The sequence below is a fragment of the Jaculus jaculus genome, chromosome 9 (assembly GCF_020740685.1).
Source record: "Jaculus jaculus isolate mJacJac1 chromosome 9, mJacJac1.mat.Y.cur, whole genome shotgun sequence".
NCBI lineage: Eukaryota > Metazoa > Chordata > Mammalia > Rodentia > Dipodidae > Jaculus > Jaculus jaculus.
Genome location: NC_059110.1, coordinates 116243949 through 116384758, shown reverse-complemented (window position 1 = coordinate 116384758; position 140810 = coordinate 116243949). Strand labels below are relative to the sequence as shown.

Sequence of the window (140810 nt, the reverse complement as noted above, 5' to 3'; positions counted from 1 at the left end):
CCCTACCTTGAAAAAAAAATAATAAAAAAGAAAAAAAGAAAAAAAAAATTAGGCTAGTCTGGCTGGCCAGCAAGCTGCAGGGATCCTCCTGCCTCGCTGCCCTACTTCTGGGATTCCAGGTGTGTGCCACCACACACTCAGTAGTTTTGTTGTTATTTTTTTTTTAACTTTTTAATATATTTTATTTATTTATTTATTTAGGAGAGAGAAAGAGGCAGAGAGAGAGAATGGGCATGCCAGGGCCTCTAGCCACTGCAAACAAACTTCAGAAGCATGCGCCCCTGGGCATATGACTTATATGGGTCCTGGAGAATAGAACCGGGATCCTTTGGCTTTGCAGACAAGTGCCTTAACCGCTAAGCCATCTCTCCAGCCCTTGTTATTTTTTTCAGGCAGCGTCTCACTCTAGCCCAGGCTAACCTGGAACTCACTCTGTATCTCCAAGCTGTCCTCAAATTCACAGCAGTTCTCCTACCTCAGCCTCCTGAGTGCTGAGACTAAAGGCATGCACCACTACACATGGCTTATTCCCAGCATTTTTAAGTCATACTGGGTATAGAACTAGGATCCTCATACTTGCAAGGCATGAATTTTAGCAACTGAGTTATCTCTTCAGTCCTAAATTATCTTTTAAATCAGAATACCACTGAGATTTGGGTATTATTAGGTTAAAGAGTTGTAGCTTAAAAGCTACAGAGGAGGCTGGAGCGATGGCTCAGTGGATACAAAGCACTTGGCATGCTACCATGAGGACTGGAGTTTGGTTCCCCAGTGAATGCTGGGTGGGCATGGCAGCTTCCTGTAATCCTCGTGCATGGAAGTAGGGACAGGCCATCCCCGGAGCCAGCTGGTTGGAGAGATGGCTGAGCAGTTAAGGCGCTTGCCTGCAAAGCGTAAGGATTCATGTTCGACTCTTCAGATCCCACATAAGCCAGACACACAGGTGATGCACGTACACAAAGTCGCACATGGGCACAAGGGGGCACAAAGTCTAGAGTTTAATTACAGTAGCTGGAGGCCCTGGCGTGCCCATTCTCTTCCTCTCCCTCTCTCTCTCTCTCGCTCACTTTTGCTCTTGTGCTCTTGCATTAGAAAAAAGGGGGGCTGGAGAGATGGCTTAGCAGTTAAGCGCTTGCCTGTGAAGCCTAAGGACCCCGGTTTGAGGCTTGATTCCCCAGGTCCCATGATATCCAGATGCACAAGGGGGCATACGTGTCTGGAGTTCTTTTGCAGTGACTGGAAGCCCAGGTGTGCCCATTCTCTCTCTCTCTCTCTCCCTCTCTCTCTCTCTCTCTCTCTCTCTCTCTCTGCCTCTTTCTCTCTGTCTGTTGCTCTCAAATAAATAAATAAAAATAAAACAAAAAAATTTTTTTAAAAAGGCCAGTCTGTCGGGTTTGCCTCAACTAAATAAATAAATAAAAGGTTAGAGCAATGGAAGAAGCACCTGATATCAATATAAAATATTTTAATATTTTTTAAAAATAAAAATTTAGCCAGATATAATGATTCACACCTTTAATCCCAGCACTTGGGAGGCTGAGGTAGGAGGATCACTGTGAGTTTGAGGCCAGCCTGAGACTACATAGAGAATTCCCGGTCAGACTGGGCTAGAGTGAGACCTTACCTCAAAAGACCAAAAAAATTAAAAATTAAAAATTAAAACTAAATGAATAGGGCTGGAGAGATTGCTTAATGGTTAAGGCACTTGCCTGAGAAGCCTAAGGACCCAGGTTCAATTCTCCAGTATCCACATAAGCCACATGCACAAGGTGGCACATGCATCTGAAGTTTGTTTGCAGTGGCTAGAGGACCTAGCGCACCTGTTCTCTCTCATTTGCCTCTCTCTCTTTCCCAAAAAAAATTAATATTTTTTGTTGTTGTTTATTTATTTGAGAGTGACAGAGAGAGAAAGAGTGTGTGAGAGAGAAAGAGAGAACCGGTGTGCCAGGGCCTCCAGCCACTGCAAATGAACTCCAAATGCCTACGCCCCCTTGTGCATCTGGCTAACGTGGGTCCTGGGAAATTGAGCCTCGAACCAGGGTCCTTAGGCTTCACAGGCAAGCGCTTATCCACTAAGCCATCTCTCCAGCCCAATAAATATTTTTAAATAAATAAGTAAATAAGGTAATTGGAGTTGGGCATGGTGGTGCACACCTTTAATACCAGCACATAAGAGGCTGAGCCAGGGGGATTGCTATGTGTTCTAGGTCAGTCTGGGTTAGAGTAAGTAAGACTTTGCTCCAAAAACTAAAAACAGGGCTGGAGAGATGGCTTAGCAGTTAAGCGCTTGCCTGTGAAGCCTAAGGATCCCGGTTCGAGGCTTGATTCCCCAGGACCCATGCTAGTCAGACTCACAAGGGGGCGCACGCATCTGGAGTTCATTTGCAGTGGCGTGCCCATTCTCTCTCTGCCTCTTTCTCTGTCTGTCACTCTCAAATAAATATATAAAAATAAACAAAAAATTTTAAAAAAACAACAAAGGTAGTCATATACTTGCTTCTCAGTGTTCATAACAGCCTAATTTAAAATTGTAAAAGAGCTAGAAAAACTTTTGTGCTCAATAACAAATAAATGCATAAACAAAATGGTATGTTCATATAATGGAACATGATCCAGTCATAAAAGGAATAAAATTCTCATTATGTGCCAGGCATGGTGGCTCAGGCCTTTAATCCCAGCATTTGGGAGGCAGAGGTAAGGAGATTCGCCATGAGTTTGAGGCCAACCTGAGACTACATAATGAATTTCAGGTCAGCCTGGGCTAGACCGAGAGCCTACCTCAAAAAAAAAGAAAAAATTATGCTACACAATGAATGAACCTTAACAACATTTTACTTAAAAGTACATCATCCCCAAAAGGACAAATTTTAGTGCATGATGTATATAGTGTATGACAAATATACGGTTCCATTTATATGAAACGAGTAGTCAAATTCCAAATTCAATGATAGAATGGTAGTTGCCAGAGGATAGAAGAGGAATTGATTTTTACTTATTGGGGTACAAAACTTCTGTTTAAGGTTAGTGGAATATATATGTCATATATATATATATATATAATTTTTATTTTTATTTATTTTATTTATTTAACAGCAAAAGAGGGGGAGAGAATGGGGGAGCCAGGGCTCCAGCCACTGCAAACAAACTCCAGACGTGTGTGCCCCCTTGTGCATCTGGCTCATGTGGGTCCTGGGGAATCAAACCTGGGTCCTTTGGCTTTGCAGATAAATGCCTTAACTGCTAAGCCATGCCTCCAGCCCCAGCCTTTAATTGCACTCAGGAGGCTGAGGCACACAAATTGCCATGAGTTCAAGGACAGGCTAGTTCACATAGTGAGTTCAGGACAGCTTGGACTACAGAGTGAGTCCTGGTCTCAAAAGAAAAAAAGATGGAGGAGGAGAATGGAGGAAGAGGAGGAAGAAGAGGAAGAAGGTATATTTTACCACAAAAGTACATAAAGGGATTGGAAGATTTTAAAAATTCTTCTGGTGAGTCAGGTGTGGTGGCACACACCTTTAATCTCAGCACTTGGGAGGCAGAGGTAGGAGGATCACTTTGAGCTCAAGGCCACCCTGAGAGCACATACATACTGAATTCCAGATCAGTCTGGGCTAGAGGGAGAACCTACCTCAAAAAAAAAAAATCTCCTGGTGAGTATGGGAGAGGGAAATACACACTCTTATTGCAATGGGGGAATGAGGCCCAAGGTCAGCATTTTGCTTCAGTACAGAAATGTTAATTGGGGGCTGGAGAGATGGCTTAGCGGTTAAGCGCTTGCCTGTGAAGCCTAAGGACCCCGGTTCGAGGCTCGGTTCCCCAGGTCCCACGTTAGCCAGATGCACAAGGGGGCGCGCGCGTCTGGAGTTCGTTTGCAGAGGCTGGAAGCCCTGGCGCGCCCATTCTCTCTCTCTCCCTCTACCTGTCTTTCTCTCTGTGTCTGTCGCTCTCAAATAAATAAATAAATAAATAATTAAAAAAAAAAAAAGAAATGTTAATTGGTATGGCTACATGACCCAGTCAGTCAGCTTTCAAAACACAACCTGAGTAGACATCTGGAATACTATCAGGAAAATATGGGGCACTAAAACTCATCTCCCTGTCCTATTTCCAGTTGTGCCTGAGTTAAATGAGTTGTGTCTCAAGTTTTGATTTTTAGTTTTTTGGTTTGTTTTTTGTTTTTCAAGGTAGGGTCTCGTTCTAGCCCAGGCTTACCTAGAATTCACTATGTAGTCTCAGGGTGGTCTCAAACTCACAGCAATCTTCCTACCTTTGCCTCCTGAGTGCTAGGATTAAAGGTGTGCACCACCACACGTGGCTCAAGTTTTGATTTTATAATGCTCTTAAAAATATTTTATTTGGAGCCAGATGTGGTGGCCCATGCCTTTAATCCCAGCACTCGGGAGGCGGAGGTAGGAGGATTGCCATGAGTTCCAGGCCACCCTGAGACTCCATAGTGAATTCCAGGTCAGCCTGGACTAGAGTGAGACCCTACCTCAAAATATATGTGTGTGTGTGTGTGTGTGTGTGTGTGTGTTTATTTATTTGACAGAGAAAGAGGGGGAGAGAGAGAGAGAAAGAGAATGGGCTCATCAGGGCCTCCAGCCACTGCAAACAAGCTCCAGATGCGTGTGCCCCCTTGTGCATCTGGCTAACTTGGGTCCTGGGGAATCAAATCTGGGTCCTTTGGCTTTGCAGGCAAACGCCTTAACCACTAAGCCATCCCTCCAGCCCTATAATACTTTTTTTTTTAATTTCTTTTTAGGGCTGGAGGGATGGCTTAGTGGTTAAGGCGTTTGCCTGCAAAGCCTAAGGATTCATGTTCAACTCTCCAGGTCCCACATAAGTCAGACACACACAGTGATTCAAGCACACAAGGTCGCCCATGTGCACCAGGGGTCACATGTATCTGGAGTTAGATTGCACTGGCTGGAGGTATTGGCACACTCTTACTCACTTACTCTCACATTAAAAAGGGGGGACAGTCTGTTGGGCTTGCCTCAAAATTTTTTTTAAATTTTTATTTATTTATTTGCAAGCAGAGAGAGATAGAGAAAATAGAAAGAGAGACAGACAGAATGGGCATGCTACAGCTTCCAGTGGCTGCAAATGAACTCTAGATGCAGGCTCCACTTTGTGCATCCGGCTTTACGTGAGTACTAGGAAATTGAAACCAGGTCATTAGGCTTTGCAGACAAGCACCTTAACAGCAGAGCCATCTCTCCAGGCCCCAAGGTTTTTTGGTTTTTTTTTTTTTCCATTTTTATTGACAGTTTCCATAATCATAGACAAGTAAACTATGATAATTCCCTCCCTTCCACCACTTTCCCCTTCACAAATCCACCTTCCATCATATCCCCCCTCAATTAGTCTTTCTTTAATTTTGATGCCATCATCTTTTTTCTCATTATAATGGTCTTGTGTAGGTCGTGCCAGGCACGAGGTCATGGATATCCAGGCTATTTTGTGCCTGGAAGAGTGCATTGTAAGGAGTCCTACCCTTCCTTTGACTCTTACATTCCTCCTGCCACCTCTTCCACAATGCGCCCTGAACCTTGGAAGGTATGATAGAGATGTCTCAGTGCTGAGCACTCCACTGTCACTTCTCAAGTTTTAAAAAATACTTGCAAGGAGAGAGACAGAAGGAAAAAGAGATGGGGGAATGAATGAACATGCCAGGGCTTCCAGTGCCTGCAAAAGAACTCCAGATGTATGCGCCTCTTTGTGAATCTGGCTTTATGTGGGTACTGGGGAATGGAATCCAGGTTGTTGGGCTTTAAAAGCCACTGCCTTAACTGCTGAGCCATCTATGCAACCCTCAATTTTTTTTTTTAATTTTTATTTATTTATTTATTTGAGAGCTACAGACACAGAGAGAAAGACTGATAGAGGGAGAGAGAGAATGGGCGCGCCAGGGCTTCCAGCCTCTGCAAACGAACTCCAGACGCATGCGCCCCCTTGCGCATCTGGCTAACGTGGGACCTGGGGAACAGAGCCTCGAACCGGGGTCCTTAGGCTTCACAGGCAAGCGCTTAACCGCTAAGCCATCTCTCCAGCCCTGCAACCCTCAATTTTGATTTTAAATATGAACACCTTAAAGGTTCTTACTGTGTTTTACCTCTAACGTTACTAAATTGTGTTTGTGTTAGGTCAAGATGGGCTTCCCCGTAATATGATGGAGAATGGAATTTCAAAGGGGAAAGTGCGGGGGACAGGGCGGGGAGGGAGGGTATTACCATGGATTTTTTTTTTATAATCATGGAAAATGTTAATAAAAATTGTGAAAAGAAAAAAAAAAGATGGGCTTCCTCAAAATGGAGTCACCATATGGCAGGATGGCGACAGATACCAGGGAGTGGGTCCCAGGGAGTGGGACATCCACATTCTTGAAGGTACCATCCAGCCACTATCCCTTCCTTGCCTAACAATGCCCCCAGGTCTAGGTTTCCTCCCCCTTGTCTCTCAGGACACCACGTTACTGTTCTGGTGTCCCACCCTGCCTATTTTAGATCTCCCCTAAAGAAACCTTTCTTTTACTTCCCCCTTCCTCACTTTCCCCTAACTGAAGAGCTCTATTAAAGCCCACTATCTGCAATCCCAAATTGACTATTCCACTCTTGAGAGTCAGTCCTGGCAGCTCGTGTTTTTCCCCAATAGAAGCTTCAACCTTTGCTTCAGAGTGGTCTGCGTGGTCTTGGTCACTCCTGAACCTTACAGTTTGCTTTTCAAGGTAGGGTTTTGTTCTAGCGCAGGCTGATGTGCAATTCAGTTTGTGGTCTCAGGGTGGCCTTGATCGCACAGCCACCCTCCTACCTCTGCCAACCTCAGGTGCTGATATTAAAGGCGTGCGCCACCACGCCCGGCCAACTATAATATTTCCATGCAGGCACATGCATGCGCACACATAGTTTTAGCATTGTCTGAGGATAAAAATTTTGCATTTCTGAGGTGATCACACCCTCTAATCAGATTACCTATATACCTTTGTGAATGGCTTCTTTCTGGTTTAAAAAAAAAAAATTAAAAGGTGGGGGAACTGGAGAGATGGCTCAGCCGTTAAGGCGCTTTCCCGCAAAGCCTAACGACCCGGGCTTCGATTCCCTAGCTCCCAGCGAAGCCAGCTGCACAAGGCGGCGCATGCATCTGGAGTTCGTTTGCAGCGGCTGGAGACACTGGAGCGCCCACCCATTCTCACTTTTTCCTTCTGCCTCTCTTTAGGCTGCTTATATATATATATTTTTTTTAAGTTCAGGGTGAAGCTAGGCGTGGTGGCGCACGCCTTTGATCCCAGCACTCGGCAGGCAGAGGTAGGAGGATCGCCGTGAGGTCGAGGCCACCCTGAGACTACAGAGTGAATTCCAGGTCAGCCTGGGCCAGAGTGAGACCCGACCTCGAAAAACAACAACAACAACAATAACAACAACAACAACAAAAGTTCAGGGTGAACTTCAAGAGTCACGTTAGCACCCCAGTCCCTTCATCTCAACTGAAACCTGGACATAGAACAGAGAACGGGCTAGCTTCCTTCCAACACCTAACTCCATGAGGGGCCTCTGGGCCGCTCCCAACGGTTCTGGGAACCCGCGAGGGAAACGAGGCGCAGACGTGGACGTGCTGTCCCCGGGGTGCCGTTCCTCAAATCTCTCGAGCACGTCCAGCACTTCTGAGACCCAGTTGGCGGTGGCTGCGGCTCCGCTTGCCAATCATCGGGCTGGTGCTGGAACCTGCGGGCCAATGGCGACCACGTCCACTTTGAGCGGGAAGAGCGCATGAGACGTTGCCCGCGATCGAACCGGGGTGTGTGGGGTGGAGGGGAGGGGCGGGGGCGCCAGGAGCGCTAACTGCTTCTTCCCAGCCTTGTCTCCAGGGGGTAACAGCCCCGGGGAGCTGGTTGCCCATTGGTCAGGCAGCTGGCCAATGAGAGGTGCGAGATGAGAGAAGGTGGGGCAGACCCGCCAGTGCCCCGGCCGCGCGAGGCCCCCGGCCCGTCAAAGTTAACGGCTTCTTCTGAGCCCCATCCTCTCGGCTCGGGGACCCCCCACCCCACAGACCCGCTCCAGGCAGGCGTCCCGGGTGGCAGCGGTGGGGTGCGGGCTGAGGGAGCCGGGCCTCGACGTCCCCTCCCCTTCGTCCCGTTACCCCCGGGAGCCGTACCTTCAGGCGGCCGTGGTGGCGGCGGCGGCGGCCGTGGCGGCGGGTGAAGCCCAATGGAGGTGAGATGCGGGCGCACGTCACGGGTTCTGAGGTAACTGGTCGGAGGCGACCAGCGGGGCCCAAGGTAGTGGCCGTGCTCGGAGGCTGGCGACAGCACACGGGCCCCCGGGTGGGAGGAGAATGGCCGCGGGTGGACAGCCCACCCTCACCCCCTCCCCCGACGGGACGGGTCGACGGCGCCGGGCGGTGACGGACGGGACGGACGGCCGCGACGACGTGAAGGATCCCCGTGCCTGCGCCGGGGACGGGGAGCCCCGGGGACCGAAGCCTCCCGGGCTCGGCGTCCCTTAGAGAGAGGGGGGGGCCTGGAGGTGAACGCTTGGCCGCTGTCCGCCCGGGCGCCGCCTCGGGCCCGGCGCGATGACCACGTCTCCCCGCCGCGCCCGCCTCACCCCACCCCGTCTCTCCCCGCTTCTCCCGGTCCCGAGCAGCCCAAGGTGGCGATGCGCGGACCTGCGAACCGCTGCTGGAACCTCGGCTTGGACGCGAGCGGCCGACTCTCCGACGTGTTCAACAGCGTGATGCTGACGGGCTCCGCGGCCTTCTACGACGGCTACAAATCGCAGGTCCACTGACAAAGTCCACGCGTCGGTCCCGCGCTGATGCTGAATCAGACACAAGCCCCCCCCCCCCAGTGCACGGGTCTGGGGGTGATGTCTCTCCTCCAGCTCCTGTCTCCCCCACTCCCCCCATCATCCGTCCCTTTAGGGGAGGGTGTGTGCTGGGGGGAGCCCACTCCCGGGCCCCGGCACTTGCTAAGCAGGAGATCTACCGTGCAGCGACGCCCCCGGAGCCATGAGCGCTTAGGTAGAAAACACCACGTTAGAACTAGAAAGCTGAGGAGAAACGTTTCAGCTACAGTTTGCAAATGTATAATTGGCTTTGGAAATGAAAGGTTTGGGTGGGTTTTTTTGTTTGTTTGTTTGTTTGAGAGCTAGCTAGCTAGATAGATAGATATAACATATATATAATATTTATCTATCTATAGATATAATTTGCTTGCAGAAGCAAGAGATATTGGTCACGGTCTCTTTCACACACACGGAAGTAGTTCTTTTTTTTTTTTTTTTTTTTTTTGCAAACAGAGAGAGAGAGAGAGAAACGGAGAGAATGGGTGCGCCAGGGCATCTAGCCTCTGTAAACGAATTTATTAATTTTATAGTTAATTAATATTATTAATTAATTAATTTCGGAGAGAGAATGGGCGCACCAGGACATCTAGCCGCTGAAAAAGAACTCCAGATGCATGTGCCCCCTTGTGCATCTGGCTTACTTGGGTCCTGGAGATCCTTTGGCTTTGCAGGCAAACGCCTTAACCGCTAAGCCATCTCTCCAGCCCCCCCCCCTTTTTAAATATATTTCCGGGCTGGAGAGAGGGCTCAGCTTGCCTGCAAAGCCTAACGACTGGAGTTCAATTCCCCAGGACCCACATAAAGCCAGCTGCACAAAATGGCGCATGCATCTGGAATCCGTTTGCAGTGGCTGAAGGCACTGGGGCACCCATTCTCTGTTTCTCTTCTATCTCTATCTCTCTCTGTTTGCAAATAAATAAAAATGAACTACTTCCGTGTGTGTGTGTGTGTGTGTGAGAGAGAGAGAGAGAGAGAGAGAGAGAGAGAGATATCTTGCTTCTGCAAGCAAATGCCCTTCCAGTTTTAGGTGGGTAGCTTTTACGCGGGCCACCTGCTTTGGAAGCAAAGCAATCTCCTTTAAACGCTGAGCCATCTCCCCAGCCCTGGAAAAGATTTTCTTTCTTTTTAAAAAATGTTTTATTTATTCTTTGAGAGAGAGGGAGGGGAGGAGGGAGAGAGAGGGAGGCAGATAGGGAGTAGCATTTATACGAGTATTTATACTTATTTATACGAGTGTGCAGCCTACTGCAAACTCTAGACACATGCACCACTTACTGCATCTAGCTACTTGTGAGTACTGGGGAATGAAAACCCTGGCTGTTAAGTTTTTGCAATCAAGTGCCTTTAACAGCTGAGCCATCTCTCCAGCCCATGAAAAAGGTTTTCCATGATTCTTCTTTCCATCTTGTCTTCAGTATATCAGCAATTCAAGAAAATTCATACTTATTAATAAGATCTAAATAGTCTTTATTTCAATTATTATTATATTATTATTATTTCAAATATTTTTATTTCATTTTAAACACTTGATAGTTTAAAGGCATTTTTCTTTATCCGTTTAATTTTATTTATATTGTCTTAAATTACATGTTACAATTTAGCATATCAAAGATATTTCGTTAAAACCAGGTGTACTCACTCATTTTTCATCCCAGCACTTGAGAGGTTGAGGAAGGTGAACCTGGTCCACAGAGTGAGTTCCAGTTCAACCTACATTACAGTGAGAACCTGTCCTTAAAAAAATTTTTTTAAGACATTTAGTTTAAATTAGGCAAAGGACCCAGATTCAATTCCCCAGTACCCACATAAACCAGGCTCTTTTTTGGCTTTTCATGTCCTTGAATTTCCAGGTACCTACTCTGATAGGCCCCCTCGTCTCAGCCTGGCTGGGCTGAGATTTGGGGAGGCCCTATTCTTAGGTGGGCTCTCTATCCCCTTATGGCAGGAGTTGTCCATACTTCCTCCTCTTTCCTTCTCATAATCTAATAAAGTCTCTTTAAATATTAAAAAAATAAAATAAAGCTGGGCATGGTGGCGCAGGCCTTTAATCCCAGCACCCGGGAGGCAGAGGTAGGAGGATTGGCAGGAGTTCAAGGCCACCCTGAGACTACTTAGTGAATTCCAGGTCAGCCTGGGCTAGAATGAGACCCTACCTTAAACAACCAAAACATAAAATAAAATAAAATTTAGCCAGACATGGTGGCACACACCTTTAATCCTATCACTCAGCAAGCAGCAGTAGGATGATGGCTGTGAGTTTGAGGCCACCCTGAGACTACATAATAAATTCCAAGTCAGTCTGGGCTACAGCAAGACCCTACTTGAAAAAAAGAAAAAGTTAAAGTAGGCTTTAGTTGGGTGTGGTGACGCACACCTAGAATCCCAGCACTTAGGAAGCTGAGGCAAGAGAATCAGCAGTTCAGTAGCATCCTTGGTTACACATTGAACTCAAGACCAGACTGGACTACATGAAATCTTGCCTCAAACAACAACCATTGAAGGAGGCTTTCAATAAAAATTTTTAGAATTAGGGCTTGGGAATTCAGTTCAGTTTCCTAGCAATGTATGAAGCCCTACGTTCAATCCCCAGCATTGAACATACCAGGTTTGGTGGTGTACAAATGTAATCCCAGCACTTGTGTATCTCTCTGCTTGCAAATAAATAAGTAAATAAATTTTTAAAGAGTTATTTTATTGGGCTGGAGAGATGGCTTAGCGGTTAAGCACTTGCCTGTGAAGTGTAAGGACCCCGGTTTGAGGCTCGTTTCCCCAGGACCCACGTTAGTCAAATGCACAAGGGGGCATACGCGTCTGTAGTTCTTTTGCAGTGAATGGAGGCCCTGGGGCACCCATTCTCTCTGTTTCTCTCTACCTGCCTCTTTGTCTGTTGCTGTCAAATAAATAAATAAATTTTTAAAAAAGATTTATTTATTTGAGAGAGAGAATGGGCATGCCAGTGTCTCCAGCCACTGCAAAGAAACTCCAGATGTATGCACCACCTTGTGCATCTGGCTTACATAGGTACTGAGGAATCAAAACTGGATCCTTAGGCTTTGCAGGCAAATGCCTTAACCACTAAGCAATCTCTCCAGCCCTAAAAAAAATAATAATAATAATTTTTTTTTGTTTTTTTTGAGGTGGGGTCTTTCTCTAGTCCAGGCTGACCTGGAATTCATTATATGGTCTCAGGGTGACCTCGAACTTACAGCAATCCTCCTACCTCTGCCTCCCAAGTGCTGGGATTAAAGGCATGCGCTACCATGCCCGGATTCAGCAGAAGTTTTTGTTTGTTTGTTTGTTTTTTCAAGGTAGGGTCTCTCTAGCTCAAGCTGACCTAGAATTCACTATGTAATCTCAGGGTGGCCTTGAACTCATGGCGATCCTCCTACCTCTGCCTCTTGAGTGTTAGGATTAAAGGTGTGTGCCACCATGCCAGGCTCCTAAAATTTTTTTAAATTTTTTTTGTTTATTTTATTAATTTATTTGAGAGCGACAGAGAGAGAAAGAGGCAGAGAGAGAAAGAGAGAGAATGGGCACGCCAGGGCCTCCAGCCACTGCAAACGAACTCCAGATACGTGCGCCCCCTTGTGCATCTGGCTAACATAGGTCCTGGGGAATGGAGCCTCGAACTGGAGTCCTTGGGCTTCACAGGCAAGCGCTTAACCGCTAAACCATCTCTCCAGCCCTCCTAAAAAAATTTTTAATTTTTTAAAATTTTTATTTATTTGAGAGCGACAGAAAGAGAAAGAGGCAGAGAGAGAAAGAGAGAGAATGGGCGCGCCAGGGCCTCCAATCATTGCATACGAACTCCAGACACGTGCGCCCCCTTGTGCATCTGGCTAACGTGGGTCCTGGGGAATCGAGCCTTGACCACGGTCCTTAGGCTTCACAGGCAAGCACTTAACCGCTAAGCCATCTCTCCAGCTCCCTCCTAAAATTTTTTAAATACATTTTTATTTAGTTGCAAATGGGGGAGGGGAGAGAATGAGTATGGGTGCACTAGGGTCTTTTGCTACTGCAAATAAACACACACAAGCATGAGCTGAGTTTGATCCACAGTACTCATGTAAAAGCTGGGCATAACAATGTGCATCTGTAATCCTAGCACTGGGGAGATAGAGACAGGAGTATCTTGGGGCTTGCTGGCTAGATATTCTAACTGAATCAGTGAACTCCAGGTTTAGTGTCTCAAAAACTAAGGTAGAGGGTTGGAAAGATGTCTGAGCTGTTAAGGCCCTGGCCTGTGCAGCCTAAGAACTCATGTTCCAATCACCAGGTCCCACATAAGCCAAATGCATACTGATGCAAGTGCACAATGTTGCACATGTGCACAAGGGGGCACACGTCTCTGAAGTTTGTTCTCACAGTGGCATGCCCATTGTCTTGCTTTCTGCCTCTTTCTCTCTCTCAAAAAAAAAAAAAAAAGTTAAAAAAAAACTGGGGCTTGAGAGATGACATAACAGTTAATGCACTTGCCTACAAAGCCTAAGGACCCAAGTTTGATTCCCCAGAACACTCATAAGCCAGATGCACAAGGTGTCACATGCATCTGGAGTTCTCAGTGGCTGGAGGCCCTGGTGTGCCCTTTCTATCTACCCTGCCCCCTCAAATAAGTAAATAAATATGTTTAAAAAAAAAAAAACTAAGGTAGAGAATGACTGATGAAGACACTCAACATTGACCTCTAGCCTGTACACATGCACATACATGGCACTCATGTGCCCACACACATATGAAAATGTACGCACACACACGGACACCACAGATGCAAAACCAAAAAAAAGTGAATTTTATGATTTGAATGACTTACTTGTTCAAAACAAAAATAATAAGTAAAACTAACAAAGGGCCTAGAGCTGATCAATAGTTTTTTATTATTAAATTATGATATTTATTTAGGGAATTACAGAACCAAGGGAAGGAAAATGAATACCCCCACGAGGCCTAAGAGCCCATATGGTGGGTCTGGAAAAACCATGGGGAAGACAGAAAAGAAAATATGAAGAACTCCTGCCCTGTGGAAAGCAGGAGATGGTAAACATTCCTCTAATCATTCAATTTTTGTAAATAAAGTTTTATTGCAAAGACATGCTCATTTGTTTATATACTTTCTGAGGTTGTCTTGATACTATAACAGTGATGAAAAACTTCAACAGACTGTAATAGCCAGCAAAGCCATTATGTTTACTCTGGCCTTTGACAGAGTTCTTCAATAATGAAGTCTAGATTTGAATGTAATTATCCCAACTCCTAACACCTGTGTTATTTCCTTTGCTTTCTTTTTTTAACATTTTGTTTTAATTTACTTGAGAGAAAGGAGAAAGAGAGACTGGGTATGCCAGGGCCTCCAGCCACTGCAAACAACCCCAGACGTATGCACCACCTTATGCATCTGGCTTACATAGGTCCTGGGAAATCAAACCTGGGTCTGCAAGCTTTACAAGCAAGCACCTTAACTGCTAAGTCATCTCTCTAGCCCTTTTTTTTGGGGGGGGGGCGTTTTCAAGATAGGGTTTCAGTCTATCTTAGGCTCTCCTGGAATTCACTATGTAGTCTCAGGGTGGCCTCGAACTCACAGCGATCCTCCTACCTCTGCTTCCCAAGTACTGGAATTAAAGGTGTGCACCACTAACCCCAGCCTCTAGCCCTTTCTTATTATTTTGATGACTATAACAAATAAAGTTTTGATGTCTCTAATATACCAATATTTGTTTAAATTTTCAGAATGAAGACAATGTAGATCTAAGGCAGACCTATACTCCACTTTCATCAACAGAATATGCAAATTCTATAGATTCATCACTTTTCTATGCACCATGGTCTACTTATGGAGATGATATTAAACAACCTTCTAATTCTCAGATTAATGTAAAGAACAGGTAAATTCATAAATTTCTCAGGATTGATAAGTTGCTTTTAAATTTGATTACATAGGAAGCATTAGCATAGGAAGTGCATTAGCTCTCCAATGTGCCATTATAATTTTATGTTCATCAAAATTTTGAGAAGGCCTAAAATAGGCAGTGGTGTCCAATTTTCAGTTCATTTATTATTTTTAAAAATATTTCATTTTTATTTATTAATTTGACAGGGAAAGAGGCAGTAAAAGAAAGAGAGAGAGAATGGGTGTACCAGGGCATCCAGCCACTACAAACAAACTCCATATGCGTGCACCACCTTGTTCATCTGGCTTCCGTGGGTCCTGGGGAATCGAACTGAGGTCCTTTAGCTTCATAGGCAAATGCCTTAATCAGTAAGCCATCTCTCCAGTTCCTCATTATTTTTGAAACAGAGTTTGACTGTATAGCTCAGGCTGGCCTTATATTCATGATCCTCCTGCCTCTACTTTTGGAGTATAGGACTACAGTAGTGCATAAATCTTAAGTTTCTTAAGTTTCTCTTTCTTTTTCTTTTAATATTTTATTTATTTGAGAGACAGAATGGGTACACCAGGGCCTTTCGCCATTGTAAGTGAACTCCAGATGTGTGTGCCACCTTGAGCATCTGGCTTTATGTGTACTGGGGAAGCAAACCTGAGTCCTTTGACTTTGCTGACAAGTGCCTTAACCATTAAGCAATCTCTCAAGTCCTTAAGTTCCTCTTTCTAAAAATCACATATTAAGCTTTAACCTTTTAAATCCTTTTTTTTTTTTTAACCGGGCATGGTGGTTCACGCCTTTAATCCCAGCACTCGGGAGGCAGAGACAAGAGGTTCGTTGTGAGTTTGAGGCCACCCTGAGACTACATAGTGAATTCCTGGTCAGCCTGGACTACAGTGAGACCCAATTTCAAAAAAAAAAAAAGAAAAATTAATCCATTTTTTAATCCAGTTTTAAATATTCAGAAATTATGAAAACAGTAAGGGCTTACTCTGTTTTAGATGCTTAGTAGGGATATTAGAATTAATAGAGCAAATATTACACTTGATCATTATAATCTAATAGTAATAAAGACAGTGATAATAATAGCATACCAGGGACTGAAAATACAGTGAGGGTTACAAAAGAGAAAGTATAGATATTACAAGAATCTGTGACAATGCTAAGCCTAAAGAAGTGATATCTACTTTTAATTACATATCAGCAAGCTATTTATTAATGGAGACTTGATGCATCCTTACTTTAGCAAGGAAATAGACATTTGTTGAATCCTACTAATTAAAAAAGCTAAAAACTAATAAAATATTTCTTTAAAAGGGGGCTGGAGAGATGGCTTAGCTGTTAAGACACTTGCCTGCAAAGCCAAAGGACTCAAATTCAATATCCCAATACTAGTACCCACATAAAGCCAGATGCATAAGGTGGAGTTTGAAGTTTGTTTGAAGTGGCTGGAGGCCCTGGCATGCCCATTCTTTCTCTCTGCCTCTTTTTCTCTCAAATAAATAAATAATTTTTAAGTTAAAAACTTAAAAATTTTAGGAATATTTTGTTAGACTACATAGTAAACAATTCTACAAAAATATTGTTGAAGTTGGGCTGGAGAGATGGCTTAGCAGTTAAAATGCTTGCCTGCAAAGCCTAAGGACCCAGGTTTGATTCCCCGGTACCCATATAAGCGCTGCACAAGGTGGACATGTGTCTGACATTCATTTGGAGGGACTAGAGGCCCTGGCACACCCATTCTCTCTCTTGCTCTCTATATCTCTTTCTCTCCTTCTGTCTCTTAAATAAATAAGATATTGAAAAATTTAATAATCTCATTAAAAATATTGTAGAGGGGCTAGAGAGATGGCTTAGCGGTTAAGGCACTTGCCTGCAAAGCCAAAGGACCCAGGTTCAATTCCCCAGGACCCACATAAGCCAGATGCACAAGGTGATACATGTGTCTGGAGTTTGTTTGTAGCAGCTGAAGGCCCTGGTGTGCCCATTCTCTCACTCCCTTTGCCTCTTTCTCTCAAAAAGATAAATCAAAGTTAAAAATATTTTAACAATATTGTTGAGCCAGGTGCGGTGGTGCATGCCTTTAATCCCAGCACTCCGGAGACAGAGGTAGGAGAATCGCTGTGAATTTGAGGCTACCCTGAGACTACTTAGTGAATTCCAGGTCAGCCTGAGCTAGAGTGAGACCCTACCTCGAAAAACAAAAATAAATAAATAATTTTTTAAAAGTGAAGAAATTGTTGAAGTTGATAGATATTATTAAAAAATTCAGGGCTGACATGTTCTCTCTCATATGTGGATCCTAGCTACAGATGATTGGGCTTCTGCGTGAGAATGAAAATACTTAGTAGCAGAGGCCAGTAAGTTAAACAGGAGACATAAAGGGAAGAGAAAGGAAGGGAGGAGGATACTTGATAGGTTGATATTGTATATATGGGATATATTTATAATAATGTAAAATGTTAATAAAAATTAAATAAATAAATAAATAAAAATTAAAAAGATTTAAAAAAAATTCAGGGCTGGAGAGATGGCTTAGTGGTTAAGTGCTTGCCTGTGAAGCCTAAGGACCCCAGTTCGAGGCTCGATTCCCCAGAACTCCCATAAACCAGATGCACAAGGGGGCGCACACGTCTGGAGTTCGTTTGCAGTGGCTGGCAGCCCTGGCACGCCCACTCTCTCTCTCTCTGTCTGCCTCTTTCTCTCTGTCGCTCTCAAATAAATAAATAAAAACTTTAAAAAAAAGAAAAAGAAAAAATTCAAACTTAGCCAGACGTGGTGGTGCACGCCGTCAATCCCAGCACTTGGGAGGAAGAGGTAGGAGGATCACTGTGAGTTTGAGGCCACCCTGAGACTCCATACTGAATTCCAGGTCAGCCTGGGCCAGAGTGAGACCCTACCTCAAAAAAAAAAAAAAAAAAAAAAAAAGAAAAAGAAAAATTCAAACTTTACAAAAAATATGTATCAAAGAAAAGTTAAAAATCCCTTTTACCATTGTTACCCAACAATGAACTATCAATAGCTTGATATATATTATATTGAATTTTTTTAGATATATATTCCACTACACTACAAAAAAACTTAATATTGAATCTTTATGAAATAACATAGTCTATAGTAGAAAATTATTATACTTGATAACAGGCATTTGTTTATCAAGTATATATTTTGGTAAATCATGTACCCTTATAAAATGCAATTTTATTAATATTTCTAATGTTTACCATTCAACAGATAACTGAATGACTACTAATGCTTACTCTTCTAGTATTAAAAATATATATATATATTTTTTATTTTGGTTTTACAAAGTAGGGTTTCACTCTAGCTCAGTTTCTCCTGGAATTCACTATGTAGTCTCAGGGTGGCCTTGAACTCATGGTGATCCTACTACTTCTGCCTCCTGAGTGTTGGTATCAAAGGCGTGCACCACCAAGCCTGGCTTCTATCCCCACAATTTTAAAGGTTGAAAATAAAATATGAAAAATCAAGTTAGGGTCTTGAGAGATGGCTTAGCAGTTAAGGCGCTTGCCTGCAAAGCCAAAGGACTCAGGTTCAGTTCCCCAAAGCCCACATAAACCAGATACACAAATTAGCTCAGGTATCTGGGGTTTGTTTGCAGCAGCTGGAGGCCTTGGCACGCCCATTTTCTCTCTCTCTCCCTCTCTACTGCCTCTTTCTCTCTAAAATAAATAAATAAATAAATAAATAAAAATAACTAATTTTTTTAAAAGTAAAAGCAAGTTAAAAAAAAAATGTTGTTTCAGCCAGGTCTGGTGGTGCACACCTTTAATCCCAGTACTGGGGAGGCAAAGGTAGGAGGATCACTGTGAGTTTGAGGCCAGCCTGTGACTACAGAGTGAATTTCAGGTCAGCCTAAACTGGAGCAAGACCCTACCTGAAAAAATTTAAAAAAAAAAATTTTTTTTCAGATTCTTAATATGTAGTCCAAGCTGGTCTTGAATCTTTTTAGTTTGTTGAGACAGAGTCTCACTAGTCTCAAACTCATGGCAATCAATCCTCCTGCCTTAACCTCCTGGGTGCTAGGATTACAGGTGTCTGCCACCATACCCACCTAAGAGGCTACTTTCCCCTTCCCCTCCCCACCCACCCCGTGGTGATGTGCACTGGTTATTATTTTGTCAGTGACTGCGGAGCTGCACGGGAGGCCATGCTTTCTGCTGGGGGATTTCAGGGCAGGAGGGCTGGGGTTGAGGAGGAGGACGTGTGATGGCCACCAGGACACGGAACCGGGCTGCTGCAATCCGTGGGGCGTCTTCTCCTCTTTGGGGAGAGCTGCAGGGATAGGGCGGTTCAAGGGGTTCCCAGAGACCAGGCTGAGCTGACAGGGAGCCAAAAGAACATTAACACTCTTTTTTCTTTTTTTTTTTCTTTTGAGAAAGGGCATCACACTGTAGTTCAAACTGGCCTTCAACTCTCCCCCCTCCTCCCCCCGAGGTGGGATTTCACTCTAGTTCAGGCTGACCTGGAATTCAGTATGTAGTCTCAGGGTGGCCTCGACCTCATGGCGATCCTCCTACCTCTGCCCCCAGAGGGCTGGGATTAAAGGTGTTAGCCACCACACCCAGCCTGGCCTTCAACTCTTACCAATCATACTTCCTCAGGCTCTTGAGTAATGGGAATTACAGGTATGTGCCACCATGCTCTGCCCAGAAGTTATATTTTATTCATTATTTTACTTATTAAAAAAAAATTGTCAGGTGTGGTGGTGCACGCCTTTAATCCCAGCACTTGGGAGGCAGAGGTAGGAGAATGGCTGTGAGTTTGAGGCCACCCTGAGAATACAGAGTGAATTCCAGGTCAACCTGGACTAGAGTGAAACCCTATCTCGAAAAACAAAAGGAAACAAGAAAAAAACTTTAGCCTAGCAAAGTGGTGCATGCCTTTAATCCCAGCACTTGGGAGGCAGAGGTAGGAGGATCATCTGAGTTCAAGGCCATCCTGAGACTACATAGTGAATTCCTGGTCAGTCTGGGCTAGAGTGAAACCTATCTCAAAAAAAAAAAAAAAAAAAAAAAAAGCAAAATATATATATATATGACAGAAATTATGGGTGTGCCAGGAACTCTTGCCACTCACTGCAAGCCAACTCCAGATGCATGCACTACTTTGTACATCTGGCTTTACATGAATATTGGGAAAGTAAAGCAGGGCTGGCAGATTTTGCAAGCAAGCATCTTAACCACTGAGCCATCTCTCTAGCCCATCATTTAGAAATTTTTTTTATTTAATTGCACATGTTTACCAGGGCCTCATGTTACTACCAGACATAAGTGACTTGGGAACTGTATTTGGGACAGCAGGCTTCTCAAGCAAGCACTTTTAACCACTGAGCCATCTTCCCAGCCCCTAGAAGTTACAATAAAATATTAGTTCTTGGAAGGAATAATTCAAAAACCATAAGAAGTAAAAGATAACAATTTTTCATCTTTGTTTTTCTATATTTGTATTAGTTGCTATGTAGGATTTCAAGAACATGAAATCCTATTTCATCACTACTTTGGCAAGGATGTAGGGATAGCCTATATTATCATGCTATCTGGAATAACCATACCACATTTCACCTTTTTATTCAATATTTGATATAAACCATCACAAAAATAAAACAGCAGGTTCTTACGGTTTTCAAATCACAAATGAAGAAGCTGAGCAGGTGTTAATAGGCTGATGTATATTTGTAACTTTGGTCACCTAAAATGAATAATGTGTCACAGACAAATAAGCATACATTGTGAACTAGGCATAGGATTTGAAATAGAGATATGTTTATTTATAGTAGACAGTATACTAAACTACAAAATATTCTTGAGTTCTTGTCCTCTCTTTGAAATGATGGTATAGAGTATACAAATACAGAAATGATAGTAGAGGGTTTGGGAGTGTAGCTCAGTAGTAAAGAAATTGTTCAGCATGCATGAGGTTGAGTTTGATCCCCAGCATCACAAAAGAAAAATAAATAAAAAGAAAAGGAAAAATGCAATATGAATGGAAGGAAAAGTTAATATATTGTATTTTAATAATGAAATAAAATAGTTTAAATATGATGTTCGTTTTTAGGATTCAAACTGAAAGAAATGACTATGGCAGTGAAACAGACTTATATGGACTTGTGTCTAACATTTTGGAAGAACAGGATAAGTCGCAGCCATATTTTGCTGAAGGGTTAGTATGCTGTATGTAAGCTTTATATAGTATAGTAGGCTTTTAAATTCACATATATTAGATTACCCTGCTTTTTAATTGTTATTTTTACTTCATATTATAGTAGACATTCTACTTTAAATATTTGTTTATAGGAGGCTTGATTTTGCTGAAGTACTTGCATAAAACTGAAATCCAGTGTATTTTATTTGATTAAGAACATTTATTTGGGGCTGGGGAGACAGCTCAGCAGTTAAAGTACTTTTATTTGAAAAATTATTCTTGCATAATTCAGAGGTATTTCCCTTGAGTTCATGAGCTAAAGTTTGGCAAAAGAATACAAATTCCAAGAAGCTTTAAGCATAGATCTCAAAGAATAAAACTCATTACTCATTGCAGAAATACATATGGATCTTATTCATGTGGTAGAAGTTTTCAAGATATGCTTTAATTGCTTTATTTGGGTGTGGAAACCATATTATCCAAAACACCCTATTTCATAAATAAGGAAGTATGCCACACACATGTAACTAATTAAAAAATATTTTAGTTTCAAAAATAGTTTAAGCAAAACACATCTTTTTTATTAAAAATTGTCAACAACACACTTATTTATTTATTTATTTATTTTAGTTTTTCGAGGTAGGGTCTCAATCTAGCCCAGGCTGACCTGGAATTCACTATGTAGTTTCAGGGTGGCCTCGAACTCACAGGATTCTCCTACCACTGCCTGGCTGTCAACAACACTTTTCCTTTTTCTTTTTATTTATTTATTTGAAAGAGGAGAGAGAGAGAGAAACAGGCAGAGAGAAAAAGAATGGGCACACCAGGGCCTGCAGCCAATACAAACGAACTCCAGACACATGTGCCTCCTTGTGCATGTGGCTTACGTGGGTCCTGGGAAACCGAACTGGGGTCCTCAGGCTTCACAGGCAAATGCCTTAACTGCTAAGCCATTTCCCCAGCCCTCAACATTACTTTTGAATTATAACCTATTCAAAGGAAAAACTTATTTTCGGCTTAGTATAAACAATTCATCTAAGACTCTGTAGTCACTTGCCTCAGGCCTTGGTTAATGACTCTTGGGAAAGTGCAGTGAAGACATTAAATTAAAATACAAAAGCCGGGCATGATAGCACATGCCTTTAATGCCAGCACTTGGGAGGCAGAGGTAGGAGGATCGCCGTGAGTTCGAGGCCACCCTGAAACTTTCAGGTCAGCCTTAGCTAGAGTGAAACCCTATCTCAAAAAACTAAAATAAACAAATAAAATAAGTGCAGTCATGCACTGTTTAATGATGAGGGATAGCTTCTAAGAAGTGCATCAATAGCCGGGCATGGTGGCGCACGCCTTTAATCCCAGCACTCGGGAGGCAGAGGTAGGAGGATTGCCATGAGTTCAAGGCCACCCTGAGATGACAGAGTTAAGTCCAGGTCAGCCTGGACCAGAGTGAGACCCTACCTCGAAAAAAAAAAAAAAAAAAAAGAAGTGCATCATTAGGGCTGAGTAGATGGCTCAGTGGGTAAAGCACACACTGCACAACTATCAAGCCCCGAGTTTGGATCTTCAGAATCCATGTAAAGCTGGGCACAGTAGCCCAAATCTGCAACCCCAGCCAGCCCACTTATAGCCAGATGGAAAGTGATGAAAGGAAAATCTTGTAAGCTTATAGATCAGCCAGCCTAGCATGCATAGCACTGAACAAAGAGACCTTTCCTCCAATAAGGTGCAAAGCAATAACCAATACTCAGGGCTGTCCTCTGACCTCCATTAGCATGTTGTGGCACACACATCACTACAAAACATACACAAACACACACACACACACAAAGACAATAAAAATATTGTGTTTGTGTTTGTTTTGGGATTTTATTTACTTATTTATTTGAGAGAGAGAGGCAAATAGAGACAATGGGTGTGCCAGGGCCTCCAGCCACTGCAAATGTACTTCAGAAGCATGTGCCACTTTGTGCATTTGGCTTTACATGGCTACTGGGGCATTGAACCTGGGTCCTTAAGCTTCACAGGCAAGTGCTTTAACTGCTAAACCATCCTCCCAGTCCCTGTTTTGGGTTGTTTTTTTTTTTAATTTTAATATTTTTATTTATTTGAGAGTGACAGACAGGCAAGCAGAGAGAGAGAGAGAGAATGGGCACGCCAGGGCCTCCAGCCACTGCAAACGAACTCCAGATATGTGCACCCCCTTGTGCATCTGGCTTACGTGGGTCCTGGGGAATCGAGCCTCGAACCATGGTCCTTAGGCTTCACAGGCAAGCGCTTAACCGCCGAGCCATCTCTCCAGCCCCTCGTTTTGGTTTTTTGAATTAGGGTCTTGCTGTAGCCCAGGCTGATCTGGAACTCACTCTGTAGTTCCAGGCTAATTTCACAGCAATCCTGCTACCTCTGCCTCCCAAGGTTTGGTATTAAAGGTGTGCGACGCCATACCTAGCAAAAATATTTATATTTTTTCCTTTTTTTCCCCCCCTTGTTTTGTTTTGTTTTTCAAGATAAGGTTTCACTTTAGCCCAGGCTGACCTGGAATTCAGTATGTAGTGTCTCAGGGTGGCCTTAAACTCACAGTGAACCTCCTACCTCTGCCTCCCAAGTGCTGGGATTAAAGGCATGCACCACCATACCTGGCTATTTTTCCCTTTTTATTTTTTTCCAAATGAGAGTGAGAGAGAGAAACACAGAGAATTGGCACACCAGGACTTCCTTCCACTACAATCAAACTCCAGATGATGAGCCACCTTGTGTGTATGTGCGACCTTGCGTGCTGTGTCACCTTGTGCATCCGGCTGACTTGGGTTCTGGAGAGCTGATCACGGGTTGTAGGCAAATGCCTTAACCACTAAACCATCTCTCTATCCCCCTAAAAATATATTTTGTTAAGTAAATAGGCCTGGAGGGATGGCTTAGCATTTAAGGCACTTGCTGGCAAAAACCAAGGGCCAGATTCCATTCCTCAGTACCCATGTAAAGCCAGATGCACAAGATGGCGCAAGTGACTGGAGTTCGTTTGCAGTGGCTAGGGGGCAGGCCCTGGTGAGCCCATTCTATCTGCCTCTGCCTCTCTCCCTCTCTCAAATAAATGAACAGAATATTAAAAATAGTTTTATTTATTTATTTGCAAGGAGGAAAGAAGGGAGGGAGAGAGAATGGGCACACTAGGACCTCTAGCCACTGCAAATAAATTTCAGATGCATGCACCATTTTGTGTGGCTTTATGTGGGTACTGGGGAATTGAACCCAGGTTGTTAGGCTTTGCAGGCAAGCACCTTAACTGCTGAGCCATCTCTCCAACCCAAAAATATTTTTTGAAGCAAGCCCAACAGACTGCCTTTTTAATGCAAAAGTGTGTGTGTGTGTGTGTGTGTGTGAGAGAGAGAGAGAGAGAGGGAGAGAGAGAGAGAGAGAGAAATGAAAGAATTGGTGTGCCAGGGCCTCCAGCCACTGCAACCAAACTCCAGATATGTATGCCCCCTTGTGTGCATGTGCGACCTTACACACTTGCATCACTGTGCATCTGGCTTATGTAGGACCTGAAGAGTTGAACCTGAGTCCTGAGACTTTACAGGCAAAGCACCTTAACTGCTGAGCCATCTTTCCAACACCCCCAAAATATTATTTATTTATTTGAGAGAGGAGGTAGAGAAAGAGAATTGGCATGCCAGGGCCTCAGCCACTGTAATTGAACTCCAGATGCTTGGGCCACCTAGTGGGCATGTACAACCTTGCACTTGCCTTAACTTGGTGCATCTGGCTTACATGGGATCTGGAAAGAGATTTAACATGGGTCCTTAGGCTTTGTAGTAAATGCCTTAACTGTTAAGCCATATCTCCAGCGAACCCCCCCAATATATTTTTTATATTTTTATTTTTGTTTGAGAGTGAGAGAGAGAGAGAGAATGGGCATTCCTGAGCTTCTAGCCACTGAAAACAAACTCCAGATTCATGCACCACCTTGTACATCTGTCTTTACATGGGTCCATGAGAATCAAACCTGGGTTCTTTGGTTTTGCAGACAAGTGTCTTAACCACTAAGCCATCTCTCCAGCCCCTCCCAAATATTTAATTTAATTAATTTATTTATTTGAGAGAAGAACAAGGCAGAGGAAAACAGAGAGAGAGAGAGAAAGAATGGGCATGCCAGGGCCTCCAGCCAGTGCAAACAAACTCCAGATGCATGTGCCACCTTGCGCATCTGCCATACATGGGTCCTGAGGAATCCCCAAAATTTTTTTTAAAACAAGTGCATCATTAAATGATTTCACAGCCATACAGATACTTACACAAATCTAGATGATATAGGCCAATAATTCAATGCAGTTTTTTATCTAATCAAAAGATGACAATAAGAAAATAAATAAATAGGGGTTGGGGAGATGGCTTAGTGGCTAAGGCACTTCCTTGCAAAGCCAAAGGACCCAGGTTCGATTCCCCAGGGCCCACATAAGCCAGATGCACAAGGTGGCGCATGTGTCTGGAGTTCATTTGCAGTGGCTGGATGCCCTGGTGCAGCCATTATCTCTCCCTCAAATAAGTTAAAAATAAAACATTTTTAAAAAGAAAATAAATAACTAGGGCTGGAGAGATGGCTTAGCGGTTAAGCGCTTGCCTGTGAAGCCTAAGGACCCCGGTTAGAGGATCGGTTCCCCAGGTCCCACGTTAGCCAGATGCACAAGGGGGCGCATGCGTCTGGAGTTCGTTTGCAGAGGCTGGAAGCCTTGGCGCGCCCACTCTCTCTCTCTCCCTCTATCTGTCTTTCTCTCTGTCTGTCGCTCTCAAATAAATAAATAAATAAATAAATAAATAAAATTTTAAAAAAAGGAAAAAAAAAGAAAATAAATAACTAAAAAGATAACCATAAGAAGAATACAAAAGGATTACTGAAATCCCAGAACTTGGGAGGCTTGGGCAGTAAGATCCAGAGATGGAGGCCAGCCTGCAACACACAGTAGGTTTAAGTGTTTGGGGCCAGCTTTGGATATGTACCAAGACATTTGTCCAAAAAATAAAAAAGATGGTTATGGTAACTATGAAATATATGAGGCTGCTGATGGATATAACACAGCATACTATAAATGTTATTTATTTATTAGAGATAGAGGCAGATAAAGACAAAGAGAAAAAGAGACTTCCAGGTAAGATGGTGGCAAAGTAACCATGCCAAAGCAGCCTAGGCGGGGAATAAGCAGAAAAACAACAAAATACACTCTTCTATCAAAAAGTGAAGGTGTATAAGGAATTATCAACCACAGCAGAGAAGTAGGAAAGAAAAAAAATGGGCATGCCAGGACCTCTAGCTACGACAAATGAACTCTAGATACCAGCAACCACCTTGTGCATCTGGCTTACATAGGTCCTAGGGAATAAAACCTGGGTCCTTAGGCTTCATAGGCAAGCACCTTAATGCTAAGCCATCTCTTCAGCCCCTAAGTGTATATATTTTTTCTTAAATGTATTTTTTAAAACAAAGGGAATCTGGGTGTGGTGGAACATGCCTTTAATCCCAGCATTCAGGATGCAGAGATAGAAGGATCATTGTGAGTTCGAAGCCACCCTGAGACTAAATAGTGAATTCCAGATTCCAAGTCAGCCTGAGCAACAGTGAGACCCTACCTCAAAAAAAGAAAGAGGGCTGGAGAGATGGCTTAGCGGTTAAGCGCTTGCCTGTGAAGCGTAAGGACCCCCGGTTCAAGGCTCGGTTCCCCAGGTCCCACGTTAGCCAGATGCACAAGGGGGCACACACGTCTGGAGTTCGTTTGCAGAGGCTGGAAGCCCTGGCGCGCCCATTCTCTCTCTTTCCCTCTATCTGTCTTTCTCTCTGTGCCTGCCGCTCTCTAATAAAATAAATAAATAAAAATTTAAAAAAAAAATCTTAAAAAAAAAAAAGAAAGAAAGAAAATCAAAGGGTGAGGGAGAGGGTTAAATAGGCAAAGTGTTTGCTGTACAAGCATGAGGACTTGAGTTGAGATCCCCAGCACCCATGTTGAAAATATATATATACATTCTAACAAAAATATAGCATATACATAAACAAGTAACAGGGATGGAGAGATGGTTTATGGTTAAGGCACTTGCCTGCAAAACCAAAGGACCTATGTTTGATTCTCCAGGACCCACATAAACCAGATGTACAAGGTGGCACATGTGTCTGCATTTGTTTGCAGTGGCTGAAGGCCCTGGCATGCCCATGTTTTTCTCTCCCCCCCCTTCTCTCTCAAATAAATAAAAAATAAGAACATAAACAAGTAACAGTCATATATTATCATTATCTAGTATTATATGCTGTACATAACTATGCACTATACTTTCACATGACTAGCAGTACAGCAGACTTGTTTATACCAGTACCACAAGCACACAAATAATGCCTTGTGCTACGATGATGTTATGACAGCTATGATGTCACTAAGGCAAGAGGAATGTTCCAGTTCCATTATAATCTTAGACTATCACGATGTATGTAGTCCATTATTGACTGAAACATCTTTATTTGACACATGACTATCTATAGAGCATATAGCACATTTCATGTGATGAGAATTTATTTGGAAGTAATTGTTTTATAAATCAGGATTAGAAAAATTTTGAGGATGGTGAGGGTGGGGCAAGAGAAATGCTTTTGAAAACCCTTTCTAATATTTTCAGAGGAAATAAATCTTTAAAACTTAAGTTGTAATTAAATATGTTTACTTGTTCTAGGACCTGCTCCTCCAATTTAAAGTCAGTTTGGCCAATGAACACAAATAGATTTTTAGATCACCATGACCTCTTAACAGAAAGCAAAAGACCAATAGAAACAGCTATCTCCCAGCAAGCTTTTTATAGTGGTGAATCTGTGTCAGCAGTGGAAAAGCAACACCTGCATAACAGTAATCTCACACCACAGCAAAAAATAGATGAACTTTATCATGGATTTACTGGTTTAGACCTTGAAGAACAATGGTTGTACTTTGCAAGAAGTGATCATTCTAACTGTTACAATATTCAGACAAATGATACAGTTAAGGCAACATTTCAAGAATATCCTTTTATCAAAACCTGTTTTACACCACAAGCTGGTCTGTCTGATATCATGAAGGAATCAGGAATTGACACTTGCCCTTATGGAAGAGAGAAAATATATGCTAAAGGTCTAGAAGCGCCATTACAGCATAAAAAAGCAGAGATACTTCTTTCTCAATTTAATAGATACAATGAAAGTGCCGACTACTGTAGATACCCAGAATATGCTCATCCTAATAAGGCAAAGCTTAACAAATGTTCAAATTTTAGTGTCCAAGATGGGAAGAAATTAGCCAATGGCACACCTGAAACACCAACGGTAGAAACAGATGCCTATACAAAGTTATTTCAAGTAAAACCAGCAAATCAGAAAAAAATGGAGGAGACAATACCTGACCAGCAGAATTTTATGTTTCCAAAAACCATGTCACATTTGACAGAAAAACAGTTTGCAAAGGAAGCAGGATTCACCACTGATTTTGGCTTAAAATCAGAATATGGACTAAAACCGCATACAACTTGTCCAGTTAATAATGATTTTACTAATGTCACAGAAAAACAACAGTTTGCCAAGCTTGATCCTCCAAATTCTGAGTATTTTAAATCAGTGAATTTATTCTCAAACTCAACATCTTCTGGGGGTATCAGTTTAAACAGACCAACTTGGATGAATCTTCAAACAAAAAATAACATTCCTATTCCTTATCGAAACCAAGGTAACTTGATGAAATTAAGTAGTCATTTAAGTGCAGCTTCAAAAGGTTCTAACCATTCTTCAGATTTCCCCCAATTATCATCTACAAACTTAACTACAAATAGCAATTTATTTCAAAAGTATTGCCAAGAAAACCCTTCAGCATTTTCTAATTTTGATTTTAGTTATAATAGTGCAGAAAGAATTCAGTCTGTCAATCACATGGAAGGACTGACAAAGACTGGAGAAGAAAATCTCTTTGATTCTGTCACAGATAAGAAAATAAAGCAGCCCAATGGATTTTGTGATAACTATTCAGTTCCACAGTATGGGATAATTGAAAATGTAAACAAACATAATTTCCAAACCAAGCCTCAGAGTGGACATTATGATCCTGAAGAAGTTCCAAAGCATTTTGATGGCTTACCTCAAAATATATATCAAGATCTGATGGAGTCACAGAGTCATTTTAATACCCACAGACAGGGAAGTGGAGACAGCAATATTAATAGCCGTGTGAATCGCACACAGGCTTCATGTTTTTCTAATAATTATATGATGGGAGATTTACGACATAATCAAGGTTTTCAACAACTTGGTTCAAATGGGCTTCCCCTAAGATCTACCCACCCATTTAGTCATTCAGTGGTTCCACTGTTGGATTCCTATGATTTATTTTCTTATGATGACTTAAGCCATTTGTACCCTTATTTTAATGATATGATGTATGGTGATAATTCCTTGTCTGGTTTTGTGCCAACTTTTGGATTTCAAAGACCAATTAAAACACGTAGTGGACCAGCTAGTGAGCTTCATATTCATCTAGAAGAGTGCTATGAACAATGGAGAGCATTAGAAAAGGAGAGAAAAAAGGTAACAGAATTGTCCATTTAGAAGTAATAGTATGTCCCTTCTGCTTGTCTTCACTTTGCTTATCTTAGTGTAGTTTAAGATTTCTTATTTCAAGCTGGGTGTGGTGGCACACCCCTTTAATCCCACCACTCAAGAGGCAGAGGTAGAAGGATTGCCATGAGTTTGAGGCCACCCTGAGACTACACAGTGAATTCCAGGTCAGCCTGGGCTAGAGGGATACCCTACCTCCAAAAAACAAACAAAAAAGATTTATTTCTATGCTGAATTATTATATAATGCATAATAAATTCATTAATATAGGTAATTAACTAGGTGACTTAAAGGCTAATAGTTAAAGGTTTTAAAATAATTATATTCGGCCCAGGACCCACGTAAGCCAGATGTCTTTAGTTTGTTTGCAGTGACTACAGGCCCTGGCATGCCCATTCTCTCCTCTCTCATAAATAAATAAATATAAAAGAAAAAAATAATTATATTCGGGCTGCAGAGATGGCTTTGCAGTTAAGGCAGTTGCCTGTGAAGACTAAGGACCCAGGTTTGATTCCCCAGGACCCACATAAGCCAAAAGCACAAGATGGCACAAGTGTCTGGAGTTCACTTGCAATGGCTACAGGCCCTGAAGCACCCATTCTCTCTCTCCTCTCTCTCTCTAATACATAAATAAAAATAAAATGCCTGGGTATAGTGGGAGCCTGAGGTAGGAGGATTGCCATGAGTATGAGGCCAGTTTAGGCTACAGAGTTCCAGGTCATGCTGGGCTAGAGTGAGACCCTGTCTCAAAAACAAAACAAGTGGAAAAAATAGAATGAAAGAAACCAATAAAAATAATTATATTTGCTGGGCATGGTAGCACATGCCTTTAATCCCAGACTTGAAAGGCAGAGGTAGGAGAATTGCCATAAATTCAAGGTCAGCCTGAAACTACATAGTGAATTCCATGTCAGTCTGGGCTACAGGGTTGACCTACCTTGAAAAACCAAAATAAAATAATATTATATTTTTATTTTTTAATGAGTAATTTTTACTTGAAAGAGAGAGACAGCAAGCATGCCAGGACCTCTTGCTTCTGGAAACACATTCCAGACACATGTGCCACTTTGTGCATCTGGCTTTACATGGGTACTGGGGAATCAACCTGGGCCAGCAGGCTTTGCAAGCAAGCACCTTTAACCACTGAGCCATCTCCCCAGCCCTATATTCTTAAAGTTTGTTTTGTTCATGAAGATTTTATTGGAGTTAAATGTGTTTTGCTTTTAATTTAATGTTTGCTTGTTTGTTTTCAGTATTGAACTGTTGGGGTAGTATTCAAGTGGTTTTTTGTGTTTGTTTTGTTTTGTTTTGAGGAAGGGTCTCACTCTAGCCCAGGCTGACCTGGAATTCACTATGTAGTCTCCGAGTGACCTCAAACTCTCCACAATCCTTCTACCTGTGCCTCCCAAGTGCTGAGATTAAAGGCATGTCTCACCACGCCTGTCTTCAAGTGTTTATATGTATGGCAGAAAAAAAACTGTGGTACCTGCTTTTTTTCTCTTGTTTTTCATTTTTCTAAGTTAAGATGACTGTGGTTCATATTTATTGCCTTTTAACAATATTATTTATTTACTTGAGAGAGAGAATGGACACACCAGAGTTCTCCAGCCACTGCAAAGGAACTCCAGATGCATGTGCCCCCTTGTGCATCTGGCTTACGTGGGTCCTGGAGAATTGAACTGGGATCCTTTGGCTTTGCAGGGAAATGCCTTAACTGCTAAGCCATCTCTCCAGCTCCATATTTATTGCCTTTTGATACCAAAAGTACTTTTATTTAAGGGGCAATTTTTCTATTTATTTCTTAGAACTATTACAAATATTCAAAGTTGAATCATATTTAGAAAATTCAGCATCTAAAAATTATATATTTTACAGACTGAATTAGCCCTTGCCAAGAATTATCCAGGGAAAAAAGTATCCAGTACTAATAATACTCCAATTCCAAGATTAACCTCCAACCCATCAAGAGTTGATCGCTTAATTGTGGATGAACTTCGCGAACAAGCCAGAGTAAGTTGTAAAAACATCCAATAGTGTATATTTTAAATACCTGATAAAATTTTAAAACATTTCAGCAAGTTGGAATTCTGAAGAATTGTAAAATCACATTAATAGCCAGGTGTGTTGACATATTTAACTCCAGCACTCAGGAAGCTGCTGCAGTAAGATCATGAGTTTGAGGCCAGCCTGGGCTAACCAGACTCTTAAAAGAAAGAAAACCCAGGCTGGAGAGATGGCTTAGCAGTTAAGGCACTTGCCTACAAAGGCTATGGACCCAGGTTTGATTCCCCAGTACCCACATAAGCCCCAGATGACAAGGTGGCACATGTGTCTTGAGTTCGTTTGCAGTGGCTACAGGCCCCTGGTATGCCCATTCTCTGTCTCTCCCTTTCTCTTTCAAATAAATAAAAATATTTTGAAAAATCCTCTGTGATGGCATATACCTATAATTTCAGCACATAGGAGGCAGAGGCAGGAGAAGTCAGAATTCAAGGCTACCCTCAGCTAAGTAGTGAATTTGAGATGAGCCTGGGCTACATGAGACTCAGTCTCAAAAACTAAAACAGGGCTGGAGAGATGGCTCAATGGTTAAGCATTTGCCTGTGACGCCAAAGGACTCAGGTTCAATTCCCCAGTACCCATGTAAGCCACATGCACAGGATGGAGCAGGTGTCTAGAGTTTTCAGTAGCTAGAGGTTCTGGGGTGCCCATTCTCTCTCTCAAGTAATAAAGAAAAATATTTTCAAAATAAAATAAAAAATAAGTAATTTGAGTGGGATGGAGATGGATGTGCAACTCAGTAGTGAACCTAGTATGTGTTCCTGGGTCTCATTCCCAGCATCCTAAAATAACAGCAATAATTTAAATAACTTTAAATAGTTCTTCTTTAAACTGACATTGGCAATCTAACTCCCAGGTACTTGGGAAGCCAAGACAAAAGAATTCAATTTCAGCCAGACGTGGTAGCACACACCTTTAATCCCAGCCCTCGGGAGGCAGGTAGGAGGATCACCATTAGTTCAAGGGCACCCTGAGAATACAGAGTGAATTTCAGGCCAGCGTGGGCTAGAGTGAGACCCTACCTCAAAAAAAAAAAAAAATTCAAATTCAAGACCTGTCTTAACTACAGAGTGAATTCAAGACCAACGTGGGCAACATAGCAAGACCCTGTCTCAAAATGAAATAAATAAGGGCTGGAGAGTTAGCTTAGTAGTTAAAGCATTTGCCTACAAAGCCAAAGGATCCACATAGGCTGAAGGCTCTGATGTGTCTGTTCTCTCTCTCCAATAAATATTCAATATTGATAATCTAGAATATATAGGTATGTGTGATTTTACAAAATATATGATTTTAGAGAACTAGTCCATTACTTCAAACAAATGTAAAGAATCCTAATGTCTTACTGTAATTTGGTAAGTGATTATTCCTGATATTATTTTTGGTTTTCTGAGGTGGGGTCTCACTCTAGCCCACCTGACTTGGAATTCACTATGTAGTCTCAGGGTGACCTCAAACTCCGTGATCCGCCCACCTCTGCCTCCCAAGTATTAGGACTAAAGGCATGTGCCTATTCCTATTATTTGCTTTTATGTGTGTATACATGTTTGCGTGTATGTGTATAATAAGTGTTGAGGTCAGAGTACAACCTTGGGTGTCATTCTTTAGGTACAATCCAATTTTTATTTAAGATTTTTTTCAAATGTTTTTATTTATTTATTGCAAGCAGGGTGAGGAGAGAGAGAATGGGCACACCAGGGCCTCCAGCTGCTGCAAATGAACTCCAGAATGCATGTGCCACTTTGTGTACCTGGCTTTCTATGGGTACTGGGGAATCAAAAATGGGTTATTAAAGCCGGGCGTGATGGTGCACGCCTTTAATCCCAGCACTTGGGAGGCAGAGGTAGGAGGATCGCTGTGAGTTCGAGGCCACCCTGAGACTCCATAGTGAATTCCAGGTCAGCCTGGGCTAGAGTGAAACCTTACCTCGAAAAACCAAAAAAAAAAAAAAAAAAAAAAAGGTTATAGGCTTTGCAGGCAAGTGCCTTAAACACCTTAAACACTAAGCCATCTCTCCAGCCCACCATTCACTTTCTGTGACAGGATCTTTCACTGTCCAAGAACTATTTTTATTTTTTGAGAGAAAGAGAGTTGGCTTGCTTTTTTGAGACAAGATCTTACTCTGTAGACCCCCGCTGGTCTTAAATTCAAGACAGGACACCTGCCTCGGCCTCAACTGCTAGGATTACAGGCTTGAGTTTCCATGCAAGCACAACGTGAGATCTTATACTTGTACTGTCAATGATATGGGAATGTTTGGATATTTGACTTTTCCATTACTGCTTATTGTGAGTAATCAATGACAGGTTGTTTTTTTTTTTTTTTTGAATATTTTATTTGAGAGCATCAAACCCTAACCACTAGACCACCAGGAAGCAAAATTTGAGAGAAAGAGAGAGAGAGAATGGATGCACCAGAGCCTCCAGCCACTGCAAAAGAACTCCAGATATGTGAGCCACCTTGTGCATATGGCTTACATGGGTTCTGGGGAATTGAACCTGGGTCCATAGGACTGGCAGGCAAATACCTTAACCACTAAATCGCCTCTCCAAAGCTGGTTGTGGTGTTGCACACCTTTAATTCTGGCACTTGGAAGGCAGAGGTAAAAGGATCACTTGTGAGTTCAAGGCCACACAGAAACTATATAGTGAATTCCAGGTCAGCCTGAGCTAGAGGGAGACCTTACCTCGAAAAACCACACATACACACACACACAAAATCTCTCCAGCCCCAGGTTTTTATGTTTTTCTGTCCCCCACACCTACCCAGGGTCTCACTCTAGCCCAAGCTGACCTGGAAATCAGTCTCTAGTCTCAGGCCGGCCTTGAACTCACTGCAGTCCTCCTACCTCAGCCTCCCCAGTGCTGGAATTAAAGTCATGTGCCATGGCCCCATGCCTGGGTGTTTTGTTTCATTTCAGAGTTTTCTTTCTTTTTTTTTTTAGGTAGGGTCTCACCCTAGCCAAGGCTGATCTTGAACTCACTCTGCAGTCCCAGGCTGACCTAGAACTCATAGAAATCCTCCTCCTTCTGCCTTCTGAGTAGAGATTAAAGATGTGTGCTACCATACCTGGATAAACTACAGGTTTTTAGAATTAACATATACAAGTATAGAAGACTTCCTATGTTTGTTTCCCCAGCATGGTATTAGGACACAGTAACCATTTCTTTCTTTTTTTATTTATTTTTTAAATTTATTTATTTGAGAGCGACAGACACAGAGAGAAAGACAGATAGAGGGAGAGAGAATGGGCGCACCAGGGCCTCCAGCCTCTACAAACGAATTCCAGACGCGTGCGCCCCCCCTTGTGCATCTGGCTAACGTGGGATCTGGGGAACCGAGCCTCGAATTGGGGTCCTTAGGCTTCACAGGCAAGCACTTAACCGCTAAACCATCTCTCCAGCCCCATTTATTTCTTTTTAAGTAACTATTGTTGCTCTTATCTCTACTTGGTTTCACTAAAAACTTGTTTTTATTTATTTGACAGAGGAAGAGGTAGAATAGAGAGAGAATGGGTGTGCTAGGGTCTCTAGCCACTGCAAATGAACTCCAGACGCATGTGACTCCTTGTGCATATGGCTAACATGGGTCCTGGGGAATCAAACCTGGGCTTTGGAGGCAAACACCTTAACCGCTAAGCCATTCCTCCAGCCCTAAAAACTTGTTTTGGTCACATATGCTTTATTAAAATTTAAAATGTTTCCCTCAGGTTGTGACTTTACTAGGCAAAATGGAACGTCTTCGAAGCTCTCCTCTTCATGCTAATATCTCTACTGCTCTTGATAGACACTTGGAGTCAATTCACATTGTACAGTCACGTAGAAAGGATGAAATTGTTAATGCTTCAAATCGGCAAAGGCAAGGAGTGCCTAGATGCCAAGATGACAGAGGTACAAATATTAATGCAAATTCTTTTGGTAAAGCAAAATAATTTGAATATTAATAAAAGCAGACTGTGCCGGGCCTGGTGGCACACACCTGTAATCCACTCAGGAAGCAGAGGTAGGAGGATCGCTGTGAGTTTAAGGCCACCCTTAGACTACATAGTGAATCCCAGGTCAGCGTGGGCTAGAGTGAGACCCTACCTTGAAAAACCAAAATGAAAAAAAATAAAAAAATAAAAAACAAAAACAGACTGTGTGATTAAAAGGTTGGATTTCTAGCTGGCATGGTGGCACACGTCTTTAATCCCAGCACTCAGGAGGCACTGGTAGGAGGATTGCCTTGAGTTCAAGACTATATAGTGAATTCCAGGTCAGCCTGAGCTATAGTGAGACCCTATCTCCAACAACAAAACAACAACAAAAAGACAACCAGGTGTGGTGGCATACACCCTTAATCCCAGCACTTGGAAGGTAGAAGTAGGAGAACTGCTCCAGGCCACCCTGAGACTAATTGCAGGTCAGCCTGGGCTAGAGAGAAACTCTACCTTGAACCCAACCCCCCCCCAAAAAAAGATCTGTATTTTATCAAAGACATTGATGTACAACTCAGAAATAAAGTATCAATATTTTTTAAGTATTTTAAAAACAAAGTATTTTAGGTAGCTCAATTAGCCTTCCTTCTTTTCATAAAAATGTTTTTCAATTTTTAAAAAATATTTTATTTGAAAAGATAGAAGAAAGTATGGGCATACCAGGGCCTCCTGCCACTGCAAACAAACTCTAGATGCATGCACCATCTTGTGCATCTGGCTTTACATTGGGTACTGGGGAATCTAACCCTGTCCATTAGGCCTTGTAAGCAAGCACCTTTACCCACTAAGCCATCTCTACAGCCACTGAGAACTGTGCATGGTGGCAGCATGTCTTTAATACTAGCACTTGGGAGGCAGAGGTAGGAGAATTGTCGTGAGTTTGAGGCCAGCCTGGGGACACACAGTGATGCCAGTCAGCCTGGGCTAGAGTGAGACCCCATTTTGAAAAAAATTTTAAAAAGAGCACTGAGCTTTATAAAGATATAAGGGGTAAATGACTGTAATAAAATGACCCTATTTATTTTACAGATGTTTTTGCCCTTGCTTCGGCAATTAAAGAGATGTGTGTAGCAACACGGAAAGCACGCACTACGCTTTGGTGTGCACTACAGATGACCTTGCCAAAAACAGCAAGTACAGCTGGCCAAGCTGACATGGAAAAGGCTTTTCAAGATATAGTAAACTGTGAAGATAAAGTCCATGAAAGCATAAATAGTAGCAATCCAATGAATCAGAGAGGTGAAACAAACAAGCATTAAGGAAATAGCAGCAGAAGGAAGAATTTAAAAGCTGATAAGTAAATGTATCAAGGCATGCTAAAATTTTTAATGAACTTGTCAAACTATCAGCACATTTTCTTTCAGATTTGAAGTTAATACCTTAATGAAGTCTAACTTCTATTTAAAAATCTACTTGGAACAAATCATATATAATTTAAAGTGAACTCAAAGGTAGTTGATTACCCCAGGAGTTCTGAGTAATACAAGGTAACAAGTTTATTTAAGTAATTAAATATTTCCTAACAACTGAAATATTACTTAAATCCATCCTTCAGTGCAGGTAAATGCAAATATGAAATTCTTCTATTAGATAAGTTTCATTTAGTTCTGCCTTAGTAAGTATAATTCCAAATAATGAATCTAACTAAGTGACTGTAACCCAAGTATGGCTACAGTTTAGTAACCAAGACAAGTTTTGATTGTGATATACATGTTTTCCTTATAAAACTGGATAATACCTAGGAAACAAAGGAAAACGGGGACAAACCCAATATTCATGTAAAAATTTAATATTTAAAATACTACCATATTTATAAATTTGAAATCTTAGTGCCCAAGTATATGGAGGGATATGCATCTGATTCTCCTAAATTAGTGATAACAGTACCAGTATAAAAACCATGCAAGTTACTGAATATAAAACCTGTTTAAATCATTTGTGTACATTCTTTAAAACTTAATTATACTATTAATTATTAAACATTTTCAATTTTCAAGTATTTAATTGAATCAAAACAAAACATTTCCTCTATCTGGATCTTTTTAGAATTGATGCATAACTAAAATAATGACTACTGTTTTAATACCCTTAGTTAGCTGTCTTTTATGAGGGTATCACGAAGTTCTAAAGTGTATTTATTTTTTAAGGTTAATCTTTAACTCGTTTAGTTAGCAATTGGTTAGTGTACATTTTGTGTAGTTGTGTTCATTTGTTGGCTTCTGTACTTTTTAAAAAACACTTGAAAGCTTGGCTTTTTCTGTTTCTCATCACTTAATATCTTTGTATTAGGACCCAAGTTATTCATTTAGTATGAAATGTTGGTATTATGTGACTCAGAAGATCTTGGGTTTTAATGTTTCTAGCATGAGTTAAACTATAATATAATGTATTGATGAAATTTAATTGAAATATCCTTGACTAGAAACACTGATGTTTTAAATATTAGTGTTTTTATTTGTTTTAGAAATCCTGGTATCAAAAAAAAAAATGTGTAATCACACCACATAAATTTTCTTTAGATGATGTGCGGAAGAAACTGATTGAGAATGCAGGAGTAACTGTAGGGAGAAATATTTTGATCACTGATATGCTTTAGAACTAACAAATGAATTACATTGAGGGTAGAAAAAAATAGACTACCCCACCAGTCACTGCATAGAGAGTGGTTATGTTTGACATAAAACATGTTGGATGTTATGAAAATATTGTACTGAATTTAGGAAAATAAATTACTTTGTTGAAAATACTTGGTTTCAATTTGTTACATCTGTGTTAGTTTTTAACATTGTTACTCATGCTTGAAAAACCAATGGAAGACAGACATGGTAGCACATGCCTTTAATTCCAGCACTTGGGAGGCAGAGGTAGGTGGATCTCTGTGAGTTCGAGGCCACCCTGAGAATACATAGTGAATTCCAGGTCAGCCTGGGCTAGAGTGAGACCCTATCTCAAAAACACAAAAACAAAAACAAAAAAAAAAATGGAATTTAATTGATAAGAACCTATGTTAATTTTCTGTTTTAGCATGTGTTTATAAGGCATACATATGTATATATGAGCATTTATGTGTTCAGGTACACATGCATGTATGTGCAAATGTGTATGTAAGGCCAGAGGTTGACATTTGTCTTCCTCAGTTGAACCTCAACTTGTACAGAGGCAAGTTCTCTCATTTGAACCCAGAGGTTACCACTTTGAATAGTCTAACCAGCCAGCTTGCTCTGGGGAATCCCATTTCCACCTCCTGATAGCATACAGGGATGACAGACAGGCTACTATACCCACCAGGCATTTAATGGGTGCTGGGATTCCCAACCACAGTCCTGCTTGCAAAAGCACTTTATCCACTGAGCCATCTCCCCAACCCCTTATATTTTATTGGGAGCTAGATCAATGTAATTTAGATATAGTCAGGGGCTGGAGATATGGCCTTCTTGCAAAGCCAGATAGCCCAGCTGGATTCCTCAGTACCCATGTAAAACTCCAGATGTACACAGTGACACAGGCACCTGGAGTGTATAGCAGCTGGCAGTCCTAGTACATCCATTCTTTTTCTTTCTCTCAAATAAATAAATAAGTAAATAAAAATATTTTAAACCGGGTATGGTGGCGCATGCCTTTAATCCCAGCACTCAAGAGGCAGAGGTAGAAGGATCGCTGTGAGTTCAAGGCCACCCTGAGACAACAGTGAATTCCAGGTCAGCCTGAGCTAGAGTAAGACCCTACCTCAAAAAAAAAAAAAAAAAAAAAAATTTTAAAGCCAGGTGTGGTGGTGCACACCTTTAATCCCAGCACTTGGGAGGCAGAAGTAGGAGGATCACCATGAGTTCAAGACCACTCAGATAGTACATAGTGAATTCCAGGATAGCCTGGGATACAGTGAGACCCTACCTTGGAGAAAAAAAAAAAATTAGATATACTTAGATCTCACCTGACTTCTTTCAAAGATGAAATTTTTGCTTTACCTTTATGCTAATCCAAGCAAAGCAGAACAAAACTTTCAGAGAAACTACTGCATGACAATGATAAGGTAGTCCATTAAGAAAAAGTCAATACTCAGCTGAGGATGTAACTCAGTTGGTAGAAGGCTTACCATGAACCCAGCAGCACATAAAAAAATAAGCATGGTGGGCTGGAGAGATGGCTTAGTGGTTAAGGCCCTTGCCTGCAAAGCAAAAGGATCCAGGTTTGACTCCCCAGGACCCACATAAGCCAGATGCACAAAGTTGCACACGCATCTGAAATTGGCTAAAGGCCCTGTGCACCCATTTTCTCTGTCTGTTTGCCTTGTTTTCTCAATGTCAAATAAATAATAAAAGTTTTTTGTTTGTGTTTGTTTTGTTATTTTTGTTCTTCAAGGTAGGGTCTCACTCTAGCTCAGACTGACCTGGAATTCACTATGTAGCCTCAGAGTGGTCTTGAACTCATGGTGATCCTCCTACCTCTGCCTCCAAAATACTGGGATTAAAGGCATGCGCCACCACGCCCGGCCAATAAAAAGTTTTTTTTTTTTTTTTTTGGTTTTTCGAGGTAGGGTCTCACTGTAGCCCAGGCTGACCTGGAATTCACTATGGAGTCTCAGGGTGGCCTCAAACTCATGGCAATCCTCCTACCTCTGCCTCCCGAGTGCTGGGATTAAAGGCGTGTGCCACCACGCCCGGCTAAAAAGTTTTTTAAAAAAGGTAGGCATGGTAACCCATGTCTGTATTTCCAACACTAGATTAGGATTACTTGACTGGAGGTAGAGGTAGAAAGCTCAGAAGTTCAAGGGCATTTTCAGCTATATAGTTTGAGGCCAGACTGGGCTATATAACATCCTGTTTCAAAAAATAAGAAAATCAGTGGTTATAGGAGCTTGCTAACAAAAGCCTGACAGTCTAGGTTCAATTTCCCAGTACTCATGTAAAGTCAGATGCACAAACTGGTGCAGGCATCTGGAGTTCTTTTGCAGTGGCAAGAGGCCTTGACGTACCATTCTCTCTCTCTGCAAATAAATTTTTATTTAAATAAGAAAAACCAAACACTTAAGTTGTTTGGGGGATGGAGAGATGGCTCAATGATTAAGGTACTTGCCTACAAGTCCAAACAACTTGGGTTTGATTCCCTAATATCCACATAAGGCCAATTGAACAAATTGGCACATGCATCTGGAGTTCATTTGCTGTGGCTGAATACTCTCTGTCTCTCTGTTTGCAGATAAATAAAGCCAGCTGTGGTGGCATACACCTTACATCCCAGCATTTAGGAAGCAGAGGTAAGAGGATCACTGTAAATTCAAGACTAGCCTGGGCTAGAGTGAGACCCTGACTTGAAAAAACAATTTTTTTTTTTTTTTTTGCAGCTGGAGGCCCTGGTCTATGCATACACTAAGTCAATAAATAAAATAAAATTTTTAACAAGTCAAAAAAATTATTAAAGTTATTATTAAATAAAATCTTCAGTGAAATTAGTAAAGCTCAGGTTCCTACTATTTCTAATTCAAAGAAATTTGGTGTATACTTTGTTTTTAAGTCTTTCAAGGCAGGGTCTCACTCTAGCCCAGGCTGACCTGGAATTCACTATGTAGTCTCAGGCTGGCCTTGAGCTCACACACATCCTCCTACCACTGCCTCCTGAGAACTGGGATTAAAAGCCTGTGCTATCACATCCAGCTCACTCATTCTTTAGAAAATTTAGGGCTGGAGAGATGGCTTAGTGGTTAAGGCACTTGCCTACAAAGCCAAAGGACCTAGGTTTGATTCCCCAGTACCCACATACCCACATAAATCCAGATGCACAAGGTGGCACATGTGTCTGGAGTTCACTTGCAGTGGCTAGAAGCCCAGGCACACCCATTCTCTCTCAAATATTCACCTAGTGCCTATGTTAAGTAAATAACCTTACTCAATGGTCAGTGAGATGATTCTTTATTTTCTTTATTTTATTTTTTTTATTTTTTTTTTGGTTTTCCAGATAGGGTCTCACTCTGGTCCAGGTTGACCTGGAATTCACTATGTAGTCTCAGGGTGGCCTCCACCTCTGCCTCCCAAGTGCTGGGATTAAAGGCATGTGCCACCACGCCTGGCTGATTCTTTATTTCTGATTAAGCATTAGTTGAGGTGTATATGTGACTGTGACATCCACAGTACAGTCCCAGAAAAGAGGCTTCTTACCAGGTGTAGTAGTACATACCTGTAATCCTTCCATTTGGGAGGCTGAGATAGTAGATCAGCTCAAGGTCAGGCTGGGCTATACAAGATCCTGTCTTAAAAACATAAGAGGAAGCCAGGGAATGGAGGCTCACGCCTTTAATCCCAGCCCTAGAGAGGCAGAGGTAGGAGGATCACCATGAGTTTGAGGCCACCCTGTGACTACATAGTGAGTTTTAGGTCAGCCTGAGCTAGAGTGAAACCCTACCTAGAAAAAAAAAAATTTTTAAAAAAAGGTGAGGGCCTGGAGAGATGGCCTAGCAATTAAGGCGTTTGCCTATCTAGCCAGAGGATCCTGGTTCGACTCTCTAGGACCCACGAAAACCAGATGCACAAGGGGGCCCATACATCTGGTGTTCGTTTGCAGTGGCTGGATGCCCTGGTATGCCCATTCTCTTTCTCTCCCTCTCTCTGCCTCTTTCTCTCTCAAATAAATAAAAATAAATTTGTTTTTTAAAAAAGACTTCAAAGCCAATGTACTCAGGGCTCTAAAAAGAAGGTAATTTTCTGATCTCCTAATTTTTACTTCACAGAAAGGAAAACTTGGGAGACTGTGGATTCCAAGATATATATTCCAAGAATATAGGTTATAGGGCTAATCAAAACAAAGCATAAAACACTAAGTGACTATCCACATGGATTTCATTTTTATGAGTAGCTGGAAAGAACAAGACAGAAGATGGTGACTTAAAGTTTATTTTCTTAAAATGTGGTTATTTTTGCAATGCCAAAGTTATAGGATTGTATGAAGAAGCAATGTATCTCCTTTTCCCCTTAACCAAGTTTTTAAAACTTTCTTCACAAAGGCAAAATTTTTTGTTAATCTCATAGATAATGATATAAAACAAGTGAACAAGCTTTCTCCAAAGGACTATACAGTAAAAATTTTAGGTTTTATACCTACTTATGGTCTCTGTCATGTATTCTTTTATAACCTCTTAAAAAAGTAAAAACCATTTTTAGTTTGTACCATACAATAAAAAGATTAGGCTAAGCTTGGTCTATGAGTGGTAGTGTTGACCCCTGGTATAAAATATCTACTTTGTCTGTCAGAGAAACGGCTCTCTCCAGGCAGCTATTGCCCAACGCAGGGCAGGACCTGATTTACAAGTGAGCACTGTAAGACAGAAGTAGACGTGAAGAGTCTCTGATCACTTGATTCCATCTGTTCATTTCATAAATGTGCTAAACACCTACTATGTACACTTGTTTTAGCAAGATTTTTCTCCAGTGTTCTCTACAAAACAATTCTTCTAGTTTCTCTAAACTAGAATTTAGGTTTTACGGTCTAATTTTAGGTGAAATTAGAATTAAAATCAAGAGGGAATTCATGATTATAAAAAAAATGAATCTAGCTAACAATATCTTTTCAGTCAATATAAGTACATCCTTCTTAAAGTCACAGTCTACATGAGGAAAAATATGTAACGCTATTATGCTATTAAAAAGATACCTTTTTACCCCATACTTTATTGTGTATGTGTAGTATTGGGGATCAAACCCAGCTAGTACATGCCAAGGAAGCACTTTACCACTAACTACATCCCCAGCCCAGGTTGAAACTTTTTCAAAAAAATATTGCCACATCCATAACACCCTCAGACAATTCCTTCCCACTTCCCTAATTTGCTGTCATGTTATAAAATGTGGATCCAGGCAAGGCTTTTTAACAGCCATTTCAGCCATAAACTACTACTACAGCCAAGCATGGTGGCTCATGTCTGTAATCTTAGCACTGAGGAGCCTGAGGCAAGAGTACTGTCATGAGTTCAAGGCCAGCTTGGACTACTGAGTGAGATTCTATCTCAAAAAACAAAAACAGATTAGATTTAAGGGCACATATTGCCTCCAAAGCAATTTGCAATTCTGCTTTTTTTTTATCATAGAGGGAATGAATAGACATGCTTCCTCCAGGATAAAAACTGTAACTGTTAGCTTTTTGAATCAAAAATGAGGGACACCTTTAAAAAATAAAAAGCCAGAAGGAACACAGAACCTCAGTATTAAAAAAATAAAGGTTGCCCCTATTTAAGATCTTTGGTAAAGACACTAACTATAGTTGATTGCCCACACCACCAAAACATGGCACGTTTTGTAGTTCAAAGTGACTGTGATTTTCCTTTTAACTATTTAAACAGAAGGACCAATGCCTTGGGAGATCATGGGAAATGTAATGGCCTCCCATTTCTCTTAAACACGTGTACACAGAATCAGTCCATGGGTAGAAGGAAGAGTAGGCCAGTGTTATCGTTTCCTTTCCCCTCTCTGTGTCCTTTTCTTTTCCTTTTCCTTGCGCTCCTGCTTGGCTAGTTTGTCCCTTTCTCTCTGCAGCTTGTCCTGTTCCTTCTTCCTCTGGGACTCATCCCGAAGTGAGTCTCGCTCCAGTTTCCGAGCATTGAGAACATCTTCCACGTTGGTATTTCGGAATAGGGCTATAGGTTAGTTAAGGTACAAGTCACACAAGCTGTAACTCTTATACTTCCCATATTCTGGCTGCCTTTTCTTCATGTGGGGCCAGAGCTAGGAGGATCGCCACAAGTTCAAGGCCACCCTGACACTACATAGTGAATTCCAGGTCAGCCTGGGATAGAGTGAGACTCTGCCTCAAAAAAAAAAAAAAAAAAAAAAAAATCCTCTATTTTCTTTGGTTTAATGGAAAATACTAAAACTCCAATTATAGGACTAAATATCCCTCAGATAAAAATCTCAAAAACAAATCTAAATTTAATTCTCTTGAAATTTCTATAGCAGAATATTGCTAGCACATCTAGGGTAGTTTTAGTGAAGAGTGTTAACATGACTGGCAGAATGCACATGTACTTGGAACTATTAAAATGTTTGAAAAGAGGGCTGGAGAGATGGCTTAATGGTTAAGTGCTTGCCTGTGAAGCCTAAGGACCCCAGTTTGAGGCTGGATTCCCCAGGACCCATATAAGCCAGATACACAAGGGGGCACATGCATCTGGAGTTCCTTTGCAGTGGCTAGAAGCCCTGGTGTGCTCATTCTCTCTCTCATTCACTCACTCTCTCTCTGTCTCTCTCAAATAAACAAGAATAAAAAATTTTTATTAATATGTTTGAAGAGAGTTAAGGTTTACTCTTACTGAATTTTACCAATTTATTTTTTTCTCCAGACTGCTAAATTTTATGTGAAAACCATATTTTAGTAACTATCAACACTAGGTTTATAAGGACTATGTAATAAATTTAACAATAATTAGAAAATAAGTAGCCAAAAATTTTATGCTTTTTCAAACTTGAAAAAAACAAAACTGACACTCAGGAGGCAGAGGTAGGAGGATTGCCATGGGTTTGAGGCCACCCTGAGACTACATAGTGAATTCCAGGTCAGCCTGAGCTAGAATGAGACCCCACCTCGGGGGAAAAAAAAAAACAAAAAAACAAGGGGCTGGAGAGATGGCTTAGCAGTTAAGGTGCTTGCCGGAGAAGCCGAAAGACCCAGGTTTGACACCTCAGTACCCACGAAAGCCAGATGCACAAGGTGGCACATGCATCTGGAGTTCATTTGCAGTGCTGAGGGCCATGGTACACCCATTTTCTATCTGCCTCTTTCTCTCAAATAAATAAAACGATTCTTATTTTCTCTTAGATACAGAAGTAGAAAGATCACCTTGAGTTTAAGGCCGCCCTGAGACTACATAGTAAATTCCAGGTCAGCCTACAAAAAATCCTTCCTCTAAGCTAATCCCTTCATAATAACTGTTAGCTTGTTTTCTTTGGGAAAAGTGCTTACTAACCCTATCTAGCACTGTGCTAGGAATGGGGTTCCCAATGTGTAATGACATGACTTCTTGGAGATAAAGGGAGCCCTTAGTGTCAGCAAAATAATCTCCAAAAGGATTCTGTGGAGAAACATGGGGACAGACAAGAAAAGGATACATTTGTCAGAACCACTGTTCATTGTCGATGCACCTGAGTCACCCTTTTCATCTGCTTCAGTGGGTGATGTTAAGGAAAATACGATGGAAAACAAAAGCTTATACATCCCAAATTTAGTCTGAAAAGAATTCAGTAGGGGCTGGGGAGAAGGCTTAGTGTTTAAAAGTGCTTGCTTAGAAAACCTGTTGGTCCAGGCAGCTAACCCATATAAAGCCAGATGCAAAAAATGGCCTAAGTGTCCATTGTTCATTTATAGCATCAAGATACTCTAGGGACCCAGGTTTGACTCCCCAAAACCCACGAGAAGCCAGATGCACAAGAAAGCACATGCATCTGGAGTTCATTTGCAATGGCTGGAGGTCTTGGCGTGCCCATTCTCTTTCTCGCACTCAAATAAATGAATGTATAAAAATAGTTTTTTAAGTGTCACAAATTTAAGGAATCACAGCACTTATTTCTGAAAATACAATATAAACAGTATACTAAAGTATCTGTGAAATTTTTAGGAATATATGAATTACGTGCTGAAAATATAAGTGCAGTGTCAACAATTCCAACATCATTTCTCATAGCCACAAAGACCCAAGATCATTACCCATTTTATTTTTTTTTAATTTTTTTTTGTTTATTTATTTGAGAGTGACAGAGAGAAGGAGGCAAAGAGAAAGGGGGAGAGAGAAAATGGGCGTGCCAGAGCTTCCAGACTCTGTAAACGAACTCCAGACGCGTGCGCCCCCTTGTGCATCCAGGTCCTGGGGAACTGAGCCTCAAACAGGGGTTCTTAGGCTTCACAGGCAAGCGCTTAACTGCTAAGCCATCTCTCTAGCCCTCATTGCCCATTTTAAAGGAGACAAGCTACAGAGGAGGATTCCAACTTCCCAAAGGTTACTTTAACTGCCAAATGTTTCTGGCTTGAGTCTCCAGGAATGGTGCAGAGACTCCAGAAAGGATATTCCTCTTCATCTGTCACGTCAGCATACTGGGCCAGCAGGGCGGCTTTTCTCTGTTTCTCTTCTTCTGACACCATCCTGGGCTTCACAACAATCTGAGCCTGCTTCTCAATTAGGGTAGTAATGGCCTGCACCTCATCTAGGAGATAGTGAAAGGGACCAGAAGGTTGTATGAGTGAAAACAGTTTGAGGCTTGATTCCTCAGGACCCACGTTAGCCAGATGCACAAGGGGGCGCACACGTATGGAGTTGGTTTGTGGCTGGAGGCCCTGATGCGCCCATTCATTCTCAATCTCTCTCTCTCTGCCCCTTTCTCTGTCTGTCGCTCTCAAATAAATAAATAAAAATGATTTTTTTAATTAATTAATTTATTTATTTGAGAGTGACAGACACAGAGAGAAAGACAGATAGAGGGAGAGAGAGAGAATGGGCATGCCAGGGCTTCCAGCCTCTGCAAACGAACTCCAGACGCGTGCGCCCCCCTGTGCATCTGGCTAACGTGGGACCTGGGGAACCGAGCCTTGAACCGGGGTCCTTAGGCTTCACAGGCAAGCGCTTAACCGCTAAGCCATCTCTCCAGCCCAAAAATGATTTTTAAAAAGTATGAAGGATTTAACCAAATAAAGCAAAATACCAACCATAATTTGTCTTATGGAATTAGCATATAAAAAGTTAAGAAAAATATAGCTGAACTTGTAAGTATAATGCAAATCTACAGGGGCAAGATGGAAAAGAAGAAAGAATTAGACCTGGTGATTCAGGCCTGTAGTCCCAGCACATAAGAGGTTAAGGCAGGAAGATCACAAATTCAAAGCTAGCAAGGGCTACATAGAAAGTTCTAGACGGGGGGTGGAGAAAGAAGGAAGGAAGGAAGGAAGGAAGGAAGGAAGGAAGGAAGGAAGCAGGCAGGCAGGCAGGCAGGCAGAAGAAATAAAGTTCTAAGCCAGCCTGACTATACAATAAGACCTTGTTGCAAAAAAAAAAAAAAAAAAAAAAAAAATCTTAGCTGGGCGTGGTGGTACATGCCTTTAATCCCAGCACTTGGGAGGCAGAGGTAGAAGGATTGCCTTGAGTTGTAGGCCACCCTAAGACTACATAGTGAATCCCAGGTCAGCCTAGGCTAGAGTGATACCCTACCCTGAAATCCCACCCACACACACACAGAAAAAATTAAAGCAGGGATTGGAGAAATGGCTTAGCAGTTAAAGAGCTTGCCTGCAAAGCCAAAGGACCCAGGTTCAATTCCCCAGGATCCACATAAGCCAGATGCACAAGGGGCATATTCGCCTGGAGTTCATGTGCAGTGGCTACAGGCCCTGGCATGCCCATTCTCTTTCTGTCTCTTCTATGTCTCTTGCTCCCTGCTTGCAAATAAGTAAATAAAAAATTTTTTTTAAATTAAATCAAAGGGCTAAGAAGATGGCTCTGTGGTTAAAAGAGCTTGCTTGCAAAGCTTGCCTCCCACCCTGCCAGGTTCAATTCCAAAGCTCCACAGCCATGAATGTAAGTTAGATGCAAAAAGTGGTGCAAATGTGGGGCTGGAGATGGCTTAGCAGTTAAGTGCTTGCCTGTGAAGCCTAAGGACCCTGGTTCAAGGCTCGAATCCCCAGGACCCATTAGCCAGATGAACAAGGGGGCACATGCATCAGGAGTTCCAGTAGCTGGAAGCCCTGGCACGCCCATTCTCTCTCTCTCTGCCTCTTTCTCTCTCTTGTTTGTCGCTCTCAAATAAATAAATAAAAATAAACAAAAAATTTTAAAAAATTAAAAAAATTAAAAAATGTGGTGCAAATGTATGGTGTTCATTTACAGAGGCAACTGACCCAAGGCAGGCATACACACACACACACGCAAATAATTTTTTCAATTAAAGCAAGCTGCACTGTAAATTGGGAAGAATGAGAATCCAAAGGAGAATATGGAGCTCTTGCTCTCTGACAGCTATACAGTGTAGGCTTTTGGCAAAAGCCCTGGAGGTTAGACACAGAAAGGCCAACTCTACCTTCTTTTTTCACTTTGGTGACAACATTCTGCGTTTCAGACCATCGTTCTACAATTTCCTTGCAGATATCAAGGAGGGAATCTTCTTCCTAGTTACAAAAATAGACCAATTAACTTCTGAGAAAGTCCTCACAGACAACAGCAACCAAGCAGGTCTATGCAGAGGGCACTGCTCTCCCAGATGGAGATGAGAAGACATCCTGGGGAGGGTCTGGGTGTCACTGGAGAGAGAGGTTATCTTCCACATGCTCCAGAATCTAATCCCTCCTGCTAAATACTGGTAGGAAAGGTGCCCACCAACTCAGGGCAGCCCTCCTTATTCTTTTGTTTTAAAAGAGGAAATAGGGGCTGGAGGAATGGCTTAATAGTTAAGGTGTTTGTCTGCAAAGCCAAAGGAGCCAGGTTCAATTCCCCAGGACCCACGTTGGCCAGATGCACATGGGGGCACACACGTCTGGAGTTCATATGCAGTGGCTGGATGCCCTGGCACACCCATTCTCTCTCTCTCTCTCTCTCTCCCCCTCCCTCCCTCCCTCTTTTTCTGTCAAATAAATAATTTTCTTTTAAGAGGAAATATGCTGGGTGTGATGACCTCCCACCTTTAATCCCAGCACTCAGGAAGCAAGTTAGGAGGTTCCTCATGAGTTTGAGGCCATCCTGAGACTACATAGTGAATCAGCCAACCAACCAACCAGTGCAAGCACTACTGGAGCGAATGAAGAATGATAGAAAGCATTACTCTAATTCCAGATGACTTCTTTTTGTAGCACATGTAGAGTAGGCATGGAATGTGATGTGTGTATGCAGGGGCCAGAGGAGAATTTTGGGTGCCCTCCTCTATTGCTCAACTGCCTGTTTCCTTAAGATGGAGTCTCTCCCTCAACTTGGAGCTGCCCTGTTTTTGGTCAGCAAGTCCCAGTGATTCTTGGTCTCTCTGCCCCTGCAGGTCCAGGGTTACAGAAGTGTGTGGCCACATCCAGTTTTTCACTTAGGTGTTGGGGAACTAAACTCAGGCAAAGCAGTCTAAGGCTCTCTCAGCCTCTCATGCTTAAGTGGCAAGTGCTTTTAGCTGCTGAGCCATCTCCCCAGCCCTTTATCCTACTACTCTTGAATCTTACCTTAAATGCTTGCTAACAAATGTCTTAGTTCCTAATAGTGATTCATAGTTCAATCCAATGACTGGCTATACTTTCAGCTTCTCCTAGAAATGGATTTGCTACAAAATCAGGAATCTCTGACATTATATGCTGCTAGACCACTAGAAAAAAGCAGCACTATATTAAATATATGAACCATATACTTAATATATATACCATATCCTTTGCTCTGTAAAGATGTTCTCAGAAGCTGGGCATGGTGGCACATGCCTTTAGTCTCAGTACTCAAAAGGCAGAGGTAGGAGGATCACCATGAGTTTGAGGCCACCCTGAGACTACATAGTTAGTTCCAGGTCAGCCTGGGCCAGAGTGAGACCCTACCTCAAAAAAACAAAAGTAAGGGGCTAGAGAGATGGCTTAGTGGTTAAGCACTTGCCTGTGAAGCCCAAGGACCCTGGTTCAAGGCACGATTCCCCAGGACCCACGTTAGCCAGATACACAAGGAGGTGCATGTGTCTGGAGTTTGTTTGCAGTGGCTGGAGGTCCTAGAACGCCCATTCTCTCTCTCTCTCTCTCTGCCTCTTTCTCTCTGTCTGTCACTCTCAAAAAGTAAATAAAAATAACAAAAAAAGTAAAAAAAAAAATTTTTTTTCTCAGTTGTTTCACGGACAGGAATCCAGCCTTACTACATGATTTTTGGCTAATTCTTCCCACTGTCAGTTTGCATATATAGATGCAGTTGGGAAAACTGTAAAGATGGGACGTGATATGTGAATTGAACAGGTGTAGGGGAGTCCCCTGAAAAACAATTGTCTATTATATCTTATGCAACAAGAGGCAGATATAAAGAACCAAACTTGGTTCTAGATAGTTTGTTTCTTCTACCAAGAGTCTGTTAAGAATCTAAGACATCTCAAGTAAATAAATTTTTAAAAATGGGCTGGAGAGATGGCTTAGTGGTTAAGCACTTGCCTGTGAAGCCTAAGGACCCTGACTTGAGGCTCAACTCCTCAGGACCCACGTTAGCCAGATGCACAAGGGAGCGCATGTGTCTGGAGTTTGTTTGCACTGGCTGGAGGCCCTGGTGTGCCCATTTTCCCTCTCTCTCTGTCACTCTCAAATACATAAATAAATAAATTTTAAGAAAGAATCTAAGACAGGCCAGGTGTGGTGGTGCACACCTTTAATCCCAGCACTTGGGAGGCAGAGGTAGGAGGATCACCATGAGTTTGAGACCACCCTGAGACTACATAGTGAATTCCATGTCAGCTTGAGCTAGAGTGAGACCCTACCTCGAAAAAAAAAAAAAAAAAAAAAGTCTAAGACAGGCCAGGTGCGGTGGCACATGCCTTTAATCCCAGTACTTGGGTGGCAGAGGTAGGAGGATCACCGTGAGTTTGAGGCCATCCTGAGACTACATAGTGAATTATCCCAGGTCAGCCTGAGCCAGAGTGAGACCCTACTTTGAAACCCCCCACCTCAAAAAAAGAAAACCTAAGACAGGGCTGGAGAGAGAGGGCTTAGTGGTTAAGGTGCTTGCCTTCAAAGCTTAACGACACGAGTTCAATTCCCTAGTACTCACATAAAGCCAGATGCACAAAGTGGCACATGCAACTGGAGTTTGTTTGCAGTGGCTGGAAGCCCTGGCATGGGTATTGTCTGTATCTCTATCTCCCTCTGCTTGCAAATAAATAAATAAAATAAAACAAATAAATTCGGCTGGCGGGATGGCTTAGCAGTTAAGGCGTTTGCCTGCAAAGAAAAAGGACCCAGGTATTCTCCAGGACTCAAGTAAGCCAGATGCACAAGGTAGCGCATGCTTCTGGAGTTTGTTAGCAGCAGCTGAACGCCCCAAGGGTGCCTACTCTCTCATAAATAATTTTTTTAAAATTAACATGTTAAGAAAAAAAGAACCTGCTGGACATGGTGGCGCACACCTTTAATCCCAACACTCGGGAGGCAGAGGTAGGAGGACAGCCATGAGTTCAAGGCCACCCTGAGACTACGTAGTGAATTTCAGGTCAGCCTGGGCTAGAGTGACACCCTACCTCAAGAAAAAATTTTAAGAGAATCAAAAGCTGGCCATAGTGGCACACACCTTTAATCCCAGCAATTAGGATTCAGAGGTAGGTGGATCACCGTGAGTTCGAAGCCACCCTGAGACTCCATAGTGAATTCCAGGAGAGCCTGAGCTGGAGTGAAACCCTACCTCGAAAAAAAACAAAAAAAATAAAAGAATCAAAGACAGGACTGGAGAGATGGCTTAGCAGCTAAAGTGCTTACCTGTGAAGTCTAAGGACCTAGTTTGATTCCCCAGTACCCACGTAGGCCAGATGCACATGGTAGTGAATGCATCTGGAGTTCATTTGCAGTGTCTAGAGGCCCTGGCGGGCCCATTCTCTCTCTCTAAAAGAAAATAAAATATTTTTAAAAAGAGTCTAAGACAGGGCTGGAGAGATGGCTAAGCAGTTAAGGCACTTGCCTACAAAGCACCCATGTTCGACTCCAGATCACACATTAGCCAGACACACAAAGGTGAGGCAAGCACAAGGTTGCACATGCCCGCTAGGTGGTGCAAAACGCCTGGAGTTCAATATCAGTGGCTGAGGCCCTGGCACACCAATTCTCTCTCCTTAAAAAAAAAAAAAAAAAGTCTAAGACAGACATATATTTCTCTTTATAAACAGACATACTACCATGAGAAAGGACTGGTACCAAAAGTACCAAAGTCAACAACTTCTTCCTGGAGTCTTTAGTAACTTCCCAGCTGGAAACAAAAACTCAAATTCCTTGCCTCTTAGTCTTTCCCCCTATAATCTGTGATGTCAGGGTCCAAAAAATTAATTTCCTGGGTTGTATTCCCACTGAACTTCCAAGCTGTGTTAAAGCTTTTCCATTTATAGACCAGTCTTCCAAAAAAAAAAACAACAAAAAAAAAAAAGCCGCCAGTCTTGCCAGAACAGGCTCTGCGACTCACGGGCAGGGCGGGGGATGTCCACTCAGAGGGGTCAGGTGTCGTATTTCAAGCATGTGCTCAGTCAGTGCACTGCACTTCCACAAAGTGTGAGTGTTTCCTCCCATGTGCACCACATCCATAAAATTCTTTGGATTTGAAATGCGTTTTCTTTTTCTGCCTTTTACCATTCTCTACAACCTGTGTATATGTACATTTCTATCTAGCTGTGTTTGTCATACCTCCCAATTCTTTTTACTAGTCCCTGAAACTTGATCTTAAGGGAAATAGGTCCAAATCTGTTCATTAAGACAGACATTAAAAGAAAGTCTTAGCCAGGCATGGTGGCACACGCCTTTAATCCCAACACTTGGGAGGCAGAGGTGGAGGAATGCCATGAGTTCGAGGCCACCCTGAGACTACAAAGTGAATTCTAGGTCAGCCTGGGCTAGAGTGAGACCCTACCTCCAAAAAGGACCAAAAAAATAAAGTATTGGCTGGATGATGACTTTCACAGTAGCGGTCCGGTTTCCAAGGCCTTCTCTAACCTATGAGTACACACAAAACTCCAGTTTCCACTCTATGTGAAGATGCAGGCAAACTTGTTTTGTCGTTGTTTGTTTTTAATGTTTTTACTTATTTGAGAGAGAAATTATGGGCACACCCAGGCCTCTTGCTACTACAAACAAACTCCAGACACATGTGCCACCTTGTGCATCTGGCTTGACAAGGGAACTGGGCAACTGAACACAAGCAAGCAGGCTTTGCAAGCGAGTGTCTTTAATCAGCCATCCCCCAGCCCTAAATGTTATTTATTTCATTTTTAAAAAATATTTTATTATTCAGTTATTGATTACAGGGAAAATGAATATGGGCACATCAAGGCCTCTAGCCACTGCAAGCCAACCCCAAATGCACATGCTCTTCTGCGTCTGGCTTATGTGGGTACTGGGGAATCAAACTGGGGTCTTTAGGATTCACAGGCAATCTCCTTAACTGCTAAGCCATCTCTGCCGTCCTTTTTCTTTAATTTTTTTTTTTATTTTAAATTTATTTATTTATTACAGAGAAAGAGGGAGGGCAGGTGGATTATCTTGAGGTAGAGTCTCACTCTAGTCCAGGATGATCTGGAATTTACTCTATAATCCCAGGATGGCCTCAAACTCACAGCAAGTCTTACTTCTGCCTCTCGAGTGCTGGGACTAAAGGCATGCACCACCAAGCTCCACTAAATTTTATTTTTTTAATATTTTATTTTTATTTACTTATTTGAGAGAGAGAAAGAGGCAGATAGAAAGAGAATAGGTGCTCCAAGGCCTTCATCCACTGCAAACGAACTCCAGATGCACGCACCACCTTGTGTAGCTGGCTGACATGGGTCCTGGGTATTTGAACCTGGGTCCATTGGCTTTGTAGGCAAGTGCCTAACTGCTAAGCCATCTCTCCAGCCCTGAATTTTATTTTTGAGCTTACTGAATTTTATTATTCATTGATTGGTTGATTTTTTTTGTGGGGGGGGGACAAGGTTTCATGTAGTCCAGATTGTCCTTGAATTAGCTCTCTGAGGAAGGTCTTGGACTCCTAATCCAACTGCCTCTACCTCCCAGGTGCTGGGATTTCTTCACTTCTCAGATTACATAATAGCGACCCATTCCTGTATTTAAAAGGTGAAGCCTGAGGACCTTGGTTCAAGGCTCCATTCCCCAGGACCCACCTAAGCCAGATGCATAAGGTGGTACATGCATCTGGAGTTCCTTTGCAGTGGCTGGAGGCCCTTGCGCGCCCATTCGTTCGCTCTGTCTGTCACTCTCAAATTTAAATTAAAAAAAAAAAAAAAAGTATTTGGCCATTAAGGCATCTGCCTAGAAAACCTACCCACCGGAGTTCAATTCTCCAGTGCCCATGTAAAGCCAGATGCACAAAGTGGCACATGCATCTGGAGTCCATCGGTAGTGGCTGGAGGCCCCGGTGCACCTCTCCCTCTGCCAAATAAACAAATAAAAATATTTTTAAAAAATAAATGAAATAATATTTAAAAAGATAAACTACAGGCTGGGCGTGGTGGTGCATGCCTTTAATCCCAGCACTCCGGAGGCAGAGGTAGGAGGATCACTGAGAGTTTGAGGCCACCATGAGAACTCCAGGTCAGCCTGGGCTAGAATGAGAGCCTACCTGGAAAAACCACCAAAAAAAAAAAAGATAAACTACATATTTCTAAATTACTTAATCTTTCCTCCTTTTTTTTTTTTTTTTTTGTGTGTGTGTGGTAGGGTCTTCTGACTTGGAATTTACTCTGTAGCCCAGGCTGGCCTCTAGGCGACCGTCCTACCTCAGCTTCCCCATCACTGGGAAAGAAGGTGTGAACCATCACATCCAGCTTTTTCTTTGGTTGGCTGGTCGTTTAGTTGGCGTTTTATTTTTTGGGGGGGGTGCAGTGTCTTTTGTTGTAACCCTGGCTGGCCTCATCTTCTCCAGTGTCGGGACCACAGATACTGCGCCACCCCACACTAGGCATGAATCTGCTTCTAAGAAACTAAATGTCAAATTGATTTTTCTGATCTCTCATTGCCCCTCCCCCCCACCCCAATGGTTACTAAGTTTCTAGATACTGTTAAGGATCAAGCACATTTGTATCGATCGCGCTACCACGAAAAGACCTCCACCACCATCTCACTTATTTTTTTTTTTTCCTATCTTCGAAATAGGAACCAAGGGGAAACTTCCTACAGGCTTTTGTCATGGGACAGCCCTGGGCACTGGCCTCCTAATGGGCAGACGTCCCAAGAACATTTTATTGCCCCTCGCAACACTGTAAACGGATGGGAAGGGAACCGGGGTGTTAGACGTCCGAGAGAAAATTCTCATTTAGACATCACAGTGCCTTCAGAAGACTACTTTCCAGTTCACCTAAAGACACCCCAGAGGGCCTTGTTCCCGGGAAAACGGGAAAGTCACTCTTCTCCATGCACCTGCCGCCTCCAGGCGGCCCCAAAACCTAGCTGAGGAGCATCCACGCCGCTCCGGCCGCAGCCCCGAGCTCGGAGTCAACTTCTCCCTTCGCGGGGCGCTGGGGGAAAGGAACCCGAAGTGTGGACAGTGGTTCTCGGATGTCTGTCTGGGGTGGAGGGAATGGGCGCCGGCCACTCACCAGGAAAGCAGAGAGGATACCCTGCAGAGCGTCCAGCCTCTCTTCCTCTTCCTCCTCCTGCAGGACACCAAGGATGTAGGCGCCGTACACGGCTTGGTCCACTCCCAACGCCTCCAGCCGTCCGTCCAGCCAACACCCGAAGCCCCCGCGGTCTCCCTCGCCGCGGGCCGCCTCGGCCGCTCCGCTGGGCGCCGCCATCTTGGGGCCAGGGTCCTGCCGGCCCCGGGGACGTCTACCGCAGTGCCTGACGGGCCGCGCCGCGGGCCCCGCGCGCATGCGCCGCGCTTAGAGCCGGTGGAGCGCGAGAGGGTCCGCGCTGGCTTTCCGAGTCTCCCGCAGCGGAGCGGCTCGGATGTGCGCGGTGAGTATTCCCAGACTACAGCCTCAAGAACGCGGTCTCCGTCACACCGACCAGCGGTTTTAAAGAACTGGGACTGCCGGGCGTGGTGGCGCACGCCTTTAATCCCAGCACTCGGGAGGCGGAGGTAGGAGGATCGCCTTAAATTCCAGGCCAGCGTGGGTTAGAGTAAGACCCTACCTCGAAAAACCAAACAAACAAACAACAACAAAAAAAGCCGGGCGTGGTGGCGCACGCCTTTAATCCCAGCACTCGGGAGGCCGAGGTAGGAGGATTGCCATGAGTTCAAGGCCACCCTGAGATGACAAGACTTAATTCCAGTTCAGCCTGGACCAGAGTGAGACCCTACCTCGAAAAACCAAAAGAGAAAAAAATAGAAAGAACTAGGTGGCTCCACTTCGATCCCAGCTCTCCCTCCCACCTTCTCGAGCTGCCCTTTGGCGCGCACTTGTGGGATGGTAAGCCACCCCACTCCAGCGCGGCAGAGACCTGCTTCCTCTTGGAAACGCCACCTTCTCCGCTCCAAGTCATCCTCTCAGGAAACCCCAGTTCCAGAAACCCCCCTGACGCCCCGCAGTCTGTGTGACGAGCCCTCCAGTGCGCTGCCTTCCTCGTGCTGGACGGCAGGTGCTCAACAATTGAACTGGCGCCCACAAGTCATTGCTGTCACTCATGGCTTCTCCAGGAATATTTTCTGGGGGACCTTCTATCCTCTGCCAGGCACTGTTAAGCGGTTTGCATGCGGTGGGCTGAATCAGGTGAACTCATGTGTTCTGAATGCTTGGTCTCCAGCTGGCGGCAATTTGGGAGGTGGAGGCTTGCTGGAGGAGGTGTGTTGTTGGGGCTAGGCTTAGGGGTGTTATAGCAGCTCCCCCTTGCTAGAACTTGGCTCCCTCTTCTGCTGCTGTTTCTTACCTACTGTGGCAGAGGGGATGTCCAGCCTCTGCTCTTCTGCTTTCCCTGCCATCATGAAGCTTCCCATCGAGACTGTAAGTCAAAATAAATCCTTCCCTCCCATCAGATGCTTTTGTTTTGGGTTCCTTTATCTCAGCCAAACAAGAATAACTACAACACATGCGTTTTTTCTTTCTATCCTCTCAACAACCCTGGGAGGAGATGCGTTCGTTTTTTGTTTTATTTATTTATTTTTGTTTTTTCGAAGTAGGGTCTCTGTCTAGCCAGGCTGATCTGGAATTCACTATGTAGTCTCAGGATGGCCTCAAACTCACAGCCTCACAGCCATCCTCCTACCTTGGCCTCAGAGTGCTGGGAACAAAGGCATGCACCACCGTGCCCAATCACCACAGCCTGTGAGATGCTTTTATTATCTGCATTTCAAAGATAAGGAAACCAAGACAGCAACACAGCCAGAGAGAGACTTAACCCAATCAGAAGAATGGCTAAGAGCCTCAACTGACTGCAGAATGAATTATACAGGAACTTGGGTCAACTTCACCTGGAATATAGAGGACCCTGATATAGCCCTGACTCAACTCCTTCCTTCACCAGATATTTACTTATTTATTTATTTATTATTGGGGGGGGGGATTTTCGAGGTAGGGTCTCTCTCACTCTAGCCCAGGCTGACCTGGAATTCACTATGTAGTCTCAGGTTGGCCTCGAACTCACAGTGATCCTCCTGCCTCTGCCTTCTGAGTGCTGGGATTAAAGGTGTGCGCCACCACACCCGGCTATTCATTTATTTTTAATATATTATTTCTTTATTTATTTGAGAGAGAAAGAGAATTGGTCCACTAGGGCCTCCAGCCACTGTAAAGGAACTCCGGATGCATGTGCCTTCTTGTGTATCTGGCTTACGTGGGTCCTGGGAAATCAAACCAGGGTCCTTAGGCTTTGCAGGCAAATGCCTTAACCACTAAGCTATATCCCCAGCCAGATATTTATTTATTGAGTACCTTCCCTATGCCATTGTTGCTAGCCACTGAAAACACAAAAATGAATGTCAGAACAATAGTTTTTGGTTTTTTTCTTTAATTTTGGTTTTTCATGGTAGGGTTTCACTCCAGCCCAGGTTGACCTGGAATTCACTATGTAGTCTCAGGGTGGCCTCCAACTCAGCAATCCTCCTACTTCTGCCTCCTGAGTGCTGGGATTAAAGGTGTGCACCACCACTCCAGCTTCCGAAAAATATATTTCTTAAAGGGGTCATCAGTCCAGTGGAAACAGTCATGTTTAAAGAAATACTGACAATATAATTATGCTATGGTAATGCACACCTTTAATCTCAGCACTGGGGAGACTGAGGAAGGAGAATCACCATGAGTTTGAGACCAGCCTGGGGTTACATAGTGAGTTCCAAGTCTGCCTGGGCTAAAACGAAACCATGCATTGAAAAAAAACCGGGTGTGGTGGCACACGCCTTTAATCCTAGCAGAAGTAGGAGGATTGCTGTGAGTTCGAGACCACCCTGAGACTCCATAGTGAATTCCAGGTCAGCCTGGGCTAGAGTGAGACCCTATTGAAAAAACAAAAAATAATAACAAACCAGGGCTGGAGAGATGGCTCAGTAGTTAGAGGCACTTGCTTACAAAGCCTAAAGGCCCCAGTTCAATTCCCCAGTGCCCACATAATGCCAGATGCACAAAGTGGCACGTGCTCTGGAGTTCATTTGCAGTGGCAGGAAGCCCTGGCTCATTCATTCTCTCTTCCTCACTCAGATATTTTAAAAGACACAAAGCCGGGCGTGGTGGCACACGCCTTTAACCCCAGCACTCAGACGGCAGAGGTAGGGGGATCACTGTAAGTTCAAGGCCACCCTGAGACTACATAGTGAATTCCAGATCAGCTGGACTAGAGCAAGGCCCAACCTCGAAAAACCAAAAAAACAAAAGACACAAAAATAGGGTGAGTAGGAGTTCTTTAGGCAAAGAGACTAGAAGGAGAAGGGGGCAGACCGGGTGTAGAGAACTGTGTGCAGAAGCTTGTTAAGGAGCCTCTGAAGACTCCTTTGGCTAGAGCACCAGGGTCCAAATGGGAGATAGGGGATCAGGGGGAGGCAGGAGAATCACCATGTGTTCAAGGCCAACCTGGGCTACATCGTGAGTTCCAGGTCAGCCTAGACTAGGGTGAGACCCTGCCTCAAAATTAAATAAAAAAAGAGGGGCTGGAGAAATGGCTTAGCAGTTAAAGCACTTGCCTACAAAGCCTAAGGACCCAGGTTCAATTCTCCAGGTCCCACGTAAGCCAGATGCACAAGGGGGCGCATGTGTCTGGAATTCATTTGCAGTGGCTGGAGGCCCTGGCACACCCAATCATTCTCTCTCTTTCTCCCTCCATCCCCATCCTTCTAATAAATAAATAAAAATAAAAATAAAAAAGGGTCTGTGCATCTTCCAAAGGGCCTTTTCAGAATTCTCTATTGTCATCCACATTAAGGTCATGTAAAGGGACATTAGATGGTGAATGTCACAGATACAAATGTGAAAACAAGATGTTGTAAATTTAGCCCCATGGCTTCTGTGTGTTCCTGAGAAAGAACGTGACACTGGAGACTTGCCCCCAAAGACTTGCCTCTTTCCTGTCTCCACATTGACTTTCTCCTCCTCTGTCCTCTTACTCCTTTTATGCTACGAGCTGAACCCAGGGCCCCATGTTTACTGAGCATATGTTCTTCCCCTGAGCTACATCCCCAGTCCCAGATATTTCTTGATCTGCAGTAGCTGACTTGCTGTAAGTGGCCTTGGGAGCCATCATGGTTTAAGAATCCTAGTTTGAGGTCAGTGTTGAACCACTAAGTTGGGAAAGTATCACACACATGCACAGATATTAAAGAAATACAGGTCTGGAGAGATGGCTTAGTGGTTAAGGCACTTGCCTGTGAAGGCTAAGAACCCAGGTTCAATTCTCCAGGTCCCACATAAGCCAGATACACATGGTGGTGCATGCATCTGGAGTTCATTTGCATTGGCTAGAGGCCCTGGTGTGCCCATTCTCTCTCTCTCTTACTTTCTCTTTCTCCCTCTTTCTCTCTGTCTTGAATAAATAAAAAATAAAATCAGAAAAAAAATATTTTAAAAGGTGAGGCTGGAGATGGCTTAGCAGTTAAGGCATTTGCCTGCAAAGCCAAATGATCACAGGACCCACTTAAGCCAGATGCACAAGGGGGTGCCATGCATCTGGAGTTCGTTTGCAGTGGCTGGAGGCCCTGGTGTGCCCATTCTCTCTCTCTCTCTGCCTCTTTATCACTCTCAAATAAATAAATATATTTAGGAAAAAAAGAAAGAAACAAGCTGAGTGTAGTCATGAGCATTTGGGAGGTGGAAGTGGGAGGATAGGGAATACCAGGCCAGCTGCAGATACATAGTGAGATCAATGCCAGCCTGGACTACATAAGGCCCTTAATCTCACATGGTTTCAAAACAGGGCATAGGTTCTTCAACACCTTTGTTCCGTTCTCCAATAGTAGCATCTTTCATAGCTACAGTGCCACACCAAAACTAGGACATCAGGGCTGGAGAGAAGACCTAGCAATTAAAGGTGCTTGCTTACAAAACCTGACAGCCCAGATTCAACCCCCCAGAACCCACATGAAACAAGAAGTCCAAAGTGGCATAGGCGTCTGGGGTTCAATTGCAGTGGCCAGAGGCACCAGTGTGCCCATTCTCTCCCTCTCTCTAATAAATAAAAAATGTTTAAAAATATTTTTTTTAAAAGGGACTAGAGGGCTGGAGAGATGGCTTAGCAGTTAAACACTTGCCTGTGAAGTCTAAGGACCCTGGTTTGAGGCTCTATTCCCCAGGACCCACGTTAGCCAGATGCACAAGGGGGCACACGCGTCTCGGGTTCATTTGCAGTGGCTGGAGGCCCTGGCGCGCCCATTTTCTCTCTCTCTCCCTCTGCCTCTTTCTCTCTCTGTCTGTCACTCTCAAATAAATAAATAAATAAAAATAAAAAGGGACTAGAGAGATGGCTCAGCAGTTGGGGTGCTTGCCTACAAAGCCTAATGACAGATGTGATTCCCTAGTCCCCATGTAAAGCCAGATACACAAAAGTGATGCATGCATCTGGAGTTCATTTGCAGTGGCAGGAGGCCTTGGCACACCTGTTCTCTGTCTCTTCTCTCTATCTCTTTACTTACAAATAAATAATTTTTGTTTGTTTTTCTGTGTTGTTTTTTTTTTTGTTTGTTTTGTTTTTTTTAGGTAGGGTCTCACTCTAGCCTAGCCTACCTGGAATTTACTACATAGTTTCAGGGTAGCCTTCAACTCATCTTCCTACCTCTGCCTCCCAAAGCTGGAATCAAAGGCATGCACTACCACACCCAGCAAAAACAAACAAAAATAATACACACACACACATATTTATTACTATTTATTTACTTGAGAGAACGGGCATGCTAGGGTCTCCAGCTACTGCAAACAAACTCCAGGTGTATGTGCCCCCTTGTGCATCTGACTTATGTATGCCCTGGGGAATCAAACCAGGGTCCTTTGGCTTTGCAGGCAAACACCTTAACCACTAAGCCATCTCTCCAGCCCAAAAATATTTTTAAAAAGATAAAGTAAAAATGATTGGCTGTGCTCTCTTCAGCAGCACATGTACTAAGAAAAAAAATGATGGGCTGGGGAGATGGCCCAGCAGTTAAAGGCACTTTTTGCAAGCTTGGCGTGGTGGCACACACCTTTAATCCCAGCACTCGGGAGGCAGAGGTAGGAGGATCGCATGAGTTCGAGGCCACCCTGAGACTACATAGTGAATTCCAGGTCAGCCTGGGTTAGAGTGAGACCCTACCTCAAAAAAAAAAATAAATAAATAAATAAATAAATAAATAAATAAATAAATAAAGCACTTGCTGCAAAGCCTGCTGGCCCAGGTTTGAGTCTCTAGTTCTCAAGTAAAGCCAGATGCACAAAGTGGCACGTATGTCTAGAGTTCATCTGTGGTGGCAAGAGGTCTTGGCATGCCTATATTCTCTCTCAAATAAATAAAAATATTTTAAAAATAAATACATAGCCAGGCATGGTGGCACCTATTTTAATTATTCCAACACTCCAGGAGGAGGCAGAGTTAAGAGGATCACTGTGAGTTCAAGGCCAGCCTGGGGCTACAGAGTGAGTTCCAGACTACAGTGAGATCCTACCTCAAAAACAAACAAAAAATATATATAGACACCATTTCTGCTTCTATTAAGACACTGCTTGCCCCTTTATAGGGTGGCAGACATTGGAAAACATTGAAGCAGAAAGTAAATGGGTACAATCTTTTGAAGAAACGTTTGAAAAAATACACAACATTTCTACTTCAGGGAATTTATTCTAAAACAGACATGTGTACAGAATGACATAATGGATGTATTGCAGTGGAACATCTTGTGGAAAAGAGACAAAAATAGTGTACAGGCTATATTTAGGAGGCTGGCTGAAATAAGTGTTGAGTGCCTGCACAAAGTATTGTGCAGCCTTGAAAGTAATTGAGGGCTGAGACTGTAGCTCAGAGGTAGAGTGTTCTCCCGCCATACACAAGGTCTGGGGCTGGAGGCAGAGATCAGGTGGTGGTACGTGCCTGTCATGTCAGCATTGTAGTGCAGTCGCCACAGAAGTCCAGAATCTCGAGTTCAAGTCCAGTGTGGGCTTCTCGAAAGAGGAGGAGGAAGGAAGGAGAAGAAGGGTCTGGAGAGAGAAACTTGATTGAACTTGCAAGGCCCTGGAAGGGTGGAGCCATCCTTAGGCAGGTATCCTTGTGGTTGCAGTGTCTCTGGGAAGATACACACAGTGTGAGGATTTCATCGAGGGGAACTACTTCAGAGGAATTTGTTATATTTCTTTACTATGTATCTTTTATTTTATTTATTTTGTGTTTATTTTTAGAGGTAGGGTCCCACTCTGGCCCAAGTTGACCTGTAGTTCCAGCCTGGCCTTGAACTCATAGTGATCCTCTTACCTCTGCCTTCTAGTACTGGCATTAAAGGCATGCCCAGCCTTTTTGTTTTGTTTTGTTTTGTTTTGTTTTGTTTTGTTTTGTTTGCTTGTTTTTTTTTGTTTTTCAAAGTAGGGTCTCACTCTAGCCCAGGTTGACCTGGAATTCACAATGTAGTCTCAGGCTGGCCTGGAACTCAATGATACTCCTACCTCAGCCTCCCAAGTGCTGGGATTAAAGGTGTGGCACACCAAGCCCAGCTCCTCCTGAATGTGTTTAAACGTATAGTACTTGTTACTCTGTAATATACATATGATAACATAGTTGTATATCCCTAAACAATGTATCACCTCACATTGTATTACATGGACTTTTCACTATGCAGGTGTGCTTTTTTTCCACTTAAGATTGTTCAATTTTTTTGTTTTATTTTGTTTTTCCAGGTAGGGTGTCACTGTAACCCAGGTTGACCTGGAATTCACTATGTAGTCTCAGGGTGGCCTCGAACTCTCAGTGATCCTCCTACCTCTGCCTCCCAAGTGCCGGGTCCTTTTTTTTTTTTTTTTAATGAACTGGAGTGAATGGGAGTAGCACTGGGAATTTTAACCCAAACTTCTCCGTTGCTTGTCTTTTCATGTCTTTTTAGACCTGTTGGCTTGGTGCTACCCTTGCCTCAAGGCGCTCACAGCTGTGGCTCTCTTGGTCTGGGAAGCCTCTGAGTTAACCCTGGGACAGAGTATGATGGTCTACACACCCCACCAGATGCTTGAAACTCTCAACTCAGTAACGTTTCACTGGGTCTCAGCAGAACCAGCAAATACCAGACTGCTCTCTTCCGAACTCCAGAGCTTACTGTAAAAAACCTTGCCAGAGTTTACATCCTGCTGTCCTACGACCAGATCCTAACCTTGAGGGCTCTCTTCAACATTCCTGTAGAGAAACAGTTGACCTCGCCTTCAATGCTAGACCAGATTTACAAGATTCCCAGCCTGAGGCCACCAGCTTCACAGATGGTGATAGTCTTATGGCGGTGAGGCATAGAATTTCCCGGTATGCAGTAGTAAGTCCCACAGAGGTCAAAGACTCTGGGCTCTTCAGGATAATCCCATATCAGCCCAAAATGCTGAACTAATCCCAGTAGAGCTCTCCAGCTACAGAGGAACGAGACTTAGAATGTGTACAGATTCAGCCTGTGCTTTCCACGTGACCCACAGCCATGCTGGGGCTCATTGTTTCCCATGCTACCACAGTTAAACAGGACTCTGAGGTTTTGGTCCACTAATCCATCTGGTTTCTAATCCAGGCACTCATTTGTGATGGTTTATCATGATATCAACTTGACAGGGTCTAGAATCACCCGTGAGGAACTACCTAGATTAGGTTCACCTCTGGGCAGGCCTGGGAGGGATGATCTTTTTTTTTTTTTTTTTTTTTTTTTTTAAGGTAGGGTCTTGCTCTAGCCCAGGCTGACCTGGAATTCACTATGTAGTCTCAGGGTGGCCTTGAACTCATGGCAGTCCTCCTACCTCTGTCTCCCGAGTACTGGGATTAAAGGCGTGTGCTACCATGCTCAGCTACAGGATGATCTTGATTGGGTTATTGAAGTGAAGCCCACATTAAGTGTGAGTGGTAGCAGTTCACAGGCCAGAATCCTGGACTGTGCAGAAAGGACAGAGCGGAGCACAGCCTCGTTGCTCTTCTGCCTCACTGCAGGCTGAATGACAGCTCTGCTCTAAGCTCTGCCGCCACACCTTCCCCACCATGGTGGATTGTTGCCCTGGAACTGCAAGCTCAAATGAACCCTTCCTTCATTAAACTGGTTTTTTGTTTGTTTGTTTTTCTAGGTAGGGTGCTGCTCTAGCCCAGGACCTGGAATTAGTCTCAGGCTGGCCTGCAACTCACAGTGATCCTCTTATCTCAGCCTCCCAAGTGCTGGGATTAAAGGTGTGCGCCACCATGCCTAGCCATTAAACTGATTTTTATTAGGCATTTTGTCCCACCAATGAGACGATAACTAATATACCATTGTACATTGCATCCCATCCATAAAAAAAAAAAATTATGGGCTGGAGAGATGGCTTAGTGGTTAAGGTGCTTGCCTGGGAATCCTAAGCACCTGGGTTCAACTCTCCAGAACCTACAAAAGCCAGATGCACATGGTGGCGCATTGCGTCTGGAGTTCATTTGCAGTGGATAGAGTCCTGGCACACCCATTCTCTCTCTAAAATAAATTTTTAAAAAATTTGTTGTTGGGCTGGAGAGATGGCGTAGCGGTTAAGCACTTGCCTGTGAAGCCTAAGGACCCCGGTTCGAGGCTCGGTTCCCCAGGTCCCACGTTAGCCAGATGCACAAGGGGGCGCATGCGTCTGGAGTTCGTTTGCAGAGGCTGGAAGCCCTGGCGCGCCCATTCTCTCTCTCTCCCTCTATCTGTCTTTCTCTCTGTGTCTGTCGCTCTCAAATAAATAAATAAATAAATAAATTTGTTTTTGTTTTTTTTTTTTTTTGAGGTAGGGTTTCACTCTAGCTCAGGCTGACCTGGAATTCACTATGTAGTCTCAGGGTGGACTCGAACTCATGGCAATCCTGCTACCGCTGCCTCCTGAGTGCTGGGATTAAAGGCTTGTACCACCATGCCCAGTGATTAAAAAACAATTTTTTTTAGCTGGGCGTAGTGGTGCACACCTTTAATCCCAACACTCGGAAGGCAGAGGTAAGAAGATCTCTGTGAGTTCGAGGCCAGCCTCAGACTACATAGTAAATTCCAGGTCAGCTGGGCTAGAGCAAGACCCTACCTCAAAAAACCAAAAAGAAAAAAACAAACACTCTGACATCTCTCAGCAGGCTATACAGACAGCTCACTTTTCACACAAGGCTGTCATAGTTCCCAATCCCATACTCCCATCCAGAGGGTACCCACTTAAGAAACCAAAAAAAAAAAAAAGGCTGGAGAGATATCTTAGTGGTTACAGTGCTTGCCTGTAAAACCAAAGGGTTCAGGTTCAATTCCCTAGGACCCATATAAGCCAGATGCACAAGGTAGCACATTAATCTGGAGTTTGCAGCAGCTGGCGGCCCTGGTGTGCCCATTCTCTCTGTCTCTATGTATCTATCTGCCTCTCTCTTTTAAATAAATAAAAATAAAATGCTTTTAAAAAAGAAACCAAAAAGGTTTAGATCAGGACTTCACAGACACCCAGAGAGAGGGGCACAAAGCCCGATAGAAGATCCTTAATAATCTTCATCAAACCACATTTGGGGGTTAAAACCCTCTAAATTCCAATTGAAAGGCCTAGACCTTATGATCCATTTCTTTTTCTGTTTTGGATTTAAAAAAATATTTTTGTTTACTTACTATTTATGAGAGAGGTGGGGAGAAGCAGATATATAAAGAGAATGGTTGCACCAGGACCTCCAGCTGCTGCAAACAAACTCTAGACATGTACCACCTGTGCCTCTGGCTTACATGGGTCCTAGGGAATTGAGCCTGGGTCCTTAGGCTTTGTAGGCAAGCACCTTACCTGCTGAGCCATCTTTCCAGCCCCAAAACACTTCTTTTGTTTGTTTTCTCAAGGTAGGGTTTTGCTCTAGCCCAGGCTAACCTAGAATTTACTATGTACTCTCAGAGTGGCCTTGAACTCATGGTGATTCTCCTAGCTCTGCCTCCCAAGTAAATGAACTCCAGACGTATGCACTACCTTGTGCATCTGACTTTACATGAGTGCTGGGGAATTCAACCCAGACTGTTAGACTTTGCAAGCAAGTGCCTTAACTGAGCATCTCTCCAGCCCCTTATAAAAATCCATTGATTTTATTATTATTATTGTTTTTGGGTTTTCAAGGTAGGATCTCATACTAGCTCAGGCTGACCTGGAATTCACTACGTAGTCTCAGGGTGGCCTTGAATTCATGGTGATCCTCCTACCTCTGTTTCCCAAGTGCTGGGATTACAGACGTGCACCATCACGCCCAGCACCGTTGTGCTTTTCAGATTCTCTATTACTCCCAAGTCTACAACTCACCTCAATCTCTTCAAAGTCCTTCGTGGCAGGCCTTTCCTCAGCACTGTACCCCAAAGGGATAGTCTCAAGAAAGTCAACTGGTGCTATGAAATTTACTACTGAGATGCCCACTTGTTCATCCAGTTGTGGATCCCACATAAATGGTGCACAAGACCAAGTCAATTCCCTTAAGTGTTAGAAAAGATCTCCCATCCCATTTCAGTCTTTCTGTGAAAATTCACCCGTTGTGCTTCTCCTTTTAGTGTATTCTCTTTAATAAATCTTTTCTATATCTGTTTCTAGTCTGTTAAGCACTTTTAATCCTCTCTCCCCCATTCCATTTCAGTTTTTCTCAGAAAATTCACCTGCTGTGCTTTTTTTCTTTAGTGTATTCTCTTTAATAACTCTTTTCTATGTCTGTTTCTAGTCTGTTAAGTACTTTTAACCCTCTCTCCCCCCCCACACACACATTCAGTTTGTCACTATCATTCCCAGCACAACATAACAGATTATGTTGGAGAGAGATAGGAAGCTACTCAAGAGTAGAAATAGGGAAGAAGGGTGTGTTGGTGCATGCCTTAAATCCCAACACTCGGGAGGCAGAGGTAGGAGGATCAGAGTTCAGTGAATTCCAGATCCTACCCTGGAAGAAAAAAAAAAAGAGTAGAAATAGGACCTGGGGTCATAGCTTAGAGGGTAAAGCATCTGACTTGCAAGTATGAGGACCTGAGTTCAATCACCCATACCCACGTAAGAAAATATGGTGAGTAGTGGTGGGCTTCTGTAATGCCAGTCCTGGGAGACAGAGACCGGAGGATCCCTAGGGCTGGCTGTCCTGTCTAATTGGTGAGCTTCATATTGAAGAGAGATCCTGTCTCAAAAAAGGAATGGGTATGTTCCTGAGGATAGCACTAAGGTTCAATGGCCTCCACAGGCATGCACATGTATGTGCACCTATACATACATGCACAACACACCACAGAAATTGCATACAAAAATCAATTTAAAAAGAGTAGAAGCATGCAGATGCAGTGGTGCACACCTTTACTCCCATCTCTTGGGAGGCAGAGGTAGGGGGATCGTCATGAGTTCAAGGCCACCCTGAGACTACATAGTGAATTCCAGGCCAGCTTGAGCTAGAGTGAAACCCTACCTCAAAAAACCAAAAGAGGGCTGGAGAGATGGCTTAGTGGTTAAGCACTTGCTTGTAAAGTCAGGATCCTGGTTCCAGGCTCAATTCCGCAGGACCCATGTTAGCCAGATGCACAAGGGAGCACACGCATCTGGAGTTCATTTGCAGTGGCTGGAGGCCCTGGCGTGCCCATTCTCTCTCTCTCTCTGCCTCTTTCTCTTCATTTCGCTCTCAACCAAATAAAAATAAACAAACAACAACAACAAAAGAGGGAATAGAGAGATGGTTTAGCAGTTAAGGCACTTGCCTGCACAGCCAAAGGACCTCAGTTTGATCTCCCAGGACCCACATAAGCCAGACACACAAAGTGGTGTATGCATTTAGAGCAGATGCTGGAAGCCCTGGCATGCCCATTCTCTCTCTTTCCCTCTGAAATAAAAATAAAAAGGCTGGATGTGGTGACCCACACCTTTAATCCCAACACTTAGGATGGAGAGGTAGGAGGATTGCTGTGAGTTTGAGGCCACCTTGAGAATACAGAGTGAATTCCAGGTCAGCCTGAGCTAGAGTGAGACCCTACCTCAAAAAAAAAAAAAAAAAAAATAGAAGCAATGTCAAGAGTTGACTGCAAGTACTTTAGGCAAGAAGTGATAGTGGCCTAAGCTAGGGTGGTAGTGACCTGACTCCAGAGATACTTTGGAGGCAGAATTAATAGGATTCATGATTAGAATAGGGGCATGAGCTACTGAAAACATTTTTTTGTTTTGTTTTGTTTTTTGAGGTAGGGTCTCACTCTAAGTCAGGCTGGCCTGGAATTCACTATGTAGTCTCAGGTTGGCCTTGAACTCTCTGTAATCCTCCTACCTCTGCCTCCCCAGTGCTGGGATTAAAGGCATGTACCACCATGCCCAGCCTAAAAACATTTTTAATTTGGACCATTTGTGGATGAATGTGAGATTTACTGAGTTGAGAAAAACTGGGAGAACAGGTGCGTGTGTACGCTTAGAGTGGGTGGAACAAATGTTCTATTTTGACCATGTTGAGCAAGAAGTGCCTAGTAGACTTCTAAGTGAAATGTCCAGAGCACTTAAATATATAGGTCTGGAGACTGGGAGAGAGGTTAGAGCTAGAGATGGAAGTTCTGGAGGACTGAATTGAATAATACTTGCTAGAGATAAGAAGACTAGAGGATAAGTGGTATGGAGTCCAAAACAGGAGGCTGAGGAAACACTCTGGTAAGGTAAGATTTAAAACTGAAAAAGTCTCCCATCTAAAACAACAACAACAAAAAACAAAGAGTGGAGCTGGGGAGATAGCTCAGCAGTTAAAGGTGCTTGCTTGTAAAGCCTGCTGGTCCAGTTCAATTCCCCAGTCAATTCATGTAAAGTCAGGCAGGTGTACACTTTGCACAGAGACCCTGGTGTGCCCATACACACACACAAATAAATAAATAGAATTAAAAATTAACACCCAGGGCTGGCGAGATGGCTCAGTAGTTACGTGTAAGCCAGATGCACAAGGTAGTGCATGTGTCTGGAGTTTATTTGCAGTGGCTTGAGGCCTTGGCACACCCATTCTATTTCTTTCTGTCTCTACCTATCTCTCAAGTAAATGAATAAATATTTTTAAAAATAAAACTGAGCTGAGTGTGGTGGCACATGCCTTTAATCACAGCATGCAGGAGGCAGAGGTAGGATGATTGCTATAAGTTGGAGGCCACCCTGAGACTACATAGCGAATTCCAGGTCAGCCTGAGCTGGAGTGAGACCCTACCTCGAAAAACAAAAACCAACAACAACAACAAAAGAATAAAGTCGGGCGTGGAGGTGCACACCTGCCCAGCACTCGGGAGGCTGGGGTGGCCATAAATTCAAGGCCACCCTGAGACTACTACATAGTAAATTCCAGGTCAGCCTGAGCTACAGTGAGACTCTACCTTGGGGGGAAAAAGAAAAAAAAAATAGACACTAGCTCCCAGGAATGGACCATTATGGTGCGAAGTTTCTCCAGCCAAAGAGAAGTCCCAGGAGATAACGAACTATGGAAATAGGCCAGAAGAGGAACGCCTTGCTGATTAATTTTGTCCTTCGAGGGACACCATAGGGCATAGGAGCGCTCCCTGGGCTGTTACATTGCTTTAGGGCGGAGCTACGAGGAAATTTAAACGGAAGCCGCGGAGAGTGGGATTATTGCAGCTCAGGGACACCAGGCTCCTCTGAACGTGCTCATGGAATCCTGCAAAGCTCTACCGAGGCTTTGAGGAAGGAATACGGAGGCCGAGAAGGAGCTGAGGTTTGATGAACGAGCCAGGGGAAGGTACGGGTGCCGAGAAGGGAGAAAGGGGTGAGAAGTAAGGTGGCGGCGGCAGGAGGGAGGGGGGTACCCCAATATCTGGGCCTAAGAATTGAGGAGCGGGCGGGTGGGGAAGGTGGAGGATCCGCAAACGGAGTCTCGGGAGTCGAGGTGACTGAGTGTCGACGGGGCTGAGCAAAAGAAGGGCGTAGAGGAAGGGGCTGCCATGGAGACTCGGGGTCGAGCGTGAACGGAGTCGCCGGAGCATGGGAGGAGGCGCGGGAGGCGGGTGGGGCCCGACTTGCCTTCCTGCTTCTGGAGCCCTGCTGGTGAGCTGTGTTTGGGAGATGGTTGAGGTGGGACAGGGGGATGGAAGGAAGGGCGAAGGCTGGTGAGGGTGACGGGGCTGCTGTTTGATCCGTCTTTCGCAGGCTCCGGTTGCGTCGAGCTGGACAGTTCATGGCTGAGAATCGGCTTCCGGCTCCGGACCCAGGTCGGTAACAGGTCAGAACTAGGGAATGTTGAGGTCAGAGTCGCTTCTCCTGCCTTAGGGTCTCTTGGAAGCTGAGGAACTTTAGTCCTACTGGTAGCCGCGTTTGTAGTTGCTTAAAGGCTTCATGTATACGTGTCTGGAGGGCTGTCAGGGTCATTTAGGAAACTTATGGTAAAGGCCAAAGAAGAGTTAGATGTTGGTCGGGCGTGGCGGCACTCGGGAGGAGAGGTAGGAGGATTACCGCGAGTTCGAGGCCACCCTGAGACTACACAGTAAATTCCAGATCAGCCTCAGCCAGAGTGAGATCCTACCTTGAAAAACCAAAAAGAAACCTTAAATGTTGTGAATGAGATTAATAGAAACAGCTGCAGGTGGGATGGAGTAATTTTTTCAATAAACTGAAACATTCATAGTTAGTGAATTGTTGGCCAGGGAAGTCCCTGGTGCCCCCCAAAATATTACAGGTCATTGCCAAGGCTCTGGTTTCCCACCAGGAATAGGTGGTAAGACCCTATTGCTGAAGACTCCACAAGCTTGAGGTGCAAGGTCACTGAGAAATCTTGCTGGAGCTGAGCTGAAAACAAACTCCTTGTGGACCAGCTGACAGAAAGCTGGAAAAACAATGTTGCATGCGGCTCCATGGGACAGAGAGAAGTCACCAGTGGAGATAAACAACAGTGGACACTGCAAGCCTTAAGTGGAGCCAGCCAGACCAAATGAGGGAAAAGGTGCAATCATGGCATGCCTGTCATGGGGGAAACCAACTGCTATGTAATTGAACTGGAGGCCTCCTCTACAGGAGGGAGTACATGCCTGATACTGAAAACCTATTGACAGGGAAAGTCATGAGCCCTAGCGGTATAATACCTGCTGGTATACGGCTAAATGTATATATTATGCTTGCCGAACTGTTACAGGTTTTAATTTATTTGTGTGTGTGTGTGTGTGTGTGTGTGTGTGTACACCAGGGCTTGTTGCTGCTGCAAACAAACACCAACAGATTCTTTTTTTTTTTTTTTAAATTTTTTGTTTATTTATATTTATTTATTTGAGAGCAACAGACAGAGAACGAGGCAGAGAGAAAGAGAAAGAATGGGCGCACCAGGGCCTCCAGCCACTGCAAACAAATTCCAGATGCATGCGCCACCTTGTACATCTGGCTTACGTGGGTCCTGGGGAATAGAGTCTGGAACCGGGGTCCTTAGGCTTCACAGGCAAGGGCTTAACTGCTAAGCCATCTCTCCAGCCCACCAACAGATTCTTAATGCCATTTTTTTGCATCCAGCTTATGTAGATGGCTTGGGAATTGGGATTGGCAGATTTTGTAAAGGAGAGCACTTACTGCTGAGCTATTTTCCAAGCCCCTGGTTTTTGTTTTTGTTTTTTAATATTTCTTTCTTTTTTTCTTTTTTTTTTTTTTTTTTTTTTGGTTTTTCGAGGTAGGGTGTCACTCTGGTCTAGGCTGACCTGGAATTAACTTTGTCATCTCAGGGTGGCCTTGAACTCATGGCAATCCTCCTACCTCTGCCTCCCGAGTGCTGGGATTAAAGGCGTGCGCCACCACACCCGGCATAATATTTCATTTTTAGTTATTTATTTGACAGAGAAAGAGGGAGGCAGAGAGAGAGAGAATGGGCGCTCCAGGGCCTCCAGCTGCTGCAAACAAACTCCAGACACATGCACCACCTTGTGCATCTGGCTAGTGTGGGTCCTGGGGAAATGAACCTGGGTCTTTTGGCTTGCAGGCAAACACCTTAACCACTAAGCCATTCCTCTAGCCCCTCTGGTGGGTTTTTTTTTTTTTTTTTTTTTGACAACTTCCATAATTATGGACAATAAACCATGGTAATTCCCTCTCCCCACCTCTTTCTACTTTGCAACTCCATTCTCCATCATATCCTCTCCCCCTCTGTCTTTTATTTTGCTGTCATCATCTTTTCCTCCTATTATAATGGTCTTGTGTAGTAGCAGGCACTGCGAGGTCATGGATATGCAGGCTATTTTGTGTATGGAAGAGTGCATTGTAAGCAGTCCTACTCTTCCTTTGGCTCTACCATTCTTTCCACCACATCTCTACAATGGACCTTGAGCCTTGGAAGGTGTGATAGAGATGTTTCAGTGCTGAACGCTCCTGTCACTTCTTCTCAGCTCTATGGTGCCTTTTGAGTAATCCCAGAGGTTACCACCATCTGAAAAGAGAAGCTTCTTTAACCAAAAGTGAGAGTAGCATTAATATATGGTTATCAACACTAAGTAAGAAAATGCTTACCAGGCAATTTGGTGAGCATAATACATGTATTTAGCCAGACACCTGCAGGCATAACACCCCCAGGGCTCATGTCCCTGTTACAGGTTTTTCAGTACCAGGCATGTGTTCCCTCCTGTGGAACAGGTCTCCAGTACAATTAGAGAGCAGTTGTTTTCCCCATAACAGACAAGCCACTATTGCACCTGCTGGCTCATTTTGGCCTGGCTGACCCAACCAACGTAAGGCTTGCAATATCCATTGTTGTTTATCTCCAATGATGACTTCTCTCTCTCTCCCATGGAGCTGCATGCAGTGTAGCTTTTTCCAGCTTTCTGTCAGCTGGTCTACACAGAGGAGGTTTTCAGCTCAGCTTCAGATAAATCCTTATTTAAGAGTTCTCTGGGCTGGAGAGATGGCTTAGTGGTTAAGGCACTTGCCTGAGAAACCTAAGGACCCAGGTTTGATATCACAATGCCCACATAAGGCAGATGCAGAAGGTGGTGCATGCATCAGGAGTTTGTTTGCAGTGGCTAGAGGCCATGACATGCCCATTCCTTTCTCTCTGTCAAATAAATAAAATAAAGTTATTAAAAAAAAAAGTTGGGGCTGGAGAGATCGCTTAGCGGTCAAGGGCTTGTCTGTGAAGCCTAAGGACCCTGGTTCAAGGCTTGATTCCCCAGGACCCACATTAACCAGATGCACAAGGAGACACACGCATCTAGAGTTTGTTTGCAATGGCTGGAAGCCCTGGCGCACCCATTCACACACTCTTTCTCTCTCTTTCTCTCTCCCTGCCTTTCTTGCTCTACCTGTTGCTCTCAAATAAATAAATTTTAAAAATTAAAAAAAAAAAAGTCTGCTCCAGCTCTGTATGATGGTGCATACCTTTACTCCCTGCACTCCAGAGGCCAAGGTAGGAGGATTTGCTGTGAGTTCAAGGCCAGCCTGGAAGCATAGTGAATACCAGGTTAGCCTGGGTTAGTGAGAGACAGTGCCTCAAGGGGAACAAAAGGAATTAACTGCTCTTCATTGTTACGGTTTATTGTTCTTTTCTTGCAGTCCAATGGGAGGGGTGGGCTGTATCTTTCTCTGTGGTTTTTCTGTACCCACAGTTCCAGTGGAAGCATTCTTTGTTACTAGGTTTTGCTCAGCAAAAATATTTCTCTAAGCCAGGTGTGGAGGCACACGCCTTGAATCCCAGCACTCAGGAGGCAGAGGTAGGAGGATCGCCATGAGTTCGAGGCCACCCTTAGACTACATAGTGAATTCCAGGTCAGCCTGAGCTAGAGTGAGACTCTAGCTCTGAAAACCTAAATAATAATAATAATAAAAATAAATAAATTGCATTCCATAAATTTAGACATATGTTTCTCTAAGTAAGTACAAGCTGGTTGAAAATGGGCTCCAGTGGACATAACACCACAGTTAAAATTGTTAGCAGATGGATAGGTTTGGAAATTGTGAGGGCTGTTATCATCAGCAGCAACAAACAGCCCAACACCATATGGTCTCTGGACATACCCTTGTGTTGGTATCAGGTCTTGCTTCCAATTAGAGATGCAAGACGTGGTATAGGAAAGTGGTCTGTCAAATAGAAATCTGGAATCCAAACACTACTGGTCTGTGAAATTACATAACACCCTAGCATCAACAGTGATAATATACTACTGGAGTGTGAGATTACATAACAGCCTGGCATCAGCAGTAAGTCCCACAGTTGAGATCTCAACAGGGATGTCAACATGGAGACTTTTTCTGGTGAGCTGCAGCTCTGACTGCCTTCTTCAGTGCAACCAACACCACATGGGGTTTGTTTGTTTATTTGAGTGAGAGAGAATAAGAGTATGGCGAGCCGGGGCCTCTTACTGCTGCTAACAAACTCCAGACGCATGCGCCACTCTGTGTATGTGGGTTTACGTGAGTTCTGGAAACCCCGGCCAGCAGACTTTGCAAGCAAGCACCTTTAGCCATTGGCCATTTACCTCTGATTGGCTGGGGCCAAACTACTTGACAGCTTTCATGATATATTCAACGTGAGTACTGCCCCCAGCCCAGGAGTCCTGAGGTATTAGGAACAGTGACATCGCAGTCATATTGGCTGAGCACCAACCTGACTGAGGCTCTTGCAAAACTGCAACTTGAACACTTTCTATAATTTTGATTTGCATCTTTCATGGTTGATAATCATGTGCACATTTGCTTTTCTTCTGCTTGTTGGAGAATTATCTAGTCATATTCTTGTTTTGTTTACTTGTTTTTGATTTTTAAAATATTTATTTGTGAGTGAGAGAGAGGGAGTGAATGGGTGTGCCAGAGCCTTTGGCCACTGCAAACAAACTCCACATACATGTGCCATCTTGTGCATCTGGCTTACATAGGCCCTGGGGAATCAAACCTAGACCTTAGGTTTCACTGACAAATGCCTTAACCACTAAATCATCTCTCCAGTACTTATTTTTATTGTTGTTTGTTTGTTTGTTTGTTTTGGTTTTTCGAGGTAGGGTCTCACTCTGGCCCAGGCTGGCCTGGAATTCACTATGTAGTTTCAAGGTGGCCTCAAATTCATGGCGGTCCTCCTACCTCTGCCTCCCAAGTGCTAAGATTAAAAGCATGCACCACCATGCTTGGCTTACTTTTTAAAAAAATATTTTATTTACTTATTTTCAAGGAAAGAGAGGCAGAGAGAAAGAATGAATATGGGCATGCTAGGGCCTCTAGCTTCTGCAGACAAACTCCAGATGCCTGCACCACTTTGAATCCTGCTTTATGTGGGTACTGGAGAATCAAACCTAGATTGTTAGGCTTTGCAGGCAAGTGCCTTAACCACTGAGCCATCTCTCCAGCCCCTGTTTAAATTTTTTTTTAATTTTTTTGTTCATTTTTGTTTATTTGAGAGCAACAGACAGCGAAAGAGGCACATAGAGAGAGAGGGTGGGCATGCCAGGCCCTCCAGCCACTGCAAATGAACTCCAGATGTGTGCACCCGCTTGTGCATCTGGCTTACATGGGTCCTGGGAAATCAAGCCTCGAACCAGGGTCCTTAGGCTTCACAGACAAGCACTTAGTGCTAAGCCATCTCTCCAGCCCCCCTGTTTAATTTTGTTTTAATGTGCCAGTGATAGAACACAGGGTCTTGCACCTGCTAGGCAAGTACTCTTCCACAGAGATACATCCCAGCCCTATTTATATCTTTTGTTTTGTTTTGTTTTGTTTTGTTTTGTTTTCTAAGGCAGGGTCTTACTCTAGCTCAGGCTGACCTGAATTCACTATGTATTCTCAAGGTGGCCTCGAACTCTCGGCAATCCTCCTACCTCAGCCTCCCAAGTGCTGGGATTAAAGGTGTGTGCCACCATGCCCGGCTTTTTTTTTTTTTTTTTTCCCCAAAGGAAGGATCTCACCAGGCTGACCTGAAATTCACTCTGTAATCCCAGGCTGCCCTCAGAACTCACAGTGGACCTCCTACCTCTTCCCCACTAAGTGCTGGGATTAAAAGTGTGCATTACCACACCTGGCACAACTTAGCTTTTTATTATTTGAAATGTTAAAATTAATTACTTTTTTTATTGGCAACTTCCATAATTGTAGACAGAACCCCATGGTAATTTCCTCCCACTTTCCCCTTTGAAACTCCATTCTCCATCATACACCTTCCTCCTCTCAGTCAGTCTCTTGTTTTGATGTCATGATCACTATGTGTCAGGGCAGCCTCGAACTCATGGCAATCCTCCTACCTCTGCCTCCCAAGTGCTGGGATTAAAGGCATGTGCCACCACGCCCAGCCTTTTATTTCAAGAGCTGTCTCCTTGTTGGTATTGCCCAACTTACCAAATAGAAAGGGTGTAAGGAGAGTGACTTATTCAGATTTCATTCAGCTCACCTACCCTTGACCTCTTAGTATGTTGCATGTTAATTTTATGGGTACCATCTTGAGAAATTGTCAAACTATTTTCCACAGTAATGTCATTACCATGAGATATTCTCCTCTCTAGCGTACCAGAGTTCCTCTCCTCTCTGCATGTATGTTTCATGAGGGGAGAAGCATCCCCATTCAAGTTGCTTTGGTATACCAAGGCCTGGAACCCATCTGGGATGGGCACTGAGAGTTGCCTAACTTCCAGGAGTCTCTCTTATCTGTGCTTCTTGCTTTGCTCTTCATTTTTGTTTTCCAGAGGCTTGGCTAAGAGTTTCCAGTTGTCCAGGAAGATGCCAGAAGAGCTCTCGACATCCTGGAAAACAGCCCTTTTCTGGAAAATCTTTTTATTTGGACCTCCCTGCTGGCAAGAATTTCCAGTTTTTAACTGAGGCCATCCAGAAGCTGGGTGGGGTATGTAAGCTGCTTTCATGGATTGACAAGCAGAAGCTGGAAAGGGATTATATCTGTGCTTTGCAGGGATTGACAGTGATTTCACTGTACTTTTCAAAATAGTTTTAAATATTTTTATTTGAAAGGGGGTTGAGAGGGGCAGGTAGAGAGAATGGGCATGCCAGGGCCTCCAGCCACTTCAAATGAACTCCAGATGCATGCACCACCTTGTGCATCTGGCTTACATGGGTCCTAGGGGATCAAACCTGGGTTCTTTTGCTTTGCAGGCAAGCACCTTAACCAATGAACAATTGAGAAAAAGTCCTGAGGGGCTGGAGAGATAGCTCAGTGGTTATACCTACATGGTTATACCTACAAAGCAAAAGGACCCATACATTAGGCCGGTCAGGGTGGCACACACCTTTAATCCCAGCACTTGGGAGGCAGAGGTAGGAGGATTGCCATGAGTTCGAGGCCACCCTGAGACTACAGAGTGAGTACCAGGTCAGCTTATGCTAGAACATGACCCTACCTTAAAAAAAAATTATTTTATTGGCACGTGTGGATATGTGTGTGTGCACACTTGGGGCTCTGCCACTGTAATGCCCATCCAGTTTTATGTGGGTGACTGACTGAGGAATTGAACACAGGCAGACAGGCTTTGCAAGCAAGTGCCTTTAACCACTGAGCCTCAGCATCCTCGTTTCAATTTTAGTCTCTTTTTTTTTTTCTTGAGAGAGAGAGACCCTTCAGCCGTGTGCATGCATCTCCCTGTGGCACATGTGCGGCATTGTGCTCTCGCCTCACTGTGTGTCTGGCTATATGGGACCTGGAGCTTCACAGGGATTTGCCTTAACTGCTAAGCCATCACCAGCCCTAGGCTCCTTTTTATACTGTGGTCAAGATTTTAGATACAGTGCTTAGATACCCCATTATAGCTTACATAGAAAAATAATGACCTGATCGAACTACCTTTAATCCTGCCTATCCATTTCAATGTGTTTTTTCTGCATGCAGTCTTCGTGTTGCCTTAGAATTCAAAGCCTGTGGCCTTTTGCCTCTGTGTCAGGAGCAGCAGTTCCTGGAGGCAAAACCTGAAATATATAAACTGTATTACATTTCAGGGTGACGTCTTCCTGAGGGGCTCAGTACAGAACTGCAGTTAGTCTATTTAAAGAATGATTGATTCTGGCACTTCTGCCAGCCAAGATTTCCTTCCCCGCCTCCTGATATTGACAATTCTACATCTGCTTTTTGGTTTTCAGCCATCTCTGTGATCTGGTTTCAGGTAATTGAGGGTTTTCTGAGCAAAGAAGTAAGTTACATTGTGTCCAACCGCAGAGAAGCAAAGGCAGAGAGTGGTGGGACAAGCCACAGAGGTGGCCCCAGCCCCCGTGAGGTCAGAATGGACTCATTCTCCATGGATGATCCAAGAGGCAGCCACACCAGGACTTCCCAGAAACGCATGCCCTTGGTAAGACCCTTGAGGGGTAGGGAGATGTGTTTTGTAAGCAAATGAAGTAGGTTTTGATGAGTTCCTTTTGGCAGACTCTGATTTGAGTCTTATGATTTAATTTATTCTCAGTTACATTTGGGGACTGAGAACTTTGGCATAGGTGTGGATCTAGGTGCTCAGCGTCACACCATCCCCATGCTGTCTCTTCCCTGCTGTGTCTCTTCACATGACGACCGCAGAGTTAGAGGTCCAGAAACAGGAGAGTCCTCTGCAAAGCAGCAGGGGCTCGTTGGAATTGAACGTGCTGAAGCCACGGCAGTTCCCATCCTCCTTGTACACAAGTAGAGAGGACCAGCAGTTGGGACAACACTTGTGTCCCATTTTTCACTTAAGAGCGTACTGTGGCTTTTGTTCCCCTAAGCTTATATTCTTATTTTTGTTTAAATTTGTCTAATAATAAAATATCTGTGAACATATACTTCTAAGGAGCAAAGAAATTTTCTGAAATGAAACATTTCCTGCCATTACTATTGTGAAGTACAGAAGAAATCTCAGAATGTTTTGGAAGTTTTCACAGTGACTTTCTCTACCAGGTTTCAGGTTGCAGCTCCTGTGGTTGCCCCAAACCTACATGTTGCTTTATCTTTACCTCTTACGTATTCTCTAGGCTCTCTCTCTTCTTCTTCTTCTTCCTTTTTTTTTGGTTTCTCAAGGTAGGGTTTCACTCTAGCCCAGGCTGGCCTGGAATTCACTACGGAGTCTCAGGGTGGTCTTGAACTCACGGCAATCCTCCTAACTCTACCTTCCGGGTGCTGGGATTAAAGGCATGCGCCACCAAGCCCAGCTAAGCTCTCATTTTGTTGTTATTGCTCCAGGTTTCTGAGGGACATGACCCAAGGCACCTTCACCAGCTCATATGTAAACATTTTTTATTGTTGTTGCTATTTTTTTTTCTTTTTTGAGGTGGAGTCCCATTTTAGCCCAGGCTGGCCTTGAACTCACAGCAGTCCTCTGATCTCAGCCTCCAGAGAGCTGGGACTAAAGGAGTGAGTCACCATGCTCGGCTTCCTATATCAACATCTGTAAATACGTTATGGTCTACATAGCATACCTCATTGCTGTTCTCTTCCTGCCAGGTGCCTTTGAGCAGAGGAAAGGAGCTACTGCAGAAAGCCATAAGAAACCAGGTAGGCTGGGTGAGACAGGACTTGGGATGGGGCAGGCTCTCATTGTAGCCCAGGCAGACTTAGAACCCCCTCTGTAGTCCCAGGCTGGCCTCATGCCTGGTAGGGTACACATCTGCACACACATGTGCACACACCATACACGCATATCACATACCTTGTTTAGAATGAGGGAGATGGTGCTGCTGTACGGAGTTGGCATAGCTTCCTGCTTGATGAGAATGCTGAGCTTTCCTCACAGAGGTTCTCCTGACATAAAGCTCTCTTAGAAGCATGGTCGGTCACAGTGTGGCCTGGCTGCCCTGTGTGTAGGACAGGATGTGTCTTTCTAGGGATTCAGGCAGATTCTCCAGGCATTCTTCTCTCCTCTCCCTTGCCAAGAATTCATGTCTCCCTGCCCCCCCCCCCCCCCCCCCCCCCCCCGTTGACCTAGGGTTCTGAGATCACTGTTTGCCTGTCCCCATCCTGTCCATGCTTGAAGAGTCTTTGCTGTCATTTCAGAGAAGCAACACTGGAGGCCCCAGTGGAAGCAGCAGCCTTCTGATGAATGCCCGCTCCTGGGGAGTGAAGGTCCTGCATGTAGACGGTACTGCTTCCACCCTGGGGGCCTGTGGACAGGCACCTTGGTGACTGAAAATGTCACCTTTTTAGGGAACATGATCATGAAGGCTGGGAGACAGAAATGCTCAGTTACTGTGTTGTTCCACAAGATGGGAGGGTGTGGAAAAGCAGGATAGCCGATAGCAAAATGTGGCTTGTGTCCTCCATATAGGCAGGAACCTGAACTTTTACTGACTACTTCCATAATTGTAAACAATATCCCATGGTAATCCCCTCCGTCCTCCCACTTTCCCCTTTGAAACTCTATTCTCCATCATATCCCCTTCCCCTCTTAATCAGTCTCTTTTATTTTGATGTCATAATCTTTTCCTCCTCTTATGGTCTTATGTAGGTAGTGTCAGGCGCTGTATGGTCATGAATATCCAGGCCATTTTGTGTCTGGAGGAGCACATTGTAAGGAGTCCTACCCTTCCTTTGGCTCTTACATTCTTTCTACCACCTCTTCCACAATGGACCCTGAGCCTTGGAAGGTGTGATAGAGATATTGCAGTGCTGAGCACTCCTGTCACTTCTTTCCAGCATCATGATGCCTTCTGAGTCATCCCAAGGTCACTGCCATATGAAAAGAGAAGCTTCTCTAACCAAAAGTGAGAGTAGCATTAATATATGGGTATGAACATTAAGAGAAGTGCTTACGGGCAGTTTGAGCATAGTATATACATTTAGCCAGACAGCAGCAGACGTTACACCCCTAGGGCTCATGACTACCCCTATTGTAGGTTTTCAGTGTCAGGGATGTATTCCCTCCCATGGAGCAGGCATCTAGTTAAATTAGAGGGTGGTTGTTTTCCCTCATAACAGACGTGCCACTATTGCACATGTTGGCTCATTTGGCCTGGCTGGCCAAATACAAGGCTTGCAGTGTCCACTGTTGAGTATCTTCACTGGTAATTTCTCTCTCTCCCATTGAACTGCATGCAGGATAACTTTTTCCAGCTTTCTGTCAGTTGGTCTACATGGAGGAGGCATTTTTATTTATTTATTTGAGAGAGAGGCAGTTAAGGAAAAAGAGAGAGAGAGAATGGGTATGGCTTCCAGTCATTGCAAACAAATTCCATATGTGTGCACCACCTTGTGCATCTGGCTTATGTGGGTCCTGGGGAATCGAACCTGGGTCCTTTTGCTTTGCAGGCAAGAAGAGGCTTAACTGCTAAGCCATCTCTCCAGCCTGGAACCTGAATATTTTAATTAATATAGTATAAATGGAATGGTTGTGATGGTCCTGTTTTACAAGTAAGGAAATAATCCTATTGAGTGGTGACCATCATTAAGTATTTACACTGTATTAGGAATTATCTGGCTTAATCCTCACCTCAGTTCTGCCCTCATTGTGTACATAAGGAAATTGAGCCTTCAGAGAGATGGTATATACACTCAATGGTCTCACCAGAGTAAGCATCGTAACCTACATTTCAACACAGTTTGGCTCAACTGTCAATTTTGTGTTTTGTCTTTTGCATAGGATTACCTCACAGTATGAAAGGCCTGTTTGCTATTGGGATAAAAATTATACTAGAATTTGTCTAGAATCAGCTTTAGTGACTGGTCTCATGTCAAGCTCCATTCAGAGTCAGGCTTTCCCTGATCCAGCTTAGGGGATTGGTCCAGATGGAGCATTCTACAAGTGCACCAGTTTCTTTCAGAGGAATCAGGGGCTGTGCAGAGGAAATCCCTGGCATGTGGGACTCCATCTCACTGTGACATCAGCCCTTTCTGACTTGATCTGGACAACACCTGAATATACATCTGAGTGGCTTGAGAGCGGAGTCTTTTCCCACAGATGCCACTCTTCAGACATGGCTTACCATCCTTAGTGAACTGTGAAGCACCTCAGGGCAAAAGCTGAGTTGTATTCATTGCTGCAAAAGAGCACAAGATTCAGGAAGTGCTTTTCCAAGCATGGAGGACCCAGCCTTACCTGTTGTCAGGAAATGCCAAGGTGACATTTAGCCACAAGATGGCAGGCAAGGCTTGTATGATCCAATGGGCCCAGTTAGGGGATAGGTCTAGTTCCCCAGCTCAGAAAGGAGCTGCCTGGGCCAGTGGTGAAAGCCTTGCCATAGTCCTGTGTCTTTCCACAGAAATGATGGTGCATGTGCAGCAGCTGTCTCTCAACTCTTCATGTGTGAAGAAACAGGAACCAGACAAGCCACAGGTAGGTCATCCTGCTACTGAAGGGCAGCAGGTAGTTTGCAGTGAAGTCTGTGACAACTCTGGTCACCATTTCCAGGCTATTCTAAAAGCTGCAAGAAGCCTCCAGTACCTCATTCTCATTATCCATGGTTCTGCACAGCTATCTTTTCTGTCATCCCGTGGTTTCTGTGTGGCACCTGTGGCTCACTCACCTTGCTGATGCATTCACTGTGGCCTGAGCCAGGGGCTGCCCATGGGTTGTTCTGGCCTACATAAAACTTGCTGGCCAGACGCGCACCTTTAATTCCAGCACTAGGGAGGCAGAGGTAGGAGGATCACCTTGTGTTCAAGGCCACCTTCAGACAACATAGTGAATTCCAGGTCAGCCTGGGCTAGAGTGAGACCCTACCTCGAAAAACCAAAAAGTTTAAAAAGCTTGCTGGCCAGGCTGCCATTCCGGGACAGTCTTGGCCTGGGAGTGAACCTGCGGATTGCATGGATAGGGGAAGGGTGTTGTAGCTTCAGATAACTGCCATCTTGCAATTGCTTATTTGGCTTTTCTTTGATGGAGTTAGAGCCACATCCTACCTCCTCCCCCCAATACACACACACAATCAAGAGAGCTCACGCCAAAATTGGGTACGTAGCTAGGTGATAGAGTGCTTGCCCAGCATGCATGAGGCTCTAGGTTTAATCCCTAAAACCACAAACAATTAGCTAATTAACAATAAAGAGTGCTTCATTTAACGCCATGGTGTTTTCACCAAGCCGAAGTCCGAGAAAGGCCTGACCCTGCAGATTGCTAGTGGTCCAGAGAAAGGTCAGTGTGCTGACTATATCTAAACTGGCTGCAGCTCAGCTTCTGACCCTGCTCTTTCCACAGTCCCAGTATAGGAGTTTGGGGTGATGGAGAGGGGTTGCTTCTGCTTAATAGATGTGTGTTCAAAGTTCAAAAAGATATCCAATGAAGTTTCTCCCTTTTCCAGCTTCAGTTCCCAAGACTGACCTTTCTCCCTGACATAAACAGTGAGAACAGCAGCAACAAAATAACACCTTGGTCATGGAAAATGTTAATAAAAATTTAAAAATTAATAAATAAATAAATAAAATTTAAAAAAAATAACACCTTGGGCTGGAGAGACGACTTAGTAGTTAAGGTGCTTGCCTGGGAAGCCTCAGGACACGTTCCATTCTCCAGGTCCCATGTCAGCCAGGTGCACAAGGTGATTTAAGTGTCTGGAGTTCAATTGCAGTGGCACGCGCACACACACATACACACATAAAGAGGGGCTGGAGAGATGGCCTAGCAGTTAAGTGCTTGCCTGTGAAGCCTAAGGACCCCGGTTCAAGGCTCGATTCCCCAGGACCCATGTCAGCCAGATGCACAAGGGTGCGTACGTGTCTGGAGTGCATTTGCAGTGGTTGAAGGCCCTAGCACACCCATTCTCTCTATCATCTGTCTCTTTCTCTGTCGCTCTCAACTAAATAAATAAAAATGAACAACAACAAAAAAATTAATATGAGTATGATAGTACATGCCTTTAATCCCAGCACTCAGGAGGCAGAGGTAGGAGGATCTCCGAGAGTTCAAGGCCACCCTGAGACTACATAGTTAATTCTAGGTCAGCCTGGGTCAGAGTGAGACCCTCCCTCAACAAACCAAAAAGAAAGAAAAAAAAAAGGTCAGTCTGTTGGGCTTGCCTAAGAAAAATAAAATACCTATCTTTATTTATTTTTTTAAGGTAGGGTCTCACTCTAGTTTAGGCTGACCTGAAATTCATTATGTAGTCTCAGGGTAGCCTTGAACTCTCGGAGATCCTCCTACCTCTGCCTCCCGAGTGCTGGGATTAAAGGCATGCACTATCATACCCGTATTAATTTTTTGTTATTCATTTTTATTTATTTATTTGGGAGCAACAGACAGAAAGAGGCAGAGAGAGAGTGAATGGCTGCGCCAGGGCCTCCAGCCACTGCAAATGAACTCCAGACACGTGCACCCCTTGTGCATCTAGGTAACATGGGTTCTGGGGAATCGAGCCTCAAACTGGGATCCTTAGGCTTCACAGGCAGGTACTTAACCGCTAAGCCATCTCTCCAGCCCACATATTAATTTTTTTGGTATTTTTATGTATTCATTTGAGAGTGACAGTTACAGAAAGGCGGAGAGAGAGAGAATGGGCGCGCCAGGGCCTCCAGCCACTGCAAATGAACTCCAGACGCGTGCGCCCCCTTGTGCATCTGGCTAATGTGGGTCTTGGGGAATCGAGCCTTGAACCGGGGTCCTTAGGCTTCACAGACAAGCGCTTAACCACTAAGCCATCTCGCCAGCCCTGCATATTTTTTTTTAATGATATTTATTTATTTGTTTATTAGAGACAGAGAGGGGAGGAGAGAGAGAGACTGGGCACACCAGGGCCCCTAGCCACTGCAAACAACAGACGAATGCACCACCATGTGCATCTGGTTTACGTGCTACCTGTAGAATTGAACCTGGGTCCTTAGGTTTCACAGGCATGCACCTTAACCACCAAGCCAACTCTCCAGCCCTAAATTTTTTTTATTTATTCGTTTATTTGAGAGAGAGAGTGGCAGATAATGGAGAGAGAATGGGTGTGCCAGGGCTTGAATCCACTGTAAATGAACATCAGACAATGTGCCACCTTGTGCTGCTTCTGGCTTTATGTGGGTACTGGACAATCAGACTTGGGTCCTTAGGCTTTGCATGCAGTTGCCTTAACTGCTGAGTCATTTCTCCAGCCTCCTTTATGTATTTTTATTGTACTTTAAAATTATAACCCATTTTAGCCTGGCATGATGGCCCATGCATTTAATCCTAGCATTCAGGAGGCAGAGGTAGGAGAATTGCTGGGAGTTCGAGGCTACCCTGAGACTACATAGTGAATTCCAGGTCAGTCTAGGCTAGAGTGAGACCCTAACTTGAAAATAAAATAAAAGCATTTTATAGCTTTAGGTTTTGGAATGCGTTTAGGGTATAATATGCCCCACTCCCCAGCTCTTTTGCTACTTTTTTTTTTTTTTTTTTTTTTTAATGGGTGCACCAGGGTTTCTTCTCTGTAAATATACTCCAGATGCATGTGCCACTTTGTGCATCTGGCTTTATGTAGGTACTGTGGAATCGAACTCAGACAGCAGACTTTATAAGCAAGCATCTTTAACCACTAAGCCATTTCCAAGATCCTTTCCTCTTTTTTTAAACTTTGAAAAAATTTTGTTTTATTACTTGAGAGAGAGGCAGATAGAGGGAAGGAGAGAATGGTGTACCAGGTCCTCCAGCCACTGCACATGAACTCTAGACACGCGCCGCCTTGTGCATCTGGCTTCCGTGGGTCCTGGGGAGTCCAACCTGGGTCCTTTGGCTTTGTAGTCAAGCGCCTTAACTGCTAAGTCATATCTACAGCCCTTTTTCTTGTTTTTGGAAGCAAGGTCTCACTCAAGCCCAGGCTGACCTGGAACTTTCTGTAGCCCAGGCTGGGATTAAAGGTATATACTAGCACACCTGACATTTTCTTTTATTCTAACATATGTTAAATGCTGGTTTTGACCCACAAAAAGGACACTAGAAAGCAAATGTCCATTGTCTTCACCCTTGACTTGTAAGGTGGCCTAGAATGACAGCAGCGCCTAGAAAGCCCAAGCTGCCGTTTAGTGAGCACCTCTTCTGTTGAGCCTCCATCGGGGCCACGCTCCTCATGTCACTAGTGGCACCGCTTCCGTTCCCACCTGGGCCGGAGAATGCCAACGCTGTGTTCTGCATCTCTGTGAAAAGTCAGCTGCCATGGAGTTTCCCACAGCTCCCCATTCATTGTGGTGCTGGGGAGGTGGAGGCAGCCTCTGTACCCAGGTCTGCTCCAACTCGCTGCTGAGAGTCGGGTACTGCAGGCCTCCCAACAGCAGGAAGCAAAGTGGGGCAGACTCGCAGCAACCTGCCCTGTTAGGCCTGGTTCCTTGACCCCCCGTGGCTGCCTCACATCCTTAACCTATTTTCCCTTTCCATTTAGGGAACACATCCAGGATCAGAGTCAAGAACACAGAAAGGTCAGTGCAGTAGCTTTTCCTCATCTAATTGCAATCCCTCCCTCTATAAACAGTTTGCCATGACTCCCTCAGAGGCAGCATCTGTTCACTTTCCTATGGCAGGAAACAGGTCCAGCTTGTGTTGCCCCCTCATGTTTGCTGGGCCCGGGCCTTGGCTCTCTGGGGAAGCAGAAGTGCATTCAAGTGCAAGTATGGAGCTACTGCCCGGGCTGCTCAAGAACTAGGACCCCACGCAGGCACTTTGGCCCCGGCATCCTCCTGGCTGTTCCTGGGCTCCTTTTCTTTCTGATTCAGTAGCAGTTTGGGGTGGGCAGTTTGACAGCTGCCTGCCGTTTTCAGAAATGCCAAACTGACAAGCAGGCATTGATGGACTTCGTCTCTGGCTCCTCTTGGACAGCAGGAGTTTCTCCCCCTGGATATTTCTCCCAGAGATGCTCTTTAAGTGGCATTTACTTGTACACAAGCAGGAGCTAAGAAAAGTGACTTGGCACTTCCTCATGCTCTAGATTCAAGGAATTCTGTGAGGGGAACTGATTTTAATCACTCTTAGTTAATTACAAAGACAAGAAATCATCCCCCAAAAGTAATTAATAGGAGACTCTAACCAAGGAGAAAGGGCTGTCTTGTTTCTCAGGTAGGGTCTCTCTCTAGCCAGGCTGACCTGGAATTCACTATGTAGTTTTAGGATGGCGTCAAACTCATGGCGATCCTCCTGCCTCTGCCTCCTTGGGATTAAAGGTGTGCACCACCACGCCAAGCAAGGCTGCCTTTTGCTGGGGTATTAGGATGACCTCCATTGGGTTGAGTCTGTGTGTCTCTATATTAGGTCTGCTGGGCTGCCAGCCCGCCTGTGTCTTCTTCAACAGAGGTCTGTCACTGAGAAGATTTTAATGCCTAAGAGATTTTGTAAACTGTATACAGCTAACCAACAGAGGGAAAATTTCTTCATTTATTGACTCCAAATTTGAACTGCATTTCATCTATGGTATTTTTCTACTATCCTGCTACCAAAAAAAAAAAAAAAAACTTTGTTGTTTTTGTTGATTTTTTTCAATGTAGGGTCTCACTATAGCCCAGGCTGACCTGGGACTCACTGTAGTTGAACTCTGTGATCCTCCTGCCTCTGTCTCCTAAGTGCTGGAGCTAAAGGCATGTGTCACCGCACCCAGCTAGCATTCTTCATCAGAAAGGGTCTAGTGCTGTATAACCCAAAGTGTCCAAAAACTTGTAGCAATCCTTCTGCCTCTGCCTCCCAAGTGTTGAGATGGACTACCATACCTGGCAGCAAATACTGTCTACCCCTTCCTCTCTGTTCTCCTTCCTCCAGTCCCTCTCTCCCCAACACTCTGAGCTTCATGGAGAATTCTGCTTGTAAGATATTCTAGCTAAGGTCTAGGAAGAACCAGAAGCATCATACAACCTCAGCCATGTTTTCACCAGGAACCACTAAGGCCTGGGTTTCTCCCGTCAGCCAGGTTTCTGATGATAGTGGGACATCTTTGGAGTTGACGGCCCACAGGACCCACATTCAAAAAGTTGCATCCTGGTGAAGGAGGGCATTTTTATCAGGCAACCCTACTGTCTGTTCCTCAGCAATTCAGCTGTTTCCCTGGGCTAGAGCCTGGGAGGTGGGATATGTGCCTCATCTGTGCCAGTTGGAAGGATGCAGGCTCTTAGCCTTTGGCAGAGCCTTGCCTCTCAGTATTTCTTTTGTGTGTGCTGTGGCTCTGCATTGGGACAGACAGCTAATGTGTGCATTCTTCTCCTTCCAGTGGTCAGACTAAAGGCACCATTCCTCAAAATCGAAGATGTAAGCAGGTAAGTGGGACCTCCCTTCTCTCAGCTTGCCCCACTAGGCCCCCACAAAGGAAAGAGGAAGAGATACTCAGAAGATTGACATGCACATGGAGCCTATCAGCTTTGCACTTTCATCTTCCTTAGAAGCCACTGTCTCCCACTGTCCAGGAAAAGTCTCATGCAGACCAGGGGGAACTTCTGAGGGTAGCCTTACATGCCTGATTTTCCTTTGAGATGAGTCAGAGTTCAATGATCCTGTGTGTGAATTACCTCCATTTAATACTGTTTTTATGAGCTTGTGATGTCCTATCCAGGGTCACTGTTGCTGTTCCATTCTCCCAAGTGTCTACTGACACTTAATGTTGAATCCTCACTGGCCCAGTCACAGCAATAGTACAGTTCGCAACATCACCCTGGCTGAAGTGTGAATGTGGAGAGCGGTGTTGGGGACTCATTTGGTGAAGCCTTTTTGTTTGGATTTGAAAAGACTTTTTCTGACACATGCTATCTTTAACAGCCCCAGGTGAGAAAAGCATGAGGAGAGGCCATCCTCTCCTTGGTAGGGAAAAACTGAGGTCTGAGAAAGCAAGAGACTTGTGAACCACCACTTTCCCATCCCGTAGCCCAAGGCTGTAAGCCAAGAGTTCTGCATATGAGACACCCTTTCCAATGGGATGGAACCAGTGTGCTTTAGTCCCCAGTTCCTTCACAACTAGATAAACACGGGAATTGGCACTTGGAGGCTATAGCTGAAAGACAGTGGCATTACCTCATGACTGCATGGCATGTGGCAGGCACAGGTAGTTTCACTGCCGGCAGAAGGGACGTGGACCTGCTGTGCTTCAGCCTTAAGCCCCGGAGACCAAGTGGAGCTGAGTTTTCCTGTCATTCACTCTTTCTCTTTTTGGTTTTTCGAGGTAGGGTCTCACTCTAGCTCAGGTTGACCTGGAATTCATTATGGAGTCCCAGAGTGGCCTTGAACTCATAGTGATCCTCCTACCTCTGTGCCACCACGCCTGGCTCTTTCTTCTTAATTTATTTGTTTGCAAGCAGATAGACAGAAGTGAAGAGAGAGAATGGGCGCATCAGGGCCTCTAGCCACTGTGAATGAATTCCAGATGTATGCACCACCTGTGTATCTGGCTTTACATAAGTACTGAGGAACCAAACACTTTAACCGCTGAGTCATCTCTCCAGCCCCCTGTCATTCTTTTCATATCTTGTTTCTAAGCAGTTTTTCGAAGACCTCTGGCCAGACCATCTTCAGGTCTGAAGTCCCCAAAGCAGAAACAAAATATGATTAAAAAGGAAGGGATTGGGCTGGAGAAATGGCTTAGTGGTTAAGCGCTTGCCTGTGAAGCCTAAGGACCCCGGTTCGAGGCTTAATTCCCCAGGACCCACATTAGCCAGATGCACAAGGGGGCGCACGCGTCTGGAGTTCGTTTGCAGAGGCTGGAAGCCCTGGTGTGTCCATTCTCTCTCTCTCCCTCTATCTGTCTTTCTCTCTGTGTCTGTCGCTCTCAAATAAATAAATAAAAATAAAAGAAAAAAAAATTTTAAAAAGGAAGGGGCTACAGACAGGGGGAGCTCTGGCTGTCCTGGAACTGGCTATATAGACCAGGCTGACCTCAAACTTGCATCTGTCCTCCTGCCCCTGCACCACCAAGCCCAGCTCCAGCCCCCTTGTCTTCCTTTTGTGCCCTTCCACTTTCCATGAGAGTGGAAGCAGCACAAGGCCTTCACCCAGAAGCTCAGTGGAAGATGTTCTTCACCAGAAGATGTTTACGTCATGTGCTTGGACTACCTGGCCTCCAAGCCCATGAGCCAAAATAACACTATTTTTACTTATTTGTTAAAAAAAAAAAAAAAAAAGGAAGGGGCTAATGAAATGGTTTACCAGTTAAGGCACTTATCTGCAAAACCTAAGGACCTATGTTCGATCTCTCTGCAGATCCCACATAAGCCAGACATGTAAGGTAAGGCAAGCGCAAGGTTGCACATACCCATTAAATGGCACAAGCATCTGGAGTTCAATTACAGTGGCTGAGGCCCTGGCACACCAATTCTCTCTCTCTCTCTCTCTCTCTCCCTTAACAACAACTAAAAGCCAGAAGTGGTGGCACATGCCTTTAATCTCAGCATTCCAGAGGCAGACATAGGAGGACTGCCATGAGCTTAAGGCCACCCAGAGACTACATAGTGAATTCCAGGTCAGCCTGAGCTAGAGCAAAAGCCTGCCTTTAAAAAGAAAGGAAGGAAGGGATGCTAGAGTTGTAGACACCCCCTTTCTCCTTACAAGTCCAAGACTCATTTGTTAATTACCTCCTGAGACCACAGAGTCTCGCTTATCTTGCTCCCAGGAACCCCTGGCCCGCACCCTCACCTTCAGAGCATAAGCGACTGCGACTGCAGCCAAACAGGGTGTGCCTAGAAGTAACCTCAGTCAGCAAGGGTTGCCAAATCTACACAAATCAGCTCTGGCTTTAGAAGTCTCTTGAACGTTTCAGCTTGAGGCAAACTGCCAGAAGCACTCAGTGCAAGTATGGCTATCCAGAACCTTCACTGCACCGCTCCTCTATTCAGAACACCAGGCTTAACTGGATACGGTGGCAAAATGCCAGCACTCAGGAGCAGGCAGGTGGATCGGGTACTCAAGACCTTGGGCAATATAGCAAGACCTTGTCTCAAAACAGTAGTAAAGAAAAATCAACACCCAGCAACCTAGATGCATACCCAGGACCCACCTAATGCAGAAAGTTTATCCCTTCTCAGAGTAGGAAAATCGTGGCTCTGCTTTAAGCATAAAATAGGATGTCACCACTTATTCCACTCAGCCCAGAGGTGCTTGTGGTGGCCAAAAGGCCGTGAGCATGAGTGTATTTCAAAAGCAGACGGGGAAGCCAGCCATGGTGGCACACGCCTTTCATTCCAGCACTCGGGAGGCACAGGTAGGAAGATCACCGTGATTTTGAGTGTGAAGACACCCTGAGACTACAGAGTGAATTCCATGTCAGCCTGGGCTACAGTGAGACCCTACATCAAAAAACAAAAAAAAAAAGTAGACAGGGAGAAAGATGCTGAGGGTTCTGGTGAGTACATACCAGTTGTCAGCATCAGAATTGTGGCGAGTGGAGTTGCTCTCCCCACCGTAGTCAAAGGAGAAATTTTTTGTTTTTCAGGAAGTTTCGTCCTTCCCACCTTCAGTTTAGATCCTTTCCTGAAATTTCTTTTCTGGGACCCAAAGATGCAAGTCCCTTTGAGGTTCCGACAACCCCAGGCAGTTCTCACCATACCAGGTAAGTTTTTCTGATTCTTGAGTACAAAGAACTGATTACAAACCAAATCTCACCCCCTCACGGGCCTGGTGGTCAGATTTGGGAATGGCCATCTGCTTGCTCCTTTGACAAAGTATACCTTGGGGATCTTAGTCCAAAGAAGAAACATACAGTGTTTATTTGGTGTTTTCATCCCTACTGAAGAATTGACTTAAGTGTCCAGAGAGAAAGTTTTCTTGAACTCAGATCTGTAAGACCACCATTATCAGAGCAAGTACCTTGGGGTCCCTTTAAGAACACAGGGCACCAAACATTTTTTAAATAAATGCAGTTTTCTGGACACCAGTCTATATCTACAGAATCATAAGGTCTGATAGTGACGGCTAAGTGTGGTGGCACACATCTATAATTTCAGGAGTGGAGACAAAATGATCATGAGTTCAAAGCTAGCCTGGGCTACATACTGAAGCCTTGTCTCTGAGGAACAAGGACTAAGAGGCTAATGGCTCAGTGGATAGTACTTGCTATGCAAGTGTAAAGACCAGAGTTTGGATTTCCAGGCCCCATGTAAATGCCAAGTAGGCATGGTAGTCCACCTGTAATCCTGATGCCCAGGAGACAGAGTCGGGGTCCCTGGGGCAAGCTGGCTAGCTAGACTCACCAGATCCATGAGTTCTGGGTCGAATAAGAGACTGCCTCAGTGAGTAAGATGGAGAGTGGTCAAGGACGACTCTTGACATCAACCTCCAGACATGAGTGCCAGCCCAACACATGCACCACAATGGTGAACACGTATGTGGACATGCACGCACACCTGCACACGTGCACACAAGCACTGAGACTAGTAGAGCACTATCCAACACTAACCTAGCTTAACAAAAACCAGCACACACAGAGGATCTGATTATGAGCTGGGCGTGGTGGCACATGCCTTTAATCTCAGCACTCTGGGAGGCAGAGGCAGGAGGATCACCATGAGTTCAAGGCCACCCTGGGACTACATAGTAAATTCCAGACCAGCCTGGGCTAGAGTGAGACCCTACCTCAAAAAGCCAAAAAATAAAAATAAAAGAATCTGATTCTGATACCCCAAAAGCTCATGCTTACCGGCTTGTGGGTGATCGCAGAGTTTGAGACCTTGGGCTAAATGTGAGAGTAACTGCGGGCAGGGCCTTTGCTGCATAAGCAGCTGTGTGGTCCGTAGGTTTGTTCATATTCCTACTCTGCACATGATGATGTTTGAGCATTTGAATGTTTCCCTAGAAGAGATTCAATGCAGATAATGCTCTCAGACCTAACAGACCCTTTTCTTTTTCTTTCTCCTTCCTTTCCTCCTTCCCCTTCTTCCTTTTTTCTACACTGGACTGGAACTCATTATTTTCTTGTCTCAGCCTCCCAGGTGGTAGGATTACAGCATGTGTTACCATGCCTGGCATCTTCTCAGACCCTTTCTAACTTCTAAGCCACAGACTTAGCAGTCCATGGACCAGAACAGGATTGACAAAGGAGACTCAGCCCAATATTTTATTTTGTTTTGTCTTTTTCGAGGTGAGGTCTCACTCTAGTTCGGGTTGACCTGGAACTCACTCTGTAGTCCCAGGCTGGTCTTGAATGCCTCCAACCTCTGCCTCCCGAGTGCTGGGATTAAAGATGTGTGCCACTAACGCCCGATTCTTTTGTGCAGAGAGTACCCATTTGAGTCATCTTCCCAGTCCCTTATTTTGTCTTTTTTTTGTGGGGGGAGAGTTCTGAGGTAGGGTCTCACTCTAGCCCAGGCTGACCTGGAATTCACTATGTGGTCTCAGGGTAGCCTTGAACTCATGGCAATCCAACTACCTCTGCCTCCTGAGTACTGGGGTTAAAGGTGTGCGCCACCGTGCCCGGGTTTTGTTTTGTTTTTTTAAAAGCAAAGTCTCACTAGCCGAAGCTAACCTGGCACTCATTGTATAACCCAGGCTGGCCTCAAATTCATGGCAGTTCTCCTCCCTCAGCCTCACCGGTGCTGAGATTAAAGGCATGCCTTACCACGTCTGGCCTAATTTTGCCTTTTTTTTTTTTTTTAACAAAAAGTTTTATTATTTATTTATTTGAGAGAAAAAAGAGGAGGGAGGGAAAAAGAATGGGTGTGCCAGGGCCTGTAGTCACTGCAGATGAACTCCAGATGCATGTGCCACCTTGTGCATCTGACTTAGTGGGTCCTGGGGAATTGAACCCGGGTCCTTTGGCTTTGCAGGCAAGCACCCTAACTGCTAAGCCATCTCTCCAGTCCTGGTCTTTTTGAGACAGGACCTCTTGAAACAAGTTGGCCTTGTACTCCAGATACTTCTGCTACAGTTTCCTGAGTACTGTAATTACAGGCCTGCATCATCGTATGAGGCTTTGAGGAAGAGATTTAGAAGTCCTCAGTGAAAGGAAGTAGCTAATATGAGGAAGGGGCATTTGAAGTGGAAGACATTGTGGTCAGAACACTGGTCCCCTTGGTGGCTTCAGAGCTTTTCCCTTCATCTTGTAGGTGATATCAGGGGGGGTCCAAGTAAAATGGTAGTTCATGTACGAGATTCTTGGCACATCCATGGTCACTCACTGTCCCATGTGGCATGATGTGTGAACAAGGAGAATGCAGAGGAGACAGACTGCCCACCCCATAGGGAGGCCTTACTTTCCTTGCTGCTTTGCCCGCCATCTGGGATGACTGCAACTGTCGGGTAGACTTGTCTACTGTGCCTGCTTGGTCCCTTGGCCATCTTGCTTCTTCCTTCCCTGACCTGAGCTTTAGGCCCCAAGTGTAGCTCTTCCTGAGGACCCCTCAGTGACCACTTGTCCCTACTCTTCAGAGGACTCAAGGACCTGAAGCCGTGCGTGCAGTCGACTGCGCCCACCACGCCCAGAAGGAGGAAGGGGTTCTGTGAGTGCTGCCAGGTGGCCTTTACGGAGCTCCGCCTGGTAAGCCCCTCCCCATGGAAGGATCCAGCCTGCCTGCCCAGTGCCCCCTTCCTTGGTATATCTTCCATCGCCACAAGTCAGTTTGGAGTCCTACCTGTCCCATCCCAGCTTTGTCTAATGCCCTGTGTCTCCTTTCTGGGCAGCATCTTCAGAGTGCCCAGCACCAGACCTTCGCCCTCGACCCTGGTCCGTATGCAGAAGTTGATCGGATCATCGCCCAGCTCAGTCATTCTTTTCCAGACATCCCCTCTCAGGCTGGCCTCCCCAGGTGAGCAGGAGCACCCATGTTCTCACAATCTGTGTGCCCTCTCCAGGCGGAAAGGAGCTTAGTGGCAGAAACCACAGTGCAGCATGTCTCCTTTTTACCGTCTCCTATCCAGCTTGTCTTAGCAGTGACATGGTGGATCATGAGCCATCTGACCAGCTTCAAGAAAGCATGCATAGCTCCTGAGTCCCTCGAAGATGGGTGACAAGCAAGACCCTTCTCCCTTTCTAGATGTTACCCCATAAAGGGCCTCCTGAGCCCAGTTTCCCATTGCTCCCCAAGGGTAGACTCTCCTACCTAAGGCCGTGGCTTCACCTGTTGCCTGTATCCTGCCTTTGGATTCAGCTCGGGCAGTAGGCTCTGCTGTTTTCTGCAGTCACGAAAGGTCACAGCCACCTCCCTGAAGCCACTAAGTAGAATAACCTATTTGGGGCTACCCTGCCCCTGCACTGTCCAACTCAAAGAAGAATCCGTCCACAGGCCTCCAGGGGGCAGCACTCCTCAGCCCTGAGCCACTGGAGGCTCCCTTCCCTATCTTCAGCCTCACTGGTTGTGTCTGTCCCCACAGGCTATCAGGTTCCGTGGATTCTGAGTGTGACCTGCTCTCTCTTGAGACTCCATCCCCTCCCCAGCAGCTGTCCCATCTCAAGGCAGCATCTCCCAGGATGAAGAAGGAAGATGGTGGCCAAGGCTCAGGTACCCCAAAGGAAAATAGGACAGTGGACGGCTGGAGCGACCCAGCTGAATCTGCGGGGACTGGTGAGGCGCCAGGGCCAGAAGTTAACTGCCAGGAGCTGGAGGGTCCAGTTGATGGGCCTGTGGACCCACCAAGGATACCACTGTCCGAGAGCCCTGCTTGCCAGTACCTTCCTACTAGCTCTGCTCCTATGCCCTTCTCTGACCCAGACCTGGCACTTGCTGGCCACAAGCGGAAAGTCCAGTTTCACAGTGGCAATGCTGAGAAAAAACCAGGGCCTTGCTGGTCACTTGCCTCAGTTTCTCTTCCAAGAGCCCCCAGCTCCTGCAGTGCCAAGACGACTGGTAGCAAAGATGGTCTCTCCCTTTGCGTTCCAGGCTCCTGTCCCTGGCAGCCCTTAGATAGACCCGCAGAGCTTCAAACCACACAGTCTCCTCAGCCTGAGGAAAGATGGCCGCTAGACTCTAAGGGTGCTGAGCAGACAGCCCCTGACCTTGTTCTCGAACAGACTGTCCGGCTCCCGGGCTGCTCCCCCGCCCTATGCCAGCCGTCAGCCCACCTGCACTCCGCAGCGGGAGAGCCTTTGGAGATGTGGTCCTCCTTGCTGCCCCACTCTGCCAGCCAGTACAGGAGCCCGTTGCTCCCCGTGGCTTTGGGACTCTCGTTCTCTCCAACTGTCCTGTCTCCCTGTGCCCCAGGTTCAGCTCTCACTCAGTGCTGGGCCACAGACATAGGGTCTCCCTCTGCTCGGTGCTGTCTACTAGCCAGGGACGAGCCTGGATCACCCCAAAAGATCCAGAAGGAGTCCCAGACCTGGCCTTTGTCACTCAAGTAAGCAGCTGTCATGCTTAGCTGTATGGAGTCTGCCACGGGTCATCCATTCTGCAACCTCCAGCCATGATCCTAACCAGGAAGAAGTGTACAGTGGCCTTGGCCAGCACAGCCAACAGTCCACACCAAGAGGCAAAGACAAGGATGTCATCGTGAGGGACCACAAAGAAATGGGAGCAGTGGGCGCTTGGCTCAGCTTCCTGCCACCCCTTCCCTCCAACCAGGCACTTGCCGCCTTGTGGAGTGGAGGGTTAGATGTTGGTGTTGCCCACCCCCACCCCAGCCTCCTTTCCCACAAGCCTGTGGTCTCTCCTGCTCTGAAATGCCTGTTGTGTCCCCTCCCCCAGCCCCCCACGCTCACACACAGATTCTCAGGAACATATGAAGCAGAGGAGGGGCTTCGGCTCAGCACTTACAGCACTCCTCCCCCATGCACTCTAGTTGGGGCCCAGCACTGACCTTTCCCCTGAGCCCAGGATATGGCCAGAGCCCCTCGGGGGAGCCTTCTCAGCTCCTCTCTGCCGCCTCAGCCCGAGCTGCCCACCGAGCTCCGCTATTGCAGGGTCGGCGTCTTACCTGCCAACCTACACATCTCCCCCTTCCTCCCTCCTTCCCCAAGGATCTCCCCCCATTTCTTAAAGCCAAGCCATTAATCTAGAGACAGAAATGGGCTTGCTATCGATTCTCTGGCCACTCTTTGTTGTTTTTTTTTAATTACGAATTGTTCTGTGGCTCTTCTCACCCTGTCTGCTGCTGTGCGTTTGTCTTTAACTGTTGAGGCTGCCAGAAGTCTGGTGCTATTCTGTGCTCCCTTTTCAAAGGAAGAAAAGGGGGCCTAGCTGTGGGGTGAGGACCTGAGTTGTTAGATGGAAATGGAGCAACTGTGTGCACCATAGTCCTTAGAGGCCCAGTTTGGCCTTTTTATGCCATTCCTGTTAGGTTCTACAGTCTTGATTCAGGAAATGTAAATAAATTTGTTACTAACATACAACAAAGAGATGGGACAGGAGTGCACTGTGTTGGTCTCCAGTCTGCACTTCAGTGACCTCAGGCAGTGGCCAGGGTCCAGCATGCTGCTATCCAGGGTAACTGAAGAATAGGTTGGGCTTCAGCAAGTGGAGGCTGAGTGAGTGCCACCACCCTCCTGCTACCCACTCAGAACCCATGGCACCAAGATCTGACACCCTCCTCACCCTTGCCAAGGCCCACCCCACTACCCATCTGGCCCTTCTCAACAAATATGAGCATGGACATCTCTGCCAGGCTAAAATCTCAGTGCTACTAGGCTGTTAATTTTAGGGGGGAATCCTGAACACCAAAGACCTGACCAGGACTCACAGGGTCTGCCTGACACAAGCCAGGTCCTTCCTCTCCATACCTCAACTCCACTTTCCATTGCTGCCGTCCCCTCCCTGCCTGCAGATGACCTTGACTCAGTAGTTCTTTGTAACCGTGCCCCCTTCATCATGATGTCGCCCTTTGCTTCTCATTTGCATCAGTGTCTCCAAGTCTCGCCAGCCCAGCGTTCATTGTGCCTGGCTGCCCTTAGGTTTCTTCTCAGACTCGCCACCTTTCCTTTGCTAGAAAACTTGATGCTCAGGGCTGGAGAGAAGGCTTAGCAGCTAAGGCACTTGCCAGCAAAGCCAAAGGACCCAGGCTCAATTCCCCAGTGCCCACGTGAAGCCAGGTGCACAAGGTGGTGCATACGTCTGGAGTTTTGTGGCTAGAGCCCTGCTGTGCTCATTCTCTAGCTGCTGCTTTCTCTCTCCTAAGTAAATAAGTAAAATATTAAACAAAAGAAAACTTGATGCTCTTCCATCCGGGAAGATACCACTGGGTTGATTCAGCACTTAGCAAGGCTCCTGTTATTTTCTCTGACTACTTCCTGTGGCCTCCTTCTGAATTTTAGATGGCTCACAGCATTCTGTTGGGACTGTCCCAAGGTCATCTAAGAGCCTGGTCATGGCCAAAGTCAGGTTCTCCTTGAAGCCTTGTTCCCAGCAGCCCCACATTAGGTTGGTGTCCAGTCCCTACTTCCCGATCATTGTCCTCTTACCTGTCCATTCAGTACAGGCCTTAGGCACCTGTCCCATCAGCTCCCAAGCCCTGAAGTGTCTTCCCACCATACCCGCTTTACCCAAACCCTCTTCTCACCTCAGTGGTCCTGAAAATACGACCTGCATCGATCTTTCCGCCTGGCCCCTTTAGGAACTCTGTTCTGTCCGGTGGGGCTCTGCACCCTAACTCACTGTAACTTGAAACAAGTCTGCTTACAACTTCACACCTTGAAATGAGGGGTGTGGGTGAGATGATTTCAAAGGACCTCCCGATGTGAAATGCCGTGACCTCCATCAGATTGCACATTCATCCCTGTCCTTGCTACCACCTCTTGTGAGGCAAAGCCCTAAGAACTCCCCTTCAAAATGAGACCCTGGCCCTCCTTTTACTCTGTTTTTTTTCTGGCATTCTCTAAGTCCTGCCTGTCAGCAACAGTGAGCCCAGCTCATGTTCCCCTGATCACCCTGCCTTATCCAGTCTGCCCACCTGCCTCCACCCTGACCTCTAATCCCTGCCTCTGGCCTAGTGATGACTCTGTCTCTGCACATCACAGCCAGCCTCAGTCTCCTTGTTCTCTCCCTGAGATGCCCAGGGTACTGTGGGATTGAACTCGGGGCCTTGCACACATGCCAGGCAAGCTTTCTACCACTGAACTACGACCCCGGCCCTGCAATGTCCATCCCTCAGGTCACAGTTTCCCAGGAATCCTGTAAGGCAAGCTTTGAAGCCACATGGGTCTAAGTTCAAGTCCTACTACTTAACTCTGAACTTCAGCTCCTGAAACAGTTTTCTGAATTGGAAAAGTGGGATGGGGAGATGGCTTGGCAATTAACGATGCTTGCTTGCAGGGCCTGCCAGCCTGAGTTCAATTCCCCAGGGCCCACATAAAGCCAGATGTAGAAAGTGACACATGCATCTGGAGTTTGCAGTGGCAGGAGGTCCTGGTGTACACATTTCTCCCCAAGGTCCAGCCATTTCCTGGGGCTCCACGATGTAAGTCAGGTTCCCATCAGAGAAAACTCCACTGTGGAGGAAGAGGCCCAGCTCCTCACCATCCCAGGCCAGGCCCGGGCCGCCTCACCTCCCAGCCCCCTCCATACTCACTGCAGCCCCTCGCAAGTGGAGAGTGTGGCAAAGGAGTGTGGGTTGCCCCGAAGTTTCCCATGATAGTAGCAGTGGTCCCCAGCCCCCTGTAGAGCAGCAGAACAGTGAGCAGAACCCCATGCTTGGGCGTGGAGGCAGGGGGATGGTGCAGAGGGTCACAGTCCCTGGAGTACCATGGTCTCTGCAGTCTTCAGCCTGAGGGTGCTGCTGATTTCCTGTGTTACCCTGAGCAAGTTCCTACCTGTCCAGGCCTTTAATCTCAGCACCCGGGAGGTAAGAGGTAGGAGGATCGCCTGAGTGTGAGGCCAGCCTGAGAATACAGAATGAATTCCAGGTCAGCCTGAGCTAGAGTGAGAGCCTACCCCCCTCAAAAAAAAAAAAAAAAAAAACTAAATTGGAGGCAGAAGAAATGGCTCAGCAGTTGAGGTGCTCAAGGTCACACTTCCAGTAAGCAGGGAAGCTGGAATAAGGACCCCAACCTGGAGCCTCCAGGTTTATTCCTGTCTGAGTGTGTTAGTCCATCTCACCTGGTCTTATGGTGCCTGGCCTCATCAGGTTTCTCCTCAGACTCACCTTTCCTTTGGTAGAAAACTTGACAACTCAAGTTTTGTGTCCGGCTTTGCATGGTGCTGGGGAATCAAGCCCAGGCTTTGCAAACAAGCACCTTTAGCCATCTCCCCATTACCCCTCCAGAGCTATTCTTATCCAGGCATCAGCCTGCCCCCGTGACAGGCCAGGTTTGTGCTGTAGGCCTCAGACTTGGCACCAAAGCCTGAGTGGCTCCACTAGCAGCAAGCGGTGTCCATTACAACGTCCAGGACACCACTCTTACCTGCAGTTGCCCAGCAAAGGTCTGGCCCTTGCATCAGCCCAGCTTGGCCCTTTTGCAGGAAAAAATTGAGGGAAGAATTGGCTGAAGGGCAGGAAACAATGAGGGAGAAGAGGGTTCCTCAAGCCTCCTGGGAGTTGGAGATTCCTGAGGGAAGGCTGGAGCTGGAGACTAGAACCCAATCTGAGCAGGATGGTGCAGCAAAAGTGACCCCAAGAGTGACATGAAGGCAGCAAAAACGCCAGCTAGAAGCCTCATGTGATGGACAGAACAAAGGAACCAGCCACTGCTATGGAGTTGGGGTGAGGGCCCCAAAGACAATCTTCTGAGGAGGGAGACCCAGGCCTTCTCCAACCCAAGGAGAAAACAGCCCTTGTCAGGAGCCTGTCTGATGAAAGAGACTCTTGCGAAGTCAACTGGAGGGCCATTGGTTTGAGGACAGAGGCAGCTGGGCCCCATAGTAGAGAACGCAGGGCAGGAGCTAGGCGCCTCATGGCAGAGCTGGAAGTGCACAAGATGGGTACACATGGAACCTCATGGGCTGGGAAGTGGGGTGGAGGGAAAGGAGAGACATGTTCAGGTCTGCACAGCTGGAGACCTAGGAAGATAAGTGGTTGGGGGTGAGAGTCCTGTGGGGCTCAGAATACAGAATGGAAAAGTCACCCAGGTCCAGGAATCTCATTCCAAAGGAAGCTAAACATACCAGGGCCACATACATGGCAGGAGTCTGAACTGGCTGGAGACCCGGCCCTCAGAAGCAGGCTCCTTCTGTGGTCCTGGGCCCAGGTCCCAGCCCCAGGGGCCTCTGCTGTGAAATGAGCCCCACTCAGCCTCTCTGAAGGCATTCCTGATCCATCAGAACTTGTTGGTGGGCAGCAAGATGGGCAGGACCGTCACTCTGGGGTCTGAGGTGCCAAGTCATTTGGGGGTGGTGAGAAATCAAATGTACCAGTCCCTCTAGCCCCACATAGAGGTAGAGGTGAGGCTGGCATTTGGGACAGGCCTCCCACTGAGCTGCTGTATGACTTTGAGAAGCTCATGTAGCTTCTTGGAGCCTCAGGTATCCACCTGGGAACACAATCTCTCCATCCTGGGGGAATGAGTTACCAGGGGACACCTCATCCCAGGATGCCCTCCCCCCAACTTGATATCCTGGAGGTTAAGATATTCCTAGTTTAGAATGGATTGGCTCAGCTTTGGCGAGCATCTGGGCTGGAATGGCAGGTGGTTGAAGAAGGGGAGAAGTCACCTCGTTCCCAGCATTGATGTCAGTGCCTCCTGGGAAATCGCCTTCTCACCTCTTCTGGGCCTAAAATAGAGATGGGGGGGGGTGCTGTCACAAGTTGGAGGCAGCTCCCCAGTCCCTAGCAGAGGTCCTAGGGAAACAAAGGACCCAAGAAGGGGTTCCCTGCCTCGCTTTTGTTCCCCGGTGACCTGTCGTGTCCCCAGTGCTGACCTTGGGAGGTCAGGATGAGGCTTACCTCTTTGCATCACAGCTCACCACAGGTGCTGGGTTCTCAGGAGCCCTGGCACAAGCTGGAAGTGCCAGTGCCTGATGGTGTTCATCTTGTTCAGAAGCCCAACAACTGGGTTGAGGGACACAGGTGGGGAGGTGGGCTGGGAGGTAGAGTATTTTGCAGACCGGGCAGTCCAGTGTGACCAGAGAGCAAGGTTTGGTGGTCTCCAGAGGTGTCTGCTGCTTAAACGTCCAGACAGGTACGGGAAAGGCACAAGCATCGTGCCAACAGCAGCTAAACAACATGGAGTATTTAAGAAAAACGGATTGGGGGTTGGAGAGATGGCTTAGCGGTTAAAGCCAAGGGACTCAGATTCGGTTCCTCAGAACCCACATAACCCAAGATGGCACATGCATCTGGAGTTTGAAGTGGCTAGAGGTCCTGGCGCGCCCATTCCCTCTCTCTCTTTCCCTCTCCTCCCGTCCCTTCTCTCTCTTCCAAATAAAAATAAAGGATTGGGCGCTCTACCTAAGGGACCCAGAGGAATAGGCAGGCGCATCTTGGCCAGGAAAGGCAGCCTAGGAGATGGGTTTAGACAGCAGGGCGTGGGAGGACTTCAGTAACCCGCCACCGGTGACCAAGAGTCCCAGAGAAGGCACACTGAACAAAATGTTCCCTAAAAGACCTCTGCCCCCTACTCCAGCCTCTACCTTCCCAGGTACCACAGCCTGGAGCTGGGGTCCCTGCTACTGAGAGCAACACGGGGGTGCGGAGGGAGGGTGAACAGGGCTCAACAGCCACGCCCCCGCACCGGGTCTAGACTGGGCATCACCTGTCAGTGCCCGGGAACCCTCTTCACCCCGCCTCCCTCCCCCTGCGCATCTACGGGCAGATGACCGAGGAGGGTCCGTGGGATGGGAACAGGGTGCACCCCGGCCTTGCACCTGCCCGATTCCAAGCAGGTCTGGGAAGGGGTCGCTCTCCACCCCACCCCCTGGCAGCGCCTCTTTTGTCTTCCGGAGGAGGTGGCCCCTGGCCGGTCGGACTGGGGGGGGGGGGGACGCGGGGCGGGTCCTCGGCTCACGTGCTCGGGGCTCCGCTCTTAACCCTGCCCCACCGGCCCGCCGGGGATGGCCGCGGCCGGAGCGCGGTGAGCCTGGGCGCCTCCCCGCCGCCCCCAGCCTGCGACCCCCGCCCGGCCCGCCGCCGGCGCCTCCCCGCCCCCGCCCTCCTCCCTCCTCCCTCCTCCCTCCTCCCTCCGCCGCGCCGCTCAGCCGCAGCCCCCGGACCCGGAGGATTATGAACGAACCATGAGGCGGCTGCGGTGCTGGGCGTTCGCGGCGCTGCTGCTACTGCTGCCCTCGCCCGGTGAGTGACCCCCGGTGCCCCTGCCCGGCCCGCGTCCCCGGGCTTTTGCGGGCAGGCGATTTCTGCTGCAGCCACATTTTCCTGCAGTGCTCCGGGGTGACAGCTGGTCCCCGAGCGCGGGAGGATGGGGGAGCGGGAGAGGAGGGAAGGTGCGTCCGCCCACCTGTCCGGATCCGCCCGGCCCCACCGCGGCCATCCCCCTGCCACTGCCTGGCCGACTCTCTCTGCGGGTCTCTGCGGGCTGGGGACGTGCTTGGAGGGGGGGCAGTCGTGACTGCTGGAAGCGCCTGGCCCTCTCCCCACGAGGCTCTTCCCGCTGTAGGGCAGGCAGACCTTCTCGTACGCCCCTCTTCCCGCACCAAGGGACACAACTGAGTGGGGGGCGGTCTGTGGGGTGTGCCCACCGGGCCCCCAAATCTCGTGCCCTAGGGAGGGTTGTCCGCCTGCAGCTACGGCTTTGTCTCCTTAGGTCTTGGGGCCCCAGGTCTCAGCGGAGCTCTGCGCTGGAGGAGCTCAGCCCAAATGGGGAACCCGGAGGGCCCCGAGGTCACAGAACCCAGCCGTCTGGTAGGGAAGAGCTCCGGGGGCGAGGTCCTAAAACAGCAGCTGGACACTAGGGTCCGCCAGGAGCCTCCAGGGGGTCCGGTGAGTGGGACTGGGTGGTGAGGTCAGGGGGGTTAGGGGCAGGCCTCCCGGCCCACGCGAGTCCACCCAAAGTAGTCAGGGTTTGGACGCTGCCAGCTGAGGCTGTGATTGTATCTGGCAGCTTCCCCTTTTTGGGCAATGGGCCATCGGGTCAGGCTGGAGCCCATCAGCAGGAACGCTGGGCCTGCCCAGATCCAGGCTCCTCCCATAATTGTGGACCCCCGCCACCCACCCCCACCCTCCACATTCAGGAACCCTGGCGTGGTCAGCCTTTCCACCAGCCCCGCTGTCTTAAGAGAACTAGTGGTGATGTTTCAAGGTGGGAGCCAGCAACAAGCAGCTAGGTGACCAGTCAGGGATTGGGACTCCCAAGATGCCCACTCAGGCCACTCTCGGTGGGCTTTCTTGAAACCATTTAGTACTTGCTCCTGCCTCAGTTTCCCCTGTACCTAAACAGGCTTGTTCTTCCTGCCCTAGCTAAAGGTGGGCCTTGGAAAATGGTTTGAGGCCCTGAGCTCCTTTGCAAATGCCAGCTCTACCTGTGCTCTGTCCCTTTTGGCCACCAGGCCCCTCCTGCCTCCCCGAGGAAGGTTAGGAATGAAAGAGATTAATTGCAATTAATAATTAATTAATATCATGTGAATAATAATCATCTAGATGGAATATTCATTCAGGAGGCCTCAACTCTCCAGGAGCTTAAAGCTGAAAGTTAGCCAGGCCAAGGGGGCAGCAGAGGGCTGGGTGGCTAAGGCCTGGCAGAAATAGGAGGTGTAGGGGAGAAACTCAGAGGAGGGGTGCAGACGAAGTCTGAGAAGTTTGGGCAGCTGGAAGTAGTGGGAGGTAAATTGGGATGGGCAGAGGGGGAAGGAGGGAAACGGAGGCTAACGTTACAGACATATGTGAGACTGGCATCTGGCCCTGCCTAATGCACTTGGTTAAAAGCCCTTAGGTGGGGGAGGGGAAGTGGGGTGGTGCAGGGGTGGGGAATTCTTGAGAAATGGAGCGGAGCAGGAAGGAGCATGCATAATGGATGGACCATCACTCAGGGCAGCATCTTGGGGAGGAAGGGGAGGGGGCTAATGGTTCTGAGCTGGCGCGCCGCTTGCTTACTGGGTAGGGTGTGGGGTAGAGACCAGCTTTAGCACCTGGCCAGGCAGCTGGATGGGGTTGGTCCCATGCACAGGGATGGTGTGTCCAGGCTGCTCTTGGGTTCCTAGTCCAGTTTTCGGTGAACTGCACACCCCACAGTGGCCTCCACCCCGCCTGACCACTGGGACTCTGGCTTGCACTCTAGAGGACGCGCAGACTGGGGGAGGGATGCTACCGCCCCGGAATCGAGGAATAGTTGAGGAAAAACATGGGGGCTGGTAGAGCTGAAAAGTGGAAGCTCCCGCTGGGTAGGAGGGGCCTGGGCTGTGCGGGGAGGTGGAGATAGTTGAAGTGAAGCTGGGCTGGAGGGGTTCTTTGAGTGTTCTACTGAATGAGTGGGTGGCGTTTGTGTGACATATTAAAGTGGAGATATTGGGCTGGAGCGATGGTTTAGGGATTAAGGCACTTGCCTACAAAGCCTAAGGACCCAGGTTCGATTTCCCAATACCCACGTAAGCCAGATGCGCAAGTTGGATGGAGCATGTGTCTGAAATTCATTTGCAGTGCCTGGAGGCCCTGGTGTGCCCATCCTCCCCTCTCCCCCACCCCTGCCTTGCCTCTTTCTCTCTCTCAAAACAAATAAATAAAAATAAAGTGGTTATATTGAAGTGACTAAGTCCAAACACACTTTAGGGGCATCTGAGGGGCAGAGGCGAAGTGGAGGTTCTGTGGACCTCCAGTGGGCATCTGTCTAGCACTGAGACTTCCCCCCAAGACCTCATGCAGCCTTCCCAGGGGAGTTGGTGTAAGCCCTGCGTTCCCCCTGCCTCAGTTTCACCTTAGGCAAAGGATCTGTCCAGGTGGTGAAGGAGAGAGCTGCCAATGCTGTGGGCCAGGCCCTCCACCGAGCTTCGTGTGCACATCTCATCACTTCATGCCCACAAGGCCATATAGTCAGATACCTTCTGTCTGCCTCATTTTTTTTTGTTTATTTTTATTTATTTATTTGAGAACAACAGACAGAGAGAGGAAGAGGCAGAGAGAGAGAGATAATGGGCACGCCAGGGCCTCTAGCCACTGCAAACAAACTCCAGATGCGTGCGCCCCTTGTGCATCTGGCTAACGTGGGTCCTGGGGAATCGGGCCTTGAACCGGGGTCCTTAGGCTTCACAGGCAAGCGCTTCACCACTAAGCCATCTCTCCAGCCCTGTCTGCCTCATTTTGCAGATGAACCAGCACAGGCTCAGAGAGGTTAAGCAACTTGCCCAAAATCAAATCAGTTCTTAAGCAGTGGAGCTGGGAGTAATTTTCTCCAAGTCCAAAGTACTTCCCACTGCACAATTCTGCCTTCAGGGACCTCTGGGTTTGATTTTTTTTTTTTGGGGGGGGTGTGACAACCCCAACCACCCAGAGCAAAGATGAGAGACAGGCAGAGGAAACAACATGGCATGCCCAAGAGGTTCATTGAAAAACCCTCTCCCTCCCTCCCACCGTTGCTCCCTAGGGACCGAAGCTCAGTGACTGCCTGTGCCCGCGCTACTGGTAGGACAGAAGGAAAGGAATATGGCTAGGAAGGAATTAGAGGCCAGAGGTCATCATTTCCTGGGCCCTTGCTGGGCAGACACTCTTCTACCTTTAAGTGTCTGAATCTACTTAATCCTCATCTCTGGGCTCGAATTCCATTTTACAGATGGGGGCAGGGGCTCAGACAGGTGAAACGGCCACCCCACGTCGTGCGGCACTTTAGTGGCCCAGTTGGTATGAAGAGCAGCGCGCGGCCAGCGCACTACCGGCCGCTCTCTCAGAGTTGTAACAAAGAGAGACTTGGGGTCCTCTCTTTGCCAAGATTCTCAACTCCCATCTTCTCCCCAGTTTGGAAGTAAATTGGGCCTGTGATCCAGAGGAGCTTCTGGAAGTTTAGACAGCTATGGTTCCAAGGAGCCTGCGGCTGAGGGGCCAGGCGGGAGGACACGAGAGCCATGGTGTAAAGTTGGATGGCTATTCACCACACAAGGGCACACAGGCCAAGCAGAAAGGCAGGGGACTGAAATCTGTCAGGCTGCCTTGTGTCCTGAGGGTCACCTTTTCTAATTCTCACAAAGCTGGTTTGTAGATCATGCCTGGCTCTGAGGGATCATGCCCAAACTCCTCGGGAACCAAGAAGAAGGCAGGCAGTGAGCAGAAGTAGGGGTCCCCGGCCGGGTCACTTGCTGAAAGCTGCCACGGGCAGCATTTGCTGAAAGTAGTGGAGTGTGTTTTCTGCCCCAGAGTAGGGGACTAGCAGCTGAGGCTCAGCCTCTAGCCTGTACGAGATAGGCATGGGGACCCCTCTCAGGCCATGCTGTGATGGTTGCTGAATCCAGTCTCAGCACAGCTCTGTCTGGGGCTCAGGGAGCGGAACCTCACCAAAAAGGCCTGGTGGCTGGAGGCCAGGGTCAGGGTGTTTGGGAGTTAGCTGTCCTGCTCTAGATGGGGCTAGGGAAGACCAACCTGGGTGGGTTTGTATTTGGAGTCCCCCCACAAGACTGGCCTGTGGGCTTGGCCTCACCCAAACACCCTCCTGGCTGCCTAGAGGAGCCCAGCTGGCTAGTGTCTGTCCCCAGAGGGACTGCTGACCCTGGAAGGAGATGACTCTTTCCTCAGAAATGTAGGTTAAATCTCATCATCAAAAATTTGTGCCACGCTAGGTGTGGTGGTGCACACCTTTAATCCCAGCACTTGGGAGGCAGAGGTAGGAGGATCACCATGAGTTTGAGGTCACCCTGAGATTGTATAGTGAATTCCAGGTCAGCCTGAGTTAGAATGAGACCCTACCTTGAAAACAAAACAAAATAAAAATTTTGTGCCACTAAGTCAGGCATGGTGGCTCCTGCCTTTAATCCTAGCACTCAGAAGGCTGAGGTAGGAGAACCACTGTGAGTTTGAGGGCAGCCTGGGCTACAGAGTGAGTTCCAGGTCAGCCTGGCCTACAATGAGACCCTGCCTCAAAAGAACAAAAGAGGGCTGGAGAGATGGCTCAATGATTAAGGTGCTTGCCTGAAAAGCCTAAGGACCTGGGTTTGATACCCCAGGACCCACATAAAGCCAGATGCACAAGGTGGCATATGTGTCTGGAACTCATTTGCAGTGGCTGGAGACTGTGACACCCCCATTCTCATTTTTTCTTTCTCTGCTTGAAAATACATAAATGAAAAAAGGAAGGAAGAAGCTGGGCATGGTAGCACACACCTTTAATCCCAGCACTTGGGAGTCAGAGGTAGGCGGATCACTGTGAGTTCAAGGCCAGTGTGAGACTACATACATAGTGAATTCCGGGACAGCCTGGGATAAAGTGAGACTCTACCTCAAAAAAATAAAAATAAAAACAAACAAAAGAAGGAAAGTACGAAGGAAGGGGGAGAGGGAGGGCGGAAGGTGAGCAGCAGTTCTCATTGTCTGGAATCTGCTGCCCTGTTGACGGAGCCTTCGAGCCTCGCTGGGAGGTACTGGGAGCTGCGGTAGGGTCCCGGGTGAGGGGGCCCCCCAAGCGGAGAAGAGCCCACCTCTGGCTCCTCCCCTGTTTGTCACCACCAAACCCAAAAATATGGGGGGTGTCTCCAAGCCCAGAGGTGAAGGAGAGACCCCTCCCAGGGAAATCACACCAGCCCACTCAGATCTGGAGCGCAAAACCTGCATGCACTGCCATCCTTGTCAATGAGCTGACCCAAGGGAGTCTTTTATCTCGTTCCTCAAAGACTCATTCAGCTTATAGGTCATGCAGCTCCTTCTCCACGTCATGACGACTGCTCCTTCTGATAATGGCAGCATTAAGCAGAGCTTCAAGTCCGCCTCACGACATCCCTTTTTACCAATGGGGAAACTGAGGCTTGGGTCTAAGCAACTTCTCAGGCTTTCTGCTGCGATATAGTAACCCTTGTTCCAGAGGATTAATGGTCACCAAGATGATTCGTGGTAATTAAAAACACATACACACACTGGGTGCTTAGAGGCCAAGCAGGCTCCGTGGGACTTGGCAGGGGCTGATTCTGTAGACAAGAGTGGAGTGCGGGGTGCTTGGCGAGGTTGTGGGGAGCAGGACTCTGCAGACTCAGGTTCTCGGGGGCACTGCAGAATCCCAACAATACTTTTCCCCTCCCTACCACCACGTGGATTCTGCAGGTTTGGGGGACAGGCCGGGCTTCTGGGTATGTGGTGGCACCTTCTCTGTACCCTGTATCTGCTAGGGTCCAGCATGGACGGGAAGAGTATCAATGACAGGGAAGAGTTGAGTAAAAGGACAGGGGGCGGTCACTGCCAGGGTACCACAGCTGCTGTGACAGACATAACCTTCAGAACAAGGGTGAGACCTGGCCTGCCACATCCCCAGCATGGCCCTGAGCCTGTCACCTGCTCAGCGTTTCTCCCTGAAGACCTGGTGGCCCTGGCAGGTTGCGATCAAATGAGCATGTGAGGGAGGAGAGCTGAGGTAAGTGCGGGGCGTGGGGTCACACCCTGCCATTCTGAGCAGTGCTGAGACAGGAAGACCGAGGTGACCAGGTGGTACTGTGACCTGCAAGGTCCCAGGGTCTAAGGGTAATGGGAAGAAGCAGAACTTGGACTGAGGACCGGGCTTAGCAAGGACAGCATTGGCCAAACACTGGCTGGAGGTCGTGGGCCCTAGAGCCAGCGGAGCCCCTCCCAGCCCTGGGAGGCAGTGGAACTGGGATTGCCTCTTCGAACCTGGGTGTCCCACCACCTCCCGCCACTTTTCAGTGACCCCAAGTCCCTCCTGGCCTCTCAGGCCCAGCCAGTGACTGCCCTTGCTCTGCCCCAGGTATTCTCTGGCTTGAGCCCCGTGTCTCCCCGGAAGGGCATCCTGTCCTGTAGCTCATTCTAACCAGCTGCAGGGCGACAGCCCTGCTGCATCCAGCACTTCCCCTCGTCTGCCCCAGCTGTCCCAGAGTGGATGCCAGCCTGACCACCACAGAAACCAGCCTCCTAGCCTGGGAAGTGCTTTCAGCCTTACCTTTTTCAGAGGGAAAACCTGAGGTCCAGAAAGGTTGCTGGATTCTCCCTAAGGCTATGTGGCCTAAGACAAAAGAATCAGGGCAGGAGATCTGGGCAAGCTGCTTCTCCAGACAACCAACGTGGAAGCAGACAGGACAAGCAGGAGGGGAGGGGAGGGCAGAGATGCCCAGGTGGAGCTGGGGATGGGTACACAGAGTCAGGCTAGGCCAAGGGGGAGGGCAAAGCAATCTGGTCCAGGCTAGGGGGCGGGGGAAGCAGGGACGCCTTACCCTTGACTTTCTATTTTTGAGTCTGATCGATGCTTTAGGGGCTCAGGATGGAGCTTGGAGCCTTGGGCAGCCTGGGATGGGGTAAATCTTTGTCCTTGGGGCTCACAGGCCTGTCTTCTTACCCAGGTTCTGGCCCTTTGCCCTGCCTTAGCTACTCGTCCAGAGCTTCCCGTGGACCTGGGCACACTTCCATCTTTCTTCATCTTTGTGATGGGGGCCCTGGAAGTAGATTTCTTAGAATTAAATATCAAGCCAGGCGACGTGGTGGCGCATGCCTTTAATCACAGCACTCTGGAGGCAGGGGTAGGAGGATCACTGTGAGTTCAAGGCCACCCTAAGATGAAGTGAAATCCTACCTCAAAAAACAAAACAAGGGCTGGAGAGATGGCTTAGCGGTTAAGCGCTTGCCTGTGAAGCCTAAGGACCCCGGTTCGAGGCTCGGTTCCCCAGGTCCCACGTTAGCCAGATGCACAAGGGGGCGCACGCGTCTGGAGTTCGTTTGCAGAGGCTGGAAGCCCTGGCGCGCCCATTCTCTGTCTCCCTCTACCTGTCTTTCTCTCTGTATCTGTCGCTCTCAAATAAATAAAAATTAAAAAAAAAAAAAACAGGGCTAGAGAGATGGCTTAGCCGATAACGTGTTTGCCTGCAAAGCCAAAGGATCTCGGTTCGATTCCTCAGGACCCACGTAAGCCAGATACACAAGGAGGTGCATGCATCTGGAGTTCAGTTGCACTGGCTGGAAGCCCTGTCGTGCCCATTCTCTTTCTCTCTGCCTCTTTCCCTCTCTTAACTAAGTAAAAATAAAATAAATACATATAAAGAAGAATTAAATATCAAACTTTCCACTTTTTTTTTTTTTTTTTTGAGACAGGGTCCAGTCCACCACCCGGGCTGACCTGGAACTCATGGTCCTCCTGCCTCAGCATCTCCAGTGCTGTGATTACAGGCATACACGACTACTACACCAGGCCCTCCCACTTCCCAGTTGCATGACCTTGTGCCAGTTAGTCAGCCTGTCCTTCCTTCAGTCCCCATCTGTCAGCTGGGAAGGACAATAGCATCTAGTCCACAGCATTGGTGGGAAGATCAAATATGGCAGGATTTGGGAAAGTTCCAGACCAGTGTGGGGCACCTGAGTGGCTCTCAGAAAGGATCCATCATTATTACAGGACAGAATACACAAGTAGGCACGGGCTGCAGGACCCATGACCTCAACGCCACGACTCCCTTCCTTCTTGCAAGCTGTCTGTCACCACAGAAGCCAGGCAGGGAGCGGACACTCTCACCCACAGGGCACAGTGACAGCGCTTGCCCTGGTGGCTGATGCTCAGCTCAGCCTTTCCCAGTCTCTAGCCACTGGGCGCCCTCCCCACTCCCCACTCAGGCCTCCCCTGGGCTCCCAGGTCTTTTGCAGAACCAGAGTCTAGATGCCAGCTTGGGATGGGGCCAGGGCTCCCCGTGTCCCCGAGGGTAGTTATAACGCAGGCCAGCCCCTCCCCCACCACCAACACTCCAAGCCAAGCCGAGCTGACTTTTGCTCTTAGGTGGGACTTTTCCTCCAGCCTCAGATGCCTCCCCGTAGCCCCCACGCCCCTTTTCAAGCAGCTGGGCATCCAGGCAGAGAGGGCAGCCATTTTGCTCAGGCCTAGTCCGTTCCCATGGCAACCTGGAGCTTTCCAGCCCCATGCATATGCCCCTCTGAAAAATTTATCAGGAAAACTTCCATGGTTAAAAATTAACCATGGGATTGAAATATTAAAGATGAGCTGCTTTGGGCAAGGTAGAGGGCAATGGGTTTGGGGGTGCAGGAGCCCCATCCTTTCCACCTGGCAGGGTGGCACCAGTATCCAGAGTCTAGTGGGGAATCCCACCTGCTCCACGCGTGTTCCCAGCTTTCCTATGTCGATCCAGGTTGGGGACAGGAAGCGGGGGTCTGCTCCCCACACCCCGTTCACAACTGGTCTGGGTCTTTCTCCCATGATATGTCTGGAGCCTGCCCTTGGTCTCACTGAGTCTGAGGTGGCCCTGCCAACAGCAGGGAGGGCCTGGCACTAGGAGCCTGCCCTTTTTTGTTGGGGGAGCTCGAGGTAGGGTCTCACTCAAGCTCAGGCTGACCTGGAATTCACTATGTAGTCTCAGGATGGCCGCGAACAGTGCTGGGATTAAAGGCGTGCGCCGCCACGCCCAGCGGAGCCTGCCCTTTCCTGACCCTGCTGCTCAATGAAACTGACCCAGAAGGCCACCTGAAAGCAGAAGGTGCCTTGGCCCTGGGTGGGACGTGTCCAGAAATCAACAGCTGTCCCCAGGAAAGGAATGAGTCTTAGAAGACGAGGACCCTCAATGAGAGGGTCCCTCAGCCACTGGGTCCGGGTTGCCCCATCCCAGAGCCTTGGTGGGGTCCCCAAGCCTTCAGGCCTCCTAGACTGATTCTTCTCTGCCTCCTCCACACCAGCCTGTGCACCTGGCCCAGGTGAGTTTCGTCATTCCAGCCTTCAACTCGAACTTCACACTGGATCTGGAGCTGAACCAGTGAGTGTGGCCTGGAGCTGGGAGGGGGACAGTGGCCTTGCCTGCTGAGGGGGGGTACTGGATCCTGAGCTGGGGTGGGACCTGGCCTCACCAGTGACCCTGACTGACCCTTGTCTATTTCAGTCACCTCCTCTCCTCAAAGTACGTGGAGCGCCACTTCAGCCGGGAAGGGCCAACCCAGCACAGTACCGTGAGTACTTTGGAAGGGGACGGGGGGGGGGGGGTTAGGATGGAGGTGGTATTTCTGTGGTGGTCACAGATACAGGGACAGGACTGAGGGGACTAATCAGTGGTAGACAGAGGACTGGCCTGGCATTATATGAAGGTTGGTTCACAAAAGAACTGATTTTTTTTTTTTTTTTTTTTTGTAATGGAGGGATAAGCCAGGCATGGTAGTACATGCCTTTAATCCCAGCACTTGGGAGGCTGAGGTAGGAGGATCGCGGTGAGTTCAAGGCCAGCTTGATACTAATTCCTGGTTAGCCTGGGCTAGAACAAGACCCTACCTCGAAAATGCAAAATAAACAAACAAACAAATAAATAAAATGGAGGGGCAGGTGCCAGGTAGAGGAAGATTTAGCCCCAGGAGACCCTTCCTCCCCCACCTTGGTGGCTCTAGGATTTACTGTCAGGATGAGGAGGCACAAATATGGCTCTCATTGTGTCATGTCAGATCATGTCCCCCAGAACCTTTTTGAATAGATCAGTGGGAAAAATGTCCTTCTCTTTTCCTGAATGGAGGGGGGGCGGGCATGCTGGGGACCAAACCTGGAACGGAGCACACCCAAGGCGGGGGCTCTACCCCAGTGCTGCCCCTCCAGCATGAAATGCCTCCTCCTGCCTTTTGTCCTGGGATTCCCAACTGTCTGCTACACTGGGGTCCTGGCCCTGGAGGCCCTGAAGCCTGAACAAAGATGAACAAAGATGAATGAGTATCTATAAATAGCTGGCCCCCCTCAGCCTGTTCAGTAACTGGAGCACAAGTAATTCTGCAGGAAGCAGAATTGGGAGCAGCAGGTGCTGCTGGTTCCCTGTGACCCATGAGCGTGGCCAGGAGATCCCACGCTGTCACAATTCCTCAGCCGCAGCGCACATGTGGCCTCAAGTGAGATCGTGTGTAGGGCTCGGGGAGAAGTCCACAGCAGTCAGCAATTAAATGAGATGCTATGTGCTAAGTGCTCAAAACAGGGCCTGCCACATAGCAGGTATGTCATCATGAATAGCTAGCTATTGGTCTCAAAGATGTCTGAGATCCCTTACCAGCCAGTGTCTTTTTTTTTTTTTTCAATTAATTATTTATTTATTTGCAAGCAGAGAGAGCTAGAAGAGAGACAGAGAGAATGGGTGTGCCAGGGCCTCCAGCTACTGCAAACAAACCGCAGATACATGCACCACTTTGTGCATCTGGCTTTATGTGAGTACAGGGGAATCAAATTAGGGTTGCTTAGCTCTGCAGGCAAGCACCTTAACCACGGAGCCATTCTCCAATGCAGCCCATGTCTTTTTCTTTTTTAAAATTTATTTATTTTGGGGGAGCAGGTAGGTCACCAGCCACTGCAAAAAAACTCCAGGTGCATATGCCACTTTGTTGGGCTTTATGTGGGTACTGGGGAATCAAACCCAGGCTGGAAGGCTTTGCAAGCAAGTGCCTCTAACAGCTGAGTCATCTCCCCAGCCCCACACCAATGTCTTTGTGGTGTGTGTGTGTGTGTGTTTGAGGTAGGATCTCACTCTAGTCCAGGCTGACCTGGAATTCACTCTGTATTCTCAGGCTGGCCTCACACTCAGGCGATCCTCCTACCTCTGCCTCCCAGGTGCTGAGATTAAAGGCGTGTGCCACCACGTCTTTTTTTATAGGTAGGTGAAACAGGTAGGAACTTGCTCGGGGTAACACAGGAAATCAGCAGCCCCCTCAGGCTGAAGACTGCAGAGACCATGGTACTCCAGGGACTGTGACCCCCTGCACCATCCCCCTGCCTCCACGCCCAAGCATGGGGTTCTGCTCACTGTTCTGCTGCTCTACAGGGGGCCGGGGACCACTGCTACTACCATGGGAAACTTCGGGGCAACCCACACTCCTTTGCCGCGCTCTCCACTTGCGAGGGGCTGCAGTGAGTATGGAGGGGGCTGGGAGGCGAGGCGGCCCGGGCCTGGCCTGGGATGGTGAGGAGCTGGGCCTCTTCCTCCACAGTGGAGTTTTCTCTGATGGGAACCTGACTTACATCGTGGAGCCCCAGGAGATGGCTGGACCTTGGGGAGTCCCCCAGGTAAGCCCTGCTCAGACCTTTGACATTCCCCCTGATGGCCCTGCTTGTGTCCCCAACAGCTGTGGCCTCTTCCACAGTAACCTCAGCCTCATTGTCTTCCTCGGTGACCCCAGCTCTGGTTCCTGCCTCCTGTGTCCCCAGCTCCAATGTCCCCTCTGTCCCCCAAATGACCTCCCAACTGGGCTCCAGTGTCCTTTGCCCCTGTCTCTCAGGGTGCCCTCAGGTCTTGACCCCGGAATCTGAGCATCTGGGAGATCAGATCCGACATGGGAGCTCTGGCCAGTTCTGGGTCACCCCAGGGTGGGGTGGAGGGGAGGGCTGGAGCTTCCCCACAACTGGGCCCAGAGCATCCTTGGTTGGCTCCCCAAGAACTAATTCCCCTCATTACAGGGACCCCTTCCCCACCTCATTTACCGGACCCCTCTCCTCCCAGTCCCCTTCGGATGCCGGGAGCCAGGTAAGGGAGGGGAAAGGGGTTGGGGTTGGGGTGTCTGGGCTCCCCTCACCTGCTGTTTCCCACAGGTTGCTTGTTTGCAGCTCCTGCCCAGTCTTCCTCTCCCACCAGGCCAAGGCTGAGAAGGAAAAGGCAGGTATGGGGCCCCCACAGACCTCGGGCTGTGGTCCAGGGCAGGTCACCCCTCACTCAAAGTGGCGTGGAGGAGGGCTCAGAACCAGGTGGCTGGGGCTGGGGAATCATTTCTAGGAAGTGACCTCAACTCCTTCCTCACACCGGTCTCTGCACAAGTCCCCACTCAGGTCCATGGAGGCTATGTATCCTCTGACCCATTCCCTGGCTGGGAGGGATGGGTCCTCTTGCCAGTGGGGCTGGTACCATGCCTGGCTGGGGCATCCAGACCATCCCCACAAGTTTGTCCATAGCATGGCCATGAGGCCTGACGTGGAGGAGACTGATTCCGAGTGCCCACCCATCCACCCTCCAGGTCCGCAGAGGCCACCCCACAGTGCACAGTGAGACCAAGTATGTGGAGCTGATTGTGATCAATGACCACCAGCTGGTAAGTTCCCAGGCTGAGGGGGACCCTGGGAGGAGAGACTCTGAGAGAGTCCTGCCCCCTGCCCCTTTCCTTTCTTCCCAGTTCGAGCAGATGCGACAGTCTGTGGTCCTTACCAGCAACTTTGCCAAGTCTGTGGTGAACCTGGCAGATGTGGTGAGTAATTCCCTTTCCTGCCCTCTCTCCATCCTCCTTCCCCATGCCACTTATCCAAGGGTCACTATCAGTCTCTGACCCCCACTTCGTGGAGGGACAGATTAAGAACCCCCCCCTTCCAGTCTCCCTCATCTTCTCCCCTCTGGACTCAGATATACAAGGAGCAGCTCAACACCCGCATTGTGCTGGTTGCCATGGAAACATGGGCAGATGGGGACAAGATCCAGGTGCAGGATGACCTCCTGGAGACCCTAGCCCGGCTCATGGTCTACCGGCGGGAGGGTCTGCCTGAGCCCAGTGACGCCACCCACCTCTTCTCGTGAGTTCCCAGCCCGTGCACCCGTCAGCCTCTGCTGACAGCCGCTGTGCTCACTGCCTGTGACAGGAGCTCCTCAGAGTTGGGGTCTGAGGGTGGGGCTTGCCTTGCCTCTGCCACCTGCTCAGTGCCACATGCACCAGCTGGGCATCCCTTGCACCTTAGGCTGTGCCCCTTGCCCTAGTCTTGGAGGCTTTTTGTCTGTCCCCACCTCCCTTTAGTCAGGGACCCAGGAAGGGAAAAATCGAATAAAAGGGCCTGGAAATCAGGGCTGACTTAATAGGAGCCTCTGGATTGGCTTAGGGGCAATGACCCCAAAGAGGGTGGGGGCTAGCCTGAGGACAACAGGCTGAGAGGAAGGCTAACGCCTACCTTCGTAAGGAAGGACTCAAAGCAGGAGCACCCAGAGCCCCTTATAGCCCAGGGACCCCCCACAGGCAGAATAGGATGTCATCCTGACAACTCTCTCCCTTCCAGGGGCAGGACATTCCAGAGCTCCAGCAGTGGGGCAGCCTATGTGGGGGGCATCTGCTCCTCATCTCGGGGTGGGGGTGTGAATGAGGTAAGCAGGGGGGCCATGGGGGTGTTGAGAAGGGGCTGACAAGGCATGGTTATTGAGAGGGTGTAGACATCTTTGTGCTCGGTCTTCCCCAACCCTAGTACGGCAACATGGGTGCGATGGCAGTGACCCTGGCCCAGACACTGGGACAGAATCTGGGCATGATGTGGAACAAACACCGCAGCTCAGCAGGTACGGACCCTGCGGCACCCTAGTTAACCCAGACACATCCAGTGCCTTTAGAAGTAAAGAAGGGGCACTGGAGAGATAGCTTAGCAGTTAAGGCGATTGTCTGTGAAGCCTAAGGACCCAGGTTCGATTCTCCAGTACCCACGTAAAGTCAGGTGCACAAGGTGGCACATGAATCTGGAGTTCGTTTGTAGTGGCTGGAGCCCTCTTTTTTTTTTTTTTTTTTTTTTTTTTGCTTGTTTCTTGAGGGTCTCACTCTAGCCAACACTGACCTGGAATTCACTATGTAGTTTCAAGATGGTCTTTAACTCATGGCAATCCTCTTACCTCTGTCTCCCAAGTGCTGGGATTAAAGGTATGAGCCACTACACCCAGCTAACTTTTTATTTTATTTTATTTTTTAATTTGAGAAAGAGAAAGAGGCATATATAGAGAAAGAATGGATGTGCCAGAGCTTCCCAGCCACTGCAAATGGACTCCAAACACATGTGCCACCTTGTGCATATGGCTTATGTAGGTCCTGGGGAATCGAACCTGGGTCCTTTGGCTTTCCAGGCAAGTGCCTTAACTGCTAAGCCATTGTTCCAGTCCTGAACAAAATGTGTTTTTTTTAATATTTTAGTTTTATTTATTTATTTTTTATTTGACAGAAGGGTGAGAGAGAGAGAGAGAATGGGCCCACCAAGGCCTCCAGCCACTGCAAACAAACTCCATATGCATGTGCCCCCTTGTGCATCTGGGTAACATGGGTCCTGGGGAATCAAACCTGGGTCCTTTGGTTTTGCAGGTGTTAACCACTAAGCCATCCCTCCAGCCCAACAAAATGTTTTTTTTTAAAAAAAGGGGTGGTGCTGGAGAAATGGCTTAGTGATTAAGGCACTTGCCTGCAAAGCCCAAAGACCCAGGTTCAATTCTCCAGGACCCATGTAAACCAGATGCACAAAGGGGCCCACGCATCTGGAGTTCGTTTTCAGTGGCTGGAGGCCCTGGTGGGCCCATTCTCTCTCTGTCTGTCTCCCTGCCTATGTCTCTCTCTCTCTCAAATAAATAAAGAAAAAAATAAAGTGGAAAAAAAAAAAAGAAGGGTTACGTCTCATTCCCTTCTAATCACCTTTCAGGGGACTGCAAGTGTCCAGACATCTGGCTAGGCTGCATCATGGAGGACACTGGGTGAGTTCCTGGGGATAGACTGGGAGAGAGGGTCTTGGGCAAGGGACAGTCTAGACCAGAAGCTCTAAGAGGCCCAGAGCTCCTAATACCTGTTGGGACATTCATACTGGCCAGAGCGCAGTGTGCATCGTGTACACTAGGTGGCGCCCGAGCTGCGTGCAGAAGCACATTTGGTCCCGAACGCTCCCACTCTGGGCCTTGATGGGCAGGCCCGAGGACTGCATCCCCGGGGCTGATCCTCAGCCTCTTCGCGAAGGTGACCAAGTGTCTCCCTGGCCTCGGCCGGGGACGAGGGGAAGGGCTGGAGGGGGCTCAGCAGCACGGTCCCCCCGCGCAGGTTCTACCTGCCTCGCAAGTTCTCGCGCTGCAGCATCGACGAGTACAACCAGTTTCTGCAGGAGGGCGGCGGGAGCTGCCTTTTCAACAAGCCCCTTAAGGTACCGGTCCCGGGTCCGACAACAGGGGGAGCAGGGGGCGTGGGGTAGGTTCCGGGCCAGACTCCAGAACTCCCCTCCCCGTGCAGCTCCTGGATCCCCCAGAATGCGGGAACGGCTTCGTGGAGGCGGGGGAGGAGTGCGACTGCGGCTCGGTGCAGGTGAGGGGCCCGGGCGGGCTGGGGGTGCGCGGGTCCGAGTGGGTGGGCAGGACTGGAGCTCTCCCGCCTCCCCTGCTTCCCTTTGTGACCCCCAGGAGTGCAGCCGCGCGGGCGGCAACTGCTGCAAGAAATGCACCCTGACTCACGACGCCATGTGCAGCGACGGGCTCTGCTGTCGCCGCTGCAAGGTAAGGCGGAGCCGAGGTCTGGACCGAGGGATGACGATCGGACCCCATCAAACAAGAGGGGGGGGGGAACGGGGCACGACTACAGACCGGGCCTGCGGCGAAGAAGAAAGCATAAATGGGACGTGGTGGTTAGGGCTGGGTGCGAGGCCACAAAGGGATATTGGGGGCGGGGAGCAGCTAAAAGGTTACAATAAAGGAGAAACAGGCGTAGGGGACTGGGTTCAGGGAAGGAGCGTCGGGTGCCCCCAGGAAATACTCATCCTGCCTGAGTCGAGGAACACATGCCTCCCCTAGTACGAGCCTCGAGGTGTCTCCTGCAGAGAAGCGGTGAATGAATGCGACATCGCAGAAACCTGCACCGGGGACTCAAGCCAGGTCTGGGAATCCCCGGGGGTGGGGGGGGGAGCCATCCCCTACCTCTAATCTGTTTCACAGCTGGCCACATCCACCACAACCAGCCTCAGGGTTCTCTCTTCTTTCCATCATTAACCCAGCATTTATAGTCTGGCTAGCACACCCCACGCCTGGCACAGTGTCTAGTATGCTAGGGATCAGAATGGATAATGAGAGTGTTACAATCTACTAAGTATTAATTAGGTGCCAGGCATAATTGGGTGCACACAACTAAAGGTTGGAAAGCTGCTACAAGATTCATGAATTTATATGATCAAATTCGCCAAACAGACCCCTTGCCCCTAATGTGGAAGAACCCTGTAAATTGAGCCCCCACTTGGCGTGGCCTTGGGCACACTGCATTCCTCCCTGGGTGCGTCTCAGCTCAGTCTTGCTCTGCTCAGCTGGACCCCCTCTCTCCACAGTGTCCCCCTAACCTACACAAGCTGGATGGGTACTACTGTGATCATGAGCAGGTACAAGGTTGGGGGGGCCTCTAACCCTCCAGATTCAGTTCAGTCTCATCTCCACTCTGGCCCCCAGTGTCTCCATCCCTTGCCTCTCATTGGTCTCTCAGGGTCGCTGCTATGGAGGTCGCTGCAAAACCCGGGACCGACAGTGCCAGGCCCTCTGGGGCCACGGTGAGTCTGGTTGAGTGTCAGAGCAGATCTAGAGGACCCAGAGTGGAGAACCAGGGAGGGACAGCTTCTGGCTGTATATGCCCTCCTCCAAATGTGTGGCTCCTGAAGACCTCAAGCACCCGGCTGACCTGGGCTCAGGCCAGAGTATGGAAGCTGCGGGCCCGGGGTTCCAGGGTGGGCTTTGGCACATGTGGGGTGATGCCTGGCATCATCTACCTCCAGTGGCTGCTGATCGTTTCTGCTATGAGAAGCTTAACGTGGAGGGGACGGAGCGTGGAAACTGTGGGCGCAAGGGGTCCAGCTGGGTCCAGTGCAATAAACAGTGAGTAGCCAAGGCACCTACTTATGGGGTGTCCCCAGCTCTGGAATAGATGACGCTTCAAAGGGGCAGCAAGCTCCAGGAGGGGCCTGTGAGGCCCAGGGTGAGCCAGCACATTGGTGCAGTACTTGGATCCGAGGTGAAATGCAGGCTCACTGTCCCTGTGTGTCCCAACAGGGACGTGCTCTGTGGTTTCCTCCTCTGTGTCAACATCTCTGGAGCTCCTCGGCTGGGTGACCTGGGGGGAGACATCAGCAGTGTCACCTTCTACCACCAGGGCAAGGAGCTGGACTGCAGGTGTTGGCTGGGCCCACGGCTGGGGAAGAGAGGTGGCAGCTGTGATGGGGGCCAAGGGACAGTGATTGAGGTTGGCTCTCCAATCTCTGCCCAGGGGAGGCCATGTACAGCTGGCCGATGGCTCGGACCTGAGCTATGTGGAGGATGGCACAGCCTGCGGGCCCAACATGCTGTGCCTGGACCACCGCTGCCTGCCAGCCTCGGCGTTCAACTTCAGCACCTGTCCAGGCAGCGGGGAACGCCGGATATGCTCCCACCATGGGGTGGGTGCCTGGAGGCAGGACATGCCACCCACCCTGGGAGAGGTTTACACAAGGGTATGGCTTTGCTCACCCCACCTCGCCTACAGGTGTGCAGCAACGAAGGGAAGTGCATCTGTCAGCCCGACTGGACAGGCAAAGACTGCAGTATCCACAACCCCCTGCCCACATCCCCGCCCACCGGGGAGACCGAGCGATACAAAGGTGAGGCTGGAACTAGCCAGCATGTGGTCTGTATCGCCCGTTCTCCCTGGCTGTCCCTGCTAACCGAGCCCTGCCCTCCTCCTCAGGTCCCAGCGGTACCAACATCATCATTGGCTCTATCGCTGGAGCTGTCCTGGTCGCGGCCATCGTCCTGGGCGGCACGGGCTGGGGATTTAAGTAAGAAACACACCACCACCTAGATGCTCCCTGTGTCCTGAGGGAGGCGGGGGTCACTGAGGGGCTTCCATGAGAGGTTAGCTCATTCATCACTGGGCCAAGCTCGCCCACAGGGTCTTGTTCAAGCATTTAAAACAATTACTTGCTCACATTTAAAAACCAGATTTCACTTTAACAACCCTGCCTTCAGGGCCTGTCTATGTTTCACTGCACCCCAGAGTGAAGGTGGGCAGGGCCTGCCTGAATCTGGGTGCATGTCCCCTAGTCCCCAGACCTGCACTTCACCCATGACCTCCTTAGGAGTCTCAGGTGGGATCTAAACCCTTTATGAGCACTGAAACAACCTGAAGCCACAGGACACATGGCAAGATGGTGGCAAAGGCAGGACTTGACCCTTGGGCCCATCGGGGGTAGCTAGACCTCCCTTGGTCTTGCTCGCTGTCCCCAGAGACCCTGGCCTCTCCGTGTCTCCGGGGGATGAAAGGCAGTTCTTTAAGAGAGGGGAGACTCAGAGGGCTTCTTTTCTGCTTTCTTTGTCTGTCCTTTCCTTGGCTTCTGAAGAAACATCCGCAGAGGAAGGTATGACCCGACCCAGCAGGGGGCAGTGTGATGCCGGCCACGTCATCCCTCCCGCTGTCCTTGTCTCCATCCCATTCGTGCCCTCGCATTCTGTTGACTGGGAGCTGGGACCGATTTCCCGCAGCCCGGCCCGCAAGCCCGGGAAGCAAGTCCTTCGTCTGCTCTGCCCCTCCCTCCTGCCCGCCCTGCCTCTTGGGACCCGGTCCATCTTCTGCTGCCCTTCCTACGGCCGAGTCCTGGGGCTGCGCCCCGCAAACCCCACTCCCCTGGGAAGGGGCCTCCCTCTTTGTCCCATCTGTTTTGTCTGCCATGTCACCGCTGTGCTGTCTGACCTCCGCCAGACCCTCTCCTGGCCAGCCGGTGACTCGCTGCCTCCAGGGAGGGTCCAGCGCTGATCTCCTGGGAGGTCCCCCGCAGGGGGGCTCTCCCTCAGGACCCAGTCTCATATCCTTCCCTGATGACCCCTCTCCATTCCAGGTCCGGAGGGGCCTAAGTGCCACCCTGCTCCCTCCGAGCCTGGCACTCACCGTCTCAGCCCTGAACTACGAGGCTGCCCCCCACCCCGCCACGGAGGGAGGCGCCGTGCAAATGTCTTCCAGATCCAAACCCATCAACTCCTGGCTGCACAGGGGTTGCGGGCAGGGGCTGTGGCCCTGCCCTTCAGGCCACCTGGGTGGATCTGCCTGGAGGGCATTGCCTTCCTGGTCCCCGCTCCACCTCTCGCAGCTTTGGCCTTGCACGCCGTCTCCCGTGTGAACGGAGCTTCCTCATTACAGACTGCTGCAGCTCAAGGGGTGCCCGGTGGGGTGGGGTGGGGTGGGGGGCAGGCAGCCACCAGCGGACACGGCCAGGTGGTCCCTAATCGAAACCAGGCATATGGGACCAGGGTCATAGTTCTCTGGGACCTAGAAGGAAGGGGCTGACATCATCTTTTTTTTTTTTAATCTTAACTGATGAATGTAACCTTGGGGGTGCTGAGGCCAGGGCAGTTGTAGGACATTTTGGACACTTCCAGGAGAGTCTTGGAGGTCCTGAGGCCTTGTGACCTCCCCAGGAGGCTCACACCAGGAATCCTGTCACTGAACCCAGGCAGGGACTGGGCATCCCTGCTTGCCCTGCCGCACCCACCTTGGAAGAAGTACGTGTGCTGATTCAAACCAGAGCTGCCTGTCCTGTACCCACAGCCTAGCCTGTGGGCACAGAGACACCATGTCCCAGACAAGTGACCTCCTGTCCCTGCCAGGCATATATATTTGGGGGTCTAGAAAAAGTAGTCCCTGAAGTAAAATGGCACCTTCCCACCCTTTCAAGAAGGGTGACTCTGGGGCTGTCTCAGGGTTCAGGTGCCCCCTGGTATGACCTGGCAATTCTAGGACAGCCCATCTTCCCAGGAAGACTTTTAGGTAGGGAGGGCCAGAGGTGGCCCAGTGCCCCCAGGGTCAGTGCCTGTGATATAATAGAAAGTCAGGAAAGGACAGGTCTCATGGATGATCCTAGGTGTGTAGAAGTCTTCAAGGCCCCATCAACCCCCAACTCCAGGGCTGAGAAGTAACTTCACAGATGTTCCCCCATCTGTCCTCTGTTCCCTGCTGTGGCCTAGCCTGGGGAGCCAGGTCAAGCCTCCCACACAGCCCGGCCATGGCGTTCATTCATGACTTGTGTGGGATTGAGGCACTCTGGCTCCATGCTCCAAAAGCCAGCTATCAGGCCATGATAGGGACATTCTCTACCTTATGGATGAAAGCCACAAATGAATCGAGCCCTCCTCCCTGAGGTACCTCACTCAGGCTCCACAGGAGTTTCTGAACATCCTAGTTTGAGTCCTGTTTCTGGGGCATCTTTGAGGAGGGATCGTGGAGAAAAATGGCTCTGTTTATCTGAACCTCCCCAGTGACAAGCTGGGGCTTAGGACCCATTGACAGCCTTTGGGATGGCTGCAGAGCGTCAGCTACAAGGGGGTCCTCAGCACTGAGCTCCAGCTGGGACTGCCCTCGTGACAGAGCTGAGTGGGTGTCCCTAAGGCCGGCCCTTCTAGTGGAAGCAGAGCAGAAGGACATGGTCCGGCACTGTTGCTGGAACACCTTGACGCTTCGATCACTGGGCGGTACAAGTACACACAGCGGCAGTGCACCTGGACACAGACACGTGGGTCCACACCTCTGCACGGTCGTGAGTGCCTCTGCGCACATGGGCATGTCTGCATGGGTCCGCGTGTCTCTGGAAGGGATGTGGGGAACACGAGACTCCCTGTGACCAGTCCACCCTGGTTCCCAGCTGTCTGCATCCTCCTGCCCCACCCTGGCAGTCTTCAGGGAGGAGTCGGGGCTGCACTTGCCTGGCCAGGACCCTAGGTCCCTCAGTATCCTGTACATACGTCATCTGGGCTAGGGGTGGGGAGGCAGGGCCAGGAGCCCATATTAAAGATTAAAGATCACATCCTGGGCTTCCACAGAGCTCACACCAACCTGTGTCTATTCTCTCTGTAAATGACTCGCGTCCCCTGACCCAAGAACGTGGCAAGTTCAGTGTAGAAGGTGGGAAGTGAGCACTGAAGACGTTCGGGAAGCAGAAGGAAGGGTGTAGTTTCCCATGCTCAGTGAGGAAACGGACCCACGGGAAGCCAGGCCCTCCCTTCCTCCATATCCCAACAAAGACATTGTGCCCCTCCTCTGGCTTCCAGCCAGCAGAATTCAATGTGCCTGGGGGGCCCCACTTCCCAACTGCCGGACTTCAGAAAGCCTCTTGACCTGTCTGACTCCCACCTTTGCTCCACTGGGCCCGGGGTGGGAGGGCACTGAGTCAGGCTGGGATGGACCCCACCCCATCACTGTCTAGAAGCCTAAATGTGACTCTGAAGCCTGTTCCTGGATTCCTCACTCTGGTGACAGTCAGCCCGGGGAACAAGGAGAGGCCCATGGGGAACTGATCTAGCGTTGGGAGTCCTCTGGGTCAGAATGACAAGAAGAAAGAGGAGGGAGGAGGGAAGAGGAGTGAGGGGGCGGAAGGACAGGGGAGAAAATGCAGCAGGAAGTGGTGGTGCCAGGAGAGGGCCTAGGGCAACTGGCAGCTGGTAGGTCCAGGATCACAGACCCATCCAATCTAGACTCTTGGTCCCCACCCCCAGCTCTGGCATCTCAGAGCACTGGATACAGGGGAACAACTAAGGCATCTCCCAAGGCCAAGGGCAACCTCTTCCCATTCAGTGCAGGGAGAAGAGGCATGAGCCAATCTCCAAGCCGGCAGCCATCACTGCCGTCCAAGCCTGTCCTTCCTCGCTCAGGGCTCAACTGTCTCCTATTTTTAACTTTCTCCCACATTCCAGCTCCTGTCTTCTGCTTAACCTCCTCTCCGTTCCTAGCTCATGACTGATGTGTGCAACCTCCGGCAGTGGAGAATGGCTACTGGAGCACAGTGGGCAGGCGGAGGGCATGGGGGGTGGGGGCAGAGGACCCAGCTCTGGAAGGTCATCAAGGTCACCATCTCTTCTAGTCCCACTGTTACCTGTTGGGCAGCCAGAGAGCAGGCTTTAGGACACAGCAGACGGTGGGAGGGCCAAGAGGTGCCACTGCCCTGAGCCCCTGTCCTGCCTGCCCGTTGTGGCAGATGCCAGCAGCACACATCCTCCCAACTTACCTGCAGGAAGTCATTCCAGCAGCACGGAGCAGAGCTGCAGGTCGGGCCAGGCCTGTCAAGCGAGAGCACTGCCACTGGCTGATGGACCCGGGACGGGCGGTCCTGGTGCGCAGTAGAACCAGGAATTTGAAATTTTCTGTGGAGCTGGGCATAGTTGGTACATGTCAGAGGCAGGAAAATCATGACTTCAAGCTGGGCTACACGGGAGACCTTGTCACAAAAAAACCAATTCTGAGCAGGGCATGGTGGTGCACGCCTTTAATCCCAGCACTCGGGAGGCAGAGGTAGGAGAATCGCCATGAGTTCGAGGCCACCCTGAGACACATAGTGAATTCCAGGTCAGCCTGGGCTAGAGTGACACCCTACCTTGAAAAACAAACCAACAAAATACCAAAAACAAAACAAAACAAAAAAAATTCTGGGCTGGAGAGTTGGCTTAAAGGTTAAGGCACTTGCCTGCTAAACCGAAGGACCCAGGTTCAAATCTCCAGTACCCAAGTACGCCAAATGCACATGGTGCCACATGCATTTGGAGTTGGTTTGCAATGACTAGAGGCCTTAACACATCTATTCTCTCCCTCTCTCATTTCTGATTTCTTTCTGCTTGCAAATAAATTAAAATTTTCTGCAAAGGCCACCTATAGCAAGGGATACTATGGTATATGGTTTTTCCTTCAAGTAGAAATTCCTTTGCTTCGATCACGTTCCCAGACTACTTCTGTGCCTCTGTCCACACACTGGTCAGCACTTCTCAATTAGAATTTTAGGTGGTAGGCCAGGCATGGTGGTGCACACCTAATCCCAGCACTCAGCAGGAGGGCTGAGTTTGAGGCCACTCTGAGACTAACGGCATAGTGAATTCCATCCAGGTCAGCATGGGCTAGAGTGAGACTCTACCCCGAAAAATCAAAAAAAAAAAAAAAAAAAAACCCAGGTAAAAGGGCTGAAGAGATGGCTCAGTGGTTAAAGCACTTGCCCATAAAGCCTTAACGACCTGAGTTCAATTCCCCAGTACCCATATAAGCCATGTGCACAAAGTGGCACATGCACGTGGAGTTCACTTGCAGCAGCAAGAGGCCCTGGTGTGCTTATCCTGTGTGTGTGTGTCTCTCTCTGCTGGGTATGGTGGCGCACGCCTTTAATCCCAGCACTCAGGAGGCAGAGGTAGGAGGATCACTGTGAGTTTGAGACCACCCTGAGACAACATAGTGAATTCCAAGTCAACTTGGGCTAGAGCAAGACCCTACCTAACAACAACAACAAAAAAGACAGAAAAAGGAAAAAAAAAAAAAAAACAGCCAATATACCCAAACTGTTATCATCTCAACATGTAATCAACATGAAATAATCCAGGACTTTGGGCATACTAGGTAAGAGCTCTACCCCTGAGCTATGTCCCCAGTGCCAAGATCGATCTATCTTTTCTTTCTTCCCTCCCCTATTTTCTCCCTTTTTTTTTAAATTTTCTATAAAGTCTTTGGATCCAGGAATTTCATATGTATCTGAATCATGTCTAGGTTTGGACTAACCACATTTCAAGTGCTCAGTGGCTTTAGGTGACGATGATGAGATTAAGCAGTAAATCAGAAACCCAGGAAGCTTAAAGTGAGATGAGGCAGGGATAGCTGGAAGGATCTAGATCTTTGCTTGGTACAGTACACTGCCAGCCTCATGTACTGCCTGACATGTGGGTCAGGGGCACTTGTGTGTACAGTGCTTTCAAGAAGATAAGGGAGGGGCCAGAGCCAGGTGTGGTGGCTCTTATCTCAACACAGTGGAGGCTAAGGCTGAAGGATAGCAAGTTCGAGGCCAGTCTGGGATATATAGTCAGATTGTGAGGGAAGAGCTAGGATGTCACAGGCAGGATGGGGGGTTTTAACTGGAGTGACAGACTTGGATTTATTGTGCCCTAATAGGACCCCGGGCCCTGGGAACTTGTGAATAAAACGTCTACCAACTTTCCCAGAAGGTTAGTGGAGAGAACAGCCCTGCTCTGAGGCTCGGTGTGGAGGAGACTGTTGAAAACCCCTAGTCAAACCCAGGAAGTTTCATGCCTACGGGCAGGCCTGGGTTCCTCGGCCGTAATTCCAGTGTTCAAAGTATTGGGGCACTAAGTGCCTGGCAGTGCTGGGACTTAAGCTATTATTGCCATGACCCTCAAGAAACTTAAGCTTTTAACACCAAGAGATCTTCTCTGAATTGGAGTTCTGGTGGCCCTTACAATAGCATTTAGGAATTATCATGACACCTCCCCAGCTACCTGGCGATGATGATGGGACGTGAAGCCACTCATGCATAACACTGCATCCCAAGTCGGCTCCCTGGGACATCAGCAGAAAACTTCTAATGATGGAACTTTGGTTGTAAGGGGCCCCCAAAAGATTCTACCTTCTACTCTTTGTTTTTTCTTTTTTAAAAAAATTTTCAAGGTAGGATCTTGCTCTAGCCCAGGCTGACCTGGAATTCACTATGTAGTCTCAGGGTGGCCTTGAACTCATGAAGATCCTCCTACCTCTGTTTCCCAAGTGCTGGGATTGATGACATGCACCACCACACCCAGCTTTCTGCCTTCTACACTTGGACAATGCTATTCACATGGTCTATGTGGCCATAGATGGAGTCCAGGCCTGATGCATTCTCAGAGAAGGGGGCATGGATAGTTCACCTCAGGGGGCTGCCAGCCTGCAGGCTCCCATCCTCTGGTCCCATTGCCTCCTTGGGCAGTGTTCAAGGTGGAGTCCTGGGTGCTGCCAGTCTGCTCGTCTCATCATGCCAAGCCCCTCCAGCCTGGCTCTGGCTCCCAGCCACCGGAAGCCCTGCTTTCTGACAAGTGTCTGAGCGGCTGCCAATCTCCATTCTCCCCAGGAGCCGTCTGCTTCTTGCTGGCAGCTCTAGTGCCCACTTGGGTTTAAAATAAACTTGCTATCTGCTTTTCCTCCAGCTGACCCCGGCAGCTTTTTCCACACCAAGCCTGATCCTGAATTCCTTCAAAAATAAGGTCTCCCCATCGAGAGACCTCTGGAAAGATGAAGTGTTAGCTCCACCAAGTAAGATCAGAGGAAGTTTTTTGTTTGTTTTTGGTTTTTCATGATAGGGTGGGAATCTCTAGCCCAGGCTAACCTAGAATTCACTATGCAGTCTCAGCCTCCCGAGTGCTGGAATTAAAGGTGTGCACCACCATGCCTGGAAGGAAGTTTGTTTTTTAAAAAGATATTTATTTATTTGTAAGGGCGGGGGGGGGGGGGAGAATGGGTGCACCAGGACCTCCATCCGCTACAAATGAACTCCAGATGCATGGGCCACCTTATGCATCTGGTTTATGTGGGTACTAAGGAACTGAACCTGGGTCCTTAGGCTTGGCAGGCAAATGCCATTTCTCCAGCCCAAAGGAAGTTTGGTTTTAAGACACTTCTCTGCGATTCGCTTCTGGACAGAGGACTGAAGCATGGGGAAAGGGTGGCAGGGATGCTCTTAGGATGACAGAGATCCTCAAATGGCTTGGACTATTATCACCACAAAACAAGCCCCCAGCTTCTGCTGAGCGCACTGTGGCCCCTTGCACTGTCCTGGGCCACTGCCTTCTTCCTTCTCCATTTCATCTCTATCTCTATGCCTCTGTCTTTTCCACATCCCAAACCACCCCTTCTCTTCCAGTGGTAGGGGGGAATCGAACTTGGGTTGTTAGGTTTCACAGGCAAGTGTCTTAACCACTGAGCCCTCTCTCCAGCCCTCCCCTCCACCTTTGAGGTCCAATCCCTCCTCCAATTTCAGAATGCCATTCTGCCACTTACCAATCTCTCCCCCAGTAGCTGCTCATGCTTCCCATGACGTTCCCAAGTTCTTTCCATCCTTAATGTCTGGCATAGTGGTACTTACCTGCGATCCCAGTACATGGGAAGTGGAGGCAGGAGAATATCCTCAGCTGCATAGGCAAGTTAGAGACCAGCTGGGTTACACGAGACCCTGTCTCAAAAAACAAAACTGGGCTGGGCAATATGGCGCACCCCTTTAATCCCAGCACTCAAGATGCAGGGGTAGGAGGATCACCATGAGTTCAAGGTCACCCTGACACTATGACACTACACAGGGAATTCCAGGTCAGCCTGGGCCAGAGTGAGACCCAACCTTGGAAAACCAAAAAACCAAACCAAACAAAACATGGGCTAGGGATATGGCTCAGTGCTTGTAAGGCCTGCCAGCCCACGTTCAATTCTCCAGTCACCCACATAAAGCCAGACAGGCATTCACTTGCAGAAACAAGAGACCCTGGTTCATTCATTTTGTTTGTTTGTTTTCTCTTTCTCTCATAAATAAATAAAATTTAAAAATCTGTTTTAAAAAAGAGAGAGGACTATAGGTGGCTCAGTGGTTAAGACTCCTGCCTGCAAAGCCTAATGACCCGAGTTTGATTCCCCAGTACCCTCATAAAGACAGATGCACAGAGTGCTACTTGCATCTGGAGTGCATTGGCAGTGACTGAAGACCCTGGTGTGCTCATTCTCTCTGTCAGTCTCTCTTCTCTCTCTCTCTACTTGCAAAAACACACTATTTTTTTAAAAAAGTAAAAATAAGTAGTCAGGCATGGTGGCACATGCCTTTAATCCCAGCACGTAAGAGGCAGAAGTAGGAAGATTGTAAGTTTGAGGCCAGCCGGAGACTACACAGTGAATTCCAGATCAGCCTGGGCTAGAGTGAGATCCTACCTTGAAAAAATAAAAATAAAAGACAACCTCACCAAATCCAGCCCTCTACCACCCCCCAGACTGAGGAGCAAACGTGAAAGTGCCCAACTTCAAATCCCCCTTCTCCCTCCCACCATCTGGCTTGTGGCACGGACCAGCTCCGCTCCTGCAGGGCCCCCCCACCCAGGGCATCCTGCAGCTGGGCTCTAGCGGGCTGCCTGTTTCCTCCAGCCTTCTCCAGCTCATTTTGGTCCATCTTTCCTTCTAGGTGTGACCTGGGAAATCTCTCTCCGTTCCTGGACCTTCCTCACCCTTGTAACCCAAACCCCCACTTTGTCTTCTACTCACCTTGTGCCTTAATACCTGTCACTTGGACTTTGATATTGTCATGTGCTGCAACAGCACCCCAGATCCCACATGACATCTGAGCTGCTGCCAGACAAAGGCTCAAGCAGGTGGTGTGGTTGTGAGTGAGGCTAGGTCCAAGGGAGCCATGCAGTAGGACATGAACATCCTGACTGGCTCACAGATGTTCCAACTGGACTTTAATCTGGAACTTGAGTGATCTTTGAAGTGTGGAAACAAAACAACCACAAAAAAATAATGCCTTTTAATTTTATTTTATATTTTTTGGTTTTTTGTTTTTTTTTTTTGAGTTGTGGTCTCTCTCTAGCCCAGGCTGACCCGGAATTCACTGTGTGTCTCAAGATGGCCTTGAACTCTAGGCAATCCTCCTACCTCTGCCTTCCAAGTGCTGGGATTAAAGGCATCACCACCATGCCCAACTTCTTATTTTATTATTACTATTGCTGTTTTTAATTTTTTTTTAAATATTTTATTTATTTATTTGACAGAGAAAGAGGAAGAGAGAGAGAGGGAGAGAACAGGCACTCTAGGGCCTCCAGCCACTGCAAGTGAACTCCAGATGCATGTGCCCCCTTGTGCATTTGGCTAATGTGGGTCCTGGGGAATCGAACCTGGGTCCTTTGGCTTTGCAGGCAAACACCTAAACCACTAAGCCATTCTTTCAGTCCGTTTGTTTGTTTGAGGTAGGGTTTCACTCTAGCCCAGGCTGACCAGGAACTCACTCTGTAGCCCAGGCTGATGGCCTCATACTCACAGCGCCCCTCCTGCCTCAGCCTCCCGTAGGTTGAGACTAAAGCATGCCCACCACAGCTGACTTGCCCACCACAGCTGGCTAGCGAAGCACTTGAATTGCAGACACCCTCTGTGGCATGTGCACAGTGTGGATGTTTCTCATTGCACAACAGTGATGAAAGAATAACCCACCGGTGGAAAAAAGAAAATGAGGATTCCACCCCACCTTCCCCACCAGTTACTGCAACCCCTTCTCACTGCTGGAATTTCCTAAGTAGAAACTTCATTGTCCCCAGCACTACGTACCCATCAGAAAGGCCCTGGGACCCACAGCTTGAGTTGAGTGCTGTGGGCCAGCCCTGCACAGCGCCTCAGGTGATGCTCACCACCCCAGTCAGCAGAGCGACTGCTGTCCCGCCCACAGGTACTGAAACCAGCCTGTAGGTCACACTCCCTTGGGTCCATCCTTTATGTTGCCAGCAATACTTATCAGATGCTGTGGCTTTCTTTCATGAAAGGTCCTATTTCTGCAACTCCAAGCCCCTGAAGGTGTCTAGCTTGATAGCTCCATCTCTTTTCCCCTGAGCCCTTTCTGGGGACCACCTGACATATAGCTGGTTGAGGAGGACACAGACATGGCAGTTTGTGTAAACACCATCGCTCCAGCCCTATTTTTATATTTATTTTTGTTTTTTTTTTTGAGGTAGGGTCTCACTCTAGCCCAGGCTGACCTGGAATTAACTATGTAGTCTCAGGCTGGCCTCAAACTCATGGCAATCCTCCTACCTCTGCCTCATGAGTGCTAGGATCAAAGGCATGTGCCACCACGCCTGGCTATTTTCACTTAAAATTTTAACAATTTTTTTTTTTTTTAATTTGAGAGTGAGAGGAAGAGGCAGATAGAGAGAGAGCGAATAGAGAATGTGCGCACCCGGACCTCCAGCCACTGCAAACAAACTCGAGAAGGATGCACCACCTTGCGCGTCTGGCTTTACGGGGGTTCTGGGGAATCAAACCTGGGCTTTGATAGGCTTTGCAGGCAAGTGCCTTAACAGCTGAGTCATCTCTCCAGCTCCCATTTTCATTTAAAAAAAAACATGTTTTTATTTATTTGCATGTAGAAAGAGATAGAAAGAAGACAGACATCTCTTCAGCCCTTCTATTGCTTTTTATTATTATTATTTTCTTTTGAGGTGGAATCTCACTCTTGTCCAGGCTGACCTGGAATTCATTCACTATGTAGTCTCAGGGTGGACCTCAAACTCGTGGTGATCCTTCTACCTCTGCCTGCGAATGCTGGGAATAAATAAATACGTGTGCCACCACGCCCAGCTTAAAACTAAATTTTGTAAGTTTTTAAAAAACATATGTATTTATTTATTTGAAAGAGAGGGAGGAGAGACAGAGGGAGAGAATAGACATACCAGGGCATCTAGCCGCTGTAAACAAACTCCAGATGCATGCATCTGGCTTACGTGGGTCCTGGAGAATCAAACCAGGATCCTTTGGCTTTGCCGGCAAATGCCTTAACCACCAAGCCATCTCTCCAGCCCTAAATTTTGTAACTTTGTTGTTGCTGCTGTTGTTATTTCATCGAGTTAGGGTATCACTCTAGCTCAGGCTGACCTGATATTCACTCTGTAGTCCCAGGCTGGCATCAAATTCATGACAGTCCTCCTACCTCTGCCTCTTGGGTGCTGGGATTAAAGGCATGTGCCACCACACCCGGCTTTAAATTTTGTAAGTTTTAAAATAAGGCGCATGTAACACCTTCATAACCAGAACAAAAGTCATTAAATCTTACAATCAAGTCACTGTACTAAATACAACAAAAACAAGCAGGGCTGGGAAGATTGCCCAATGGTTAAGGTGTGGGCTGGCACAGCCTGCTGGCCAGAGTTTATTTCCCAAGCCACCCATGTAAGATACAAGTGGTAAAAGCTTCTGATGTAAGTATCTGGTGTTCATTTTTCAGAGGCAATAGGCTCTAGCACACAAGATACATACATGTGAAAATAAATAAACAAAAATCACAGCCAGGTGTGGTGGTGCACACATTTAATCCCAGCACTTGAGAGGCAGAGGTAGGAGGATCGCCATGAGTTCGAGGCCACCCTGAGACTAAATAGTGAATTCCAGGTCAGCCTGGGCTAGAGTGAGACCCTACCTTGAAAAACAAACAAAATAAATAAATTTTTTAAAAGACTAAAAAATTATTTAACATTGTGGGGGATGCATAGAGGCATATCAGTGCCTCTTGCTGCTGCAAACACCAGATGTTTGAGCCAAGATTTTTGTTAGTTTTTGTTTTTGTTTTTCGAGGTAGGGTCTCACTCTAGCTCAGGCTTTTCAAGCCAAAGTCTTTAATAGCGGTGGTGGTTTCATTCAGGTGTCCCCCATAAACTTAGGTGTTCTGAACACTAGGTTCCCAGCTGATGGAGATTTTGGAATAAATGCCTCCTGGAGGGAGTATATTATTGGAGGCAGGCTTATGGGTGTTATAGCCAGTTTCCCCTTGCCATATTTGGCACACTCTCCTGTTGGTATTGTCTACCCTGTGTTGGCCAGGGGATGATGTCCACCCTCTGCTCATGCTGCCATTGTGGAGCTTCCCCCTCAAGCCTGTAAGCCAAAATAAACCTTTTTTTTTTTTTTTTCCTCCACAAGCTGCTCTTAGTTGGGTGATTTCTACCAGCAATGTGAACCTGACTGCAACAATAGCTGAGCCATCTTCCCTGTTTCCACCCAGCTCTTTTTTTTTTTAATCTTATTTTTTTGAGGTAGGGTCTCGCTCTAGCCCAGGCTGACCTGGAATTCACTATGTAGTCTCAGGGTGGCCTCAAACTCATGGTGATCCTCCTACCTCTGCCTCTCAAGTGCTGGGATTAAAGGTGTGCATCACCACACCTGGCACATTTTTAAACTTTTAAAATTTTTGTATTCATTTATTTGAGAGAGTGAAAGAGGCAGATAAGGGGGGTGGAGAAAGAGAATGGGCACACTAGGACCTCTAGTCACTGCAAATAAACCCAGATGCATGTGCCACCTTGTACATCTGGCTTATGTGGGTCCTGGGGAGTCAAACTTGGGTCCTTTGGCTTTTTAGGCAAGTACCTTAACTGTGGCCATCTCTCTAGCCGCCACCCTCTCCCCACACACACACTTTTTTTTGAGGCAGAATCTAATTGTAGGCCAGACTGACCAGGAATTCACTCTACAGCTCAGGCTGGCCTCAAATTCATGGTAATCCTACTTCAACTTCCCAAGTACTGGGATTAAAGGTGTATGTCATCATAACCAGCAGTTTTTGTTTTTTTTTAAGTTATTTTTAGACAGGGTTTCACTATATACATAGCTTAGGCTGGCTTCAAATTTCTGACCCTCCTGCCTCAGCTTCCTTGATACTGGGATTACAGGTGTGCATTAATATGCCAAGCACAAGATATAATGTTCACGGGAAGACTGACTGCATACCAGTAGATCTTCCTGCTAAATGTCTAAGTGTCCCCTTTCAAGACAGTTGAGTTCTCCAATTTTGGTGCCACTAATTTTGGATTTCGGTTCCTGTAGCGCACTCTTACTAAAGACAGCAAATGTAAATGCACTGAATTCTGGACCTGGCTGCTAGAAGTGGACATATGTGCTTGCTTCCACATGCATAAGTATTTCTGGAAAGAAATGGATATGAATACAACATTGGCTTACCTCTGAAGATGGAAGCCTAGGGGCTTTTCTTTATATCCTCAGTATTGAGTGATGATAGTTCCCAGTATGGTGGCACACACCTTTAATCCCAGCACTTGGGAGGCTGAGGTAGGAGGATGGCTGTGAGTTTGAGGCCAGCCCGAGACTACATAGTGTCATCCAGGTCAGCCTGGGTTAGCGCTAAAACAAACAAGAAAAAATAAACAGGGCGGGAGAGATGGCTTAGCGGTTAAGGTGCTTGCCTTCAGAGTCTAATGACCCAAGTTCTATTCCCCAGTACCCATGTAAAGCTAGAAGCACAAAGAGGCACGTGAGTCTGGAGTTTATTCTCAGTGGCTGGAGGCCCTGGCATGCCCATTCTATTTTTCTCTCTTTTCTTTATGCTTGCAAATAAATAAAAATATTAAGAAAAATATAGGGCTGGGAGAGATAGTTTAGCTGTTAGGGCGATGCCTGAGAAGCCTAAGGACCCAGGTTCAATTCTCTAGGTACCATGTAAGCCAGATGCACATGGTAACACATGTATCTCAGGTTTGTTTCCAGTGGCTAGAGGCCCTGGTGTGCCTTCTCTCTTTCTCTCCCTCTCTCTGCTTTTAATAAATAAATAAATAAATAAATAAATAAATAAATAAATAAATAAATAAATCTTTAAAAATATATATATAAAGCCAGGCGTGGTACACCACCATGAGACCTTACATTGAAGGGAAAAAAAAAAATCTTTAAAAAAATAAAGTTCACGTTTGTTTGATTAAAGGTTTCTTTTACTTGTTTTTGTTTTGAGGTAGGGTCTCATTCTACCTAAGGCTGGACAATTCACAGCAACCCTCCTTACTACAGCATCCTGAGTTCTGGAATTAAAACCATGCCTGGCTTAGCAATTTTTCAATCCAAATGTAAGATTTTAGGGGAAAAAAAAATCCCTAACCTCCTATTTCATGACTTCTATTGGATAGGTCAGTGGTATTAACTATGTTTACACTGTTGTATAACTGAGCTTTTTTGTTGTTGTTTTGTTTTTTCAAGGTAAGGTCTTGCACTAGCCCAGGCTGACCTGGAATTCAGTATGTAGTCTAAGGCTGGCCTTGAACTCACAGTGATTCTACAATGAGTGCTAAGACTAAAGATATGCATTACCACGCCCAGCTATATTTTCTTTTTTTTTCCTGTGAATTTATTCTATTTTGATCTTATTTATCTTATTTGCAAGCACAGAGGGAGAGAAGAGAGACAGACAGAGAGAAAATGGGTGTGCCAGGGAGTCTAGCCACTGCAAACAAACCTGAGATACATGTGTCACCATGTGCATCAGGCTTACATGGGACCTAGAGAATTGAACCTGGGTCCTTAGGCTTCGCAGGCATCGCCCTAACAGCTAAGCCATCTCTCCAGCCCAAATTTGTTTTGTTTTATTTTTATTTGAGAGAGAGGAAGAGGCAGAGAGAGAAAATGGGTGTGCCGGGGCCTCTAACCACTGCAAACAAACTCCAGACACATGCGCCACCTTGTGCATCTGGCTTACCTGGGTCCTGGGGACTCAAACCTGAGTTGTTTGGCTTTGTAGGCAAGTGACTTAACCGCTAAGCCATCTCTCCAGCCCCCAGCTATATTTTCAATTATTAAAACTGAAACTCACTAGGTGTGGTGGTATATGCCTTTAGTCTTAGCACTCAGGAGGCAGAGGTCAGAGGATTGCTGTGAGTTCAAGGCCAGCCTGAGACTACATACTGAATTCCAGGTCAGCCTGGGCTAGTGCAAGACCCTACATCAAAAAAAAAAAAAAAAAAAAAAAAAAAAAAAAAAAAAAGGAAACTGTCTATCCATCAAATGTATTCTTCTTCCTTCCAGCCCTTGGCAACTACCATTCTAGTTTCTGTTTCCATAATTTTGACTGTTCTAAATGTGTAAGTGGGCTCATACAGTCTTTTTCTGAGCTAAATGGTTTACTTCACCAGTGTGTCCTCAATTTCACCCATGCTGCAGCATGGGAGGGTCTTCTTGTAAGGCTGAATAAAAGTTCGCCATACACTTTTGTTTTGTTTTGTTTTTGTTTTTAGAGGTAAGGTGTCACTCCAGTCCAGGCTAACCTGAAATTTACTATGTAGTTTCAGGCTGGCCTTGAACTCATGGCAATCCTCCTACCTCTCTGCCTCCCATGTGCTAGGATTAAAGGTGTGCACCACCATGCCCGGCTTACTTTTGTTATTTGAGACAGGGTCTCATGTAGCTCAGGTTGGCCTCTATTTTACTATGTAGCTTTACTACGATGATCTTCAGCTTCTGTTCCTCCTGAGTCTACCTCCCAAATGCTAGAATTACAAATGTGTGCTACCACACCCAGTTTATGCAGTCCTGGGGATCGAACCCAGGAGTTCTTGCATGCTAGGCAAGGGTTCCACCAACTCAACTACATCCAGCACATTTTAAAAAATACGTATTTGAGAGAAAGAGTGAGAGAATGGGCGTTTCAGAGCCTCATACCACTTCAAACAGACTCCAGATGGATATGCCACTTTGAGCATCTGGTTTTACATGGATATTGGGAAATTGAACCTAGACCATCAGGCTTTGCAAGCAAGCACCTTTGACTGCTGAGCCATCTCTCCAATCCCACTACATATGCAAGATAATATAATACAGTATACACGTGTGTATACAGATAGGGTTGGTTTTTTTTTTTGTTTGTCTTTTATTTATTTGTTTGTTTTGAAGTAGGGTCTTGCTCTAGCTCAGGCTGATCTGGAATTCACTATGTAGTCTCAGGCTGGCCTCACCTTTAATCCCAGCACTTGGGAGGCAAAGGTAGGAGGATCACCATGAGTTTGAGGCCACCCTAAGACTACACAGTGAATTCTAAGTCAGCCTGGGCTGATTGAGTGAGACCCTACCTTGAAATAAAAAATTTTTAAAAAGAAAAAAAATTCCAAGTCAGTAGGGCATAGTACATGCCTTTAATCTCAGCATTTGGGAGGCAGAGGTAGGAGGATTGTATGAGTTCAAGGCCACCCTGAGAATACAGAGTAAATTCCAAGTCAGCCTGGGCTACAGTGAGACCCTACTTTAAAAACAAAACAAAACAGGGATGGAGAGATGGCTTTTACCTGTGAAGCCGAAGGACCCCGGTTCAAGGCTTGATTCTCCAGGACCCACGTTAGCCAGATGCATAAGGGGACGCACACATCTGGAGTTCATTTGCAGTGGCTAGAGGCCCTGGCGCACCCATTCTCTCTCTCTCTGCCTCTTTCTCTCTCTGTTTGTCATTCTCAAATAAATAAAAATGAACAACAAAAAAAAAAACAAAACAGTAAGAATGTTGATTTATCAGACTGGAGCCTCTGACCCTGGACCTGATGTCAAATGGACATTCTGACTTGTTTAGGGGACCTGGAAGTTTGGGACCTTACCTGAGTTCTGAAGCCCAGTGGGGGCAGTGCCTCTGTACTGAGATGGAGCACTAACCTGAGGGCCTGCAGTCTTGGGATCTCCTCTGGTCTTAATTTATCTTGACACAGTGTCCTGGTTGCTGTGGAATCACCTCTCCATCTGAAGTTGTGCTGACCCTGTTCTGTGAGCAGCTGTTAACTTACTGGGCCAACAGCTGGCCTGAAACCACTACGTTAATGCGCTATTAGCTGTGGCGGCAGATAGTATGGCGTTGTCTGCTTTGGGCTCTGAGCCAGAGCAGCACATGTCAACATCAGCCTGGACAACATCTGAGAAGGAATTCATCACCTATAACCCGGTCCCGTTGTACAAAAAAGAGCCAATAATTTAATATTCATAACAAAATCCAAGACCAAGAAATCAGCTGAGGAAATACCTAAATTGGTAGAACGCACACTTGGCACACACATGAAGCCCTGGGTTGGATGCCCAGCACTGTATAAACTGCGGGCGGTGGTACATGTCTGCAACCCCAGTGCTGGTGAGGATTCCTGGGGCTAAGTGGCTAGCTTGTCTACACTCACTCACCTGTGAGCTCTGGGTACAAGCAAGAAGATAGCCTGTTTCAAAATAAGGTGGAAAGCAATAAAGGAAGACATCCACACAGGATGTTGACCTCCACATACATCCTCACACACATGTGCCTACATGCATACACATACCGACAAATACATTAAAACAAAAAACAGGGCTGGAGAGATGGCTTAGCGGTTAAGCGCTTGCCTGTGAAGCCTAAGGACCCCGGTTCGAGGATCGGTTCCCCAGGTCCCACGTTAGCCAGATGCACAAGGGGGTGCACGCGTCTGGAGTTCGTTTGCAGTGGCTAGAAGCCCTGGCGTGCCCATTCTCTCTCTCTCCCTCTATCTGTCTTTCTCTCTATGTCTGCCGCTCTCAAATAAATAAATAAAAAATGAACAAAAAAAAAATTAAAAAAAAAAAACAGCCGAGTGTGGTGGCGTACGCCTTTAATCCCAGCACTTGGGAGGCAGAGGTAGGATGATTGCCATGAGTTTGAGGCCACTCTGAGACTACAGAGTGATTTCCAGGTCAGACTGAGCTACAGTGAGGCCCTACCTCTAAAAAGCAAAACAAAAAACAAACAAACAAAAAAAAAAACACCTCAAGCTTATCCTCTGCCTGACAAGATAATCAATCAACACTCTCCAAAACGAAGCAGAAAGCAGAGGTCATTAATTACCAACATCTAAAATCTGATTGGTCCAGACCCTGCAGATCCCTGTCCTAAGAAGTCTTGATCACTTTTACTCCCAGTGGGAATGTAAATAAACGGTCTTGTATTGTTTCCAGGGCTTTTCTCAGTTGTCTTCAGAAGCCAGTTCTCCTGCTGACCCCTCTGCAGTCAGAGGCTGAGACCTGTCACTGCTCTAAAGGGCACCTGGGTACAAATCTAAGGCAGTATCTGCCTACTGGGCAGAGGCCACAGCTGCAATGTGCTTTCAGAAAAATGGGCCAGGTCAAAACTGTTGCCTGTCAGTGTTTTTCAGTGTTCCTGGAGCAAAGATAACATTTCACTTTCACAGGACTATGCATACTAAAAATAAAAATTTTAAACAGTTATCCAGTTCTGTATCACTTTCCCCCATGGCCAGGTCCCATCCAGGTCACTGGCCATGCGCTGAATCAGTTATGAACAGTTGCTTGGTTCTGCCTTGCCTAGGATGTAAGACTGCCAGCCTCTCTGGGCTCCTGGGATGACCCTGGGGGAACAGAGCTGATAAAGAGACTTGTTTGAAGAAGGTTCAAAGAGGAATCCAGTTTTTCCTGCAGACACAAGCAGTGGGCTGGCTTCCTGAAGTTTTCTTTCACAGCTCCTTAATCTGGTTTCAAG

At 46.9% G+C, this 140810-nt stretch overlaps 4 protein-coding genes and 1 non-coding gene across 12 annotated transcripts; 4 read left to right on the top strand and 1 right to left on the bottom strand.

The window, feature by feature from the left end:
- The first annotated feature begins 7539 nt into the window (after positions 1 to 7539).
- Positions 7540 to 36785, top strand: Meioc (meiosis specific with coiled-coil domain). The gene is made up of 9 exons (XM_045159563.1): positions 7540 to 7764; positions 8047 to 8112; positions 8643 to 8777; positions 14568 to 14722; positions 20801 to 20905; positions 27593 to 29462; positions 31368 to 31502; positions 35260 to 35440; positions 36556 to 36785. The coding sequence occupies exons 1-9, from the start codon at positions 7540 to 7542 to the stop codon at positions 36783 to 36785; spliced, it is 3102 nt and encodes a 1033-aa protein (XP_045015498.1).
- Positions 36786 to 42394: 5609 nt separating this feature from the next.
- Ccdc43 (coiled-coil domain containing 43) lies at positions 42395 to 55971 on the bottom strand. Its single transcript, XM_045158689.1, has 5 exons — positions 55764 to 55971; positions 48567 to 48654; positions 46568 to 46703; positions 45615 to 45673; positions 42395 to 44146 (listed from the first exon to the last, which is right to left on the bottom strand). Exons 1-5 carry the CDS (start codon positions 55959 to 55961, stop codon positions 43959 to 43961), a joined length of 669 nt encoding a protein of 222 aa, XP_045014624.1. The 5' UTR covers positions 55962 to 55971; the 3' UTR covers positions 42395 to 43958.
- A 14339-nt stretch (positions 55972 to 70310) lies between these two features.
- Dbf4b (DBF4 zinc finger B) lies at positions 70311 to 98356 on the top strand. 4 transcript variants are annotated; one of them, XM_045158376.1, is made up of 13 exons: positions 70311 to 70443; positions 70851 to 70912; positions 77330 to 77484; positions 78752 to 78937; positions 80056 to 80106; positions 80605 to 80689; positions 82806 to 82879; positions 86877 to 86913; positions 88686 to 88731; positions 91890 to 92006; positions 94820 to 94928; positions 95072 to 95196; positions 95762 to 98355. In XM_045158376.1, the coding sequence occupies exons 2-13, from the start codon at positions 70879 to 70881 to the stop codon at positions 96723 to 96725; spliced, it is 1983 nt and encodes a 660-aa protein (XP_045014311.1). In that variant the 5' UTR covers positions 70311 to 70443; positions 70851 to 70878; the 3' UTR covers positions 96726 to 98355. The 4 variants fall into 4 exon arrangements, with proteins under 4 accessions (XP_045014311.1, XP_045014313.1, XP_045014312.1 ...); XM_045158377.1 differs by lacking the exon at positions 70311 to 70443 and adding an exon at positions 70498 to 70748 and having other exon boundaries at positions 95762 to 98356; XM_045158378.1 differs by lacking the exon at positions 78752 to 78937 and having other exon boundaries at positions 95762 to 98356.
- A 5061-nt stretch (positions 98357 to 103417) lies between these two features.
- On the top strand, positions 103418 to 124863 carry Adam11 (ADAM metallopeptidase domain 11). Of its 5 annotated transcripts, none has more exons than XM_045158373.1 (27): positions 103418 to 103537; positions 104007 to 104182; positions 113000 to 113076; positions 113200 to 113266; positions 115102 to 115187; positions 115268 to 115343; positions 115734 to 115800; positions 115881 to 115933; positions 116285 to 116359; positions 116441 to 116512; positions 116665 to 116831; positions 117306 to 117390; positions 117489 to 117579; positions 118695 to 118746; positions 119084 to 119183; positions 119270 to 119341; positions 119437 to 119529; positions 119824 to 119904; positions 120348 to 120398; positions 120500 to 120563; positions 120786 to 120885; positions 121060 to 121179; positions 121274 to 121442; positions 121529 to 121643; positions 121730 to 121820; positions 122382 to 122399; positions 122877 to 124863. In XM_045158373.1, the coding sequence occupies exons 1-27, from the start codon at positions 103480 to 103482 to the stop codon at positions 122890 to 122892; spliced, it is 2292 nt and encodes a 763-aa protein (XP_045014308.1). In that variant the 5' UTR covers positions 103418 to 103479; the 3' UTR covers positions 122893 to 124863. The 5 variants fall into 5 exon arrangements, with proteins under 5 accessions (XP_045014308.1, XP_004655368.2, XP_045014309.1 ...); XM_004655311.2 differs by having other exon boundaries at positions 115866 to 115933; XM_045158374.1 differs by lacking the exon at positions 121060 to 121179 and having other exon boundaries at positions 115866 to 115933.
- A 13960-nt stretch (positions 124864 to 138823) lies between these two features.
- On the top strand, positions 138824 to 138890 carry LOC123463844. Its single transcript, XR_006639216.1, has one exon. It is a non-coding gene; the product is annotated as a small nucleolar RNA SNORD52 (small nucleolar RNA).
- Positions 138891 to 140810: the final 1920 nt, after the last annotated feature.

Bases quoted from the DNA above. Each gene is read 5' to 3' on its own strand.
- Meioc (XM_045159563.1), top strand. From the start codon at position 7,540: ATGAGGGGCCTCTGGGCCGCTCCCAACGGTTCTGGGAACCCGCGAGGG. The intron at 8,778-14,567 runs GTCCACTGACAA...TTAAATTTTCAG, and splicing joins ACGACGGCTACAAATCGCAG to AATGAAGACAATGTAGATCT. The intron at 20,906-27,592 runs GTTAGTATGCTG...TACTTGTTCTAG, and splicing joins CAGCCATATTTTGCTGAAGG to GACCTGCTCCTCCAATTTAA.
- Ccdc43 (XM_045158689.1), bottom strand. From the start codon at position 55,961: ATGGCGGCGCCCAGCGGAGCGGCCGAGGCGGCCCGCGGCGAGGGAGAC. The intron at 46,704-48,566 runs GTAGAGTTGGCC...ACTATCTCCTAG, and splicing joins CACCAAAGTGAAAAAAGAAG to ATGAGGTGCAGGCCATTACT. The intron at 45,674-46,567 runs ATATCCTTTCTG...AACATCACCCAC, and splicing joins GACGTGACAGATGAAGAGGA to TGAAGCAGATGAAAAGGGTG.
- Dbf4b (XM_045158377.1), top strand. From the start codon at position 70,879: ATGGCTGAGAATCGGCTTCCGGCTCCGGACCCAG. The intron at 77,485-78,751 runs GTATGTAAGCTG...ATCTGGTTTCAG, and splicing joins CCATCCAGAAGCTGGGTGGG to GTAATTGAGGGTTTTCTGAG. The intron at 86,914-88,685 runs GTCAGTGCAGTA...TTCTCCTTCCAG, and splicing joins AGAGTCAAGAACACAGAAAG to TGGTCAGACTAAAGGCACCA.
- Adam11 (XM_004655310.2), top strand. From the start codon at position 103,480: ATGAGGCGGCTGCGGTGCTGGGCGTTCGCGGCGCTGCTGCTACTGCTG. The intron at 113,267-115,101 runs GTGAGTACTTTG...GCTGCTCTACAG, and splicing joins GGCCAACCCAGCACAGTACC to GGGGCCGGGGACCACTGCTA. The intron at 119,184-119,269 runs GTACCGGTCCCG...CTCCCCGTGCAG, and splicing joins TTTTCAACAAGCCCCTTAAG to CTCCTGGATCCCCCAGAATG.